The sequence below is a fragment of the Engystomops pustulosus genome, chromosome 5, assembly GCF_040894005.1.
Source record: "Engystomops pustulosus chromosome 5, aEngPut4.maternal, whole genome shotgun sequence".
In the NCBI taxonomy this organism is placed as follows: domain Eukaryota; kingdom Metazoa; phylum Chordata; class Amphibia; order Anura; family Leptodactylidae; genus Engystomops; species Engystomops pustulosus.
This window is the reverse complement of record NC_092415.1, coordinates 180,064,735-180,208,913: the sequence shown is the minus strand read 5'-3', so window position 1 is coordinate 180,208,913 and position 144,179 is coordinate 180,064,735. Positions and strand designations below refer to the sequence as shown.

The 144,179-nt window shown below is 43.9% G+C and overlaps 3 protein-coding genes across 8 annotated transcripts in view; 1 reads left to right on the top strand and 2 right to left on the bottom strand.

Annotated features, from left to right (window-relative positions):
• The window catches only part of NOM1 (nucleolar protein with MIF4G domain 1), a 17,960-nt gene extending 3,613 nt beyond the window's left edge, over positions 1–14,347 (bottom strand). Inside the window, exons 1-9 of the mRNA XM_072153962.1 lie at positions 13,281–14,347; positions 7,785–7,909; positions 5,954–6,149; positions 4,683–5,006; positions 4,048–4,158; positions 3,418–3,582; positions 3,104–3,225; positions 1,821–1,953; positions 1,283–1,414 (exon numbers count right to left, since the gene is read on the bottom strand). Of these exons, the coding sequence (XP_072010063.1) occupies positions 1,283–1,414; positions 1,821–1,953; positions 3,104–3,225; positions 3,418–3,582; positions 4,048–4,158; positions 4,683–5,006; positions 5,954–6,149; positions 7,785–7,909; positions 13,281–14,246 (2,274 nt within the window). The 5' untranslated portion in view covers positions 14,247–14,347. The remainder of the gene's footprint in view (positions 1–1,282; positions 1,415–1,820; positions 1,954–3,103; positions 3,226–3,417; positions 3,583–4,047; positions 4,159–4,682; positions 5,007–5,953; positions 6,150–7,784; positions 7,910–13,280) is intronic.
• A 15,147-nt stretch (positions 14,348–29,494) lies between these two features.
• LMBR1 (limb development membrane protein 1) lies at positions 29,495–115,709 on the top strand. 2 transcript variants are annotated; one of them, XM_072153955.1, is made up of 17 exons: positions 29,495–29,826; positions 45,164–45,236; positions 47,938–47,977; positions 50,727–50,866; positions 57,121–57,224; positions 79,316–79,442; positions 80,089–80,157; positions 81,075–81,139; positions 84,491–84,563; positions 94,037–94,117; positions 94,429–94,505; positions 95,939–96,016; positions 100,351–100,424; positions 101,947–102,037; positions 103,940–104,006; positions 107,658–107,819; positions 108,057–115,709. In XM_072153955.1, exons 1-17 carry the CDS (start codon positions 29,764–29,766, stop codon positions 108,131–108,133), a joined length of 1,461 nt encoding a protein of 486 aa, XP_072010056.1. In that variant the 5' UTR covers positions 29,495–29,763; the 3' UTR covers positions 108,134–115,709. The 2 variants fall into 2 exon arrangements, with proteins under 2 accessions (XP_072010056.1, XP_072010057.1); XM_072153956.1 differs by lacking the exons at positions 29,495–29,826; positions 45,164–45,236; positions 47,938–47,977; positions 50,727–50,866; positions 57,121–57,224 and adding an exon at positions 59,527–59,548.
• Positions 115,710–116,228: 519 nt separating this feature from the next.
• Positions 116,229–141,592, bottom strand: RNF32 (ring finger protein 32). 5 transcript variants are annotated; one of them, XM_072153958.1, is made up of 9 exons: positions 141,514–141,592; positions 140,199–140,297; positions 135,963–136,221; positions 131,178–131,320; positions 130,473–130,505; positions 130,103–130,227; positions 129,184–129,292; positions 118,387–118,554; positions 116,229–116,495 (listed from the first exon to the last, which is right to left on the bottom strand). In XM_072153958.1, exons 2-9 carry the CDS (start codon positions 140,268–140,270, stop codon positions 116,274–116,276), a joined length of 1,131 nt encoding a protein of 376 aa, XP_072010059.1. In that variant the 5' UTR covers positions 140,271–140,297; positions 141,514–141,592; the 3' UTR covers positions 116,229–116,273. The 5 variants fall into 5 exon arrangements, with proteins under 5 accessions (XP_072010059.1, XP_072010058.1, XP_072010060.1 ...); XM_072153957.1 differs by lacking the exon at positions 141,514–141,592 and adding an exon at positions 141,294–141,504; XM_072153959.1 differs by lacking the exon at positions 141,514–141,592 and adding an exon at positions 141,304–141,504.
• Between the last annotated feature and the right edge of the window lie 2,587 nt (positions 141,593–144,179).

Here is a 144,179-nt window from a genome sequence, read left to right as displayed (position 1 = left end):
GAAATTGGCCTAATAAACTACTAGCTGTATGTTGTCAAGCAGCTTCTAGATCGTTTCTTTCATGGTGGGGGGCTGGCATCATTCATGAAATCAACTTTGAAGTGAGATGTAAATTGGATTTATGAAGTCAAGGAGGCAGAGAGTTTAACGCTGAAGCCAAGTTTTTCCCACTCATTTCACTGTAATTGATGGTCCTGCAGCCAGGGACATCACTGACCTGATCTCCTGAAGTCTGGCGCATGAGGAGGTGTTCAGAGGCAGGGAAAACTTGACTTCAGTGTTCAGCTGACTTTATACATCTAATTTACAGCTCACTTCAAAGTTGATTCTCTGGATGATGCCACCACACTGAGGCAGGAGAGAAACATAATCTAGAAACTACTTCAACTGCTTGACAATATACTGGTAGTGGTTCATTAAGCCAATTTCTGATGACAGGTTCCCTTTAAAAGCAATAGCGGACACTTCCAATGCAGCTTGTCAAGCCTTGAATTGCAGCCTACATCCTCCTGCGAACGTTGATGTAGAAGGTTGGGTAGCGGTGATGCAGCTGAGATATTCTCAATGTACGGGATCCTTTCCTGTCGCTCCGCTGTGCATCCCGACTTTGTATATGCACCGGGCATCAGGACCCAGAGCAGAGAGGACCGGGGAGTGGTAAGTATTTGTCGGCTGTACTATACTGCTCTTGGCACATTTCTGCTCCCGGTCCTGAACCCATAGTATACAACCAGTGTAGGAGCCAGGAAAGGAGAGGATATTTTTGTTGTGGCTTGTGTCTGCTCTGGGGATACCCAGTGCGATTAGGTGTTTAAGGGTGTCCACTATTACTGTCTGCTCTAAGTTTGGTTGCTGGGGTGGTATTATATTTTGCTGTACTGTGGTATTTGATTCCTGCTTTGGCTTTTTGTGCTGTACTGTTTTTGCTGATGCATCTAGGGTGCTGGATACTCATTTGGTCCCTGAAAGTTGTACAGTATGACAATGTCCCCCTTAAACCAATAAATGTTTTTCACCTCCGGCCTTAATCCTTAGATCAGGAATAGAACAGACATTCAGAGGAAATGTTATAATTTTTCTAACTTATTTTGTATTTGCGAAGTCAGTCGGTCCATTTTATCAGAACTTACAAACAGCATAAGAAATAGAAAATGCCTCAGAAATGCTAATGCGTTTTTGAGAAGGGCCATTAATATAAAATCACAGACAACCCCATCACTGTCCCTTTTGTTCAGTATCGCTGAAATCCTCCTGGCCTCATCCAGTCCTACATAATACTTACTTTAAAGACAGAAAGTGACAAGGATTTGCTTTTTAGTAGGTGACTCAGAAACAAGGTGAGGTTTGAGAACGTGGTCGGTGACAAACTTTCCAAGTCACGGAATTTATCCCACATGCTGAACTGAAAGGTCATCTGAAAAAGTAAGGCAAGTGTATTAACATACACCAGATCTGTTTAAAGTATGTCGAGGCTACATGGCGATTAAGGGTACATAAAGTTACTTATATTATTAAGTATAGAGGTCACTGTACCGCACATTTTGATCTGTCTGCATGAAAACAATTGTAGTAGCTCTTACAAGGAAAATATCAGTAGAATTGGGAACACTAAATCAGCAGTTTGGATGGATTAGTGCCTCCAGTAGGAAGCACCTACGTAACCCTTACAGATAGACGTTATCACATGAAATGAACATGTACAAGGAGCCTCAGAGATGAGAGATAAGAACCTGGAGCTCTCTTGATAAGACAATATTCGGATTAATAGGCCTGTGGGCGAGGGTCTCCTTATAGAGTCTGACAAGCTGGTGGATCTTTACCTGGAAACGTCTATGATATTCACAAAATTTGCTGGACAGGAAGGCATAGAAAGGGTTGTAGATTTTCTCCTGCAGACAACAGTCAATGAGAACATGGACGATCTCTCTCTCTTGATGATCTTTCAGGCCCAATCTAAAATAATTAAAGATAAACTGAGATTTATGGTGTGCATTTGGACATATCATGTAATCTACACCACTACATCCAAATTAAAGACCTGTCTCCCTAAAAAACGCACTAGGAGCTGCTTGCTAAAGTAAACTGCAGTGATAAACTGCTAGCTGTATCGGAACCCTCCGATAAAACTAGCAGACACTGTATCTCCATAGCCTGAGAATGCCGGACCGAGCTTACAGCAGTCAAGAGGGGGCGGTACGAGGAGGCACTGATTGCCGCATTAAGCCTGACAGTCACCGCCAGCCTATGGTGTGGGAGGGGCGGTCCGGGGAAGAAGCAGTGCCTCAGACCGCCCCCTCATGAATACTCTGGGCCGCTGTAAGCTCGGTCCGGTGTACTCAGGCTATGGCGCTGCAGTGTCTGCTAGCTTTATCAGAGGTTTCCGATAACGCTAGCAGTGTAACACTGCTACATCTGTTGAAGCGCTAGGAGCTGCTTACTTTATAAGCAGCACCTTAAGCATTTTTTTAGAGTGACAGGTCCTAAAGAACCCAAACTTAGGCCACACATATAGGGGGCCCGATGATACGGCCACGCAGTTTGTGGCTGCATCATGGTTCCCCTTAGTCGTCTATGTCTTCTAGAACTTCTCTGCTTTAAATGAAGAGATGAGAGGAGAGCTCAGCTCTTTTACCTCCTGCACCAGGCATTTGTGTGCATGAGACCTGATCAAGAACAAGACAATTTTCATCAAACTGCAGTATTAAACATACAATCCAAATGCTAAATTTCATGCAAAAATGGACTCCAGTTGTTCTAAAGACAAGGGTGACCCGATGATCTCAAGCAGAAAAGGTTTAAGTACTGGGGAACTAGGAAATTATAGGGGTTGTACTATATGATGACTTATTCCCCATCTACAGATATTGTGGGTATGATCAAAAGATCAAGTGTTACAGGTCAGCACGTGTGAATGAAGAAATGTCTGTACATAGGGGGTTCCTGCATTTTGTTGGACAAGGGATAAGCAAATCTTTTTTGGGGTACAACCTCTTTAATAAAAGTTACAACACATCGGTTCTCGCTGTATGACCATTCATTCAGTGCAACTGCACGACTAAATGCTATTTAGGTAGAATATAAATTTTCCTAGTTATTTGCTTACTTCACTAGCTTCTCAAAAGCATCCAAATAATCTTCAGATGTCATGATGATACAAAAGATATTCCTCCTAATGTCGGTGTTCATCCGCTGTTTGCGAGCCAGGTCCATGATCTTTGCGCTGACCTAAAGATGATAAGTAAATGCACAATATATTATTGGTGAACCTCCTTTGGTTTAGATGTGTAGAGCATTACAGCCAGGCCTATTCACAAGAAGAATCTGGAAGTTTGTAACAGTCACACAAAATGTTAGTAACATAGAATTAGGAAGGGGGTAAATCTGATTATTACAATAACACCAACAGAAAAGAAATACCTTTCCCATTGCCTGTGGCAATGCTTTTTCGGAGGACTGTCCAATCATTGGTGCTCCGCTCCACGATGATCCAACAATCCACCAGCGACCGACTTTTTCAGCTTCCAGAATATTTTGCAGAGATACGCGGAGACGGGTGTCACTGCCAGACACACTGTTTCGGACCTGCACAATCACACGTTATGTTAAGACTTCACAAATATACAATTTCATGGGGCTATAATAATTATTAGATCTTTGTAAACAAATATGTACTCCATATGAATGTGCCAAACCAAGGGAGGTGGGGCAGGGTAAGAGAAACAAAAAACAAAACAAACTTCTCCTCCTCAACCAGAGTTTCGAGGAGGGTTGCAAGATTCCCTTCGTTCACCTACTGGCCTCCTAGGACAAAGGCTATTTCCACTTTCCAGAGGATTTTACTTTGTGTGTTATCCCCTGGTTTTTGGAGGTCAGTCATTGAATAACGCCAGTTGCGATAACCCCTAACTTTTGGTTTGACTCAGGGCGCAAAACCCGGAAGTAACAGAACAATGCAGATATGTTTAAGTAGCCATAAATCTCCTCCAGTGTTGACAATTTACAAATACAGTACAGTATAAAACAATTACAATTTATTTCCTCTCTTACCATTGAGCGTTGAAGCTTACGTAGTCTCTCCACTGGTTCAGGGTCATAACCAGGTATCTTGCGCATATCATTGTTCTTTAATGCCATCATGATCTCCAACATGAACCGAACCTACAGAACAAATATATTTACAATTTTTATCAATTTACAATTTTTTTTATCATTCAAACAACTGGAAGTCACATAAACTACAAATCAGAGACCGTTATGAACCAATTCTCTTTTCCTATAGAGAAATCAAAGGCTGCTAGATTATCCAAAAGTTAAACCTACACTGACCATTAGTATCTACACACAGACGTCTGGTATCCACAGTAGTGACCTTTAATCCTGGAAACCCTTTTTTGGGGAGGGCTGAGGCCTAACTACTATATAAGTGCTAACCAGTTTCTGAGTATCTTTAAGACTTTATCCAGACAAACCCTTTAACTTCTTGTGGTAGTGGTAGTGTCTGCATCTCCTGTCACCGCTGGTATAGAGACTACATCAGAGACTTCCCATTGGCAGTTCATACATGATTGAGCCCCATACCGGTGGCGCGTGGGGGTCGGTAACATTACTCCCTGGGAGATCTCCATATGGCAGGAGACAGTGTTGTCCTAAAGTTAAAGAATACATTTTAGATTGCTCCTTACTCTAGACTGATCCTGTAACGTCTTATCCACAGTGCTGGCTTTGGTTTGAGCCTCACAGATCAGTTCCTTCAGAGCCAGAGCATCATCTTTTCGTAGAGAGAAGCCGACATTTTTCAGAAGCAACAAAAGGAGCTCAATGTTTCTCTCGGTAAATTTAGACACCAGCATCTTCAAAATGTCGAACACCACGCGGGAGTCAATGACATGGAAATTGTACAAATGTCCAATGAAGGTGATGAGGTTATCGCACTCCTTACTGTCGGTGTCATCTTCATGTTGATCAGAAAACTGTTTCACCACTGTTTCCAGGATGTGCGCCCCCACCTGGTAATACACAAAAGGCTCTTTCATTATTATCACACTCACCAAATGCAGGGATTCTTTTTACTAACCACAAAGTAAAGTCTGTAAATCTATGACAACACAATAATGCAGATAAGGAATATCTGCTTACAAATATAATAAATACTTTTGCATTAAAAGAGATGATCTACATTACACAAAGAATAATACATATTTATTTTAAAAAGGAGTCCACCAGCAGTGCTGACCCTGCACAGCTGCAGACAGTGTCAGGTATTGGCCATGGAGATTTGTGTTATTACCACTTTGTGTGTGTTAGTGATAGCAGGACTTGGAAAATGTATTTACGTTCTAGTATTGTAGCTGGACATGGAGCACAGCCACCTCCCTCTGCTATGAGTCACATCTGCAGAAGACATCTGTTTGAATACTACGGCAGTTACTCAGAGGGAGAGGTTTAGCAGCAGGACAGTGAAGAGATCTCACACAGATCACAAGACTGTTAATACAGCCTCCTATAAGAGTCTGCAAATTGCAGTTTGATCTGTCACATATCTATCAATTAGGAATACCCAAAAAAATCCTACTTTCTATTTTGATGATCAGTAGGTAATCAACACTGGATTATTGGGTGGTCTAACACGCTTGGTGCTGGCACAAAGGAAATCTAGCTACATTCTCTGTTTAGTGGTGGCCATAAAAAATGCAACCAAGCTTAAATACAAGTGCATACGGGCTTATCTGCAGTTCCTGACTCCACCACTGCAGAGAGAAGGGAGCTAGACATTCCAGCGCCTCAAGGCTGTAGGATTCAGCTGCAAGATGTGAGTCCCGTAAAGCAGATGCCAGACTGATACAACATTAATCATTTATCCTATATAATTTTCCAGTGAATGCATTAATTGCTGATGACAATGCAGTATTGGTGTGTACCAAATGCCGATACGTAGCAAAATGGGCCTCATTACCTCAATCCCCACTGAATGGTGCAATATACTGATGAGAAGTACGTGCTCCATCATCAGTCGGTCTGGCATTAGTGCTGCAGTGATGCAGGCGTTGAGGACCACGTTGGATAAGGTGTCGTTCATGTCCTTCCTGCTGTTGGTCATGTAGAGCTCTTCCAGCTGCCCGCTGATGTACGCCATGTTTGGTTCACTCAATCTACAAAGACACAGAGGTTAGCCAGCACTAGTGGCATCAATTACAGCACCAAACAAGGGTGTTACTGGAGGGTGCATGCTGCAATATGCGTCAAACACCCAGGCTGTGTGGGGAAGTCTTAACAATTAGATTTTTTCCCACTAATTTGTGGATGAAAACCTGTACGACTACTTTAATCATAGATCTGTATTTGGTCCAGATGTGTAAAACACTGCACAGGCACAACCTTCCTCTCTGCAAAATGGAGCAGTTCATCTCAAGCACCAGGTATGGACATGGAGATAAGCCCTTAAAGGGGATTTCCCATCTGGACATTCACATTTAATTTAATTCATTTTCCATATGTAAACATTTCTTCATTTGACGTTATTAAAAAAATGTTCCTGTGTGAAGATAATTTCTCATAAATGTAGTCATTTTGTCCCTTAGAAACGAGAGAGCTTCCTCAGATACGACCACCTCACATTTTTGGCAGCTTTGGCCAGTCATGCAGTATTGAGTCCTGGCTTCATCGATCATTACCACAGGACAGCTGTAGTAACTCCCGGACATTTCATATATAAAAACCTTTTGGTTCTTTGTGCAATCACTCAGCAGAGGTGGCCGTATCCAAGGACCATATGACTACATTTATGTGAAATAAAAATTTTTAATAACATCTAATTGAAGAAATGTACATATATGGCAGAATAATGAAATTGAATGTGAATGCCCAGTCGATAATACCCCTTTAAAGAAAACCCATCACTATAGATCTACCTATTAAGGTAGATCCGGTGGTAGATGCATCTAACGAATGTAAGGATAGCCCTTTTTAGGGCTAATCCTTTACTTCCCTAGCGGCCTAGCGTCAGCTCCGGGTATTCTTAGAAAAGATAGAGGGAAGTAAAGGATTAGCCCTAAAAAGGGCTATCCTTACATTCGTTAGATGCATATAACAACGGATCAACCTTTATAGGTCGCTATGTGGTGGTAGGTTTCCTTTAAAAGGATCATATAAGACAGAGAAGTAGTGACCAGAACTAGTGGTGGAGGTGAAACTTCCTACAGTAAGCAGCAGCTACTCTCTCACTCAGCTACTCCTCATAGACCTTCTATGTTGCTAGACCAAAGCAGATTCTGTAGAGATTTCAGTGTAAAAGGACTTGTCCGGTGTAAAAATTGATTATCTATTATCTGTGATCAATTTGATCACAGCTTTCCAGGAATAGACATTAAAGATAAAAATAAAGCTGCACAGAATATCAGAGCTGGTGCTGGATTTGTACAAGTCTCCTGTGATTCTGCAGAGGGACCCAATTAACATTTAATCACAAGTTATTAAATATGAGAATTCATGTCATTATAATTGGAGACGTCTTCAGCGTCAGGTGAACTGATCAGAAAAATATCAACTTGCAGTGACAAAGGGTAAACTCCATCCATCATGGGGCGAGCCACAGCCTCCGCTCCAAACAAGGGAGTAAATTAATGAGCTGAGGCCGGTGAGTGATTTACAGCTGATCGAAGTTTCATTCTGTCAATTAAAAATATGAACTATAAAAGAAGAAGATGCACTCCAGGCCCGGAGCCAAGACCGAGCGCCCGGCTCCAGATCAAGGACGCCATCATTTAGGTAAAGGAGTCACGTGATACCTGTTTATCAATCCCTTCACACTCCTCCAGAGCCTCTCCAGCTCTTCCCTCTTCTTTGCGCTCTCAGTATCGGAGGATTGTCTTATATGGGGAGGGATGTATTTTTTGCCAATATCTTGAGTAGTCTAAAAAGGAAAGAGGAAAAGGTTATCGTTGCTTCCCATACAGCTCTAAAGGAAAGATAATCCTGATTTTAAAATTACCTGATCGGTGAAGGAACCCCCACTGATCATGATAATGTGACCTTTGGGTCACACACAAAAATACTGATGGCATATGGATGTGAAACTCATTTGTTCGAATGAGCCCTTAAATGCAGGGCCGGATCCCTCCCAGACTCGTGTGTGTGTTTCAAATCTAAATGCATAATCGTCTGCAGGGAGAGGGAGGTGTAGACACAGAAAGGAGGAGTGAGGAAAGACGTGACTGAGTATATGACCATTTAGAGTTAAAGTGTAACCGTCATTCTGAGCAAAGAAAACTAAAATACACAATTCTGCTGCAGGTGTCCCTGGGAATCATTCTTCAAAGTATTTTGCCTCTCGGTCCAGGGTTTCCAGCTCTCAAAAAAACTATAATCAGCAAGATGGAGAGGGCGAGACCTGCCTCCTGTCACCTCATCACAAGCGCATGGTGCTGACCAATGACACCAGAGCTATCTTTGTATATCCTATCTATCTGTTATCTACTCATATCTATGTATCTCTCCATCATTGTATCTATATCTATCCATCCATCTATATCTATCTATCTCCGATCTATCTATGTACCTACCTATCTATGCAACACTTCAGCACAGCCCATGAGGGCAAAACTTGCAGTCTTGTGGAGTGTCTCCTGCCACTTCGTTGTGTGAGGTGATGGGGGGCTGCAGTTTCTGTCTGTGTGGATTATGTGTTTATACACAAGTGTAGGGAAAGCTGAGGGAGAGATAAGAGTTTAGGGGTTTGGTTTTTACATTAGTTAGGGCTTCTCCCTGCACATGACTGCTGGAGCAGTGACATATGAGGTAATCAGCTGACTGCAGGGAGAGAAATGGGGGCATGTCTCCTGCTCTGTAGTCTCTGCTCCTTTGTGAAGACGGGATGTGCTTAGCAACAGCTATCAGAGATTACTGACATCTTGGGGAAGCCTGCAGAATACAAGAGGAAGGAGCAAGCCGACAGCCAGCCAGCCAGCCCGCCCCCGCGCAGCAGCAAGCCGACAGCCAGCCAGCCCGCCCCCGCGCAGCAGCAAGCCGACAGCCAGCCAGCCCGCCCCCGCGCAGCAGCAAGCCGACAGCCAGCCAGCCCGCCCCCGCGCAGCAGCAAGCCGACAGACAGCCAGCCCGCCCCCGCGCAGCAGCAAGCCGACAGACAGCCAGCCCGCCCCCGCGCAGCAGCAAGCCGACAGACAGCCAGCCCGCCCCCGCGCAGCAGCAAGCCGACAGACAGCCAGCCCCCGCGCAGCAGCAAGCCGACAGACAGCCAGCCCCCGCGCAGCAGCAAGCCGACAGACAGCCAGCCCCCGCGCAGCAGCAAGCCGACAGCCAGCCAGCCCCCGCGCAGCAGCAAGCCGACAGCCAGCCAGCCCCCGCGCAGCAGCAAGCCGACAGCCAGCCAGCCCCCGCGCAGCAGCAAGCCGACAGCCAGCCAGCCCCCGCGCAGCAGCAAGCCGACAGCCAGCCAGCCCCCGCGCAGCAGCAAGCCGACAGCCAGCCAGCCCCCGCGCAGCAGCAAGCCGACAGCCAGCCAGCCCCCGCGCAGCAGCAAGCCGACAGCCAGCCCCCGCGTAGCAGTATAACGACAGCCAGCCAGCCCCCGAGTAGCAGCTTAACGACAGCCAGCCAGCCCCCGAGTAGCAGTATAACGACAGCCAGCCAGCCAGCCAGCCCCCGCGCAGCAGTATAACGACAGCCAGCCAGCCAGCCCCCGCGCAGCAGTATAACGACAGCCAGCCAGCCCCCGCGCAGCAGTATAACGACAGCCAGCCAGCCCCCGAGTAGCAGTATAACGACAGCCAGCCAGCCAGCCCCCGCGCAGCAGTATAACGACAGCCAGCCAGCCAGCCCCCGCGCAGCAGTATAACGACAGCCAGCCAGCCAGCCAGCCCCCGCGCAGCAGTATAACGACAGCCAGCCAGCCCCCGAGTAGCAGTATAACGACAGCCAGCCAGCCAGCCCCCGCGCAGCAGTATAACGACAGCCAGCCAGCCAGCCCCCGCGCAGCAGTATAACGACAGCCAGCCAGCCCCCGCGCAGCAGTATAACGACAGCCAGCCAGCCCCCGAGTAGCAGTATAACGACAGCCAGCCAGCCAGCCAGCCCCCGCGCAGCAGTATAACGACAGCCAGCCAGCCAGCCCCCGCGCAGCAGTATAACGACAGCCAGCCAGCCAGCCCCCGCGCAGCAGTATAACGACAGCCAGCCAGCCCCCGAGTAGCAGTATAACGACAGCCAGCCAGCCAGCCCCCGCGCAGCAGTATAACGACAGCCAGCCAGCCAGCCCCCGCGCAGCAGTATAACGACAGCCAGCCAGCCCCCGCGCAGCAGTATAACGACAGCCAGCCAGCCCCCGAGTAGCAGTATAACGACAGCCAGCCAGCCAGCCCCCGCGCAGCAGTATAACGACAGCCAGCCAGCCAGCCCCCGCGCAGCAGTATAACGACAGCCAGCCAGCCAGCCCCCGCGCAGCAGTATAACGACAGCCAGCCAGCCCCCGAGTAGCAGTATAACGACAGCCAGCCAGCCAGCCCCCGCGCAGCAGTATAACGACAGCCAGCCAGCCAGCCCCCGCGCAGCAGTATAACGACAGCCAGCCAGCCCCCGCGCAGCAGTATAACGACAGCCAGCCAGCCCCCGAGTAGCAGTATAACGACAGCCAGCCAGCCAGCCAGCCCCCGCGCAGCAGTATAACGACAGCCAGCCAGCCAGCCCCCGCGCAGCAGTATAACGACAGCCAGCCAGCCAGCCCCCGCGCAGCAGTATAACGACAGCCAGCCAGCCAGCCCCCGCGCAGCAGTATAACGACAGCCAGCCAGCCCCCGCGCAGCAGTATAACGACAGCCAGCCAGCCCCCGCGCAGCAGTATAACGACAGCCAGCCAGCCCCCGCGCAGCAGTATAACGACAGCCAGCCAGCCCCCGCGCAGCAGTATAACGACAGCCAGCCAGCCCCCGCGCAGCAGTATAACGACAGCCAGCCAGCCCCCGCGCAGCAGTATAACGACAGCCAGCCAGCCCCCGCGCAGCAGTATAACGACAGCCAGCCAGCCCCCGCGCAGCAGTATAACGACAGCCAGCCAGCCCCCGCGCAGCAGTATAACGACAGCCAGCCAGCCCCCGCGCAGCAGTATAACGACAGCCAGCCAGCCCCCGCGCAGCAGTATAACGACAGCCAGCCAGCCCCCGCGCAGCAGTATAACGACAGCCAGCCAGCCCCCGCGCAGCAGTATAACGACAGCCAGCCAGCCCCCGCGCAGCAGTATAACGACAGCCAGCTAGCCAGCCCTCGCGCAGCAGTATAACGACAGCCAGCTAGCCAGCCCCCGCGCAGCAGTATAACGACAGCCAGCTAGCCAGCCCCCGCGCAGCAGTATAACGACAGCCAGCTAGCCAGCCCCCGCGCAGCAGTATAACGACAGCCAGCTAGCCAGCCCCCGCGCAGCAGTATAACGACAGCCAGCCAGCCCCCGCGCAGCAGTATAACGACAGCCAGCCAGCCCCCGCGCAGCAGTATAACGACAGCCAGCTAGCCAGCCCCCGCGCAGCAGTATAACGACAGCCAGCTAGCCAGCCCCCGCGCAGCAGTATAACGACAGCCAGCTAGCCAGCCCCCGCGCAGCAGTATAACGACAGCCAGCTAGCCAGCCCCCGCGCAGCAGTATAACGACAGCCAGCTAGCCAGCCCCCGCGCAGCAGTATAACGACAGCCAGCTAGCCAGCCCCCGCGCAGCAGTATAACGACAGCCAGCTAGCCAGCCCCCGCGCAGCAGTATAACGACAGCCAGCTAGCCAGCCCCCGCGCAGCAGTATAACGACAGCCAGCTAGCCAGCCCCCGCGCAGCAGTATAACGACAGCCAGCCCCCGCGTAGTAGTATAACGACAGCCAGCTAGCCAGCCCCCGCGTAGTAGTATAACGACAGCCAGCCCCCGCGTAGTAGTATAACGACAGCCAGCCCCCGCGTAGTAGTATAACGACAGCCAGCCCCCGCGTAGTAGTATAACGACAGCCAGCCCCCGCGTAGTAGTATAACGACAGCCAGCCCCCGCGTAGTAGTATAACGACAGCCAGCTAGCCAGCCCCCGCGTAGTAGTATAACGACAGCCAGCTAGCCAGCCCCCGCGTAGTAGTATAACGACAGCCAGCTAGCCCGCCCCCGCGTAGTAGTATAACGACAGCCAGCTAGCCCGCCCCCGCGTAGTAGTATAACGACAGCCAGCTAGCCCCCGCGTAGTAGTATAACGACAGCCAGCTAGCCCCCGCGTAGTAGTATAACGACAGCCAGCTAGCCCCCGCGTAGTAGTATAACGACAGCCATCCGGTGCTGTATCCAGCGGGCAGCTGTGGATGCGTGGGCATGCCTGGCATATCTATAAAAACAGCAGCTTGGCACTGAGGGGCAGCAGTGCTGGACAAAAGGAGTGCTGGAGAAGGTAAGCATAAGTTTTTATAGCCCCCCCCATGGCAGAATTTTTATATTTTTTTATTTAAACAATGAAAGTAAGAGACAGCAGGTATCTGATACCAGGTCACATGCATAAGATTTGCATCACTGAGAATACAAAGTGAGCGGATTTGGATGGAAAAGGGGCAATGCTGAAAGAGAACCAGAGAGGGTCTAGTCATACAGGAGCTAAACTATTACCCTGATTACACCAAATTATTTGCATGTAGCATTATAGGACTGTCACCAAATGCATGCTCTTTACCTTAGGGGTTAAGTGGGAGTCCTCCTGCCATGTTCCAACACATCTGCTACACCGAAATAAAGACTTTATAACATTATGCAAATGAGACGGAGGTGCTCAGACCTCTGCTAGCCTGACTGCCTCCGAAGATAGAATATGCACACCCGCTCATTCATATTCCCCCACACCGGCCGCAAGCGTCACATGGCTATCTGCTAGTCTCACACATGGGCGTCAGCTAGCTCCCCTGTGCAGCTGGCTGGAGAGAAGTCCACTGCGCAAGAGACACTGGCATGACTTCGACTGCGCAAGAGAAGGAGGAGTACTTCGGAAGACTGCGTAAAAAGCGATTGCGACTGGCAACGCAGTGTGATATTAATAAGGGGGCATGTATATTTTGTCTTTGGACTGAGCCAAGAGGCGCTCGCAATTAGAGCCTGCGTTTTAATGCACAGGATTTTGCAAGGAACATACTCAATTAGATCTCTACTATGGCTCCATGAACTTCAAGAACAGAACGCTGTCCCTGAAATATGGATGAAACTAAAATACTAGTATGAACAGAGCCATACAGGATTAGTTACAAAAGAAATTCAATATTAACAAACCTTGGTATCTGTAACTGGTTCATCCACATCTTCATCTTGAGGAGCTTCTTCAGTCTGATTATCATCCTCATCATCTTCTTCCTCCTCCTCCTCTTCTTCCCCAGAATCCATCAGCTCTTGTTCCATGGTTTCCCCCTCATCTGACACCACTTCTTCTGACTCTACGTCATCATCATTTTCTTCCATCTCCTTTTCCTCATCACTCCCATCCTCCTCCCCTTCCTCATCACTCCCATCCTCATCCTCCACATTATCAGACAGCTTTTTCAGCCTATCTGCAGTGTTCAACTCCTCTTCCTCATCAAGGCCTATTGCGGCACCCCCAGGTTCCAGGACCCCCAGAATATAATCCAGGCCGTCAAATGTGAAGGACTGGGGTAGAGAGCTCTTGTTCTTCCTCTTGTTCATCTTGAGACTCTTCTCCAGCCTCCTGATCTCCCTGTCCTCCCTCTCATTGGCCTCCAGCAGAGCCTTCTTCCTGAGCTCCTCACTGCTCAGCTTGTTCTTCTTCTTCTGCGGTCCTTGCTGTTTCTCTATGACAGGTCCTTTCTTCTGGGGTCCTTGCTGTTTCTCTATGACAGGTCCTTTCTTCTGGGGTCCTTGCTGTTTCTCTATGGCAGGTCCTTTCTGCTGCGGTCCTTGCTTCTTCTGAGTGTGGCTGCTCTGCTCCCCATGTCCTGGCTTCTTTGCAGGGGTCTGGCTGTGCTTGGACCCCGCCTGAGGTTCTGGAGGCTTCCTCTCATAGAAAGCTTTCCTCTTCATCTTCTTGGTGAGGCGCTCTTGCTTCCTTCGGTCCTTGCGGTTGATTGCGTTCCATGCTGCCTTCCGCGCTGCCCCCTGACCCTGTGGCCCCCTGCGCTCGCCGCTGCCAGCTCCCGCATCCTCCACAAACTTCTGCACCGAGAGCTGCAGACTCTTTAATGACTCCTGGCCGGGCCCGGACGACCACTTGCGCTTCTTCCCCATTATTTACAGACAAACATAAACCACGTTGAACACGGGCGTCGCCATATTGGAAAACAAACGAGCGGCTTCCAACAAGACAGAGAGTAGACAATGTAGTTTCACGTCACTCTCTAATACACAGCGCCACCTTGTGCACAAGAGGAGGCGGCGCGCACTCATGCTGTTCACACTGCTCTTATAATACGGGCGAAGAAGGGAAGCTCTCAGTACCATAGGTCTAAGGTCTCTAAATAATCTGTTGCTTACTGGTTAGCTATAGAGCCAGAACCAAGAAAACAACCAAAACCTAGTTTACTGTATTAATATGGAACCATTAAACCTATGAAAATTTTGTGCCAGATTCAAGCTTACTTTGTAGATAAAGTGTCAGAACCACGCTTACCAATTTGATGCAATAACGGAACCAATATCACTGACACTACATGATACAATACCAAAAGAAGCTTAAAACATAGATACATTTCAAGAACCAAGCTTACTATATGTGTACAATAGCAGATCCAAGATTATTAGATACCAGAACCAAACGGAGAACTTTAGAACAGAGATACAGTACCAGAACCAATCATACTACATAAAACTGGTACCAGGATTAAGCTTTCTATGAACATATAGTACCAGAAGCAGGTTTGCTATAATAAAATTGTGCCAGAACCAAACTTATAGATAAAGAACAGCTATTAAGCTTACTATATTGACACAGTTACAGAACCAAGATTGCTACATAATACAGTATCAGTAACACGTTTAAAACTTAGATACAGTCCAAGAAAAGCTTACCAAATTTGTACAATAGCAGAGCCAAGCTTAGTAAATACCAGAACCAATCTGAGAATTTTAGAATATAGATACAGTACCAGGACCAAGCTTAGTACACACTGGCAGTACTAGAATTCAGTAATCATTAATGTACACTCTGCCCTCATCTTGACAGCAAAAAAAAACAGAAATGTAGATATGTGTAAAACTGAAATATCACATGGTCATAAGTTTTCAGCCCCTTTGCTCAGTATCTAGTAGAAGCAGCTTTGGAGCTGGTACAGCCAGGAGTCTTCTTGGAAATATGCAACAAGTTTTTCATCCCTGGATTTGGGGATCCTCTCCCTCTTCCTTGCAGATCCTCTCCAGTTCCCTCAGGTTGGATGGTGAATGTTGCTGGAAGCCATTTTCAAGTCTCTCCAGAGATGCTCAATTGGGTTTAGGTCCGGGCTCTGGTTGGGCCAGTCAGGAATGGTCACAAAGATGTTCTGAAGCCTTTGCTTTGTTATTTTAGCTGTGTGCTTAGGGTCATTGTCTTGTTGGAAGGTGAACCATAGACCTACTGTGAGGTCCAGAGCACTCTGGAAGAGGTTTCCATCCAGGATATCTCTGTACTTGGCCGCATTCATCTTTCCTTCAATTGCAACCAGTGGTCCTGTCCCTGACCCCATAGGATGATGCTGCCACCACCATGTGTCACTGTTGGGATTGTATCTGGCAGGAGATGAGCAGTGCCTGGTTTTCTCATATACTGCTTAGAATTAACACCAAAAAGTTAAAGTTTTGTCTCATCAGACCAGAGAATCTTGTTTCTGTCACGGGTGCTCCCGCGATCGCTGTCTCGGATCGCGGGCGCACCCGTGTTCCTGCTGCTGCCCCCGGGCCCCGCTCACCTTCCCTGGCTCCCGCGATGTCCTCCCTGGCTCCCGCAGCTCGGCGCGCGCGTCCCCATCTCCTAGGGCGCGCGTGCGCCGTCACTCTAAGATTTAAAGGGCCAGCACGCCAATAATTGGCGCTGGCCTGCTATAAGTTTCTTCCCCTTCCTGTGACCCTTGCCGGATCTTTGTGCCTCATAGCCTTAGAGAAAGCTTCCAAGCGAGTATTCCTGCGTTCCTGTGTATTCCTGCGTTCCTGTTTATTCCTGCGTTCCTGTGTGTCTCCGCTCCCAAGTCCTGTGTTACCCGTGTTCCTCCGTGTTGCTGTGTTCCTGTGCCTGTGTTCCCGTCCCCTTCTGCCTGGACCTCCTGTTGCTGACCCCAGATTGGACTTCACCTTGCATCTCTGCCGCCTGCCTTGACCCTGAGCCTGGACCCGACCACGAGACTGTCTTCTGTTAAGGTACCTAGACCTCGGCTGCCACCGCGGGCCAGTCGCACCTGTGGAACGACCAGGTGGTACTCTGCCACATCAAGTCCAACCCGCTTTGCGGCGGGCTCTGGTGAAGACCAGGTGCCACTTGGACTCCGGTCCCAGGTGTCGGCTGGTACCACCTCCCGCGGTGGTCCAGGGGATTCACATACCCCGAATCCTGACTGTAAGATCCGGCCATGGATCCCGCCGAGGTTCCGCTTCCTACTCGTCCCAACTTTGCCGCCATTGTGGTCCAGCAATCCCGGGAGATTGCCGCTCAGCGTGAACAGCTGGATCAAGTCACCACCATGCTGCAACAGCTGCTAGCCACCCAGCAACAGCAACAGGCTCCTGTGCCCGCTCCCGCAACCCCTGCCGTTCCGGTCTGTTCGGTTCAAGGAACGCGCCGAGGAACTCCGCACCGAGCACCCTCAAGCCCGAGTAAGACGTTTTCCTCGCCTGGCTCCAGCCTTTCAAAGACCTCTCCAGCCTTCGCCTGAATTGTCTGCTGAGGAACCTATGCAGATGGACAGAATTCGGCTCTCCCTACAGGAGCGTTCAAGACGACGACAGGAGAACCTCTGTCTGTACTGTGCCAGCCCAGAGCACTTCATCGATTCCTGTCCTGTCCGTCCTCAACATCCGGGAAACGCCAGCACCTAGGCTTCTAGGCGTCCCTAGGTGTAAGTACAGCTTCTCCACATCTGACTCTTCCCGTGCTCCTCAGCGCTGGCACCGGTACCCAGATACAGGTTTCTGCCTTCCTGGATTCGGGCTCTACAGCGAACTTTGTGGATGCAGCCTTGGTCTCTCTGCATCACTTCCCGGTGGTTCGTCTCGAGAAGCCAGTGTCCATTGCTTCGGTCAATGGTCAGATTCTCTCCGTGCCCATCTGGTTTCGCACGGAACCCCTGCTTCTGCAAGTTGGTGCCCTACATCAAGAGAGACTTTCTTTTTTTGTGCTGCCCCAAAGCACATCTGCTGTACTGCTGGGTCTCCCCTGGTTGCAGCTTCATGCCCCTGTTCTGGACAGGTCTTCTGGGGAGATTCTCCGTTGGGGTCCGAATTGTTCCTCACATTGCATGCGGGTCCTTCATCCACTGCCTGTCAGGATTTCTACGTTGTCTCACAAATCCCTGCAGAGACTTCCCGATCCGTATATGGACTTCGCAGATGTGTTTTCCAAGAGACAAGCTGAGACACTACCTCCACATCGTTTCTATGATTGCCCTGTGGATCTCCTTCCGGGTGCCACTCTCCCCAGAGGTAGGGTCTATCCGCTTTCTGTTCCCGAGATGGCTGCTATGTCTGAATACATCAAGGAGAATCTGCAGAGGGGGTTCATACGCAAGTCCTCCTCTCCGGCTGGTGCAGGATTCTTCTTTGTCACCAAGAAAGACGGCTCCTTACGTCCCTGTATAGACTATCATGGGCTGAATAAGATCACGGTTAAAAACCGATACCCCTTGCCGTCGATCACGGAACTCTTTGATCGCTTGCACGGCGCCAAGGTGTTCTCCAAACTGGATCTTCGGGGTGCTTACAATCTCATCCGGATCCGCAAAGGTGACGAGTGGAAGACGGCGTTTAATACCCGGGATGGGCATTTTGAATATTTAGTAATGCCCTTTGGACTGTGTTATGCCCCTGCTGTCTTTCAAGAATTTGTTAATTACCTTTTCCCGGGACCTCCTCTATACATGTGTCGTGGTCTACCTGGATGAAATCCTGGTGTACTCTCCAGACCTTGAATCCCACCAGAGACACGTACGCCAAGTTCTTGATCGACTTCGTGCCAACCATCTCTACGCCAAACTGGAGAAATGCCAGTTTCACCAGCACAGTCTTCCATTTCTTGGTTATATCATTTCCGACAAAGGCCTCCAGATGGATCCCGCAAAACTGTCAGCAGTTCTTCAGTGGCCACGCCCAGAGGGCCTCCGAGCCATACAGAGGTTCCTGGGGTTTTCAAATTATTATCGACAGTTTATTCCCCATTTTTTCCACTGTGGTGTCTCCCATCGTGGCCCTCACTAAGAAGGGTGCCAATCCACGTTCCTGGTCTCCTACAGCTGAAGAGGCCTTCTCCAAGTTAAAGTCTGCTTTTGCCTCAGCTCCAGTACTCTCTAGGCCTGATACCGACAAACCTTTCTTTCTTGAGGTGGATGCGTCCTCCATGGGAGCTGGAGCGGTCCTCACCCAAAAAGGGCCCAGGGGCCGAACTTCCACTTGCGGCTTCTTTTCAAAAACATTTTCCCCAGCTGAAAGAAATTATTCGATTGGTGACCGAGAGCTCTTGGCCATTAAACTTGCTCTGGAGGAATGGCGGTATCTTCTGGAGGGTGCTCTTCATCCTGTATGTGTGTACACTGACCACAAGAACTTGTTATACCTCCAGGACAGCGCCTGAATCCCAGGCAAGCCCGGTGGTCATTGTTCTTTTCCCGTTTCAACCTGCTAATCCATTTTCGTCCGGCTGACAAGAACGTCAAGGCTGATGCTCTATCCCGTGCTTCTGATGTGATTGGAGAGGAACCAGCTCCTCGGCATATAATTTCTCCAGACCAGCTTGTTGTTGCAGCTCCTGTTGATCTTCGGCAGCTACCACCTGGCAAGACATATGTTAGACCTGCTCTTCGGAAGAGGATTTTGTCTTGGGGACATTCTTCCCCTGTGGCTGGGCACCCTGGGGTGCAACGCACCGTGGCCCTCATCTCCCGCTACTACTGGTGGCCTGACCTGGTCAAAGATGTTCGGGAGTTTTTGGGATCCTGCTCCTCCTGTGCCCGCAACAAAGCCTCTCGTCTCAAGCCAGCTGGACTGTTATTACCGTTACCGATACCCAGTCGCCCGTGGTCCCACGTGGCAATGGATTTTGTCACTGATCTGCCTGTCTCCTCGGGCTGTACTGTCATCTGGGTGGTGACGGACCGGTTTTCGAAGATGTCACATTTTGTTCCTCTTCCAGGTCTTCCGTCTTCTCCACAGCTTGCCAGCCTTTTCTTCAGACATATCTTCCGGTTGCATGGTCTTCCGCTGCACATCGTGTCCGATCGTGGAGTCCAGTTTGTGTCAAAATTCTGGCGTTCCTTGTGTAACCAACTGCAGGTCAACCTTGACTTTTCTTCTGCCTACCACCCTCAGTCTAATGGTCAAGTGGAGAGGGTGAACCAGACTTTGGGCTGCTATCTCCATCACTTCGTCTCAGCCTGTCAGGACAACTGGGCTGACCTCCTACCCTGGACTCTGAGTCTACTGGCTTGTCTCCGTTCTCGTGGTCTATGGACGTGTTCCTCGCCCTCCTCTTCCGCTGTCTACTCCCTCTGATGTCCCTGCGGTTGAGGATCTGCTGCTGGACCTCAACTCTATTTGGGACCAGACCCGCCAGTCTCTTCTGCGAGCTACAGACCGTATCAAGACCCAGGCTGATAAGAGGCGTCGGGCTCCTCCCGTCTTTTCTCCTGGTGAAAAAGTATGGTTGTCTTCCATATACGTCCGACTGAAGATACCTAGCTACAAGCTCGGTCCCCGGCTCCTTGGTCCTTTCGAGGTAATCAAGCGCATCAATCAAGTGGCCTACAAACTCCGCCTTCCTCCTTCTATGCGCATACCGAACTCCTTCCATGTCTCCCTCCTGAAACCTGTCATCCTGAACCGCTTCTCCCAACAATCCCCTCCTCCTGCTCCTGAGGCGGATTCCCCAGACGTCTATGAGGTTAAGGAAGTTCTGGACATGAAGTTCGTGAGGGGTAAGCGTTTCTTTCTTGTAGACTGGAAGGGGTTCGGGCCTGAGGAGAGATCCTGGGAGCCCGAAGAGAACATTTTGGATCGGACTCTCCTCCAGAGGTTTATTGGCCGCAAGAAGAAGAGGGGGAGGCCGAAGGGGGGAGGGGTACTGTCACGGGTGCTCCCGCGATCGCTGTCTCGGATCGCGGGCGCACCCGTGTTCCTGCTGCTGCCCCCGGTCCCGGGCCCCGCTCACCTTCCCTGGCTCCCGCGATGTCCTCCCTGGCTCCCGCAGCTCGGCGCGCGCGTCCCCGTCTCCTAGGGCGCGCGCGCGCCATCAATCTAAGATTTAAAGGGCCAGCACGCCAATAATTGGCGCTGGCCTGCTATAAGTTTCTTCCCCTTCCTGTGACCTTTGCCGGATCTTTGTGCCTCATAGCCTTAGAGAAAGCTTCCAAGCGAGTATTCCTGCGTTCCTGTGTATTCCTGCGTTCCTGTGTATTCCTGCGTTCCTGTGTATTCCTGCGTTCCTGTGTATTCCTGCGTTCCTGTGTGTCTCCGCTCCCAAGTCCTGTGTTACCCATGTTCCTCCGTGTTGCTGTGTTCCTGTGCCTGTGTTCCCGTCCCCTTCTGCCTGGACCTCCTGTTGCTGACCCCGGATTGGACTTCACCTTGCATCTCTGCCGCCTGCCTTGACCCTGAGCCTGGACCCGACCACGAGACTGTCTTCTGTTAAGGTACCTAGACCTCGGCTGCCACCGCGGGCCAGTCGCACCTGTGGAACGACCAGGTGGTACTCTGCCGCATCAAGTCCAACCCGCTTTGCGGCGGGCTCTGGTGAAGACCAGGTGCCACTTGGACTCCGGTCCCAGGTGTCGGCTGGTACCACCTCCCGCGGTGGTCCAGGGGATTCACATACCCCGAATCCTGACAGTTTCTCACAGTCTGAGAGTCCTTCATGTTTTTTTTGCAAACTGTATGCGGCTTTCATATGTCTTGCACTGAGGAGAGGCTTCCGCCGGGCCAATCTGCCATAAAGCCCCGACTGGTGGAGACTGCAGTGACCTACCTCCCTACTATATCTCATGTGCTCAGTCACAGTGATCTTGGGGTTCTTTACCTCTCTCACCAAGGTGCTTTCCCACAATTGCTTAGTTTGGCTGGATGGCCAGGTCCAGGAAGAGTTGTGGTCGTCCCAAACTTCTTCCATTTAAGGATTATGGAGACCACTGTGCTGTTAGGGACGTTGAGTGCTGACATTCTTTTGTAACCTTAACCAGATCTGTGCCTTCCCACAATTTTGCCTTTGAGCTCCTTGGGCAGTTCCAGTTCCAATAGTTTCCTAATCAATTCTATTCAGTTTAATTAAACACAACTGGACTCCAATGAAGGAGTAGAACCATTTCAAGGAGAATCAGAAGAAAATGGACAGCATTTGAGTTAATTATGAGTCACAACAAAGGGTGTGAATACTTATGGCCACATAATATTTCAGTTTTTCTTGTTTGATAAATTAGCAAAAACATTTCCATTTCTGTTTTTTTCTGTCAGGATGGGGGCAGAGTGTACATTAATAAACAAAAAAACTTTTTCGAGTTGGCTGCAAGTGAAACATTTAAAGGGGCCTGAATACTTTCCGTACCCACTGTAGAATCACTGCAGTATCAGTACTAAGCTTACTAAACAGATACAGTATCAGAACCAATCTTGGAATAATAGACACAGCACTAGAACCCAACTTACTACTGTACAAAGATACTGGGTCAGAACCAAGCTTCCTAAATAAATACAGTGCCAAAACCCAACTTATTACTTATAATGGAGGACCAGACTGTATATGTATATTGTCATTAATTTATTGAATCACTTTTTTTCTGGAAAGTTGAGGGATTAAGTTTAACGTTGCCAACAATCACAACTTTTGCTGCTTGCCTCAATTTTTCAGCCACAATCCCAACAATTTTTGGTGCTGGGTTTATGTAAACTGCCCCAAAATATAAGGTCTCCAGTAAACTGAGAGCTTTCAAGTGTGTGGGGATTAATTACTCCATTTTATTAAGACAAATCTTGGTAACTATGTGTCGGAAGACTGATATTTTTACAGTTTAACTAAAGTGAAGGACATTTCCTGAAAAATACAGCAAGGCAATAAATAAGAGAATATGAAAAGGGAGGAAGTCAGAAGTTTAGCCGATTGGAATCATAAATAAGCCATGCAATGCGGATCTGCCAGTGGGGTTGTTATCAGAGCGACAGGCAATGTCGAAAAAAGATCAGAAACTTATTTTGCGCGTCCTTGATTAACATTGAGCCTTTCAGCTGATTCCGCACAGTGAGCCAATCCATTCATTATAGTTAATGAGACAGTATAAGAATGTATAGATTAAAAAATGCTGGTCATCAGACTTTATTAGTCACCCACTATAATTATTGACAGGGATCAAGGATATTAAACTCCAGAGAGGATCACTTATTATATTAAGACTCTGGAGAGGTATAAAATACATTTAAATTTAATTAGAACAGAACATCCATAATTTGAGAATAAATCTCACCCTTGTTTTTTTTAAATATTAACTTGATTTACATCCTTTGGCATTTCTAACAATCCTGGAGAGAAGTCCTTCACACATCTCTATGACTGGAAGGTACATGAAACATACATAACTCTGCCATCCGTGAAACAAGTCTCATAGAAGAGGGGGGGGGGTGCTACATTGTAGATATGTTAGTGGTTTGTCTTCAAAAAGTCTCATAATTGTCTAGACAGTTGATTTGCGAAAAATATTGCGGCTTTTTGGCTTACCACTCTATTCTTCACCTAAGTCAACTTACTTCAGATATATTGGAAATCCTGATGTGGTAGGCAGACTTCTAGAGTGCGACGTTTCAAAAAGTCCCTTATTTAGGAGTACATTTTTTTGATAAATTCCAGTTAAATTCCACTCCAGACTTCATGTGCCAAAATGAAAATACGTTTATGAAACTGTCAAGATCACTTTTATAAATCGGATACAGGCAGTCCCCGGGGTAAATACAAGATAGGTTCTTTAGGTTTGTTCTTAAGTTGTATTTGTATGTAATTCTATTTGCATTGTACGTAAGTCGGAACTGTATATTTTATAATGGTAGCTCCACACAAAAAAATTTTGTCTTGGTGACAATTGGATTTTCATTTTTTGCCGTAAAATGGGACCAAGGATTATCAAAAAACATAATTACAGACACCTTACAGGTGATCACTACAGCCAGGGACCAAACGAAAGCTTCCAGAGAGCTTCACCAGAGGTCACAGTGGATAGAGGGGTCCGTTTGTAACTAGGGGCTGTCTGTAAGTCGGGTGTCCTTAAGTAGGGGAGCACCTATACACCAAAAGAGCTACTATAGGAAACTGGAATAAGATACCTTCCTAGTGATAAATCTGCCCCATAGAGGTTTAATTATGATAGGTAACTAACAGTTGACATTTGACAAAGGCTCTGAGGTAGCCGCAAAAACATCAGCTCAAGGCTGCCATTAAGGTCACGTGAGCATGCTGTGTCTAAAGGCACAATAAAAGAGCAAATCCTATTCCTTTCCTGATTGACGGCGTAGACACTGGGATTGGTGAGGAGTGTCAACCCACCCATCTCCATCCAGCCAAAACTTAAGCCTTTTTCAACCCGTTTCTGCACATTATAGGTGTGCATGAGGCCTTAAAGGGAACCTGTCACCACGTTTGCACATATACAACCAGTGACAGGTTCCTATAGAGTCATATTAACTGACTGACACCCTTCTATTAGCTAAACATTGTTTAGCTTACATCCAAATAAATCAGCTTTTATCTTATATTACCTGGCATCTAATCCTCCCCATGCCTTATGTCTTCTTGCTGGTCAAAGTTCATGTCATGTGACCAGAGTGACATCATCTCAGGTCCTTTAGCATCTTAAAAATAGCAAACTGTACCCTGTGCATGTATCTGACCACATGCAGTCACAGCAGCCCCCATGAACTTCCACTCCTCTCCATCCTCCATGGAGGCTGCTGTGATTTCATGCTATCACATACATGGTCAAATGACTATGAAACAGTACCGATGAGTGAGGAGATAGGAAACACAAGTTATAAAGTACTATTGTTCTAGAGTGGAATTGTAGAGTTAAACCTTCTCCTCACACAGTTCGATACCATGTGGCTGATTGGAAAAACAATGAATGGATACCTATTGGTCTTCCACAAATGGAATACATACATGGTGTACAGTTTGCTATTCTTTGAAATTTAAAGAACCTGCAATGTCACTGGTCACATATCATGAATGCACACATAACAAAGTTTAAAAAATTAACACAATATTTCCCATCTGTACATGGCGCTTTATATGTCTGTAGTTGAATATTATCAGACAGTCCCTAAGGAGGCAGAGCAGTGATTTGAAGAAACACAGAGCTGTCTGTCCAAAGTTTCGCAGTGTGAGACCCAATATGAACGCATCTCTTTGGAATTCAAGCATCACTTTCAACCCAATGAATGTAAGCCAACCTGATGGAGATGCATATGAGCATACTTTTGATTCCCCCTGGATTGAAACATTGGCAAAGAATTAGATTCACCCCAATCCAAGACAACATTCAACATTGGGACAACAATACAGGTGGTCGCCTACTTAAGAACAACCGACTTATAGACGACCCCTAGTTACAAACAGACCTCTGGATGTTGGTAATTTACTGTACTTTAGTCCCAGACTACAATAAACAGCTATGACAGTTATCAAAGGTGCCTGTAATTAAAATGTATTGTTAATTCTGGTTCTTATGACAACCAACATTTTTAAAATCTAGTAGTTATAGAGACCAAAAATTTTTTGACTGGAGTTACAATTATAAAGTATACAGTTCCGACTTACATACAAATTCAACTTAAGAACAAACCTGCAGAGCCTATCCTGTACGTAACCCGGGGACTGCCTGTACATTTAAACAGAAGACTTGTCTGTAATACAAGCACTGTCATCCATTCTAAATGTTCATTCACAAGACTCTTTGTTATCCCATCATAGATAACTATGACAAGGACAATATTCCAGAAGAACCGAGTCTTAGTAAATCCAACATATCCAGTACTGGTTCTATATCCTGTAAATATTTTTTAATCATGTTTGGATCATTTAATTGACAAAGTAAAACACAGACCTTCCAGCGACTTCAATTACTTGGTTAAAAACTTCACAAAATGTTTTGATGCATCACAGTGCACTCTTTTGAAAATCAAGGTGGTAGGTACAGTGGAAAAAATAAGTATTTGAAACTCTTTTCCCACCTCCAAAGAAAAGTGTCAACCGTGAGAGACAGAATCTAAAAAAAATCTATAAAATGTCATTGAATTATTTTTAAAGGATATTGTCAGAACTCCCAAATTGTTCTGATGGGATCAGGTTTCAGGCTTCTTGCTGGCTTTGTAGTTGTTTTGCCTGCAGCTGCAGTTTGAGTGATGGACGGCTGAGCCATTCAGTGCTGGAGGTAGTGTGCATTTCTGCCTTATATTCTGCTCAGCCCCTTCATCTGGTGCTGGTTATTACAGTCTCCTGTGTATCTAATGCTCTTGTCATTGCGTTTCTTGCTATTCTGTGTATTGACTTCTGCTTTGTCTACTGACCATTCCATTTGCTTTACGATTCTGTACCTTTGCCGCCATCTTGGTTTTGACCCGGTTTGTTTGACTCCGCTTGTCTGTCTGTATCTGTTGTTTGTCCCTCAGTATCGTTTATCTCCTTGTGTGACCCCACCTTCCTGTCTGTCTTGTGTCGGTTTCTGTTACCAGTGTGAACACTGACCTATATTTGTATTCTGGTTACCTGTCCGCTCCACCATCCAGCAGCTGCCAGACGAAGTGAGTTTTCCCTGTCATCTTGTAAGGTCACTCAGGGACCGTCAGTTAGGTTCCTGATAGTGGGTTCGCCCTTGTCAGGGCGGTTTATCTGCTTTAGGCAGGGCCTTAGCCTGCAGGGACGTTGCATGGTGAGTTCGCCACCACTTACTTAGCCTGATAGCTAGAGCCAAGCCTGGTTGTGGTTGCGCATTTGCTGGACAGGTACTGACAGATATATAAGATCAGATATACTGATAGAAGACTCCTATATTGTACTTACTCATAGAGGTGTAGTCTTTCTAATAGTGGTTGTATTAAATTCTGGAATGGGGTGAATTATCCAAAAAATACTTTAATAAAATATGCTAATAAGCTGAGGGCGCTCACCTGAGCAGCTCCTGGCTCCCGGGCCTGATAATTTATGCACGCCTCCACTGTTCTTTATACATCCGGGTCCCGCCTTTTGATCATTTAGACTGACGGTTACAGTCTGAAAATCTCAAACATTCGCTCCTTGGAATCTGCACCGTCACATTTACAATCACCAAATTTTACACAGCTGCTCTCTGTGACTCAGGGAACGTCATAAACTAGGTTTTGAGCCAAAACCTCACTATGGTCCGACAGATTCCCTCTAGCTTATTTTGCATTGCATTAGAAGGGGAAAAAGTAGGAGTCAGAGAGGACTACGGACAGAGGCACTTCCTGGTTCAGCCATTCCTCTACTCTGTACTCAGCAGCATAAAGGAGACACAGCAGCACCTGCTTTACAAAACAAGAATAGCTGACTGTGTTTCATTGATTAGGTGAGGCAGCAGAGATGACTGTGTTATTATGGCTCATGAATCTGATCTGTCGCATCTCCCTTTTTCTATGTGTTAGATATGAGTGGACTATTCATAAGCCAAATAAAAGTGTTGATAAACCCTGTACCCTGCTAATCTGAACACATTGTCAGCACACATCATTTCATAGCACAGAGGAATCATGAAGTGTCTTCTCAGCCAGTCTCCGCCCACACTGTGGAATTTTACACTGACCATCACTGAGTGAAAGAAGCTAAAACAGCAATAAAACTGTGTAAAATTGCAAAGTAAGGGGTCAGAATAAGGGGTCAATAATGCTTTTACTGAGTGAAATAGGTTGTTGGCCAAAATCATGTGATACATGGTCCCATCCACTCTTCAATGCAGTGAAATGTCTAGTCCCCTTTGCAGAAAAGGACCCCCAAAGTATGATAATTCTACCTCCATTCTTCAAGGTTGAGACAATGTTCTTGGGTTTGTACCCATCCTTCTTCTTCCTCCAAACATAGTGAGTGGAGTTGATACCAAAAAGTTCTATTTTTATACTATTGTGTTACAGTCCTGGGCACAGAACAACATACTGCTTTACATCAAATCTTGGATTTAAAGGTTATTCAGTGCAAACAATGGCCTTCTTCAGCTGATATACAGAAATATGGATTTCAAGTCTGCATGGAAAAGGCATTAGTATACCGTTGTAATGCTGTTAAACACTTTAGTAATCGTTATATTGTAAGCAGCTTCGGCGCACGGTGGTACGCAGTCAGCACACCATGCGTGCGATGTCACCGCCTCTCAGGCACTTCCTATTCAGGCAAACGCGCGGTCGTGCGCATGGTGCGCCAAGCGCGTACCACCATGCCCCGAAGCTTAAAGATTACTAAAGTGTTTAAAAGCATTACAACGGTTTATGAACATAACGAAGATGTGCTCCGGCACCAGCTCACCCTGAGCTGGTGCACAGTATTTGCTGCTTAGAAGTACTATTGGAAAGTGGTAGGTTTCCTTTAAGTCTAATATATAAAAAAATAAGGTGACCAATGACAGCCCTCTAATATTCTTCCAGCAAGTTACACCATGTCGGCCTATATTTTTGCTGTAAGGAGTTGGAATTAAAACGTGGATACTTTTGCACCATATTTGAAATGGATATGAGTGGAATCTGACCAGCACACACGTACGTTTCTCTGGACTGAGAACGTTCATGTGAAATCAGGGCCGGCAATCACTGTAATTGTCCAGGGCCCCATGATAAAAGGGCCTCCAGCCAGGGCCGCATGAGGAGGGTGGTGAAATGGTCATTTGGATGGGTGACTCAGGCAGACGTCATCGACCATGAGTACAGACCTTCAGGGCACAGATCAATAGAACCAATGTCTATTTATATGCAGAGCGGCTCAGACAAGATTAATTTTATTAATTTATAAACTGCTACCACATATTTATACACTGGGGGAGGGGTGTATATAAATAGATTGTGTGTGTGCAAGCATACAGATAGAAATTTGGAGTGAGGCTGTATATAGACTGGGGGGTGAGGTGGATGTATATACAGTCTGGGGGCTGAACATAGACTGGGTGCTGGTGAAGTCTGCATATACAGTTTGTGGGCTGAATATAGATTGGGCACTGTGGAGGGCTGTATACAGTCTGGGGGTTCAATATAGACTGGGGGCTTTGGAAGGCTGAATATAGACTGGGGGCTGTGGAGGGCTGTATATAAAGTCTGGGGGCTGAATATGGACTGGGGGTTGTGAGGGCTGTATATACAGTCTGGGGGCTGAATATGGACTGGGGGTTGTGAGGGCTGTATATACAGTCTGGGGGCTGAATATGGACTGGGGGTTGTGAGGGCTGTATATACAGTCTGGGGGCTGAATATAGACTGAGGGATGTGGGGTGCTGTATATACAGTCTGGGGGCTGAATATGGACTGGGGGTTGTGAGGGCTGTATATACAGTCTGGGGGCTGAATATAGACTGAGGGATGTGGGGTGCTGTATATATAGTATCAAGGGTGTGTTCACAAATTTAAAATAAGGCTACTTGCTCTATTTTTGAGTTTCTGGTGATAATGACATAAAAAAGGGGCTTTACATGTGGGGTGGGTATTATAAGTGGGAGCTAATAGAAGGGGAGCATTGTCAGCTGGGGTTACAGGAAAGGAGGCATTATTAAAAGTTGGACCAAATTAGGATGTAGAGGGGTATGACAGATATTAGTGATCATACTCTGTGGTGACAACTAAAGGGGGACATTATATTAGTATAAAGTCTGTTAATGGCACAACTAGCACAACCCGTGTCCCTCCATCGTTATGCCAAACATTGGGTGTTGTGTGTGATCCCTAGCACTGCACTGTCATTCACCCCACTGTCTGCCTGTGTAGAAAACAATTGTATTTTGCACTTCTATGTTTTTTTTTTCCATGTGAACACAGTCCAAGGATTTATTTTGACTTTATTTTGGGAACATATTTCTTTATCTATAAGATTATTTTTTAAATCTTTTTAGTTCTTCAGCAGCAATTGAGCATTTGTGTTTTATTTATATAAGTATGTATTTATACATATCAAAACATAAAAATGTATACATGTATTTTTGTATGTGGGTTGTTTGTTGACTCTTCCTGAGGTACATGACAGCAGGGCTGGGCGGACATTTCCCGCCCCTATCTCTCTCTGCCACCTGCCTCATCTAATAACACTGCAGCACACACTGACAGGAAGGGAGGAGGCGGGAAGCTAAACACTGTGCTCCACCAATCACAGACGCCGACACAGAAGACGACCCGCAGCTGCCCTGTGCCTACACCAATGAGAGGCCGCGATACTTGTTTGCAGCGTGCACGGAGTGTTTGGGCAGAGCTCCGCTGTGTGCAGGAGTAGTGCAGCCGCATCCAGGGGGAGGCCGGGGCTTTGTTATTGTTCTGCCTCCTGTCTGCTGCTGCGGGGGGAGGGCGCAGAGGGATGAGATTCAGCCTCAGCATCAGTCCGTCCTGGGCTCCAGCAATATGAAGGATGGAAGAAGACGATGTCTCCATCAGAGAGCAGAACTTTTACAGCCAAGTTAGAGAATGCATAGTAAGTTGTGCTGAGCTGTGTGTCATGTCTGCTGCCCCCTGCACCTGCCATACGGGGCTGCTGGGATGCGGCTCTGTGCGCTTCCCTGGATGTACTTTTATGTCCCAGTTCACACTGACCCTCATGGAGTGAAATATCCAGGGGACAATGTATAAGAGCTGCCTTCTGTCTGATGTAGATGTTAGATATTAGGTGAGGGTTGTGACTGCCCATGGATCACAAGAACAGGGGTCCTTGGCTAGTCCGAAACCCTTAAAGGGGTTTTTCTAAGAATTGTATATACGCTTTGTAGGCTCTAGATCAATGATGGCGAACCGTTTGGAGACAGAGTGCCCAAAACCCACTTATACGTCGCAAAGTGCCAACATGACAATTTAAGCAGTAACTTATTGATCCCTGCTGTATCGTATTGGCGTCCTGAGTTCACCAATACAATAGAAAGATGATGGAGAAATTTGGATTGTAGCTTCCCTCCAGGGTCCCCTGAGCTCAGGGGACCCAGAGCAGGAGCTTCGATGACAATCCATCTCTATCTTCTTGTTCATCCTGTAGTCCTGGCAGCCAAGGATGTTGCTTTAAAATAACGCTGAGCTGGGCTGTATTTGGTCACAGGAGAAAGCCTAGTGTCCTAGCTGGCAAACTCTGTGTTGGGGTGAAGGCCTGGGTGCCCACAGAAAGGGCACTAAGTGCCACCTCTGGCACCCGTGCCATAGGTTCGCCACCACTGCTCTAGATCCATCCTGTGTTGCTCCAGCCTTTCAACTCTGCACTTGGCCAGGAGTTTCAGCAGATCCGATGACTACAGGACACCACTTCCTCCTGGCCACGGGGGGCGCTGCTGCCTTCCTCCAGGGAGGGGGTGTGGCATCATACTCAGGTGTTGCCCTGTGGCTATCGATCGTTGCTGTGTGGTAGCCCCGTGTTCCACATGGTGTTTTACAGAACTCCTGGATATCTCCTTTAAATGGAACCTGTCAGCAGAAATTGACCTAATAAACCAATATGTTGTCAAGCAGCTGAACACCTTCTAGATGATGTTTCTTTAATGATCCAGTGTGGTGGATTCATGCAGAAAATCAATTTTAGGCTACATTCAGATGCCCGTTGCCTGCCGTACCGTAGCACGGCGGGAACATGTCGGTGTGCAAGGAGAGGAGGAGGAGAGTGCTGCTCACCCCCGCCCCTCTCCATAGCGGTATATGCCGCATGTGTGCTGCACCGCACCACTCCCGTAGGGCGCCGTGTGCCCATAGCCTCTGTGGTGGATGTATATCGGCTGTATATACGCCCCCCCCCTACGGCCGTCTGAATGTGGCCTTAAAGTGAGATGTATATTGGTTGTATAAAGTCATGGAGGCGGAGAGTTTAACACCAAAGTCAAGCTCTCTCATCCACAGAAAGCCACTAACCAGATCTACTGAAGTCAGGGGCATGATGTCAATTACAGAGGAGAAGGGTTCAGACCTTGACTTCAGTGTTAAATTCTCCTCCTTGACTTTGTACAACCAAGGTACATCTCACTTCAAAGTTGCTCTGAGATGTTGTCTTTCCTATACTGTTTTTATAAATCTTGGGACAGACCGATTAACCTAATTTTTATTTTATATAAAATACCTCAGCAACTGCTGGCTCCAAGTACTGGTAAGAATGGGCACGAACATAAATGATCAGTGTCAGGAGACGCTCGGGTGATGTAAGCCTCCGTCTCGTTAGCAGGTTTAATTAAACTTCTTTTTTTTTTTTTTTTAAAGGTTAATCTCACTGTCCCAAGATTTAAAGGGAAATTACCGTGAGGAATCTACTATCAGGAGTAGATCTTATGGTAGATTCCTCCTGCTGCCTCTGCCCAAACCTGTAATTGAATAATCCTGGAACCTAACTTGTTAAAAACTATATTTATAGTAATATGTAAATTACCTGTAGAGGCTATTGGGGTATGGAGTAGCCTGGCCGGGCTCTGGGAGCTGAGGCCTCTCTACACCCCAGTAACCTCTACAGTTAATTTTATATATGACTAAAATATAGCTTTTTTTTAACAAGTTAGGTTCCAGGATTATTACATTACAGATTAGGGCAGAGGCAGCAGGAGGAATCTACCATCACATCTACTTTTCATACTAGATTTTTTTTTATGGTAGGTTTACTTTAATAAAAACAGTATAGGAAAGACGTCAACTCGGTGAGTAAGTACATTATTTCGGGTGTTAGATGCCCTTTAAGAAAGGAAACTTGTCTCTAAAAAAGGTTCATCACATAAGAACAGTCACTGCACAGGTGATAGATGCAGGTCTGTTCACCCTCTAAGAAACTGATTGATGATGTCACCTACAATCCCATAGACTTTGAATACATCCCCAGCACATTTCTTTCATCAAACCACAGACATGAGATCCTCTTTCTTTAGACCAGAAATATATATTTGGGATAGGTAATGAATTATTATGGTGGGACGTCCGCTCTAAAGTGTTGCGCTTATGATTTGCAGTTGCATCTGCAGATACATACAGAAGCGCCTGGTAAGTCACGGTGACTATTCTGCTATTCCTGACCCAGCACTATGTGAGGAATGGCAGCCACGCTCCGTGATATATTGTGGTGCTAGTGTTGCATATCCTTACATGACTCTGAAGAACTTGTGCAGGTCATACTCGCAATCATCAGCTATTAAGTTTATAGGTATAAGTTATTTGGGCTCCAAAGAAATTGTAACAACATCATAAGCCCCACACACAGGGTTACAAGGGTCAAACAAACATCACAGGGCCTCTTCCCCCTTCACAGCCATCGGTTTCAGTGATTTACGTTATAGCAGAAAAAAAGTTTAATATTGATAGTTATATTGTAGGGTGTGTTACAAGTTTATTCTTTCAAGATCTCTGCTTGCTGTCATTAAACAGGAACCTTCCTTGCATCCAGGGAATAAACGTCTGCCCAGATCGTGTTATGGGGGCTCACGTTCGTGGCTTTTGAGGATCGGCTCACTCCATTAGCTGCTTCTAATTTATTTTCCTTGGTAAACGGAGAACTAAAGGCGGCTGTATAATCCCCATAGCATAGACAACGACATGTCTAATACTGTCGCTTACTGTCCCAGACAGCCTCAGGGCTCATTCACACACCCGCAATTGTGGCCGTGATCTGGCTGCAACAATTGGGCTAAGGTCACGGCCACAATAGAGGTCCTGGCCACGACGTGGTGAGCACACAGTGTCTCATCGGACGGTGACTGAGTCACAGCCGCTTGTCTGTCCAATGGAGGGAGGAGGGGTGAAGAGCGCTCACCACTCGGCTGTGCCGGGATCCGGTCCGGGCAAGCACACAGCCATCTGAAAGCATCCTTATTGTACGTTTTTACTTCCTGCAAGCAGAGATCTTGAGAATGACAAGAAATCTATTCATTACACAGGGGCCTTTCCCATCTTTGATAAAGACTTAGAAAACCAAGACTTCTCTTTCAGAATTTCTTTTTATTGTGGCCGTAGGAACAGATTGGGGAGTGAGACAAATGCTGCACTAACTAGCAACGATTAATTATTCATGTGAACATGATATGACATAGATCCTACAACATGGACGCATTGTTATATGCATAAACCATTTAAAATGTACTGGTATCATAGGTTATAGTACTTTATGATGTACAGTACATAGCAGTTGTACTTGAAGGAAATCTACAATCAAAATCCATCATAATAAACCAGTGACACAACTTATAAATGCAGGCACTGTGGCTATGGTAATCTTCTTGTAATTGTTATCCATGACCTCCTTCCTTCTAATATCAGTATGTAAAATGAATGAGCCAGAAGTGCTCTGGGGCCATAGGTTCGCCACCACTGCCTTAGCCCCTCTGACACATTGGCATAATTGTAAATAATAATTTTAAAAGTTGATTTAAGAAGGAAGGAGGCCATAAATAATAAATATAAGATGATTACCACAGTCACGGTGCCTGGATCTATGAGTAAGTGTCCCTGGTTTATCATGATGGATTTTGATGGTAGATTTCCTTGAATATCTTCTTTGAAAACTATGTACTATCTGCTCAGATTTTCCTTCTCTATAACATGCTGGCTCCTTATAGAACACTGCTATAATCTCCCTAAAGATGAAACCACTTTGGCGGGTTTCACACATTGGGGGTCATTTACTAAGGGCCCGATTCGTGTTTTCCCGACGTGTTACCCGAACATTTTCTGATTTGAACCGCTGCATTAAAAAAAAAAATAAAAATAAATTGGTTGCACGCGCCATACTTACGTGCACCAGGAAGAGATGAGTGAACTCCGACGCAACTCGGCGGACCTCGGCGCAGCAGCGACACCTGGTGGACATCAGGCGCAGGACCTTCATGAATCGCTGGAAGACCCGAACGCTCGTCGGAGATGCGGCCGCTGGAACGCGAATGGACCGGGTAAGTAAATGTGCCCCATTGTGTTTGCATTGAGTTTAGAAACGTGATGCAAATGCCACGGGGGCTCGGCCTGATTGCATATGTGTTTCCAGTGAAATGTATGTGAACACTGGGTTCCTGTTACCAATATGTGATCTGGCAAAGCCCCTCACGTTTCTAAACGCAATTCAATTGGAATGTGTGAACTCTGATTTGTTCTCAGAGAATTGACTTGTTCACCTTCCAACTCCTCGGCTGCCGGAACAGGTACTAGTCCCGACTTGGCTTGTTTGCATACTTTTTACTGCTATATATTTTGGACGAGTATTTATACTGTAATAATGTCTCTAGTTTTGTTTTCTATCATTCTGCATGAAGGGTTGAGAGAGGAACTTTTTCTTGAGATAAGGAACGTTTCATTAAAGGCTGTGTAATAAAAGGGAGTGAAGGTGTGACTGTGTCCAGGACTGGGCATGTCAGAGATTTCTATATCAAGCTGATGGTCCTTCATTGTAATGTAGAGATGTGAGGTTCTTAGAGATGTGATCAATGGCCGTCCATGTAGTCAGACCCCCATTAATGGGATTGTCACAAGAGCATAGGAGATGACAATAAAACTTTAATAGGACCGGGTCATGATACTCGAGGGGTGTTACCGGTCTCCTTGGCCTAAACCTCTTGATGTATTCGGTGGGACGCGGAGGGTGTGGCCACTAAATTATTTCATGTTTTTTTTTTTCCCCAAACGGAGATTTGAACGCACACACTCCACCTGCCATACAGATACAGAGCCTCCATCCATTAGACTATGGGCTTATTGGTTGTCAGTGGGAGGATTTTATGTAACTAAGAGCTGTCATAGAGATACACTGTGACCCAACCTTAATATAGAGATGTATCTTCTCAGAGATCACTGCATTATCCCTTTTTTTAAAGAATATAATTAGTACAGTTATCCTGAATTAATAAAAATGTATGAGACAGACAATAAGGGATGATTCGGAGGGACGTGTCTGCTGCACATCTGTGTGTGTGATGTATGTCTTCAGTCCCTATTGTATCTGCATTGTTGTTGTTTTTTTTTTTCTCATCACGCCTGTATCTTATCCCCCTTTTTTTTTTTTTATTTATTTTTTACATTTTGCTCTGACCAGCTGGGCGTCTAGCAACTTTTGAGAGCAAAAGGACTGCTGCGTGACCAGAGGTCGCACTAACATTTTTCCAGAAGGGTAATAATATTTAACCCAGGAGGAGTACGAAATTTTCACTAATAAATGTATAACTCCTAGCGTATATATAGTGTTATAAGACGTCTATTAATACAAGGAAAAAGTTACAGCTCCTGTTTTCTGTGCTTAAAAGGGTTTTCCCACAAATTCAAGTTAGGGCCTATACACGGGATAGGGTCTAATTTGAATCCTTGGGAAAACCCCTTTGGGGTGCATTCACGCCTTTTTTATGTGTTTTTGACGCATCCAAAGGCTTCACATGTTTAACCCCTAGGGCAGTGATGGTGAACCTTTAAGCGATCGAGTGCCCAAACTGCAACCCAAACCCCCCTTATTTATCGCAAGGTGCCAACTAAAAATTAAAGCAGTAAGTTATTGCTCCCTGTTCTTCAACTTTCAATCAGATTGGCCTCCTTAGGACAGCAACAGATGGAAAGATGAAAAATTTGCATCATTTTAGCTTCTTTCTAGTGTCCCTCTGTACACTCATTATGAGTGTACAGAGGGACAATGGGGCCAACAGGAGGTCCTCCAAAGATAATTTGGCCCTGTCTACTCATTCTCCCTCTTCCTACAGTTTAAGTAGAGAAGCAAGTATCAAAATATGACAGAAAGCAGCATCTTTTAAGTGGCTTGCATCTGCAATAAGATTCTTTGAGTCCTGTCTGGGGTGCTGGGGCGATGGCCCAAGTGCCCACAGAAAGGGCTCTGAGTGCCGCCTCTGGCACCCGTGCCATAGGTTCGCCACCACTGCCCTAGGGGACACAGCCTATTTTGGCCTTAAGGACGCGGTCCCATTTTTCAAATCTGACCTGTGTCACTATAAGTGGTTATAGCTTTGGAACGCTATGAGATATCCAGGGGATTTTGAGATTGTTTTCTCGTGACACATTGTACTTCAAATTAGTTTAAAAATTTGGATGAAATCTTTTGCGTTTAGTTATGAAAAAAAACAAAATTTGGCAAAAATTTTGAAAAATTCTTTATTTTCAACGTTCTAAATTCTCTACTTTTGATGCAGACAGTCATAGCTCCCAAATAAATTCATAACTTACATTTCCCAAATGTCTGCTTTATGTTGGCATGTTTTTTTAAGATTCCACATATTTTACTAGAATGTTATGAGGCTCAGAATTTGGGTGCCATTTTTCACATTTTTTGTAAAATCGCCAAAACCCGTACTTAGATGGACCTGATCAACTTCTAATTGACACTGAGAGGCCTAAATAATAGCGAGACTCGTAAATTACCCCATTGTGGAAACTACACCCCTCAACGTATGAAAAACTACTTTTAAGAAGTTTGTTAACCCTTTACGTGTTTTATAGGGGTTAAAACAAAATGGAGGTGCAGTCTGCAAATTGTAATATTTTTTCACAATACACTCATTTTGGGTGGAAAATTAAACATTTAAAATGGATTAAATTAAAAAAGGCTCCACAAAGTTTGATACCCAATTTCTCCCGAGTACACGGATACTCTATATGTGGTGGTAACTTCTGTATGGGCGCACGGCCGGGCATAGAAGGGAAGGAGGCGCCATCCAAATCAGATTTGCTATGTCACATTGTACAGGCTATAATTTTTTTCTTTTTTTTAATGAGGACCTATAGGGGCTTATTTCTTTTGCCACATGAGATGCACTTTTCTGGTATGTAATTTTGGGGCATCTACAGCTAATTGGTGAGATTTAATTAACTCTTTGTTGGTGGAGGAAATGAAAATCATCAATTTTTAGGAAAATTTTTATGTGTTTTTTATTTGGCCATTAACCATACCATAAAAATAGTATATTATTTTTATTCTATGGGTCGCCACGATTATGAAAATACTTCATTTATATATATTTTTTATTTTTTACCATTTTTACTGAATAAAAAGTAATTTGGCAAAATTGTTGTTAATTTTAGCATCACCGTCTTTCATATGCATAACTTTTTTATTTTTCACCTCACAAATCTGTTTAAGGGCTTATTTTTTGCAAGAATGATAGCTCTTTTTAGTGGTCTTATTTTAGATTGCGTAACTTTTTAAAATCACTTTTTTTAGAGCATTTTTAAAGGGCATTAATAAAAAATCATCTTTTTCAGAGAGAGGTTTTTTTAGGTTGTTTTTTACGGGGTTCACTATGCGGATCTAATAACAATTCTGTTTTATTATACAGATTGTTACGGACGCAGGGATACCAAATATGTGGGGGTTTTGTGTATTTTATTCAATTGTACTGAATAAAAACTAATTTGGAGAAAATCTTATTCATTTTAGCATCACCATCTTTTCATATGCATAACTTTTTTATTTTTTGGCTGACAAATCTGCTTAGGGGCTTATTTTTTGCGAGAAGAGTTGTTCTTTTTAGTGGGCTTATTTTAGAGTGCATAAAATTTTTAAAATCACTTTTTAGAGCATTTTTTATAGGGTATTAATTAAAAATTATCTTTTTTCGGAACGTTTTTTGCGTTTTTTTCCTCCGGCGTTTACCGTGCGGGTCCAGTAATGATTCTGTTTTATTATGCAGATTGTTACGGACGCGGCAATACCAAATATGCAGGTTTTTTTTGTGTTTTTATGTTTTTTTATACTTTATTAAGTTTTTTATGGGAAAGTGACATTTTAGGGGCTTATATTTTATGTATTTATTTTTTATTTATTATAATGTGTAGTGTTAACTGTTTTTGCATTTTTTTTTACTTATACATACTTGAACTTAAACCAGTGATGCTCTGATCACTGGTTTAAGTTCAATACACTGCTCTACAATACTATTTTATTGTAGAGCAGTGTAAACTGTCTGAGCAAGCTTGCGCATGCTCAGACAGTTTGCAGTCAGACCCGGAAGGGGTCTGGCTGCCATGGAGACCGGGCAGCTCCGGGGCACATGCCAGTCCTCGGAGCTGCCTGGAAGAGGATCGGATCCCCCGGTAAGCGGCACGGGGGATCCGATCCACAGCAGGAACACCCTTACACGCCGCGGTCATGCTTGACCGCGGCGTGTAAGGGGTTAACACCCGCGATCGGAGCCGGCTCCGATCGCGGGTGTTACAGCGCGGTGTCAGCTGTGATAGACAGCTGACAGCCGCTGCTTCTGGTACCGGCTCCGTTCGTGAGCCGGTCCCAGAAGCTAGACGTTATACTACGTCCCGGTGCGCTAAGCATCTAGCCCCGGGGACGTAGTATAACGTCGTGGTGCGCCTAGGGGTAAAGTAACGTTGCGTTTTAGCAAATGCAATGGAAACAGAATGTTACATCAACATGTGATCAAGGTTGAAGCCTTTGGAATGCGTCAAAAACGAATAAAAAAAACGCAACGCATCGTGTGAACGCACCATCAAATAGCAATTACATTGCTGTCAACATTGTGTTAACAAAACACATGCATCAATACAATTTTATTGCATGCGTTTTGTAAACGAAATGTTGACAGCAATGTAATTTGGCAAATCTTGTCTCAGCTGTTGTGATGCGTTTGAAAATGTAGGTTATAACCTCACCCTTAGGCTGGTGCCACACGTAGCACTTTGTCTGCGATCGGCCCGATCGCATCAGCGTTTGTATTGAAACGTCTGAGATCGGGAACGAGCCGCCGGTGTTTTGTGCTTTGTCTGCATTTGTAACCGCAGACAGAGCGATATGTGTGGCACCAGCCTTAGGCCACATGCACACAACCATGTGGGGGACGAATGTACAACCCCAAGCTTTCGGCTGTACATATGTCCCCAATAGATGGCCGCACGGAGTGATACCGCTCCGTACACGGGAAAATGACATGTCCCCGTGTTGCGGCCATTCCCCAAAGAATTAAAATTGTATTTCAAAGCCTGCACGGCTACGGCCTAGCGGGCATACGGTTTGTTTGAATGCAGCCTTACTGTCTACAGAGTGGACTATTTAATGAATACAATTATTTAATTAATTTGGGAACTTTATTTAATTTGGGAACTTTTTTTTTTCTTACAGGGGCACATTTAGGGAGGAACACATAATATATGTGTTCCCTGCTTTTCTTTTATATAGATCAGATAACAAGGATCTAATGGTAACAGCCCATTGGATCAGTGTCATCAGTGATCTGTATACAGAGACATGCGGAGAGGATGCATACAGCACCTTCCCTGCAGCCTCTCGCTGTATACAGGGGCTGCTGTGACAGGAGACTGATAATAATCTGCCCCCTGTCACATAGACAGCACGATCCTGTTACTGGCTGTGTGCACGATCGCACACAGATCAGGAGCACAGCCCCGGCAACAGATATCCCAGCCCACCCGTCGCTCGTTCTCCCTAACTCCTGGTGAATCTGGAAGTGCTTTGGTTGGGGTTTTGGGACTTGCTTCAAACCTTGGGACTTGTTACGGTCTGTGGATGTCCACAGGACGGGGAGGACAATGTAGTTGTTTGGAGTCGACTATTGGGACTGCCGCTCCTTTCAGTACTAAGGGCGCTTCATAAATCGCTGAGCTCAGCAATCTCCCGGGCTTTCATGTAACGGTCTATGAGAGCGTTGGAGATACCAGAGCTCCGAAATTTCCCAATCTCACACAGAAGTGAATGGAGCAGCAGGACACATTCTCTACCTACTATTCCATCAATCAGTGAGAACTGGACCCCATTCTTGTGATCAGTCAGACCCCCACGGATTCCCTGTCTTGTGGGGGATTATCATTGCTGAAACTGATGTGCTGCACCTAGGGGTCAATAAATCCACCCAAGACGGCATTAACAGCCGAGGAGAGAAGATTTGCCTAATAACATTCATGTTAACACTGGCGTTCACAAAATGCAAGGTTAACGTCCCTTTAATACATGCTGTTTGTCACCAGTTATGTTACGTTTGTGTTAATGGTTGCTTTTTGTTAACGCAAATGTTAACAGCAATGTAATTAGGCAAATGTCCTCTCCTCATCTTTTGTATTGTGTTTCAAAACTCAATGTACACGGCACGTGCAAATGTAGCCCAATACGGGCAATGCCTGCCTATAAGAGCGTAGCTTTCTCCAGTACATAAGTCTCATTCGGTTCTGAAGGTCCATACATTTCCAGACACAGGGGCTTATATTCTGGAATTGTATGGTTCTTCTGAACCAAAAGGCACCGTGTCATGCATGACACAGGCAGCGCTTTGGTTCTGGAAGTCCATACATTTCCAGAACATGAGGCACCATGCCATGCATCACACAGGCAGAGCTTTGGTTCTGGAGGTCCATACATTTCCAGAACATGAGGCACCATGCCATGCATCACACAGGCAGAGCTTTGGTTCTGGAGGTCCATACATTTCCAGAACATGAGGCACCATGTGTATATCACATAGGCAGAGCTTTGGTTCTGGAGGTCCATACATTTCCAGAACATGAGGCACCATGTGTATATCACATAGGCAGAGCTTTGGTTCTGGAGGTCCATACATTTCCAGAACATGAGGCACCATGCCATGCATCACACAGGCAGAGCTTTGGTTCTGGAGGTCCATACATTTCCAGAACATGAGGCACCATGTGTGTATCACACAGGCAGAGCTTTGGTTCTGGAGGTCCATACATTTCCAGAACATGAGGCACCATGCCATGCATCACACAGGCAGAGCTTTGGTTCTGGAGGTCCATACATTTCCAGAACATGAGGCACCATGCCATGCATCACACAGGCAGAGCTTTGGTTCTGGAGGTCCATACATTTCCAGAACATGAGGCACCATGTGTATATCACATAGGCAGAGCTTTGGTTCTGGAGGTCCATACATTTCCAGAACATAAGGCACCATGTGTATATCACATAGGCAGAGCTTTGGTTCTGGAGGTCCATACATTTCCAGAACATGAGGCACCATGTGTGTATCACATAGGCAGAGCTTTGGTTCTGGAGGTCCATACATTTCCAGAACATGAGGCACCATGCCATGCATCACACAGGCAGAGCTTTGGTTCTGGAGGTCCATACATTTCCAGAACATGAGGCACCATGCCATGCATCACACAGGCAGAGCTTTGGTTCTGGAGGTCCATACATTTCCAGAACATGAGGCACCATGTGTATATCACACAGGCAGAGCTTTGGTTCTGGAGGTCCATACATTTCCAGAACATGAGGCACCATGCCATGCATCACACAGGCAGAGCTTTGGTTCTGGAGGTCCATACATTTCCAGAACATGAGGCACCATGTGTGTATCACATAGGCAGAGCTTTGGTTCTGGAGGTCCATACATTTCCAGAACATGAGGCACCATGTGTGTATCACATAGGCAGAGCTTTGGTTCTGGAGGTCCATACATTTCCAGAACATGAGGCACCATGTGTATATCACACAGGCAGAGCTTTGGTTCTGGAGGTCCATACATTTCCAGAACATGAGGCACCATGCCATGGATCACACAGGCAGAGCTTTGGTTCTGGAGGTCCATACATTTCCAGAACATGAGGCACCATGTGTATATCACACAGGCAGAGCTTTGGTTCTGGAGGTCCATACATTTCCAGAACATGAGGCACCATGTGTATATCACACAGGCAGAGCTTTGGTTCTGGAGGTCCATACATTTCCAGAACATGAGGCACCATGTGTATATCACATAGGCAGAGCTTTGGTTCTGGAGGTCCATACATTTCCAGAACATGAGGCACCATGTGTGTATCACATAGGCAGAGCTTTGGTTCTGGAGGTCCATACATTTCCAGAACATGAGGCACCATGCCATGCATCACACAGGCAGAGCTTTGGTTCTGGAGGTCCATACATTTCCAGAACATGAGGCACCATGTGTATATCACATAGGCAGAGCTTTGGTTCTGGAGGTCCATACATTTCCAGAACATGAGGCACCATGTGTGTATCACATAGGCAGAGCTTTGGTTCTGGAGGTCCATACATTTCCAGAACATGAGGCACCATGTGTATATCACATAGGCAGAGCTTTGGTTCTGGAGGTCCATACATTTCCAGAACATGAGGCACCATGTGTATATCACATAGGCAGAGCTTTGGTTGTGGAGGTCCATACATTTCCAGAACATGAGGCACCATGTGTATATCACATAGGCAGAGCTTTGGTTCTGGAGGTCCATACATTTCCAGAACATGAGGCACCATGCCATGCATCACATAGGCAGAGCTTTGGTTCTGGAGGTCCATACATTTCCAGAACATGAGGCACCATGCCATGCATCACATAGGCAGAGCTTTGGTTCTGGAGGTCCATACATTTCCAGAACATGAGGCACCATGCCATGCATCACATAGGCAGAGCTTTGGTTCTGGAGGTCCATACATTTCCAGAACATGAGGCACCATGTGTATATCACATAGGCAGAGCTTTGGTTCTGGAGGTCCATACATTTCCAGAACATGAGGCACCATGTGTATATCACACAGGCAGAGCTTTGGTTCTGGAGGTCCATACATTTCCAGAACATGAGGCACCATGTGTGTATCACATAGGCAGAGCTTTGGTTCTGGAGGTCCATACATTTGCGCTGACATTAATGTGCTATTCATTAGTAATCTATTCCTTCCCTGTATATTATTCCTCCCTGAGATTAATTGGCTATGAGCAGCTTGATGCAGCCCTGGAAATTGATGGAGCTTGTAGAGCTTGTCAGAAACGTTATGTTTGGGAATTCATGTCTCCAGTCTTCATGGCTGTATTACGGGGTACTACCCCTGACAGCTGTCACCAGGAAAGTGCTGTCACGCTGCTGAGTAACACCACATGACTATGTGCATACACCCATCCGTCACTCGCTTCCATCAAATTCATCTCCACTCGTTCTCAGCACCAGAAAATAATTCTGCTCGATGTGTAAATTTTTTAATTGGCTTTTAAAGTGGATATTCACTCGTCATGTGTAGATATTTCATGTGTAATTGATAACCTGAATGGGTGCCCGGCATCAGAATTGATGTGCTGATCATCCCATTAGTGTTACAAGCTTCACCTTCACTATCCCGCTCTTTAATATTCCATTATTATACAGGACAGTGATGGCCGCCGGCCGCTGGCCTCTTTACTTCTTCACCTGATGACCCAAAGGATTAATAATTTCCAATTAATAAAGGCAAATGAATCGATTATCTCTTCTGAAGAGGAGGCGATATCCGGCTCTGTTTCTGTGATAGCGTTGGAGCTTCGCAGGAGAAGGGTCAGAGGCGCTATCACAGCGGATGGGTTGGTTGGTCTTGCTAAAATTGAACAGTAAGGCCGGCGTCACACGTGGCGTTTGGAACCAGTTTTTGGGCCTTTTTAAGCAGTCCGTTAAAAAACGCATGCATTTTTGACAGGTTTTAACAATTATATTAATTAAAATGGGTCAAAAACTGATGCGTTTTTAACGGACTGCTTAAAAAACGGCCCAAAAAACGTGTTCAAAGACCGTCTGCGCATCACTTGTGGATTCTGTGCTAATTTTAAGCTCAAAAATGTAACCAGCACCCGGTGTTTTGCATTGTTATGTGAGCGTCCCTCTCCCCCACGGCTGTGGGTGCGCTCAACACATCATCTAGAAGACTGCCCTGGCCGGGAACATGCGCTTATGCACAAAGAAGGGGAAACCGTGGTGGTAAAATACCACTGATGTGCAGATGGATGCAGTGTATGTACACAAGCGGCCAATTCTATGTTCTGTGCTTTTCTATGTGTGCGCTGGGGATATAAATAGTATAGTAATTATACTTGCTCATAATATTTTTTACGCTCTTAATACATATCACATTAGGTATTAGTCCTAGGCAGCATATATGTATACATGCCATGTCCATGTCGGCTTCAGATATGAACATTTTTGATGAAAAGTCACAAATATTTGCGCAAATGATCCCTAAGAGTTTCCTATGCCAGTAGGCGACTGAAACGAATTTGCAGCTTCTTGAAGAGTCGCACTTCATAAATCTGTATATCACTTACCAAATGTGGTTAAAGTGGGCAAATGTCACCAAAAAAAGCTGCACAATTTCCCGCATGTCGTCCAGAAAACTGATGCAAACACCAGTGAATGGAACAGCTGGATATGTGCGGGACCCTTCTGCACCAGCCATCAGTGAGATGGGGATCCCTGCTCTGGTGATGGTCCCAGCAGTCAGAATAGGGGACAACAATATAATTATATTGTTAGAACCTCTTTAAGTGGGAATTGGGGATGATCTGCAGTTCCCTGACACATCACGGCACAGAAAACTAGAGTTGTCAGTTCCAACCTGTAATGGAGCCGCGATCAGCTGATCATTGGGGGCGTATGGTGTCAGGCACACCCATCAATGTGATATTAACTACTTATCCTAAAGCTAAGTCATGAAAAATGACTCCTGTGCAGCGCTGTCACCTGGGGCTGACTATATTCTTATTCTCTATCATGGTGCCCTCTAGTGGTGCGTTAAGTGACTACAGTTGTGTTCTCAGGATCCTTGTTTCTCTCTAGTTTGTGCGCCTTTTATGATCAGTCACAATTATAATAAAGTCTGACCATTGGTTTATTTAAAAGTAAAAAAAATTACAAATGTCTGGAGACAAATATCTGGTAACTTTTTTTTTTTTTTTTTTTTACAGGATGATCACTATTTTATCTTCTCCTTTATCAAATCTTGGTTACCCTTTTGTTTTTTGTAATGTGTCTAGATTTTGTTAGCCAAAATAATTTTATTACTACGCGTAGTAGTAAAAGTACGAAAAGTAACTTTTGTCTATTCTATGTATATTGAAATTTGTGTTTTCTGCTTTTTCCTTCAGATTTGCTTCCTTTTGTTTGCCATATTATATATCGTGTCTTATTTCATCATCAAAAGATACAAAAGGAAAGCAGGTAAGTGATTTCCACAGGAATAATGTGCCCTGTATTGATTTGGAAGCATCTGTGTTAGTGAGGTGGCTGCCTAGGTTTCGGATAAAACTTACCTTATATTTGGTAAAAAATTTGTCATGCCCCTTCCCACTTAAAGGGACCCCGTTTTTGCCATGTTAAAATACTACTTTGTCAGGTAGGGAAGAAAATGCCCTTTCTAGATTTCGCTGTTGTATGTGAATTCTCACCTGCCTATAAAAAATCTCCTCCAAAGTCATATGAAAATTGGTAAAGAAGAGTCATATTTTGCCTCGGATGAGTCAAGTTTATATGCTGTAAGGGAAGATCCCTTCACATGCCCCCCCCCCCTTCCCCAGCTTCAGTTCTGAAGTACAGCAAAACATGCTCTTATGCCAAATTAAAGATACAGATCTCGTCTTTCAGTTCGGCTTGTGGTTTTGTGATCTACTGAATCTGAGATAAAGGCGGGTAAAGACCTAGTTGGAAATGTGAGCTGCATATAAAAATCCAGTTCTTGTCAATTTCTTTAACTGCCCTTATCTCTGGCTCTGTGGATCACAGGACAAATGCAATCTGAAAGATGAGATTGTTAAAGAGGACCTGTCATCCTCAAAAACTGCACTAGGAACTCCTTACTAAAGTAAGCAGCTCTTACTGCAGTGGTGGCGAACCTATGGTATGGGTGCCAGAGGTGGCACTCCGAGCCCTTTCTGTGGGCACTCAGGCCATCACCAGAGAGGACTCCCGGTATCTTCCTGCAGTCCCAGACCACCCAAGAGTGGCTGTACACAGAACTATTTTAAAGTGACAGCTCTACCTGGGACTACTGGAGGAGTGGGAAGGTGTGGACAGATCTGGATTATCATTGTAGCTACTGCTCTGGCCCTGACAATTCTTCCTGTTTATGGAACCCCGGAGAGAAGTTACAACGATCATCCAAATTTCTCCTATTTCTGCTTTATTGGTGTCCTCAGGGTGCTGATATGAATGAAAGCTGTGACAGAGAAGGGAGCATAAATCACAAATTACATTTCTGTGTTGGCACTTTGCGATAAATAAGTGGGTCTTGGTTGTAAATTGGGCACCCGGTCTCTAAAAGGTTCGCCATCACTGATCTAGTGCTAAAACAAACGCCGCACTTACACTGCTGCGCTGTACATTACAAACGCCGGACCGCTCTCAAACCGGTCCGGTGTATTCATGAGGGGGTGGGATAAGGGGTGGTGACTGCCGCATGACGCGCGTCAGTCACTGCCGGCCTATGGAGTGGGAGGGGCGGTCTGGCGAAGAGGCGGTGTTTGTAATGTGCAGTGTGAGCGTTATCGGAGGTTTCCGATAACACTAACATTGTAACCCTGCGGCATATGCTGTGGCACTAGGAGCTGCTTACTTTAGTACGCAGCTCCCTGTGCTGTATTTCATGGTGACAGGTCCTCTTTACCTACATTTTTTGTGTCATATTGAAGTTAATGTAGAACTGAAGAAAGGGATGTCTTGAGTTGCCCTTGCTTCTGCAGCCTCTTAGCTTGACTTATCTCAGGCAAATCTGACTCTTTTCTACTAATTTTTACCTGACTTTGGAGGTTAATGGGTGAGTTTTCACAATTTCACATTTAATATCCTATCTGAGGGGGCAACAAGGAAAGTCTGGTGACTGAGTCCCTTTACCCCCACGTGGTCACACAACTTGCATGAGGACAGCATGGTGGAAAAATCTAAGGCCTGTATGTTACCTCATGGGAGCAGAGCTATAATTAGATGTGGCATGAAATTACTGATTGGTTTTTCTGCTTCTGGCATTACTTGACATTTTATATTTGTGGATGTATTTGGTGTTATTTGCTAAATGTAGAGCTAGATGACTGACCACTTCTCAGAGTTTAATTCTCTTATCCAATTCCAACTACTCCCTCGTGTACACGATAATGTGCATATCACAGGCCATAAACAGCGGACCCCTGTGTCATCTGCATGTCAGGTCCACTCACGTGCCAAGGACTGCACAAACACACACTCGCATACCGGGTCAGTGTGCTAGCCATCGAATCAGTGGGTATCACCCGTCCCAAAAACAGCAGTCATATGCATGAGGACTAAGAGTGGACTTGCCTGTCCTCTGTTTTGTTTTCTTAAAATAACAATTCTGTGATTTTATTTTTTAGCATTCAGTGCTGTGCGGTTCCTCTGTTATTCCTCCTAGAAATAAATGAAGGATTGAATTGTTGCAATTTGGTTCAACAAAAGATTTTATTGCATAATATTAAGACGTTTTACACAGTATGTATACATCTTGCAATAGTCATGTGTAATCGCATGCAGGCAGCACATTGGTTCGTGTTTTCAGAAAAACATTGTGCATTTACATTAGAACGCGTGATAAGTACCGTAGTTCACCGAAAGATGGACTGAACTACCAATATTGCCCATAATTAACTAAGAACATGGGGGCGGGGGGGATATGTCCTACACACCTACATTGTGTAGTAAGACGGTGATTGATGGTGGCAATAATATTGGCAAAAATTTTAAGTGTAGTGTGATACCCAGCCACAATACGAAAAGCTATGAAAATTCTATATAAATCATGCTTACTGTGTCATTTGCCATCCAAGTTTTCAAAACTTCTTTTCGGATGCCTCCTTTTAAAATGCAATGTAGCAAAAATTTTAATATTTTATATAAATGTAATTTTATCTTACAGATGAACAAGAGGATGAAGACGTCACCGTCAATCGAGTTTCGTATGTATTTTTTTTTTTTTACTTTGAATATTTAGGGGACGAGTATCCTGGTATCTTGCAATTGGTTGTGTTTGCAATTTCACAACTTTACGGGAAGTTTCTTGTAGTGACATTTGCTTCGTCGCTTTATGTTATAGCAACAACAAGAGAGAACTTTAAAACTATAAAATCTTGCATTGACTTTTTTAAATGGGGGCTCTCACAATTTTGTGTGAATTCACAGGATGCTAACTGGGGATCATGGATCTGCTTTTTTTTTTTTTTTTTTTTGTTTTTGTGGGCTTTGAATGCACACAAAATTTGAGAGCCCCCAATACAAACACTCCTTTTAACCCTTTCCCGACATTTGACGTACTATTACTGCATGGCGGGAGGTGCGTTCCCGCAAAATGCAGTAATAGTACGTCAAGCTTCTGGCGCCGGCTCCTGAACAGAGGCGGCGCCAGAAGCTGCGGGTGTCGGCTATATATTATAGCCGACACCTGCCTCTAACAGGCGTGTCAGGGGCATTTAGGTGGAATCGGACCCCCCCCCCGCGGCGCTTACCGGGGGGGTCCGCTGCTCCGATCGCAGCCCCGAGACTGCCAGTGCCCTGGGCTGTGCGATCCTCCTTCCGGGAGCCGGGTCCTGCCTTCTGGCAGGACCCAGCTGTGACACACTTGAGCATGCGCAGCATGCTCAGTGTGTCACATAATACAGTGTAATACATCTGTATTACACTGTATTAGCTGAAGAATTGCTTGAACAAGTGATCAGTGGATCACTTGTTCAAGCCAACCTGTAAAAGTAAAGAAAAAGAGTAAAAAACACTAATAACACACTTTTGAATAAAAAGAATTAATTAAATAAAGTTAAAGTCCCCTAAACACAAACATTCCCTATACACATCTAATAAAGTGAAAAAACCTGAAAATCACAAAAATACCCCACATATTTGGTATCGCCGCGTCCGTAACATTCCGTACAATAACTCAGAAACATTATTGGACCCGTACGGTGAACGCCGTAAAAACAAAACGCAAAAAACTCACCAAAAATGTACATTTTCATAAAATCCCTTCACAAAAATGTTCCAAAAAGTGATAAAAAAAAAGTTATGTGCACCAAAATGGTACCACTGAAAAGGACAACTCAACACGTAAAAAATAAGCCCTAAACTAGCTCTATCAACCAAAAAATATTAAAGTCATATCTCCGAAAAGATGGCGATGCAAAAACAAATGAGATTTTCTTTATATTAGTTTTTTTCCTGTAAAATATATAAAAAACGATATAAATGAGGTATCGCCGTAATCGTAGTGATCTAGAGAATAAAAATATTATAGTATTTTTAGTGTACGGTACGACCCCCAAAATATATAACAAAAAAAAAATTGACAATTTTTCTTTTCCTCCATACATTAAAGAGTTAATAAAATCTCATCAAAAAGCTACAGACCCACTAAAATGAAATATTTGTAAAGTGCATCTCATGTCGCAAAAAATAAGCCCTTATATGTCCAAATTGCCCAAAAAAAATAAAATTGTATAGCCATTATAAAGTGACAATGCATAATCTGTTCTGAATGGCGCAGCTTCCCTTCCATGCCCTGGCGTGTGCCCATACAGCAGGTTACCACCACATATGGGGGATTGTTATACACGGGAGGGATTGGGTATCAAATTTTGTGGAGCGTTTTGGTATTGCATCCGATTTTGTTTTAACCCCTGTAAACCAATTAAATGGTTAACAAACTTCATAAAAGTTGTTTTACGTACGTTGAGGGGTGTAGTTTCTATAATGGGGTAATTTATGGGGTTTTACTTTTATTTAAGCCTCTCAAAGTGACTTGAAACCTGAGCAGGTCCCTCAATAGCAGAATCTTGCTTTTTTTATGAAAATGTGAAAAATCGCACCTAACGTTCAAAGCCCCATAACAGCTTACAAAAATGATAGTATGTATAAAAAACACGGAGGTATAAAGTAGACATTCGGTGAATGTTAGTTATTACGTTTTTTTGCGGTTATGACTCATGTGTGGAAAAAGTAGAACATTTTGAATTTCGAAAATTGAGAATTTTTCCAAATTTTCACCAAATATCTGATTTTCTCATAAATAAATGCAAAACATACCACCAAAATTTTGTAACTAACATGAAGTACAATGTGTCACAAGAAAACAATTTCAAAATCACTTGGATATGTTAAAGCGTTCCGAAGTTATGACCACTTGTAGTGACACAGGGCAGATTTGAAAAAAATGGCCCGCGTCAGGAAGGTGAAAAGTGGCTTCAGCGTTAAGGGGTTAAAAAATAAAATCTACCTGTGTGTTTTTGGCCTGTGAAGTCCGACTGGGGGCCGATGACCATAGAAAAGTCTCTACTAGCAAGATTAGGACCTGCTCTACAGTTTGCAGATTGGGTGGTCGCTGCCTACAGGGGGCTTTTGAAACCACAGCCATGTGTACGAGCGCATAGAAACACATTTGTCTGAATTGGTATCAATTCAGAATCAACTAATGGTAGAAGGCATGTTACTGTAATGGGATATATTGCCTTTTATTCTCATTGTAAGATTAGGAGTCTCTATATTTATTATTATTAACTTTTTTTTTTTTTTTTTGCTACTATAATTGTACAACTGCAGGTTCCTTGTGGAATCTTGTTTCCATGTGGAGTATGGTCCATCTCAGGAGCGCAGTGATGCTATGTGTTCTATTCACAGTAACCACAGTCCTGCTTAGTAACTGTGATTGTGTTTCCCTCCTAGGCTGTTCCTGAGTACATTCACACTAGCCGTTTCGGCTGGAGCAGTGTTACTACTTCCCTTCTCGATCATCAGCAATGAGATCCTCTTGTCATTCCCCAAAAGCTACTACATCCAGTGGCTGAACGGCTCTCTGATACATGGTCAGTATACGTCATCACAGATTTTGTGCATTCTCCGGATGCATTATTCAGTGTTTGCCGCACAAATGTCGTCAGTGACCGCAGAAAATGACCGACCACAACCACAAATGGGAATGTGTGCCATTTCTTTTATAACCATAGCTAGCACAGATTTACAGTCAGTGCTCATGCTTATGAAGCCTACTACCGTTGGTGCAGATGTTTAAAGGGGTTTTCCACTAAAGACATTTCTTTCCTTGACCATAGGATCCTAGTTTTGGTACCTCTTTTTACCTCAGTTTGGAGGATATCCGGAATGTGCATGGGACCGATATACGGCCAAACCGTTCCGGATATTGGTCCCCATTAACTCCTATGGCATCTGGTCACGGTGTGGTGTGCAAGGAGCCTTTGGCTACCCATACGGCCGTTGATTTTGGATGTGTAGTAGCCATTGTTCCTATGGCTAACACACATCCCCCAGTCTCTTCTATGGACTTGTGCATTGGGCTGTTGTTTCCACTGAGCTGACTGCCCGTGGCGAAAAACTCAAACCAGGTCCTATTCCTGCCCCAGTTTGCGGCTTGCCCTATGTTTTATTATTGTCCTCGGTTTGTTAGTGGTGCTCACGTGCCAATGACGTCGCCTGTTGTTTGTGGCCTGAGACCTGCACGCGTTTGTGTGAGGGTAGCCTTATAAATTATAGGGATATGAAGCTCAATTGTTGTATAGATGATACATTTTATTAAAAGTAAATGCAGCACTTTTTTTTTTTTTTCTGAGAAGATTTACTCACAAAACTTAAATGCGTGTGTCTTGCTGTCCAAAGTTTCATTACTTTTTGCACAACTTGTTCTCTAAGTGCAAAATCCACAACAGGTGTTTTATCCATGAGAGACACCAAGTGTCACATCACAGGCATAGGTGTCGTACATGGGCCATAGAGCATCTATGCTGGGAGAGGCTTGATGAAAACCGATTCACACTGAGCAGTCATGAGGCCACCAATTATCTTGGATCATCAAGGAGAGCGCTGTACAACAACTTCTGTTGTCATCTGGTGCTGGTTACACTGGTCCAGTGACAAGCCCATACTACTTATATGACATCATTAATCCAGTCATTGGGCCGAATTACATCTTCATTGATGACAATCGGCTGATTGAGGTCAACTGCTCCTTGGAGACCTAATATGACTTCGTCCAGACTTGAAAACCTATGGGAAGACCCTGGGGTTGCCCTTCAAGAAAAGAAAATAAGTGACTTGTGATCAGGGCAGTTTTTAGGTAATCTCAGAAAATCCCCCGCGGTTATTAAAATATATACACCCAGATTATATGCGCCCAGATTTGTTGCTTAAACAGTCCACCACATATTACAAATTTTTGACATGCATTTATGTATGGATTATAGTGTATGTCGCTCTATCCCACTAAGTTAGCTTAGTCATGGTTCCTCCCCCGAAATTAGTCCAATAGAGACGGTCCCCTACTTAAGAAAACCCGACTTGCAGACGAGCCCTAGTTACAAACGGACCTCTGAATGTTGCTAATTTACTGTACTTTAGCCCCAGGCTACAATAATCAGCTGTAACAGTTATCACTGGTGTCTGTAATGAAGCTTTAGTGTTATTCCTGGTTCTTATGACAATGCAACATTTTTAAAAATCCAATTGTCACAGAGACCAAAAAAAATTTGGCTGGGGTTACAATTATAAAATATACAGTTCCGACTTACATACAAATTCAACATAAGGACAACCCTACAGACCCTATCTAGTGCATAACCTTGGGACTGCCTGTACAAAAGTACAGTACTTCATACAGACAGCAATATAACCTCTTCCTGGTCTCTATATACAGTATCCCAAATTATTTTTTATATGTACAGAACCTTCAATATACATGTTTAAACTACCCCCTTAATGAATAAATTCATACAGTCCCCCATTTTAATTTATATTGTGTACTGTGTTATACAAATAGATCCTATGCCGACTGTATTTAAATACTTTCCTCCCTTTATTAGATATAGTGTGCCCTATGTATTAGCTACATACTGTGCCTTCTCTATTAAATATATATGTGATGATACATCTGTATACATATTAATGATCACATACGCACTGGTAACCATAGGGAGAAAACGTAAGATTCCAAACAATGAATATTCACAAGGGCAGCTTAAAAACATAATAGAAATCCCTCCCAGCATACGCGCCGCCCCCAGCATACAGGCTGTCCCAGCGTGCTGCCAACAATAATATAGAAAAATAAAAAAAAGTTAGAGAGAGACTGATTGTTCAGTTTCTCTCCACTGCACGGACAAAAAGTCGGGGGCAGTCAGAACATCGCAAAATACTACGGATACATCCAGCAGTGAGGGGCCTCATGCTGAAAGTAGATAAACATTTTATTTATTCCAAAAACTTTAAAAACGTGTAACGGGCATAACGAAGATGGACAATCTGACGCGTTTTGAATCCTGCAAGGATCCTTAATCGTATCTATATAACTTGATAGACCGGAAATGACACGTGTAACAAAAGTCACACCCACAAAATGGATCACATGATGAGGTGTTTGATCTATAAATACTGCATAGTATTAAAAAAAAAAAAAAAAAAAAAAAAAAAAAACGAAAAAAGAATATATCAGAATAAAGGATAAAGGTTATTCAGAAAATATACATTGAGTCATTACGGTATTTTAAACCTTTAGGGATACAAGTCTCTAGGGCAGTGATGGCAAACCTTTTAGAGGCCGAGTGCCCAAACTACAACAAAGACCCACTTATTTATCGCAAAGTGCCAACACAGAAATGTAATTTGTGATTTATATTCCCTTCTCTGTCACAGTTTTCATTGATACCAGCCCCTGAGGACACCAATAAAGCAGAAAATAGTCCCAGGTAGCGTTGTCACTTCAAAAATAGCTCTGTGCACAGCAAGTCCTGGGCTGTCTGGGACTGCAGGAAGATACCTGGAGTCATCTCTGGTGATGGCCTGAGTGCCCACAGAAAGGGCTCTGAGTGCCACCTCTGGCACCCGTGCCATAGGTTAGCCATCACTGCTCTAGGGTCAGGATCCAATAGGCTGCTCTAGCATGCACCATTTGGCTCCAATCTCCTCCCCTCTTAGGTTTGAAAACCCTTTCAATGGGGATAACCTGCATGTTGCTGCATAAAAACTCCCTTGAAATGTCTCGAGGCTCCGGATAAGTTTTTATTGGCAAGTCCAGAAGAAGGGTTGTGTAAAAAAAGACGAAGCTCCCGATACAGGTTCCGCTATGCTGTTTTTGAATTTCTGTATGGTGCAGCCTATGTACCGGAGATGACAAGTGGAGCATTAGTGTTTTCTATATTATTTCTTCCTGTATGTTTTTGAGGCACTTTGCGCAATAATTGAGTTCCATCTTTCTGAGAGATAGAAACAGCAGTTTTTTGTAATTGATATGTATTGTATCCTCTCATTTGTAGACGTTGTATACTTTCTTTTGAAGCTTCCATGTATTTCTCCATGGAAGAAAAGATCCTTCTAGTCCTGATAAACTCCCCTTAGGGAGATTAGTTTTAATGTGCGTAGGATGACCTGAAGTAGCGTACAGTAGGGTGTTTCCAGTAGTTGGCTTTCTGTATATGTCTGCGCACATATACAGAAAGCCAACCCCAGCTTATAGGTAGCCCCAGCGCACTGCCCCCAGCTTATAGGTAGCCCCAGCGCATTGCCCCCAGCACAGCGATGCAGCTCTGTGGGCTCTACTGCACAGAGCTGAGTTGCGCTACTGCTAAAGCCAGCAGAACAACTGCAGGGAGCGCCAGAAGGTGAGTAATTTTAATTTTTTTTATTTTTTTTTTTCTGGCTCACCCAGTTTCCTCCACTGGTTTGCACCCCTGGGCCGTCACCCACCATGCCCAGTTGAAGAAGCTGTCCTGTTTGGGACCACCAGGAGATTTTGTGTTCAAGTTGTAATTGATGCTTGAGGCCACATGACAAGTCATAGAAAAAAATAGACGTTTCTGTGGGGCTGCTGGTGTTGGCTTTTGTCTCAATAAATTTCTAGTGATGAGGAAATCACAATCGCTTGCTTTTACACTAATGTCCTACTCATTATATAATATTACTACAGTGTGATCTCTTACAGTTTTATATCTATTCTATCTGTTTCACCTAATAGCCAAATATCCCAAACTTCTTGTGTTTATTATTGAATAAGATCATTGAAGTGCACTGTGTGTGTGTATGTGTGTATATATATATATATATATTACATACATTTGCATTAAACTAAATGGGTTTTTCCATTCACTCAAACATTTTGCCCAATGTTCTTTGCACTGTTGTGCCTAATGTATCCAGTAGATGGCGATCACACATCATGAAAGTTTTTTCATTTGACCTTCACCCAAATAAAAGTGATCCTTGTGCGGAGGTTATAAGTGTTCTGTCATTTAGTATATTGTACATCAACATGTCAACATTGGCCACAAGCTTGTTGCAGTTTATGTATTCATGAAGTAGAGAGAAGAGGATGGGAAATCTATATACATTACTGTATATAAATGTAATAGGTGGGCAGATGACTTGTAAAGATCATGAACTATTCTTACAAGTCTACACCCAGGATTTTATGATGCCTTTCATTAAAGTGATAAACTTTTAGGTTTTTACTTTGGTATGATGTTTGCTTTGGGGCCCACAGCTGTTAGAAGCAAAAGTTGCCAATTTGACAAGTATTTTAAGCTTTGGAGAAACATGACATTTTAAAGGAAACCTACCATTTGATTTGATGCATTATGAAGCAAACATACCCTGAGAATGCTGTAGCAACACTGATGCAGGATCATATCTTGGTTAATCCCTGCGCTGAGTGGTTTTGCTGAAAAAACATATATGTGGTGGAACAAATTAAAACAGCAGGGATAAAGGTGGCTCCCCAAGAGTTGATTCTGCCCCTAAATAATTGGTCACTACATAGAAAAATAGGATCTAAAACAATAATACATTTCTCATGGGGGGAACAAAGTACGAACCTTGAATCTAAAGTGCAAAAAGTGCCTCAAAGCAAATAAGTGAACCGAGAGGAGAAGGGGGCAAAATACAAACACCAGAAAAGGGCGGCACCTCCATGGCTTGTGTCTTACATGGTTGTCTTTGTCATCACCCCTTGATATGTATTATTGCTTTAAATCCTATTTTTATATGTTGTAACTACTTTTTTTTTAGGTTTTTGTAATTCCAAGCCCACTCTATTACACTAATTTTATTAAAGAATACAGATAACAAAAAATTTTGTTATTTCGATCCCAGTAGCGGACATTCATCAGACACAGTTTGCAATGCAGTGTTAGTGAATGCTGCCACATATAGCAGCGTTTGGCGCTACAATAAGAATGGCAGCGTCTTCTGCAAGTAGCGGGAGCGCTCCCTTTTACTTTCTGCACCTCCACACCAGACTATTGCATTGTCCCTGCATGCCTCTTACCCCCTCAGCTCTGCATTTGGGGATGCTGATTACATCCAGGGTTGTGGAGTTGGTAAGCAATTTGCCTACTTTTGACTCCACCTCCAAGTGGTAAGTACCTGTCAGCTGTACTGTACTGCTCTCGGGGCCTCTCCTGCTCCTGGCGCAGCTCTGCTCCAGGTCCTGATGTCGCCGCATACATCCAACACAGGACACGGAGCAGAGCAGTACATGGAGGAGAGAGGAAGCGCGGAGGTGCGGTGCAGGGAGGAGAAGAGTAGGCAGTAAAATGCCACTTAAAGTGGAGCACAGTGACAGTGTTTGTTGTTCAGCCCTGGTCTAAATCCATAAACATTTCATAATTTTTTTTTATAATTTATTATATGTTTGTTTGTGGAGTCAATCGATCTACTATATGAGGACTTTGACTCATCAAATGCTCATCAACTCCACAGCCCTGATTCTATCAGCCCCCATGTCACAGTACAGGATCAGGTTGTCAGTGTGATAAATGAGGAGTAAAACTGCCTGTACAGGTGTCTATGATGCTTATACAGGCGTTAATGCTACATCTGGTAAGAACAGAATAATCTACGGTAATACCGGAGTCTAGCAACAGTTTTACCTTTCATCAGACCTGTTCAAATACATCTACCTGATCCCTTTTGTTCTACTGTTATTATCCAAATGCTACACTCATTTTGTTATACATTATAACCAGAGAATGAGATGCGTTCACAGCAGAGCTTTTCGTTTTCAACCCTTTTAAATCCAGCAAATATCTATAATTTTTTTTTTTTCTTTCAATTTCAGGTTTATGGAATCTTGTTTCACTTTTTTCCAACTTATGTCTCTTTGTTTTGATGCCGTTTGCATTTTTCTTCCTGGAGTCCGAAGGATTTGCTGGGCTCAAAAAGGTAACGTCTTGAAGATTAGATTTCTTCTATGATTCTTGTAGTTGTTTGTTTAAATTTTTTTTTAAGGTTTTTTTTTTTAAAAAAATGCATAGAAAATATTCTTGTTTTGACCCCTTGGATATGTTTCACATGTGGCAAAATGTTGTCCTGGGGGGGGGGGGGGGGGGCAAGTTTATTTATTTATTTTTTATTATTTTTATTTTTTTAAATTAAAGTTTTGTTCCTGACTTGTGTAACGTATAGAGGCTTATTTCTCTATATCGTGCCCCTCTGTAATGGGTTTTAGGGACTATTTGTAGGTTGCGTTCCAAGCCCCAGGACCCCAGCACTGTACAGCACCATAGCCTATTCATTGCTTATGTAAGTAATCCAGCTTGTACCTGCACATGGGCCTGGACTGCTGCACCAGACGTAGCTACATGTAATGCTAGCCTACATTTTCATCCTAAAGAGTTTGTCTGAAGGCTGAAAAAAACATGGCAGCTTTCTTCCAGTAACAGCGCTTCCCTTTCCATACCAAGCTGTCACCAGGAAAAAGATGGAGCTCGTTCTATCTCTTCCCGTACCACTCCTCGCAGCGCTCATCGCGCCGCCTCTTCAGCTCTACGTGTGCTTGGCCTGGAGCCTTTCCCCGGTGTAGCATGAGTTTGGGTGAAAGTAGCCCTAGGCGTATTATTCCTACAGTAGCCAGCAGGATAAAATTGTGTAGTCGTCTAGTCTGCTATTTCATTTTGTTTTCCACTGTATGTGGACATACACTCACCAGCTAAGTGTTTCTGAACATCTTTAGTGTGTATATGGGGAGCTTTCTTGGTGTACACGATGAACTGATTGAATTACAAAACCTGCAAATCCAGTCTTGTATGTACAGTAATAGCACTTTGTACCCCTGGTTTTAAAGGTATTGTCTCCAAGTATATAAACTGCCCCCTATCCTGATTGGCGAGGATCCCACTGCTGTGATCTCTACTGATCGCAAGAACTGGACCCCTAGCAATCCAGGGAGCGAGAATCCCGTTCTTACTAATGGGGTGAAGCAGCAGCCAAGGCGCGCACCTTGCTGCTCTATTCACTGTCCATTGGAGAGGTGGGAGATGGCCCAGCACTATGTGATTATTTCCGTCTATCCCAAAGAATTGAATGTAACCGCAGGATGCACGCTTGTCCTTCCACCTAACCCATCAGTGAGAATAGGACCCTGTTCTTTGGGGATCTGCAGTCCTGTTGGGGAGTTAACAGTGGTTGGACCCTCACCGACAGGCTTGTTATCCCCCATTAACAGGACAGAGACTGTTACATATTATATATGATCACATATTGCAGTGTATATATGCTATATACACTGGAATATGTGATCATGTATACTATGTATACACTGGAATATGTGATCATATACATTTTAGGCTACATTCATACAGCCATATGGGGGACATATATATATAATATATAATATATATATATATATATATATATATATATATATATATATAATATATATAATATATATATATATATATATTAGTGTACGGGAGCGGCGCGGTGCAGCACCGTACTGTTCCGTAGCCGGGGAAAAGATAGAACATGTCCTATCTCTCCCCGTAATGCGGTGCCGTGCACCATACATCGTTAAGGAGAGGGGCACTCACCCCTCCTCCTCTCTGGGGCGCCTCTGTGTGTCCCCCGTGCTACGTTACGGGGGGCACACTGTCGTGTAAATGCAATCTAAGCTTGTGGTTCTGGATATTAAATATTAATAGGTGTTATTTGTTCGCTTAGTTCATGTCACATTGTTATATTATTATTCTCCAGGATTCAGATCACTAATTCAGTCTCTGTGAAAAAACAAATTTATTGTGCTCCCAGTATATTAAACCAGTAAATTAGTGGTTTTCTGTACAATCCTTCATTGAGTCATCTTCCCCCTGACCTGCGCTGTAAGCATTAAACTTGTAAGTATCGTGCGCCTCTAATAACCTCCCGACTAATGGCCTTGATTATGAGGATTGGATTTGTGCCATACGACTGTACATAGCAAAACAGACCGAGACACATTCTCTGCTTAGTTTCTAATTAAACTCGGGTATTAATGTAAATGGACATTTAGGCCTTGAGGGGGTTGTCTGTGGGCTTTATATTTCTGAAGTGGATTTCTTTATAGCCTCTACCACCTTTTTATCCCCTTTACCTTTACAGTAACTATGAACGCTAGGAAGTGGTTGTAAAAGCCAGGAATTATATTGGAAGATGTGGTGAATATCAGGGACCTTTCAGACTCAGCGCAGTCTGGATATGTGCACTTTGTAAGGCCTTTTATGTCCGCATAGGTAAATCTCTGTTGTGTTTGAATTTAGGCTTTGATTTGGAACTAACTCATATTATGGATTTTTCTCTGGACTCTTCTGTTAACAAATCTTTAGCGTTCCCTTTATTTCTCTATCAGCTCCCAGTCTACCCCACATGTAAACACAGCATTGTGCATGACACTTTGTTAGGCTACATTCACACGACCGTATGATTTCTCCAGTCCTGTATTTACGGGCCATATGAGCCGTATATACGTGACGTTTTTCATCCGTATGCAGCACATATTTAACCTGTATTTTATACATGCCCATAGACTTTTAGGGCATACAGAACTGAAATACGGCAGAAAATAGGACATGCTGTATATTTTTATACGGCCAGTATACGGTACGTACACTCCAGTGTCAAAAACTGCAATATAAATGGTTGGACGTATTGTCCATTGAAATGAATGTGGCCGTATGTAACCCGTAAAAAAAAACGGTACGTATACGGCCGTTTTAATACGTCCGTGTGAATGTAGCCTTACCTCTCCAGACGCACCATTTATGTTTACCAGTGTGGTCAACTTTAAAGGGTAAAGCTGTTTTCCAGCAATTAACTGATATTGTTTCTGTAATAATAATTATAGCAAGTATAATAATTGTAAGTTTATATTGTAAGTTTATATGTTGAAGACTCCTGATACCCATCCATGCTGACTTGTGGGGGTGCAGTAAAAGGTAAGAGGGGGTGCAAACTCTTCAACTTGTGCATGGCTTGCCAAGCTGCTCCCGTGGATAGCAGAAGGAGGTTAGCGCACAAGTGTGTAGCATATTGGAGACGGCAGGTGAAAAAGTCGTCTTGGTCATGTAATTACAGAAGTGTGCGGTTCGCAGCAGCCTCTCCATTACAATTTGCAGAAGGGCCATCATGTTCAGATTCCTAATATTGAGAAAGTATAGGCACCCATGAAGGCGGGGGCCGTGTAGGATATGCAGTTCCATCTTGGGACATTTCTAGTTTCAAATGCAAGTACAGAATGGGTAGTTACGTTTTTCATTCTGGCCTAGTTTTTGTAAAAGTAATAATAACAAGGTGTAATTTGTCATACGGTTGTATTTACCTCAATCTAAGACCCCAAAGGAAATCTACCATCAAAATCCATCATGATAAATCGGGGACACTTGCTCCTAGATCCAGGCACTGTGACTGGTAATCTTATATTTGTTATCCATGGCCTCCTTCCTAAAATCAACTTTTAAAATTATGCTAATGAGTCTGAAGTTTTCTGGGGACATTATACCAGAGCCCCTCAGTGCTGCAGATTTACAGGCTGTAGCCGTGTTCACGGAGCACGCGCCCCTCCCACTACGTGATTAAACTTCGTGTGCTGCTGTAATATAATACATGGGCAGGGGGGGGGGGGGTAATGTAGTGCTGATGGAGCAGAGCGGGAGGGAGGGACAGTGTAACAGGCTGTGAAGCTCTGGTAACCCCCCAGGAGCCCTTCTGACTCATTTAAAAATAATAAAAGTTGATTTCAGAAGGAAGGAGGCCATGGATAACAAATATAGGAATATATTACCGAACTTGTAGCACAGTGTCGGTATACTATTGGACCAGCCTGGGATCTACCAGTTATTACTGTATATACTCGTGTATAAGCCGAGTTTTTCAGCACAAAAAAATGTGTTGAAAATCCTCAACTTGGCTTATACACGAGTCAATAGGCAGCCCAGTCCGCGCGGGTCCTCTTCAGTCTTCTATCTTGCTCTGTCTTCTGTCTTCCGCAGGGCGCCACCATGTTCTTCTCCGGCCGTCGCATAGTTACATATCAACAGCGGCCGCGTCGTACTATGCGCCTGCCGGGCGGGAAGAACATGGCGGCGCCCTGCGGAAGACGGAAGACAGAGCAAGATAAAGACAGAAGAGGACCAGCGCGGACATCGGGGCCACCGGAGGGTGAGTATATAAGTTTATTTTATTTTTTTGTTAGTGCAGGGCAGGCTGTATACCTAAGGGGGCAGGCTATATACTGGGGGGGGGGGGGGTCTGTGACCAATGCATTTCCCACCCTCGGCTTATGCTCGAGTCAATAGGTTTTCCTAGTTTGTGGTGGTAAAATTAGGGGTCTGTGCTTTTACTTGGGTCGGCTTATACTCGAGTATATACGGTATATTTTCTTCATTCTGGATCATATCTTGACTATTTCAGATAATTTGTGGATATTGTCTCTCATGTAGCTATCCATTATGTATATGAGATGATCACTGAATCTATTCTTTTTTGTACAGATGCATTGTGTAATAAATGTAATTTTAGTAGAGGTATGTGCTCAGCCTATTGTTATTAATAAATATAAGTACCTTAGATTATCACAGTCCCGGTGCTTGGATCCATGGATAAGTGTCCCTGGTTTATCATGATGGATTTTGAAGATAGATTTTCTTTCAAAACCTTAAATTAAAGATAATTGGCCATATTTACTAACCCGTCCTGCACGATCCCCGAAAGTGCATCGACGCTTCCGCGCTCAGGTCCGCCGGAGTTCCTTCTTCTTCCTGGTGTATGTAAGTGCATTGTCTTGCAACACAAATTGAATCTTAAATCCCGCGCTCAGTGAGAATCGGTTGCATCGTCCGACGGCCCACCCCCCGCCGATTTCTGTCGCATGAAAGCCAATGCAGCTGCGCCCCTATCCGATCGCGTGCAACACAATCCCTAGTTAAATACCTGTCACAGTGGCACAAATCCCAAAAATTTAGAAAATCCGACAAAAGTGCGATCCGCGGACCCTCAATAAATAAGCCTTAATGTTTTGGTTTTTTCCATGTTACTTAAAATAGTCATTGGGAAAAAAAACTAAGTTTATATAAAAACAAAATTTTGAGATCGGGTTGCCTTGGTCATTGAACAGCTTATACTCGAGTAATGAAAAAAAACAAACTCTGTACTCCCGACAGGTTCTTTTCTATACTGCGATGCTCCAACATCGGCTCAGTCTCGCCGCGCGGTCCGTCGCAGAGATCGTGACGTCAGCCGCTCGGCACACACAATGATGTCAGCGAGCGGCTGACTTCACGATCCCTGCAACGGACCGCGCGGGGACACAGAGCTGATGCCGGAGCATTGCGGTATAGTAGAGGACCTCCCGGGGGAGCGGGGGGACAGGGCGTTGGAAGGTGAGTACAGTGTTTTTTGTTTTTTTTTGTTTTTTCTCCCCACTAAAGGAATTGTACTACGAGCAGGGGCTGGGTAAGCTGTTTACTGGGAGGCTGTGACCAATGCATGTCCCACCCTCGGCTTATACACGAGTCAATAGGTTTCAGGGGTCTCGGCTTATACTCGAGTATATATGGTGCTTTATTCCCGTGACTGTGGTCACAGATAACAAGCCTGTGCTCTGTTCTCTGTGGCCCATGCCTCATGGTGCGTGCACCTAATTTATGGCAATGGGGCTGTGAGTTAGTCGCAGTGTGCTGGCTCAGGCCTCATTAATGCATGCTTTAAAATAGCTCTATTTAGGGGCTGAAACGTCGCACTTTTCTACCTTGGGTGAATAAAACACCTTTAATACTTCAAGGAGTGCTGCCTCGCCCTCTATTTTTTGGATTACCTGTACCTTCGGGTCGGTTTCGCTGCAGCTTGCACCGACACCTGGTTTCATTATCCAGTATACCGCTGTGCTGCTCTACCCCGTACATTTCCTTTACCTAAATCATATGTTTATTACTATAATGATTTTATTTGAGAGTGACCTATTTCTTTGTACCTAAACTTTGACCATATTTGGAGATTTACCCTCCAGAAGATCATGATCATATATAACCTGGGCATTGTACGGTCTGCCGGCCACATCCGGCCCTCTAGCTATTTCTGACCGGCCCATGTAAGATTGTTGAAAAATGAAAATATGTAGGACCTAATTGCATCATTATTTATTTAATTTACAATTTTCAATGTAGGGATACTATATATATTGAATACAGTATGTAGATATTGGGTAGAACTGAATTTAAGTATATCCGGTCCTCTCAAGCCATTCCAATTTCTCATGTGGCCCCATGGGGAAAATGAATTGCTCACCCCTGTCTTACACCACGGCCTCCATCCCCTGCCGCTGCGGTAAGGTGCCTCCATCCTGTGTGTCATTTAAGTTTTTTTTTTTTTTTTTCCCTTTTTAATACCGCACATCATACCACGACTTGTTATATAAAATTGAACATGAGCGACAGAAACATCCTGACCAATTACCCAAATGATCCAGACATTCCCCAAAATGTTCAGCGGGATTAAGAGGTTAACGTCTAAAACTTCAAACGAGCCGGGGACTGATAATAAAAGCAAATAGGATAAAAAAATTGGAAGGTAACTTCCTCGCTTAATTAATTGGGTGGGCCAGGTGGAAATCGAAGGGGTCGGCGCTCCGGGTTTGCAAGGTCTATAAAGCTGAGTAACATGACAGCGCAATGGAGAAGAAAGCAAGATATTTTTTCTTTAATATGCTTCTATCCTGTGTCACAGTTTGAAATTGTCCTGGTTTTTGTCCCTTTTGGCAAACTTACATAAAAGTGACCCAGTACTGTATTTTATGGCCAGACCAGCCTTTATTTTCCAGCGCTTTTAATTCGTGTCAGGCCTCCGCTTTTAAAGAGTCGTAGCATTGGGTTTCGGAGCTTACAGCCTGTTTCTCTCAATTGACTTGCAATGAATTCTTTCATTATTTATTTTTTTTTTTTTTTGCCACTGATCATCCATAAATTGTTGGAAATGAGTGATTAAGGAAGTGCTGCTTAATGTTAACAACACCGTGCAGGTTCCCTCTATGACTTTTTGTGGGTGAGAGGAAATCATGTACTGCCCTAACAATAAGGAAGACCCCCGCTGGGGACCTTTCAGGAAAATTTGTCTTGCATACTGGTTTGATCATTGTGTTTTTCTTATATATATTTTTTTTTCTTTTTACAGCTGCTGTTATAAACCAGTCGCTCAGTGAGGTAGAGATATAGGGGGATTACAGAGACTGATAATTAAAATTGTTAATATCTGTTATCGGTTATTAATAATTGTTACTAATTTTTAGTCAAGCTTTCACAAACATATTGCGGTTACATCTTTAGAATAGGGGCTTGATAAGGGAAGTTCTACTTTAAAGGAAACCTACCATGAGGAATCTACTATCTGAAGTAGATGTGATGGTAGATTCCTACTGTCTCTGCCCTAATCTGTAATGTAATAATCCTGCAACCTAACTTGTTAAAAACTTTATTTTAGTGTAATATGTAAATTACCTTCAGAGGCTACTGTGGCATTGAGTAGCCTTTGCTCGCAGTGCCCGGCCCGGCTAGTACCATGACCCAGTAGGGCAACGACCTTGAGAAAGGCTAGGAATCAGTCCAGAACCACATGGGAAGACCTGGTCAAGTGACCTGGGGCCTTAGTCTTGGTCTTAGTGTTAGGTTTCATGCACTTGAGCATGTGCAGAAATGAGCCACAAACGGGGTAGATTACAGTGCACTTTGGTCTGGTGGACATGGTGGGGGGTGGACGGGAGGATAGTGAACACACCTCACCCCTCCATTGTTCACAGGAGCTGAGCTGGGGTGTTGCAGTATGGGTAGGAATAGCCACACCAGGTTCGGTCACAGTGCGGGGACGTATGACCGTGCGTAAGAGACCTATATGGGGGGCCATGTACACGAGGACTTGGTAACATACTACACCGTGGTGAATTAAATTCCTGCAGGGCAAGTAAAGTCCCCATGCCCACGCCAACATGTCTATATCCATTCACTAGTGACAATCTACGTGGTCCGATGAGTCCAAAGTGAAACTTTTTATTTCAACTTCACCAACTATGTTTTGGAGGAAGAAGAAGGAGGAGTAGAACCAGGGGAGGATTAAGCCTGCCATGGGTTGTATAAATATTATAGCCCCTACATGAATGGAAGTCGCTTCCTACATATGGACTAGCATCGAGCTTGTTAAGGAATGAAGGATGTGCCCCTTCTGCCTGTTTTCAATCTCAGGTTTCAGGACCTTTGGAAAAACTTGAAAGTTCCTGAAATGGTTCTTGTGTACATGTGTATTGAGAGGAGGAACATCTGTATAAGGATTTCAAGGGTCAAAGTCCTTCTCTGTATGAATTTGGTGGGTGGTCATGGGCCCCAGAGAAGACCTGGGCCCCGGGCTACCGCCCAAACCACCTATTTTACGATCCACTACTGAGTACCACCCCAAGAACGCCTCCCTACCGTGCATCATGAGGGTGGAAACGTCATACTTTGGGGGTTCCTTTCTGCAAAGGGAGCAGGACCACTGCCCCAGGGAGGACGGATGGGACCATTTATCGAATGATTTTGACCAACACCCTCTTTCCTTCAGCATTTCAAGGGTGTGGAGTGACCTTTCTCCAACATACAATGTGATTTTATGGATCTTTCTATTTTAGATTCTGTGTTTAGGTTCTCACAGTTGAAGTGTAAAGACCATGTTTCCCCTGAAGATAAAACCGTTTGTTTATATTAATTTTTGCTCCTAAAGAGGCACTAGGTCTTATTTTTAGGGGATGTCTTCCATGAACAAGAATTCACATTTATTTTTGAACAATAGAATGAACTTTTATTAATATACTGTATCCGTGTCATCGCATACATCAGCGTAACCCTCAGCATTCCTTCAAAAGATTCCTGTGACTCTATTACCAAGTACAAAAATCTGTTACATTTAACGATCCCGGTATGAACAAAAAGCAACATTTTTTTTTTTTTTTTTAAATTTAAAGGGCACTTACCACCACAAATCTACCTATAAAGGTAGATTGGGTGGTAGGTGCATCAATGGGACTTGAGGATAGCCCTTTTAAGGGCTAATCCTCACGTCCCCTCACTTTTTCGGTAACTTGTATTCCACATATATTTAAATTTACTTATGCGGCTACCGGGGCGTGGAGTAGCCGCATATGAGATTACATGAGGCGGCTACTCCACGCCCCGGTACCCACTTTACCCCTCCTACTCACCCATCTTCGGCGCGCAGCTCCGCGTAGCTGCGCGCCCTCGTCCGGCGACCCTGCCGTCTGCGCATGCGCAGAAGAGCAGGCCCGCGCCTGCGCGGTCACTGCTCCGAAACAGGCGCGGGCCTGCTCTTCTGCGCATGCGCAGACGGCAGGGTCGCCGGACGAGGGCGTGCAGCTACGCGGAGCTGCGCGCCTAAGATGGGTGAGTAGGAGGGGTAAAGTGGGTACCGGGGCGTGGAGTAGCCGCCTCGTGTAACCTCAGATGCGGCTACTCCACGCCCCGGTAGCCGCATAAGTAAATTTAAATATATGTGGAATAAAAGTTACCAAAAAAGTAAGGGGACGTGAGGATTAGCCCTTAAAAGGGCTATCCTCACGTCCCATTGATGCACCTACCACCCAATCTACCTTTTATAGGTAGATTTGTGGTGGTAGGTTTCCTTTAAAGACCAACTTATATCTTTAACTTTTCAAACTCTGACTTTCATGCAGAATTTTTTGTAACTCCATTTCTATTAGAATCATTGGCCCCTATCTCTCATGTTTAGCAATGACTATACTCACACATGGGAGTTATAATCACATATAAATACACTCGTGTGCACACACAGCATATACATATACAGTGCCCTATGCAACATATGCACTCATATACAGTGTATACAGACACCATATACACATCACAGATACTGCATATATACATCACAGTATATGTTATATATATACCTTATGCTGGACAATGTGCAGTACAATATAGATATAATAGTGCACATCCTCCATTCTTTATTGTGTCAGGTAAGGTGACGGGGCCCCCTGACACTGCGGGCCCCATAGCAGCTGCTATGGCTGCTACCAATGTAGTTACGCCCCTCCTCTTGCAGTATCTAAATGATCTACTAATATATGGTGTGGGGGGAGCTGTAGCAATGACTACCACTAGGTTTAATTTTCGAGGGGGCCTTGAGAAAAAAAAATCTATTACTTATTTTCAGGGAAACTGGGTAAGATAAAAATTCCTGGCCTCTCCATTCTCTGTATCACATACTCATTACCCCACTGTACATCGGGAGCTTCTCTCTGGCTATATAACCTGATGTGAACAAGGCCTTACACGTCCGGCACACTTGCAGAAATGAAACAATTAGTTTTGTGTTCTCTATGTGTCATTCATTCTCTATGACCTGGGATTTTTGAGAAATGTTTACAAGCCATACATTATTTTCCTGTCCTCGTTCCATAAGATTTGTTTAATCAGTGACATCAAAGGCAATAGGGTTTTTGTTCCTTCGTATTTTTGACGTGAACCAACATTACAGGAGTCAGAAATAAGGTCATTTTTCAGGTACAGACCTGGCATCATTAAACAATCACCCTCACTTACACATTTTATTAGTTTTCACATTGCGCTTCTGAGAATTCGGAGGCCCTTTCTACAGTGAGGCGGGTCACCGGGCAATTAGTTTTTAATAGTTGGAAGCCATCACAGACAGCAGTTATTATAGACAATTTTTATTGCAATTTCTAACATGAGGGCAGCTTCAGACAATTCTTTTAACTCCAGCTGTTAATGAAGCTTACATTCCTGCAGAAGGACTGCAGCCAGTTCTATCACATCCTTCTGAAAGCAATTTCCTTGGACTTGATAGCTGACAGATAGGAAGTCTTCTTTTCTTAATAGTAGCGAGAGGAGAGAACCCTGTTTTATATTGATGAGGCCAGAGAATTGATGCGTATGGAGGTGATTCTTCCCCACCGGATGAAGGATTATACAAATCATGTTGTTCTTGGGCCCCATCCACACGACCATCAGGGGACGTATGGCCGTACATACATCCCCCATAGACGGCAATGGCCGCTCAGAGCGATATGGTAACACACGTACAAGGGGAAAAAATAGGACATGTCCGATCTTTCCCCTTGTTATGGGCCGTGCGTAATGCATTTTAATGGAGAGGGGAGGGGTGACCCCTCCTCCTCTCCATTGCGCTGGTAGTGTGCGCATACGTTCGTGTGTATGAAGCCTTAGAATAGCTACGATGCTGAAAAGCAAGTTGAAGGGTTAAACATTACAACATTGGGGTACACGGCAGCGTATAGATGAATGAAACGCAATATATGGTACTCTATTAATCTATTGATTAAACCAGTTTTCTTCAATCTGCCAGTGATCTTGGATAAATCAATACGTTAATTTGAACCTCTCATACACGTCTCTAGGACTTCTCCCAAGTTGCACCAATTCTCTGGAATGACCAGACTAATACCCAACCCCATAAGTTTCAAACGTGCATCACACTCGCTAACTGCATGAAATTTCAACTCTCCCTTTACTAATCCATCCGATGTCCTTCTCTGTCTGTTATCCGGCAAACACCAGATACCAAACTCCAGGCTTCTCCGCAGTCACTTTAACCTTGCGTCACCCCTTTACCATCATAGACTGTAAGCTCTTGTGTCACCCCCTCATCCTTATAGACTGTAAGATCTTGTGTCACCCCCTCATCCTTATAGACTGTAAGATCTTGTCACCCCCTCATCCTCATGGACTGTAAGCTCTTGTGTCACCCCCTCATCCTCATAGACTGTAAGATCTTGTGTCACCCCCCCTCATCCTCATAGACTGTAAGCTCTTGTGTCACCCCCTCATCCTCATAGACTGTAAGATCTTGTGTCACCCCCCCTCATCCTCATAGACTGTAAGCTCTTGTGTCATCCCCTCATCCTCATAGACTGTAAGCTCTTGTGTCACCCCCTCATCCTCATAGACTGTAAGCTCTTGTGTCACCACTCATCCTCATAGACTGTAAGGTCTTGTGTCACCCACTCATCCTCATAGACTGTAAGGTCTTGTGTCACCCCCTCATCCTCATAGACTGTAAGATCTTGTGTCACCCCCTCATCCTCATGGACTGTAAGCTCTTGTGTCACCCCCTCATCCTCATAGACTGTAAGATCTTGTGTCACCCCCCCTCATCCTCATAGACTGTAAGCTCTTGTGTCACCCCCTCATCCTCATAGACTGTAAGATCTTGTGTCACCCCCCCTCATCCTCATAGACTGTAAGCTCTTGTGTCATCCCCTCATCCTCATAGACTGTAAGCTCTTGTGTCACCCCCTCATCCTCATAGACTGTAAGCTCTTGTGTCACCACTCATCCTCATAGACTGTAAGGTCTTGTGTCACCCCCTCATCCTCATAGACTGTAAGGTCTTGTGTCACCCCCTCATCCTCATAGACTGTAAGGTCTTGTGTCACCCCCTCATCCTCATAGACTGTAAGGTCTTGTGTCACCCCCTCATCCTCATAGACTGTAAGCTCTTGTGTCACCACTCATCCTCATAGACTGTAAGCTCTTGTGTCACCCCCTGCATCCTCATAGACTGTAAGCTCTTGTGTCACCCCCTCATCCTCATAGACTGTAAGCTCTTGTGTCACCCCCTTCATCCTCATAGACTGTAAGCTCTTGTGTCACCCCCTTCATCCTCATAGACTGTAAGCTCTTGTGTCACCCCCTCATCCTCATAGACTGTAAGCTCTTGTGTCATCCCCTCATCCTCATAGACTGTAAGATCTTGTGTCATCCCCTCATCCTCATAGACTGTAAGCTCTTGTGTCACCCCCTCATCCTCATAGACTGTAAGCTCTTGTGTCACCACTCATCCTCATAGACTGTAAGCTCTTGTGTCACCCCCTCATCCTCATAGACTGTAAGCTCTTGTGTCACCCCCTTCATCCTCATAGACTGTAAGCTCTTGTGTCACCCCCTTCATCCTCATAGACTGTAAGCTCTTGTGTCACCCCCTTCATCCTCATAGACTGTAAGCTCTTGTGTCACCCCCTTCATCCTCATAGACTGTAAGCTCTTGTGTCACCACTCATCCTCATAGACTGTAAGCTTTTGTGTCACCCCCTCATCCTCATAGACTGTAAGCTCTTGGGTCACCACTCATCCTCATAGACTGTAAGCTCTTGGGTCACCCCCTTCATCCTCATAGACTGTAAGCTCTGGTGATCAGCACCCTCACTCCTATTGTTCCTTGTGACTGTTTGTACTCTGTAATATACGATTGTATTGTATGTCCCCTATGATTTGTAAAGTTCTACGGAATATGATGACGCAATATAAATAAATTATAGATTATTATAAGAGATTATTATGGATGAAGGTCCGATTCTTGGAAACTTAACCATTTAGAGGGTCTGCGGCTCATGGGCAAGCACCACATCGCTGTCATAGTCTAGAAATCATTGCTCCAGACTTTTCATAGCAACTTACACTACAGCTTAGTCTTATTCTCTTCAAAACTTCAATAATCCCTTCACGGACACGTTCATTAGTATATTAGCCACTAGAGGGCGCATGGGATCTGCTGCAGGTGTTGGATCATCAGAATCTCAAACCTGCAGGATCTTTAAGGAAAGTTTTTAATTTGATTTAGCAATTAACTAGTTTAATGATCAATTCTTTCCAATATTGGTTCAATACTATGGATAACTTACAGCTGTCTACCAGCTCTAAATGTAAGAGTGTCTCATCTTCTAAAAATTACATAATGCTTCATTCATTTCCAAGGGGAATAGGCATGAAATGGTGAAGGTTCACAGTGAACTTGTCACCAGAAATCATCTTATTAAACTACCAGCCCCGTCTGGAAGCTATGAAATGTCCTTTCTAGATTTCCCTCTTTTTTTTGTGAAATCTCATTCATTTACCTCCTCCAAGGTCATGTGAAAATGAGCAGAGAAGAGTCAAGTTTAGAGGCTGCAGGGGAGTGTCAGTTGAGACTCTTCTATCTTCCGTTCTCTGGTACCAAAAACATGATTTGGGTGTCAATAAAGATAATAATCTCATCTTTCAGATCCCATCAGGCTTATGGTTTTGTGAGATAAAGTATACAAAAGGATTTGATTTGGTTTGATTAGAACTGCCTGTATCTCTGGCTCTGTAGCTCTAATTGCCTGATACAATCTGAAAGATAAGATTCTTATCTTCAATATGACGCCAAAGGTGACCTTTGCAGCCACTAAGGCCGGCGCCACACAGGGCGCTTTGTCTGCGCTTGCAAACGCAGACAAAGTCGCGCCCACCGGGTCGGGCCTCGGCCCGATTCGCATCGGCGTTTCTATGGAAACGCCTGCGATCGGGAACGAGCCACCGTTGTTTTGCGTTAATTTAACGCGAAACACCGGCGGCTCGTTCCCGATTGCAGGCGTTTCCATAGAAACGCCGATGCGATCGAACCGAGGCCCGCCCCGGTGGGCGTGACTTTGTCTGCGTTTGCGTTTGCAAGCGCAGACAAAGCGCCCTGTGTGGTGCCGGCCTAAGCCTGACTCGTCTCCTCTTGAATCATCAAATTATGACTCTTCTCTGCTCATCGTCACATGACTTTGGGGGGGGGGGGGAGATTTTTTATTTTTTTTGTAAATAGGTTTAACAGGAGAGAAATTACAAAAAAAATGAATTCTATAAAGGACATTTCATACCCTACCTGAGGGGGCTGCTAGTTTAATGGCTTAAAATCTGGTGAACGGTTCCCTTTTTAAAGGGGGTTTCTCATGTAAACTATTAATCCTAATTTCCAAAGGGTATGTCATAAATATACAAGATGGGAAACCCCTTAAAGTCTCGGGACCTCCCTGTAAACTCTTGTTTCCCTTACCTTTATTACTAAAAATTTTGGATTTTATTCCCTTTTATGATACAGTACACAGAAATGTATCCGCGCTGGATGTAAGGCAGCAGCTTCTCCTTTTTAAGTTGTGCCTCTTTGTGGAGGATAATCCTACATGGCAGGACGACGGCATCAATGAGCCGCGAGTCCTTTTGACCTGACAGCTGAACATGCAGACTAATATCACCGTCATTTAATCGGCAGCTAAAGCAACAGAGACGGGTGATGAACGTGTCTGTTTGCTCTCAGTTCTTGCCTTAGAATAAGCAGCACCTGCCTTTTATTTTCCTGATTTCCCATTCAGGGGCTTCTTACATTTATCTTCTCTAGATGACGGAGAATGTCTTGCCGTCCAAACGGCCTCCTAAAGCAAACCTTCACCTAATGTTACTAAGAGACCTCTCGCTTTTTGTAGCAAGGGAACAATGGGCCAGATATTTATTTTCAGTGTTCCATGAATTCCGAGGTTTTTCCCAGGGTTTCTACATGGGCGGAGGTATATGATGTATAAAGTGCTGTTTACACACCTTCAGCTTTGCTTGTCACCATGGGAGCACGTGGGATCATCGCTGACAATTTGGTGGATCTGGTCATTTTCATAGATATCTTCTTACTTTTTTTTCCTCCCCTTCAAACAAATTGCCTTAAGGGCCCTTTCACACTGGTGTTGATCTTCAGCTGCGTTTTGTCTCTGTTTTTCTTCCGTTGTGTCTCTGTGATGCATCTGTTTTGTCTCTGTGTCCGCAAAAAAAACTGAAGGTTTAAGGCCCCTTCCACACTAGCGAGTGTGATGCGATGAACTCGCATCACACTCGCAACGCAAGCTGCCGGGAACGCACGGCCCGAACCCTGCACCGCGGGAGTGAACTGACATGCTGAGTACACTCCCGCGGTGCAGCGTTCGGGCCGTGCGTTCCCGGCAGCTTGCGTTGCGAGTGTGATGCGAGTTCATCGCATCACACTCGCTAGTGTGGAAGGGGCCTAAGGGTGATGTCACACGTTCAGTTTTTCAGATGCAGTTTTTGATGCCGAAACCAGGAATGGAGTAGAAGTAGGAGGAGGAGCAGCACCTTTCAATCATTTGTCTTACCCATTATGATCCACACCTGCTTTTGCCTTCAAAAACTGCATCTGAAAAACTGAACGTGTGGACGCACCCTTAGGGTGAAGACACACATGGCGATTTTGGGCCCTTTTTGGGCCCTTTTTACTAAGTGCGTTTTCAGATCGTTAAAAACGCATGCGTTAAAAAACGCATCCGTTTTTGTCCGTTTTTCCTAAATTGCACAATTTTAAGTTTTTTAACGCATGCGTTTTTAACGATCTGAAAACGCACTTAGTAAAAACGGCCCAAAAACGGCCCAAAAACGCCATGTGTGTCTTCACCCTTACATTGCTTTGAAAAAAATCACACCTGGTTCTTAATAGGGCGGTACGGTGGCTTAGTGGTTAGCATTACAGCCTTGCAGCGCTGGGGTACTGGGTTCAAGTTTGAGTCAACACCTACAAAGAGTTTGTATGTTCTCTCCATATTTGTGTGGGTTTCCTACAGGTTCTCCGGTTTCCTCCCACACTCCAAAACATACTGGTAGGTTGATTAGATTGTGAGCCCCATTGGGCACAGGGACTTATTCTGCAAGCTCTGTGCAGCGCTGCGTAATCTGTGTGCGCTATATAAATAAAGGAATTATTATTATTAATAATTATTATCTCCGTGAAAAAAAAAATGGATGTTTCATCCATTTTTTTTATTTTTTGTGGACGCAAAGACTTCTTCTATTGCCTTTCGTGATCGGCTTCTGTGAAAAAAGGGACACGTTTCATAATTTTTTTCCACGGACAACGGATTAGTGAAAATACAAGCCCATGTGAAAACGCCCGTAGAAATTGATGGCTGTTGGCGGCATCCGAAGAAATCACTGAACCACGGACGTGAAAAACAACGCCAATGTGAAAGAGCCTTTACTTGGCTGCAGAGTCTAGTAATAGGAGTCGTTAACTGAATGTTAACATGCTCTTAAATGCATGTGTTAACACTGCGTTCACATTGCGTTTTGGAAACGCAAATGTTAATAGCGATTTAATTCAGCAAATCTCCTCTCCTCAGCTGTTGTGTTGTATGTAAAGTTAAAGTTTTGGCATGCCACGGCCCAATCACATATACATTTCTATGGAAACCCATGCGATTGATAACCAGCGCCCATTGTCTTCCATTCTGAGCAGTACAAGGCACTGGGTGCTGTTACCGATTTGTGTAGAAGTGCATATGCGTTAGAGCTGTGCACCTGTGTGACATCACATGACCATGGACAGATTTCTATCCCCTGGAAATAAGAGGCTGCTTTCCCACGTGGCGTTTACATTGCCTTTTTAACCCCTCCTGCACTGAGCCATTTTAGGTCCCTTTAAAATCTTCCCTGTGTCACTATACGTGGTTATAACTTTGTAACGCTTTAACATTTCCAGGGTGTTTTGAGATTTGTTTTCTCGTCACACATTGCTCTTTAAACTATTTGAAAAATATCGATATCATTTGTGTTTTTAGTTGTAAAAATAAATAATAATAATTTGGCGTAACTTTCTAAATGTTCTTCATTTTCAAAGCTCTAAATTTTCTGCTTTCCAGGCAGATGGTCATAGCTCCCAAACAACTTCCCAAATGTCTGCTTTATATCGGCATGGCTTTTTTGCATAATCTTCTTCTTGTTTTTTTTTTTTTTTTTTTTTTTTTTATTCTAGGTCGTTAGGAGGTTCAGAATTTTGGGTGAACTTTTTCTCATGTTTATGAAAATTGCCATAATCTGTATTTAGAGGCACCTGCTCAATTTTACGTGGCTTTGGGAGGCCTAAATAACATTAAAACCCCATAATTTTATGCCATTTTAGAAACTACACCCCTCAATGTATGAAAAATCAACTTTAAGAAGTTGGTTAACCCTTTAGGTGTTTCACAGGGGGTTAAAACAAAATGGAGGTGGAGTTTACAAATTGTAATTTTATTTTTTTTCAACAATTAATTTTGGCCAAAATTTAACAGTCATAATGGGGCACATTTACTTACTCGGTCCAGTCGTGATCCCACGGCGCGTTGTCCGACGAGGATTCGGGTCTGCCGGGATTCACCAAGGTTGGGCGCCCGATATCCAGCAGGTGTCGCTGCTGCGCCGAGATCCGCCGGAGTTCACCTGCTTCTTCCTGGTGCATGTGAGTGCTGATCTTGCGACACAAATCGTTTTTTAAATTCCGTGTTTTTTCCGAATCTGTCGGGTTGTCCGATGGCCCGCCCCCCGACTTCTGTCGCGTGCAAGCCGGCGCCGATGCGCCACAATCCGATCACGTGTGCCAAAATCCCAGGCCTATTCGGTGAAACCCCAATAAAGTGCGGTGTTCGGACCCTTAGTAAATGAGCCCCAATGTCTTAAATGAAAAAAAAACCTGATATCCAATTTCTATCCAACGATATCCGATATGTGTTGGTAAACTGCTGTAATTGCACACACCTCAGCATAGAACGGATGGAGCGCCAATCAGAGCAGATTGGCATTGTCACATTTTTATTGTCTCGGCAGCAGCCCAGTGTAACACCCTGTGAATCTGCAGCGTTGAAGGGCTTTGTTAACATGCCCATAACCTTTATGGCTCATAAGCATAATGTATTATTCATTAGCATGATAGTGCAGAGGACATGACTCTGAGCATCATAGTAATATATGATGAAAGAAATCCCTGTGCTGTCATAACGCCCCACCTAAAGCTTTTCTGTCTTTTTCTGGCTCATTGTCATAATTTTAAATGTTGATTTTGGAAGGAAGGAGGACATGGATAACAAATATAAGACGATTACCACAGTCACGGAGCCTGGATCTATAAGTGCCCCTACTTTATCATGATGCATTTTGATGTAAAAATTGGAAGAAATAAAAACCTCCGAGATTGCTACAATATTAGAATTGGCAAAATCTACTGTTTCTCAAGATGTCAGATGTACAAAGAACGTAAACAATGGTGAACACCTCAATGCACATAGACCTGGGTGGCCACAGAGGAAAACAGTGGTGGATAATCGCAGAATAATGTTGTAGAGAAACTCCTGCACTACAGTCAACCAAGTGACCATCCAAGTGCTGTTTTTTTTTGCGTTTCAAAACGCAATGTAAACGCCAAGTGTGAACACAGCCCAAATCTCCAGGTTTAGGACAGTTGCCCACAATGGTTGCTGAGTGTGTGTGGGATTCACTGGATTGAGCTCAGAGCGTCCGTACTGACCGCAGCATATCAGTTTGGGTCAATTGGGACCAAAGTTGGACCGCTGGCCTTATCCTTGGTAAAGCAGCACTGGATGGCGGTGCATATGGGTGTTAGAGCACTGTTGATTTCCTTTATTTAGTTTGGGTGAAAACACTCTGATAATATAATATGATGGTATAAGCCATATAACATGTAAGAGGCTTTCCGCTCCGCTCTAGGATCATCTCAGCAAATGTCTCCTCATACCACGGCATCTCCAAACCTCTGCAAGCAGTAAGTAAAATCAATTGCAGGCAGGTGTCTATAATAGGGTTGTTAACCTCATCAAGGATTTCCGCTGACTTCAAAACTTCCCGTCTGAAGGTCGAGTGCTTCGATATGTAACTGAAGACCGTGTTAACAGTCTAATTTATGGAAGCCTGTCTGGGTTTAATTTGTTCTTTTTCTTGGCTTCTGATGCCACTCAGACCCGCATCAACATGATATCAACCTCTGTCTGTGCACCTCGCTGAGGTTTTATGCTACAATTTCCTTTCTCCGCTTGGGTACTGCAAGTAGATGACATATATTGCACACGGAGGTTTGCAAAGTTGAATATGTCCCTTTCCCCTCACATTGTTGGTACCAATGCTGAATGTTCATCCTTATTGCTGCATCGACGATGCAACACTTTTAGGGTGCGTTCAGATTTTCTGATGTAGTTTTTGGTTTCCAACTGAAACTAAAGCTCACTTGCTCACTTGCCCCCCCCCCCCAGTATGTAGCTAGCCAGCCCCTGCCCCCCAGTATATAGCTAGCCAGCTCGCTTGCCCCCCAGCATATAGCCGGCCAGCTCGTTGCTCCCCCCAGTATATAGCTAGCCAGCTCGCTTGCCCCCCAGCATATAGCCGGCCAGCTCGTTGCTCCCCCCAGTATATAGCTAGCCAGCTCGCTTGCCCCCCCCCCCCCCCCCCCCCAGAGTGTTTGTCGGACTGAACTGACACACAAGCAGTGGGCTTAAAGGGGTTAGCTACTATAACATAACTTTACTAGGGTTAGTACAAGACCCCAATAGCATCACCTATATAGTACTTGGCCACATTACCCATCGGCATGGGGAACACGCGACCTCCCTGTGACGTCCCATGTCCTGCTGGCTTTTGGTGGATGGAGGGGGCTGTCCCCTCCCTCATAACCACAGAGGATGCAGTGATTGGTCCTCTCTGCTATCAGCATGTTAATAGGAGTCCTGCTGCCGACAGGTCATGTGACCCACTGAATCCGGCGGCTTTACACAAACTATGTGTATGATATGGGTGACTTGCCCTAGGAGGTGTTATGGTGGCCAACCCCTTTAAGAGATGAGAAATCTGCAAGTCTGCAGCAGAAAATTGACATTTTGTGGAATTGAAAATTCCCAGCGATTGTCAATATGGTGTGGACATTTCTAGCCTGAGGGCAGCATTACACGCCATACTGCCCTGTGTATCCAGCTCAATGACTTATGACTATATATACCGTAACACTATCTGGTTTTTCAAAAAGTTGCAGAGCCCTTGCAGTGTTATCCTTGTCCACACGAGGGCGCTGTAGTCGTCAGAGAGGGGCGCTTCTGGCCGTGTGTAGCAGGGATTACCTCACCATACCTGTGCAGCGCCTGCTTCTTGGCACGGCGCCCCACGCTGGCCGCTTGCCAGGGTCTTCCATTCGCTTGATTGGAATCACAGATACAATTTGCTAATCCACTTTCTCGGCCTCGAGAATGAGAAATACAATCCATCTTTTAAAAACGGCTTTGCACAAAGATGACGTTATCGGGGCATTTTTTTTAAAAAATAATATTTTAGTAAATGAAGTCTTGTGTCTTATTTTCATATCAGTCATCTGATAGTCTGCCGAATCCCTGACTGAGGAAGCCATTTCTTCTAAAGACGGTCTTTCCGATTTTATGCCTGCGCAATATGTACATGTCACCAGCAAAAAGTAAAGTGATGGGTTAGTGAGACCGAATTCATAGACCATCTGCTACTCCTGTCACCATAAAGAGTGTCCTGTCTGCAGGCAGCATGTTATAGAGCAGGAGGAGCTAAGCTGATTGTACATAGTGTCCTGTCTGCAGGCAGCATGTTATAGAGCAGGAGGAGCTGTGCAGGTTATACATAGTGCGCTATCTGCAGGCAGCGTGTTATAGAGCAGGAGGAGTTGTGCAGATTGTACATAGTGTCCTATATGCAGGCAGCATGTTGTAGAGCAGGAGGAGCTGAGTGGATTGTATATAGTGTCCTGTCCGTAGGCAGCATGTTGTATTTTAGCAGATTGTAAATCATATCCCATTTGTAGGTAGCATGATATAGAGCAGGAGGGGCAGATATGTTTGTACATAGTTTCCCCTGTATGGAGATTTATTTATATTTTTATCTCATTGTTACCTATTTATTTCAGTCTCAGATTATTCTGTATTTAGCTGTCACGTAGGTGATCTTTACGGTGATTGACAGCTATTTATATGCACTGTTACTTGGGCTCGTTGCATACTGCCGTTTGCTCGCCCTGCGCCTAGCATACAGCAGGATGGAGAAGGGATGAGCGCTCCTCACCCCTCCCCTCTCCATTAGAATATTTTGAGGCTCGTCACTGGTCCCCACATGGTCGTGTGCATGGGGCCTTATAGATGGAAGACATACGTTGCCAAGGACCGGATGAGCAGAGAAATAAATTCTTACACTGAATCTTTTACCTATACGTTTTATGTTGCAATTTAATTGTACATGAGTTGCTCAGACCCTGTTGCTCTATATGATACTGGTAGACTGGATGGGTTCGTTCTTATGACGAGGTTCATTTTAATATCTTTGTCACTTTGTGTTTTCTTTTTTGTTTTTCCAAAGGGTATCAAAGCTCGGATATTGGAGACGGTGGTCATGCTGATTCTCCTGGCCTTGCTAATATTCGGCATTGTGTGGGTGGCATCTGCCCTCATTGATAATAGCTCTGCAAGCATGGAGTCATTATATGGTAAGTCCCCCCCCGCCTACATACATTTATAATATTTCAATTAGATCTTCTTAAAGGGGTTGGTGACTTATAGCAAACTTTGACAGGCTAAATACAAGACCCCAAAAGTCACCCATATTATACTAAACCTTCGTTTGCCGGAGCCATGGGTCACATGAACCCAGGCAGCAGGACTTAGGACTTCCTGTGATGTCCCGCAGGCTTCTGGTGTATGGAGATGGTTGTTCATCTCTATGATGCTGATGGAGATTGCTGAGTACAGCGCTCTGTAATCTTATTCAGCTCCATAGAGATGAATGAGGCAGCCCGGGCATGCGTCACTGGCCATGTCGGTGGTGCGACTGGTGTATATCAGACTCCCGTTCTAGTGATCTGTGGGGAACCCCTTTAATTATCAAGTTACCAGAGACCCTGTCACAGTGTTGGATGTATACGGTGATCTGCTAGGAACCTTTATGTATATGTGGATGTTATATACCATCTACCTAGATGTAATACAGACTTCTACAACACCCCTCAGGATTTCTAACGCTTCTTACTACTTCTGGCAGTATAGTGCCCTTGTGTCCGCCTCCTAAGATTGTCCAGAAACCGTTTTAGTTACAAACCTTTTATCCACAATTTTTTCTTTTTTCATTCCTATTAGACCTTTGGGAATTTTATCTCCCCTACTTGTACTCCTGCATTTCACTCATGGGATGCCTCCTGCTACTCTGTAAGTAAGAAAGTAAATGTACAATGTATGTAACTTAGTGATTGTGGACTGTCAAATTTTCCTTTTATCGTTTAACCCTATGCAACCTTTTATGCATCCACTTTGGCAAGTTATGTGAGGCAGCTGTGGCCCACATAACTATTACCTACAATGCCCTATACATGTCAGTGATTTTATACAGTGCTAAAACAGACTAGCATGAATTACTTACCGTGCGCTGGCTGGCGTTAATGGACCAACCACAGTGTGAGGGACTTGGAGCATCATGATAATAAATACAAATTTATTTATATAGTGCACACAGATTACACAGCACTGCATAGAGCTTGCATATAGCTATAAAATGCAAGGAACCCCTACTTACCTGCAGAACTGTAGTGGGGAAGAAGGGACTCCTCGTACCATATATCACTATAATGCAAGAAGTCCCTACTTCCCCTCTGTAATCATGATTACAGTTAGGACTCCTTGTATCATAGTGATATATGGTACGAGGAGTCCCTACTTCCCCTCTGTAATCATGATTACAATTCTGCACTGCTGTTCCATCAGGAAGAAGGGACTCCTTGTACCATTTATCACTATGATGCAAGGAGTCCAATCCTCTGCACTTTGTTTTGTCTGTGAAATTGGACTCTGCACATTGGACGGACCACAGTTGTCTGAAATCTGCACATTCCTGCTTCCAGCACCCTAAGCAGACCTGCAACGAGGCTTTAAATAACATGATACTAAAATTAAAAAAAAAAATGTATGAAATGAATCGTTCTTCACATTGCAGTACAATCATTTCTGTTCTGCTGGTGTCGGGTGCAGGTCATCATAGTTTGTAACTTCACCATTTTATTTCACGATTTATAATTTTTTATTAAAAATGTAGTAACGATGTCAATGTCCCCCGGTTTATCCCCTGGCAGTGTGCACGCCTGTCGGCCTCTCCCGAATGTTTGCGGTAATGGGTCAACTTCTGGTCAAACCCACAGTAAGTGCTTTATGTTTCTTCTATAGTTTTATCAATATGTAAGGTTTCACTCTTGTACTAAACGATTGTTGGTGAGCGAGACGTTTCTTTTATGATAAATCTTTAGATTATTGCTATTGCTACAAAAAGTTTTCATTGTAATTGAACGTGTGGAGTATTTTGGGGTCTTATTAATTTTGAAATAATTACTGTTAATGGAGGCGAAATCGCGGAGAGTGACGGCTCGATTAATTGTCAAAAGGAAGATTTTTGTTCTTTTCCCCCTAAGCCGTCCTAAAAAAGTTCTTGCTGGTCCTGTTGCAACACTCTTCAGTCAAGTATGAGCGCAGCGCTCTCCTCATTCACTCCTCACTCTGAGGCTTCCCTTGTTCTGGGGGACGCCGCTCAATTCCTGTGACATTCCTCCCCAGCTCTTTGTACCGCGCTTACATCAATCCCAAACCCTTAGTCCCATGAACCTGTGACCCCCTGTCCACAACTTTACTTTTATTTGTCACCTCCTGGCATCTAATGCCTTATTATTCTACATCTGCAGACACATTGCGCGTCTTCTGCTGTGACCGAATCTTTCTCTTTCATGTAAATTAAAGAGAATTAAGATTTTTTTTACAGGTGGTCCCCTACTTAAGGACACCCGACTTACAGACAACCCATAGTTACAGACGGACCCCTCTGCCCACTGTGACCTCTGGTGAAGCTCTCTGGATGCTATTACTATAGTCCCAGACTGCAATGATCAGCTGTAAGGTGTCTGTAATGAAGCTTTATTGATAATTCTTGGTCCAATTACACCAAAAATTTTGAAACTCCAATTGTCACTGGGGCAAAAGAAAAAAAATTGTCTAGAACTTCCATTATAAAATATACAGTTTCGACTTACATACAAATTCAACTTAAGAACAAACCTCCAGACCCTATCTTGTATGTAACTCGGGGACTGCCTGTATTTTATTTTATCCAATTTTAGATCTTTAAAATTAGCCTTTTTTTTTAATAGTACATAACGTTCCTTTTTTTGTTTTCTTTACTTAAATTTCTTTGTAATGGTTCAGCTAATAAAAGTAATAACATTTTAACCCCTTTTCGTCGATGCCCTTTTTTTTTTTTTTGTTTGTTTTTGTGGTTCCATTTTTCACCATTTTTTTTATTGTTCCATGCACAGAGCTGGGTGAGGGCTTGTTTTCTGCGTATGAAATTGTACTTCATAGTGACGGTATTTATCATTTTATTACCATGTACTTGGAAGTGTAAAAAAAAAAATTCCAATTGCGGTAAAAAAAAATTCATTTGCCCTATTTTCTTGTGGGCTTGGTTTTTGTACATCTTTCACTGTGAGTCAGTACAATCACAGGGATACCCTATTTTTACAATTTTTATTGTGCTTTAATTTTTTATTACCGGTATGTAATTTATGTAATTATTTTTATTTATGTGTTAAAACTTTTTATACAAGTATACATTTCTTTGTTTCGCCATCTTCTGATGCCAATAACATTTTTGTACGTCTGTGTAAGGGGTCATTTTTTTTTTTTTGCGTGCTGAGCTGACTTTTTTATTGCTACCAGTTTGAGGGCTTTATGACCCTTTGATAGCTTTTTATTAAAAAAAAAATTGTGTTGCATAATAATAATAATAATTATTATTATTATTATTTTTTTACTTAGACCCTTTAGGGTACTATAACCCTAGGGAGACTGATTGCTCCTACCATATATGCAAAATTACTGTATTGGAGTATATGGAGAATTTCCAATAGATCTGTAAAAGTGTGCAACTGACACACTGTAACAGATCTTGAGGAATGACAGGCCCTGGAGTCTTATAAAAGGGTTGTCGCTCTCCGATGATGTCACAGGGAGCGATGATCAAAGCCAATATGGCGGCTTTGCCTGTGGCAGGAAAGGGTTAACACCCTTGATCTAATATACTAATATGTCACAAATCGTTACGGGGTTAACTATATTACTGCTTTATACCGATATGTACTTTATATATTGTTATACTATGAGTTTTACTGTGTATAATAGATTTGTTGTTCCTCTTCTGTACCAATAAACTGCTTTAAAAGTTAAAGAGGCCCTGTCACCCCCCAATAATACCCCCACCAAATATGTTCCCCCTAATCCTCTCCCCAGCCCCATTGTATTTGTTCAATTTTTATTACAGTTTTTTTGTGCAAACTTTGTTTTAAGCGATCCGACCTCTTACCAAATAAGAAGTCGGATCCTCTTACAGGTCCCCTGGAAGTCGGCCGTATTCATGAGGGGGCCCCCTCCACTCTCCTGTCAGTCAAGGGCCTGTAAGACTCGCCGGCAGCAGCGCATGTATCGCGCAATCGCTGCCGTCTCTCTGCGATGCAGCGCACTGAGAATAAGCGCAGTTCAGCTGCTGTCGGTGCGCACACAAAAAATGTAATAAAAATTGAATAAATATTATGGGGCTGGGGAGAGGATTAGGGGGAACATATTTGGTGGGGGTATTTTTCAGGGGGTGACAGATCCTCTTTAAACCTTGTTATATGAAGTTATAAAAAGCTGAATAATCTATTGTATTTGGTGGCACTTGGTAAGTTGTAATGACTAGAATTGTACATTGCTAACATTGTCCATAATTAATAACATGACACATCTAGGTCACACTATTCTTATGTGTCGTGTCTCCTGTGTAATGATGTCTTAGAGAAGGTGTTAAGGAGCAGACGTCTAGTAAAGTTCCTTCGCTTCTAGTATTGCCAAAACTATTACTATACTGTATTAATTTGTGTCTGTCTTAAAGGGGTTTCACAGAGTATTATTGTTATCCACTATCCACATCAATTTGTTTGGAGATCTGACTGCTGGGACCCCCGAGGCTCACAAGGGGTCCCATTCTCAGTTATTGATATAGTCTGCGTCCTGCTGCTCCATTTCATTCTTTGGGGTCTGTGAGACATTGCAGAGCACAGCACTCTGTAACCTCCTGCACCCTCGTAGACATTAAAAGGGAGTGCCAGTAATACCTAAGCGCTGTGCTCAGCAATTTCCAAATGCTCCCCTAGAAGTAAATGAAGCCCCACTACACTTGCTCGACCTGCAAAATATGCAAATGAGCCGGAGGGACGTGCTCAACCTGCACTGCCTTCACTTCTATGACACTTCTAGAAGTCCCATCGGAGTGGTTTGTGAGAATCGGCGCTGCATTCTCTTTAATATAATTGTGGTGGACCTTATTCTGGTGATCATTGGGATTGGACATCTTTTCCTCTATCTGCCGCGTCTTGTGTGGCACAGACCTTTCATTTTCATTCTATAATTCAAGTTTAATCCCCAGGACATTATATTCTTTAATAATGGGTTTTATTTACCGTTTTAGATCCTTGAAGACCTCGATGAGCAGATGTACATCATAAGTCTACAGGAGGAGGCGCTACAGAGAAAGCTCAATGGTATGTCCTTGTGTCACTCCGTAGACCTATGTGCAGATTGTTTGCTGGCCGTGTAGGGTGGGAAGCTCACGTGCACTAATCCGTGTTGTTGTAGTGTGTGTGTCGCTGGGATTTTCTGGGCACATATTTCACATATTTTGGCTCCATTTGTGCAGCTGAAAGTGCAACATTTAAGAATTGACAGATTGATGATTGATGGACAATAGGCGTCGTCTTTTATTGTGTGGTCAGTCTTGAATAAGAGGCTTGTTTGTGTGTTTTATGTACCACATTTAGGTACTTCTCCAAATTTGTCTCGGCCGTAGACTTTCCCGCTGAGATCTCTTGGTAGAATCGACTACTAGTTCTGTAGCTCGGGCTTCTTCACTTGGAATAGACCACACTCTGATGTCTTGTTGTGTCCATATTGCTCCACCGATGATGCCCACGGTTTCTATCTTGGAATCGTCCACATGTAGTCTCCTATCCGTGTGACATCAGATGGGACTAATTTACTCCTTGTAGTAAGACCGCAATCATCTTGTACGGAAGTAGAGCAGATATATTGATTATATCAATGATTTAACAAAAAGAAATGTAAATGTACTAAAATGTAATGTACATGGTTTAGCTTGAAAATGTTTAATTGCCGACTATTCCTTTCATACATCTCATTAGTGGTATTATATTAAGGTCGCCTCCTGCCTCTGTAGGAACAACCCATGAAAATGCTGAAAAATAGACAGATTTGTACGCGCCGATCTTTTCTTGACAATGTGAATGAAGCCAACGGGAATCAATACACTACATTTTTATCAAATGGTTACTGCAACATGGAAAAGGTAACAGGGATGTTATGTTATAACATCTTACATCAGAGCTAAACAAAAACCTCTTAACATTACGCACCATGATAGAACGTATAGAGGGCGCTTACGGGCTGAGCCCTTTACATAGCGGTGGATGTCCACAGCTGACAGCCGCTGCTATCTCCCCGCAAACAGTGCCAACACCAGTTGCTTGACTTAACCATTTAAGTGCCGTCAAACACAGTGGGAAAGTCCTGCAGTACCCCAAATACAAATACGGAGCTGTTCCTTGGTAAACATTAGAGGAGCCATTTCACCTGATGACTGGCAGCGTTATTGGGCTCCCACCTGTCACATGCTGATGACAAATCTTAAAGGGGTTTTCTCACAAAGTAAATATCCTGTGGATAGGGCCTAACTTGCTGATCAGTGGGGGTCTCAGTGATGAGTGGGGGGTCCAATGTACCCGCGTCGGTCCCCTCGTTGCTCATCTCGGGACAACGAGAGGCCTGACTGGGTACATCAAACACCCATTCTCGTGATCTGATCTCATCACTAAGACCCTCACCGATTATCAAGTGTTAGGCCCTTTCTACTTCTTGGAGGGAGAAGGATTGTACCTTCCTTCTTGATTGCACCTTTTCCACAGGAGTTCCTTGAACAGACACTAAATTCTATAAAACAGTCAGAATTCTAATATTAAAGAACTGGAGCTCGGAACATCCACACAATCTTCACTTTTTCTCCATATACAGAACGTATCTTGTATGTAACCCGGGGACTGCTTGTATTGCAAAACCTTTTACATAAATATACTGTACATTCAGTGCCTGCACCATTATTCTGCACTCTCCTGCCATTCACCGCTGCTCTAAGTGCCCCCCCCCCCCCAATACCACATCAATGGCTAATCCCAACTATAGGACATCAGTTTAGAATCCCAAAAATACCCCTAATGGCAGACCCTACAACCATATTACCATAAAACCTCCCATTGTAAGTTAATAACTGCAGAAGTCAATGCAGTTCAATGAAGAAGGGGGTGTGGGTGGGGGGGGCTTGGTTGAGTTTCAATTTTTGAATTAAATCTAGCAGGTTGAAAAAGAGAAGTCAGAAGTGGAATTTGTAGTTAATGAGCATCACAAATTATGACTTACACCATCTAACTAATTAATGAGAAACTAAAACATCAATTACATCAGTGCCCAGGCAAGATTTAATACTGCATCGATAGAGGATTGCTCAGCAAAAACCAAAGCCGGCCGAGACTATGACTGGACGACGTGACTTTAGAAGAGCGGGGAGGAAACTAGTTTTTGTGATGAAGTGGATTATCGTAAGGATGACCTGATCTGCTGCTTCCACTTTCTACTTCAGTTCACCTGTTTCCCAACGATGAAAGCTCTTCCGAGCAGAGCACCATTAGTTCCCTTGACTTTAACCTTACGTCCTAAATCTTTCTAGTTGGTGAAAGGACAAGTTACTTAGATGATATCACAAGAGCAGCGGTTGTCATCACACACTTGTTTTTGTTTCCTGCGCCCATTCACAACGGATTGTCTCCCGAGCGAAACAATACCTGGTGCAACAAAGAATAATGGGCCGGCAAGATGCTCTTGCAGATTGTTCCAAGGTTATCCAGGTATTTTGAGGTTAAGAAGTAAGTAAAACAATAGAGCGAGAGAATCCTCCTTGGGCTAGAAAGTTGTGGGCTTGGTGGAGAGTGTCACATACCCTTAGAATGTAAAGTATCCTTCGGTGATGACAATACATAAATGAGAAATAGTAATGAAAAATTCTTCAAAAATTGCAGCGTCTGTCTGTGTTAACACCTCCGACAGTAAGTATTTCCATCAAGCTGTCTCCGGTATTTTTTCTTCTTAAACTGCAATTTTTAAAAAAAAAAAAAATTTATAAAAAAATTAACTAATGTCAAATTTTCATAACGGAAGAAAATATACCGCTGAATAAAGAGAAGGCCATCAGACGGGTCTACGAGTTGATATTTTTAATGGCAAACAAAACACAACCAGTGCTTCGAGTGATAAAATTTTTAGAAATGTGTCATCTTTAATGAGACATCCCTTATGTAACTGTATAATGACCAATGTATGTGCTTAAAGGGGAATTCCCACAAAAACAAAGTTCTTAAATGTGCTCATGATGGCAAAATAATACATACTTTAATTCAATGTTATTAACAAAAATACAGCATTTCATACATATTATTCTAACCTGTCTTTATTAGTACTGATGTATATTTTGGTTGTCCTTGGACACGACCATAAACTCAGTTATGCTGAAGGAGCAGGGAGCACTAGAGACAGAGGCACTTCCTGTCCAGCAGTGTGAGGAGGGCAGCTCTTGATCCCAGGGGAGGGAGGTCATAGCAGAGCTGACTATGCTTTGTTGCTTAGGTGCGATGGAAGAGTTGAGTTTGTCATTGTGTGTTACTTCCCCCTCAGGTCTCGGATTTGTCTGATTTTCCTTTTTTTAATGTGTCAGATATTAGTAGAATTTTATGAAGCAAAATAAAAGTGTAGCATATCCATGATAATCTAAGCACATTACTCACACACAGCATCTTGTGCACGAGCATAGCACAGTCGGGAAATGTCTGCTCAGCTAGTGCCTGCCCACACACTGAGCAGCTAAAATATGCAATAAAACCGAGTGGAATTGCAAAGTAAGTGGTTAAAAGTTATCTTTATCATGTTAACGTCACTAGAGGGTAAGGATTTGAAAACTTCCCTTCATGAGCAAACCCCTTTAAAGAGCATCTTTCATTCCATTTTGTTTAATAGGAACTCTGTAACGTTGGAATTACTTTCTAGCCCCCGACATTTATGCCCAATCATTTGCTCAAGCCCAGGGCAGCCCACCTGGTAGCAGATAGGCTAACTGTTCCATTGGGTGCCAGAAGTAATGGCATGAATGAGACCATTGTCACTACATTAGGTAAGACTTCCCTGTAACCAGCAGTTCAGTCCAAATACAGTGGAAAAATATAATAAGATGGGCGACGGCACCATTTCTATATTGGCTGCCGTGGGGGCACCCTTACTATATTGGCTGCCGTGGGGGCACCCTTACTATATTGGCTACCGTGGGGGCACCCTTACTATATTGGCTGCCGTGGGGGCACCCTTACTATATTGGCTGCCGTGGGGGCACCCTTACTATATTGGCTGCCGTGGGGGCACCCTTACTATATTGGCTGCCGTGGGGGCACCCTTACTATATTGGCTGCCGTGGGGGCACCCTTACTATATTGGCTGCCGTGGGGGCACCCTTACTATATTGGCTGCCGTGGGGGCACCCTTACTATATTGGCTGCCGTGGGGGCACCCTTACTATATTGGCTGCCGTGGGGGCACCCTTACTATATTGGCTGCCGTGGGGGCACCCTTACTATATTGGCTGCCGTGGGGGCACCCTTACTATATTGGCTGCCGTGGGGGCACCCTTACTGTATTGGCTGCCGTGGGGGCACCCTTACTGTATTGGCTGCCGTGGGGGCACCCTTACTATAGTGGCTGCTGTGGGGGCACCCTTACTATATTGGCTGCCGTGGGGGCACCCTTACTATATTGGCTGCCGTGGGGGCACCCTTACTATATTGGCTGCCGTGGGGGCACCCTTACTATATTGGCTGCCGTGGGGGCACCCTTACTGTATTGGCTGCCGTGGGGGCACCCTTACTGTATTGGCTGCCGTGGGGGCACCCTTACTATAGTGGCTGCCCTGGGGGCACCCTTACTATAGTGGCTGCTGTGGGGGCACCCTTACTATAGTGGCTGCTGTGGGGGCAGCTCAACTTGCAGTGGAAAGGTATTAATAAGTCCTCCAGTGTGACGAACCATAAGCCGGAATTAAAATGATAATTAGATTTTATTCTTCATAGTGCAAAATAACTCTGTATGCTATGCTGCCCCTTTGCCCTTGTATATAGCCTCAGTGCTCACGGCTTCATGCTGTTGTATACGGTAACTGTGTGACATGCTGAGGTGGAGTATATACATCTCACAAATTTGAGAAACTGTAGACCTTCAAATGTTTACCGATGGTTATGGGGGAAAAAAAAGAAACCCTCTTCTATCCTACGGAGCAGCGATGTGTTAATCTGATTCTCGCACTACAAAGCTGTGTGTTGTGAAAGGCCGCACATCTTTACTTTGTTCTGAATTCACTGAAGGATTAGTGTCCGTCTTACTCGATGCTCAGCAAAGCCCAAAGTGTCTTTATCAGCAGACGTATTAATCAAAGGGACCTGCTGATATTACTCCTGCACTCGCATGCTAATGCCAAGATGAAGACATTGGGGTCACCACATTTTTTGCACTTTCCTGTTTTACTCCTGAAGTTCTGCATATTGAAGAGAGATGAGGAATACACCACAGTGCGTTTCATCCAACATGGCGGAAGAGTGGGAAGTTCATGTCGTTCCCGTGTCTTTATTCTCACACATCTTCCCGGCATATGTTGCTGATACTATTCCCCGTGCAGCCATATCCCTCCTCCTAAACTGATGACGCCCTAAGACAGGAGCTCCATGCCTTGATCCAATCACTGACTGCAGGGGGTGACCTGCTGATTTCCTAGATCTGACCCAATGATTTCTTTGGTTTAGGAAGTACCGAGTGTTGGGAAATGTGACACGAGTATGATGATTCAACTACCTGTATTTATAAGAAAATAAAAAAAGTATTTTGGTAGACAACATTGAACTGATATTCTTTAAAAAATGTACATCATAACCAGCCATTGATTTCATTCACATCCATAGTCCTTCCACTTAAAATTGTCATTCAAAATCAAGTGTGATAAACTGGGGACACTTACCCATAGATCCAGGCACCGTGACATCCATGGCCTCCTCCCTTCTAAAACCTACTTTTAAATTTATGCTAATGAACTATCAGGGCTTTCGGGGGTGTTACCAGAGCCCCTCAGTGCTGTAGTTTAACAGGCTGTAACACTGTGCAGGAGCACTCCTGCCCTTTCCCTCTGTGTGCTGAAACTTACTTTGCTGCAGTGAGATTACAGCAGGCAGACGCAGGGGGGAAGGGTGATCCTGTGTAATGGCCTGTGAAGGTGCATCATGGAGGGGCGCTGATAACACCCCTCAGAACCATTGTGGCTCATTAGCATAATTAGAAGGAAGGAGGCCATGGATAATAAACCCCTGGTTTATCATGATGGATTTTCATGGTTTCTTTTAATACTGCACCAAACATGAGGTTAATGGGCTCTGCTGCTCCTGCTCTATCATGTATGTTGCCTGCAGTAAGGCTGGATGTTCAGCATACTCAACATTTCCTTTTTGCCTATCCTCAGAAAACTTGTGAGCAGCCTTTATTTATAACACAGAGGTATACAGGCCTATAGGACATCTATCAGTGTACATTTCTCTACAGGTTTTCTTCTTCTTATAAAATGAATAGCTATCTGCAAACACGATTATATAAACTACTCGTATAGACTGCTCATGGGTAATGTGTTGCAGACGTGCACTGTTATGGCACGAAGAGACGGGCAAAACCTCACACAATTCTAGAAAATGATTTAAGGGCTGTTTAAAGAAGATGATGCTTGTTTCACCATAGCGCCAGGGACGGGACTCCGAGCATCATAGTGATATATGATGAAAGGAATCCTAGCATGGTGGGGGCTCTGGTAACGCCCCCCCCCCCCCCCCCCCGAGGCTTTCTGGCTCATTAGTATAATTTTAAAAGTTGATTTCAGAAGGAAGGAAGCCATGGATAACCAATATACTAAGATTATTACAGTCATGGTGCCTGGATCTATGAGTAAGTGGCCCTGGTTTATCATGCTTGATGTTGATGGTAGATTTCCCTTAAAGGGTTGTCCAAAGATTAGAATGGCTTCAGAAATTGACAAGCATTTATACCAATCATTCGCGACTTTCTGGGTCCTTAAATGAGTTGTCCACTTGCAGCGTATAATTGATATGGTTTGTATAAGGAAAAGTTATACAATTTTCCAATAGACTTTCTGTATCAATTCCTCACGGTTTTCTCTGCTTGCTGTCCTGCTATAGAAAGCTTCTGTGTTTACTTCAACTGGATGGAAATCTGTCCATGGTCATGTGATATCTAGTTGAAGTAAACACAGAAGCTTTCTATAGCAGGACAGCAGGCAGAGAAAACCGTGTGGAATTGATATAGAAAGTCTATTGGAAAATTGTATAACTTTAATAATAATAATTCCTTTAAATAGCGCACACAGATTCCACAATGTTGCACTGAGCTTGCCAGATCAGTCCCTGTCCCCATTTGGCTACCAGTATCATTTTGGAATGTGGGAGGAAACCGGAGGAATCCCACGCAAACAGAGAGAGAACATAACAACTCTATGTTGACCTGGGACTTGAATCAAAGACCCCAGACTATATCAAGTATTTTCTGAAAGTGGGCAACCCCCTTTTAATGCCTTTTTCTAGACATAGATTTGGCCAGGTCACCGCTGGGTGATTTCCTGCTTGCCCATAGGGAACAGGAAGTGGCCACCAGCAGGAAGTTGGGAAATGAACGATCTGGTGCCGTAGGGGATTAGTGAATTCTATCAAGCCCTTCGATATTGTATGTTGCTAGAAATCTAGCAACAGATGCAAACATACAGAGCATTTCTAGCTTTATCCTAAGTCTTTATGTAGAAACCCTCGGTGTAAATAATCCATAAACTATTCCTCACCTTTTGGTAGTAAATGCCCTGGTCTGGAGTCAGCCTTGGAGTATAGCGTTACCATTAACTCCGTGCTCCTCCCGCCGTGCTGTAAAACATCAGGAATGTCGGCGCTTATCTTGTACACAAACAAATCCTTGACACTTTGCCTTTTGATTAACCCCAGTAAATTCCTTTAATATCTAATTACACCCAAATTATACATAGGAAGTTCCAGAAGGGCTCTGTAGCCAAATGTATAATTATGTGCCATCTCGCTCCGCACCCAAGGGTTGCCTTTCAGCGAGCGAACACAATCGAGAGCAAGCGATTTGTCCCCCCAAAATACAAGATCGGGGAAGGTAACTCTCTCTCTGACATCTTAAATTTCACTTACAGCATCAGGTTTTTTTTTTTGAGAAGAATAAAGCAAAGAATGATCCCCCCCCCCCCCTTGTATATTAAATTAACAAAAAAATGCCCTCAGCTATTGGTTTTCCCAAATCCACAGAGACGGGCGTGGCAGGATCAAAAAAATCCGTATTTGATCAAAGTTATTGGGTTAGACGGTATCTTTGCAAAGTTAACAAAGATGAAAGGTGCTGTTTTTATTGCACGCTAGTAACAGTGTAATTTCCAACTAATTGGTGTAGAGATGCCAATCACCCGAAGGGAATGCAAATAGATACTCTTACTGTTTCCTTTGAGGTACGAAAACCCGATGTTGGGGCTGGAAGAAAAACAAAATAATAGAGTTAAATTGACCTTAAATGAGCTGCTTTGTGGTTTTTATTATTTTTTTTTTTTTGTATGGAGAATCCTTCACTTTGGAGAACTAGTCCATGCAAGCCGTGTCTACCAACTTGATCCATTGGCTAGACAGTTATGACACGGCATAATGGGCACTTACCTGAGAGATGCCAGCTTAAGGGGTCGATTTTCAGGATGATTACAGGACCTTGACAAAGGGGTTTGTATGGTGAGGGTCCCATCACAAAACGAGAGGCGGGTGAGTCTAGTGGCCCTGGTCAATTTTGATGACCTTTCTTCATGATAGGCCTTTAGCATCTGATTGGTGGGGGTACCATTCAGACCCCCATTCAAATCCACCCTTCTGGTTGCGTATGTGTGCCCCAATCAAATACTGATGGTCTACACTGGTGATAGGTCATCAATGTAAAAAGTGCCTGGGGTTTTCCTAATAAAGCCAGTTTCAATTATACAGTTGTGTATATTCACTGCTCATCTATTTGTAGTATATTGTAATGGTGAAAATAAAATAGGACGCTATGTGCTGCTCTCTATCTGCAGGCAGCATGTTATAGAGCAGGAGGAGCTGAGCACATTATACATAGTGTCCTATCAGCAGGGATCATATTATAGAGCAGGAGAAGGTGAACAGATTGTACATAGTGTCCTGTCTGCAGGCAGCATGTTATAGAGCAGGGGGAGCACATTATACATAGTGTCCTATCAGCAGGGATCATATTATAGAGCAGGAGAAGGTGAACAGATTGTACATAGCGTCCTGTCTGCAGGCAGCATGTTATAGAGCAGGATGAGCTGAATAGATTGTAAATAGTGTTCTATCTGCTTGTGTCATGATCTAGATTAGAGAAAATTGTATATAAAATTGCATTTTATAGCATGATGTGTCAAACCTGCATCCCACTCGCAGCGTGTGCTGGAACCTCCGTCCTGATGCGGAGGACCGGAACTGAACTCGGCATGTCAGGTTGAGTTCCGGTCTTCAGTGTTTTGGCCACATTACACCCGCAAGTGTGTAAGGGACCTAAGTGAGTAGATTGTATGTGTATGTATAGATAAAGATATCGATATATGTCTGCAGGCAGTATAGTATAGAGCAGGAGGAGCCGAACACATTGTAGTAAGAGGGGCAGAATTGTACATTAAAGACTGGAAGATGTGTATCTCGTGACAGATCCCCTTTATTTCTATTCACACAAAGCATTACTTTTGTGTATGTTTTTTTTACTCTAGGAGGACGTTCTGTAGTGGATAACAATATGAAGAGGATTGAACACGATCTTTTGAATGCAAAGGCTATGAAATGCAAACTTGGTTAGTAAATGACTAGAATCAAAAGGTAACCTCAATGGTGGAGATAAGATAATGAGAAATGTGAGGTTTTTTTTTTTTTTTTTTTTTTTTTTTTTTTTTTTTTTTGGTAAGGTCAAGATTGCTTGGCAAAACCTGCACCAAATTTTGGCACTTCCTTTATAGGAAGTGAAAAAAAATTACATATTTAAACTCTAAACTTATAAGTTACATGTAGAAGAGATGGGTAGAAATCTGGTGGCTTCAAAGAAATGTGGGAACATGCTTGTTTATATGGTTTTTCCACATCTGTTGTTTTTTTTTTTTTTTTAAAGAAAGAAGGAAGAATGCTTCACCCTGGGAGAGGAACTTGGTCTATCCCGCTGTAATGATACTGCTCCTCATTGCGACGGTAACAATATTCTCTTATGCCTTCTGAAAATCGGATACCGCAGTATATGCAACCCCATAGATTGTACAGCAACACCAGTTTCAGACCCATCTATTATCACTAGGGATGAGCAGATCCAAACTTTAAAATTTGGGTTCATACTGAACTTCACTGGTTTGGCCCCCCTGGCCTTCTTCGGCTCTGGCTCAAACTCCCTGCCGGTAGCACCCGGAAGCGGAGCTGGCACCGATCTTGGACGTTTACTATTTAAATGCTGCTAGCAAAGTCGCCAGTGGCATTTAAATTGATGCAGCGCCGGTAATAATGTGCCGGGAAATTGCATGCTGCCATTTTAAGGAGGATCTTAACTCCCAAATGGCGTCATGGGGAGCACGGATCCTCCCCAAAATGGTGGAATGCAATGTGCTGCATCAATTTATATACCTCTGGCGTCTTTGCCGTGGGGCATTTAAAGAGAACCTGTCAGGCAAAATAACCCCCTAAGCTAAATATATTTTCATAAACTGCCATTAGAGAGCATTGCCTCTATCCCTTCATTGTCCCTCTACATGCCTGTAAACCTAAGCAATGAGGTCCTAAAGCTGTATACAAATGACCTGTGAAATGTCCAATGATCCATTAGCATATGCAAGCTGTCCAGCTTATTCATGAGTGGGAGGCACAGCCACACCCCCAGTGCATGACTGACAGCCTGTATAATTATGTGAGGCTGTATAATGATGTTCTTCCTGGTGCTGGCGCCCCCTGCAGCCTGTGTGTGTGTATATGTGAAAGATACAACAGCTCCAGGCAGCCATGTTATAGCAGAACATGTCAGGTACATGTGTAGCTGATGTCTGTGTTTTTGTTTATTAGGAGGTAGATAAAGCACAGACACCAGCAATGCTTTACTATACATTACACACAGACATGAGCAGGGGGAGGAGAGGGGAGGGGGAACAGGGGTGACTGAGGACAGAGGATCACTGCCTCTGACCATGTGACCAGCCTCATTTACATAAAAAAGAAAAGATGATTTTATAATGATCAATGTATGAAATAACTAGATAAAGGCTGGGATGGGATCCTTGTGAGCTGCTCCAACAGTAGTGACAGGACTAGTGACCTGATGACAGGTGTCCTTTAAACGGTTAACGCCCACGATCGTGCCAGCACGGATCACCGGTGTTACTGAAACCTGGGCCCGAAAAGAATTTAAGTGTGGACTTCAGTGGTTTCTCTCATTCCTACTTATCACTTCCACACCCATGTTCTGCAATTGTCCATTGTTGCTCCATAGTTTCCTATGGGTTTACTTTTATTTAGGCCAGAAACTGGCAAAATTTCTATCATAAAGACCTGTAAGGCTTCATACATCCTCTTATATATGATGGGAAGTCTGAAGGTTATTTAAATAGTAAAAGATTTGACAGATTTTTGTGTTTTTCTTTTAGTCTTTCTCTGTGATTTTGGTGACCTGTAACATCCTGCGCCTTCTGGTGGATGAGACTGCAATGCCAAAGGGTTCAAAGGTAACACAGATTTGTGGGTTTAGGTTGTTTAAATCAATAAACAATAATATTTTGAAGATCTACTGATCCGCTGTATCCCTGTGTATAGCATTTGACTGTCCGTGAAGGAATTCCTGGGGGTTTGGGGGTCTCTTACCAGTTGCTAAAATAAATAGCAGAACTCTCTCTGTTCAGTTAAGGAAGCACTACAGCAAATATATATATATATCTGTTTTGCATGCCTCTTACCTGATTGTAGTGTACATTATACAGTTCTGAAAGGAAATCATTTCCCAGCAGTGTAGCCCTATTCTGACTATTATAGTCCGGAAGGTTACCAAATACAAAAGCCTGGTGCTTGAGATGGTGCCCCAAAACATGCCTCCACACAACATCACATGGGCATCTAGAGAATATACCTTGTCTACCTGCTGGGAGGACAGTGTTATTTTCATTTTTATATCTTAAAATAGGTCCATGAGGCTGCATCTTCTATGTTATAACTATCTAACAGGGGTGTATTTTATCAACAGCAGTCCGTGTGATAGGTGTTAGAGCCTGTGTGGTATAGTCCAGTGAGTAGTCACCATCCAACTGAATGGTGTTTTACAAGTAGAAACATCTAGTTAAAGGAAATCTACCCTCAAAGTAAGATAAACCAGGGACTAAAATGAACATCTAAAATTATGATAATGAGCCAGAAGGGTTCCTGGGAGTGTTACCAGAGCCCCTATTTGCTCCAGCTTCACAGGCTGTTACGCTGTTTGGAAACACATCTTCCCCCTTCCCTCTGCTTTAAGTAATCTCACACAGAGGGGGGGAGGAGGAGTGCTCCTGCACTGTGTAACAGCCAGTGAAGCTATAGCACAGAGGGGCTTTGGTAACGCTCCTCATAAGAATTTTTGTAATAATTTTGTTAGGAAGGAGGCCATGGATAACACATATAAGATGATGACCACAGTCACGGTGCCTGGATCTATGAGTAAGTGTCCCTGGTTTATCCTTGATTTTGATGGTAGAATTCTTTTTAGGCAATATTACTTGTCTACTATATATATTGCGGGTATAGGGAAATGATAAAAGTAAAAATAATTTGAGTGCTTCTTAATGTTGCATTGATTCATAGATTTTATCGGATTTTACATGGCTATGCTTGTACACAACCGACCGTAGTGAGAAGTGTCACATTTTGAATTGATACATTTCGGTCTTTTCACAACATTTGCCATTGAAAGATTTTAATTTTCTTTTAACCTTGAAATAAATGATAATCGTCCTCCCTGTATTTCGCCTCCCTCCCCACACAGAAGGAATAGAATTACTTCCCTTTGTAAATTTAATCTTCAGGCTTTTATTTTTTTTTTTCCCTGCGTCTTCCTAAATTCACTGCTGAGGTTTTTGCTTGTGGGTTTTGTATCTGTGTAGAAACCTGCACAGGTGTAAGGAACAACTTCATGAAACCAGTTGTTGTCTGAGTTTTCATTTTTTTGGCATGAGCGGCCCCTTCTCCTTTAGAAGCTGTCCTGGATGTCTTCATGATACCTGCACGACGGCTTGGGAGGATGTCTGCAAGTCAGAATAGTCTGGATCATGGCCAGTGCTCTGATCTCCCCATGTGCAGGGATTCATTTATGTGCCGCAGGAATCCTCGGGCCATTAAAGAACCTCTCGCCCCAGTAGTTACACTTACTGATAATACTTATACAGGCAGTCCCCGGGTTACATACAAGATAGGTTCCACAGGTTTGTTCTTAAGTTGAAACTGTGCATCTACAATTATAAAATATAATTTTTTGCTGTAATGAGACAACGTATTATCCATAAACCCTCATTACAGACACCTTACAGCTGATCATTGCAGTCTGGGACTATAGTAACATCCAGAGAGCTTCACCGGAGATCACAGTGGGCAGAGGGGTCAGTCTGTAACTAGGGGTCGTCTGTAAGTAAGGGGCCGCCTTTATTCCCTATAAAACCATTGATTCTGATAACCCTATGTTGTGTCCTTCATCTGTTATTCCGACTGGAAATTAAAAAGTTAAATTGCTAACTAGGTGTTACGGATTAGATGTGTTTCTCCACACGGACCGTCCCATCCACGCATACAGTGTGACGTGCTCTCCCCTGGTGCCTCTAGCTGGCCAATTTACTTGGAGGAGTAACAGAGGGACGGCACCACATACAAAGACAATCCACGTTCCATAAAGTTTTATTGTAACAAAATGACATAATTTAGAAACCAGTGCATCTCCTAATATTGCTCACACCTCATAACATGAAGGTCTTGGCCAACTCCGATTTCGCGACCCTAGATGGGGCCTAGGCCACAGGCCCGGCTATTGGAGATCCTCCATTACAATCCAGAATATCATATGTTATCCAATTATTTAATAATTCATTTCTACCCAACTTTTGTCCATGGGTAAGAGGGAATTGTTCTACCCTAAGCCACACATTTTGCCCTGTCTCTTATTCCACCCCTTAGTATCCCTATACCGTATAATACCACCTTCATAGCCCCCACACTGTATAATGCCACTTTCTGAGACACAGCATCGTGTATATTGCTCCCTTTCTTTTGGCCCACATTCCCCCTTCTCCCTTACATTGTGGCACCACCTTCTGCTTTCCCTCACATCTCAGGCCCCATTTCATCTCCCATTCACATTGCAGCCCCCCTCACATTTCTGCGCCCACCTTTTATGCACCCCCTCACATTGCAGCCCCCTCCTCACATTGCACCCCCCCTCACATTGCAGCCCCTTATGTTAAAGCCTTGCAGTTCATTATTTAGTATTTTGGTATGTAGTGATCCCAGCTCAACTGAGCTCCAAATACCAAATTGTCTCTCCCGCTCACCCAATTGTCCGCTTGCTGTTATGTAAAGTCCTCCAGAAGAACACAATATTGACATCAAAGATAAAGGGTTGAAACATCCAACTCCATAAAAAACTGCTTGCTCCTTTATTAATCCATTTGTAAATATAGGGAGCACATCAGGTAATCCCCCACATCCCTGATGTTGATTCACTCAGAGCATTTATCTTATTTTTTAATTTTTTTTCAGCTCTTTTGCTAGCTGTATTAATTCCACTAAATTATGCGCTGAGCTCCTCCTAGTGGTGGCTACAAGCAGCACATTTTTTATCAGTTGTAGTTTATAGGGGAGATTTATTATATACTTATACCATCTGTCTTATCTAAATCATTAAAACATGAGGTGTTCAGGTTTTTATTTAGAAACATGTCGTGATTATAAAACAAAAAAAGGCAATGTGATATTTGTGTACACTATTTGTAAATAAATGTATCTTCTTATGTGTCGTCAAGAACTACAGATGGTCCTTGACTTTAAGAACACCCTACTTACAGACGACCCATAGTTACAGACGGACCTGACCACTGTGACCTCTGGTGAAGCTCTCTGGATGTTACTTTAGTCCCAGACTGTAATGATCAGCTGTAAGGTGTCTGTAATGAAGCTTTATGGATAATCCTTGTTCCCATTACAGCACAAAATCTTGCTAATTAAATTATCACAGGGACAAAATTTGTCTGGAGTTGGGCTTAAAAAATATTCCTGATGTGACTTACATACAAATTCAACTTAAGAACAAACCTAAAGAACATATCCTGTGCCTAATCCAGGGACCACCCCTATTGGAAATACATGCGAAATATGTTTAAAGGGCACCTACCACCACGAATCTACCTATAAAGGTAGATCGGGTGGTAGGTGGATGTATGGGACGTGAGGATAGCCCTTTTTAGAGCTAATCCTCACGTCCCCGCTAGCGTCACATAAACTTTATTGCCCTAATATGTTAATTTAATTAAGCGGCTACCGGGGCGTGGAGTAGCCGGACACGAGGCTACACGGCGCGGCTACTCCACGCCCCAGTAGCTGCTTTCCCCCGCCTACCCTGTGATCTTCGGCGCGCAGCTGCGAGATTGCGCATCTTGGCCGGAGTTACTGCGCATGCGCAGAACTCCGGCTTCTCGGACGAGGGCGCGCAGCTGCCAGGAGCTGCGCGCCGAAGATCACAGGGTAGGCGGGGGAAAGCAGCTACTGGGGCGTGGAGTAGCCGCGCCGTGTAGCCTCGTGTCCGGCTACTCCACGCCCCGGTAGCCGCTTAATTAAATTAACATATTAGGGCAATAAAGTTTATGTGACGCTAGCGGGGACGTGAGGATTAGCTCTTAAAAGGGCTATCCTCACGTCCCATACATCCACCTACCACCCGATCTACCTTTATAGGTAGATTCGTGGTGGTAGGTTCCCTTTAATTATATTTAGTAATTATGAATCTCTCCTATATAAAGTCTTTTAACATACTTTTTTTTTTCTCTTCCAGGGGCCAGGTATTGGAAATGCGTCATTGTTCACATTTGGATTTGCTGGAGCTGCTTTGGAAATCATTTTAATTTTGTATCCTTGGTAAAGCTGCCTCACCTGTGGTTTATTGATGGTCTGTACGACCTCACACTGCAGAAGGAAATATTAGCATTGTATTCCTTTAGGGCTTATTCAGACGGGCGGTTCTGCAAAAAATGCAGATGTGTGATATCATCATTTTGTTTTGTTTTTTACCTCTGCCCAAAAAAAAGCGGATGGTTTTCTAATGCATTTTCTGCAGCTGGCTGCCAGAATTTGAGGAAAAATTGACTGCAAACAGATGTGTGAACAGACCCATAGGAATATAGTCAGAGAAACAAGCGACCCGTGTTTTGCATGGAACAATGCACAACCCCAGGCGTTTGTTAGTGATCTCATGTTTTTCAATGGAAATGCAGATGGGATTGGGCTCAGCCCCACTTTTTGTTATACAAACAATAACATTTATTTGCTGGGATGGAAACATACCTTAAATGTGAACATTTTTTGAAAAAGTACTATGCATTACAAAAAAAACCCAGATAAAACTAACTAGAAATCCTTTAACATTTTGTAAATTTTTGAACTGCGCTGTATTGCACATAAATATGAAAAGGGAACCTGTCACAACATATTAGAGCTCTATAGCTAGCTGTCACTAGCTGTATAACTAACAGACCCCCTTCTTTTAGCTAAAAATTGTTTTCCTCGCATCCCCATAAATCAAATTTATTTTATATTCCCTGGCATCGGAGGGGGCGTGTCCTGCTCGGCCAACCCCTCCCATCTACTCCTCCCCATGCCTCTTCTCTACTTGTCATGTGACCAGGGTGATGTCATCTAAGGTCCTTTACATAGTTACATTTGCAACATCTACCCCATGTATGTATCTGATCACATGACAGTATCCTGGCATGACTACAGCATGCCTCCACGTATTCTGCTGTGACTTCATTGGGTAGCCTGTGCAAATGTAACAGGACCTTAGATGACATCATCCTGGTCACATGAAATCAAGTGGCCAATAATGTAACAGAGCTTTCTCTCAAGTTCCACATAGCAGGATGTCCTAGCAGTGATTCCTGTCAATCGGGCACAAGGAGGCAGGGCAAGTAACCTCACTGGACTCACTTAGTGTGATGGACTCACATCAGGTAAGTTGCATATAACTTTATGTTTAGGGATAAGGGCAGTGATTTTTTAATCATCGTTTTTAATTAACTATTTATTTTAGGTGGGGTCATTTGCATGGCAGGTTCTCTTTAAGACACCGCGCCTGAAAAATTCTCTAAAATTGCCCGGTTATGATGGTCTTTTCAGGCATGGACATTAAGGAGTTAAATATGTATTATCTGCTGTTGAGCTGATACAACAGTGATGTTATGATAATTGCTACTTGTATGATTTGTCACTGCTCTCCATCAGTCTGGTGGAGTGACGGGAGGGTGTGAATCCGTCAGGTTGGCCCTTCTAGAAGCACTTGAGGTGTTTTGTCTTTCCATCGGAGGTGACGGAGAACATTCCTCCGGCCAGACTCCTCCATTGTTCCCTCCGTGTTACCTTAACTCTGGCTCAGCTATCTGATGGTTTCCTCTGTGGTCGGCTTCTACAGTCTGCGCTTTTTTGGAAGTTTCACACCCAGAAAAGATGACACAACGATGACAAAGGTAACACTACTGCAGGTCATGAGGTAGATGACTGTCGCCCCTTATCAATTGTCCCCCCCCCCCCCATGACTCATTTGCAGCGATGAATATTTGTTTGCAACCTCCATATAAAAACACAACAAATTGGAAGATTTCCTAAATGTGGAACGAGTGTGAAAAAGGGGGATGTGCGCCGTGTTTAATTTGGCCGCCATCCATTCATCCGATAAAAGGGCAGAGCCTGCAATTACTGGGCTTGTTAACCAGCCATAGAAAGGCTGAAAGGGAAGTTTTCTTTCTTCCCAAAAGGAACCGTATTGCTAATGAGTAACTTTGTGTGAACTGTACTTCACTGGGCCGCATTGAAGTCTGAAGAAGCTCGGCTACAGCGAGGAAGACAAGACAGTCATTCACATTTAAATCATTAAAATAAGACTGGAGCGGCCCATTCAGCCACATCTTACAGGTTCAGGCTAATTTGACTTTGCACAATCTGACACCAGACGTAGAAGAATGAAACTGTTAAGTAACGCTTTGACACAGATGTGTACATTTATTTTTGTTGGATATTCCCACAAGCCGGCCGAGGAGGTCAGTAACTAAGGAGCAGCCATTGTCCTCTTTAATTGTCCATATGACTCCTTCTTCTTCTTACCTCCTTTCTTGTCTGTCTGAAGGTCTCTTAGCTCTTGGGCTGCACTATAGTTACTAGTAGTATAGTATAGTTACTATAGTAGTAAAACTTACTCTCAGAAGTTAAAGATTTGAAGAGGCAATTTTATTTTAAACGAAATCTACTGTGAAAACATTTACTCCTATATCCAGGCACCGTGACTGTGATAATCTTCTTACATTTGTTATCCATGGCCTCGTTCCTTCTATAACCGACTTTTACAATTATGCTAACAAGCCATATTGGCTTTACCAGAACCTCTTTATGCCCGGGCTTATTCACGGGCTGTTACACTGTCTCTTAACTCCACCCTCAGCACTTCCCCCTCCCACTGTGTGCTGCTGCCATGAGAATACGTCAGGAAAATGGGAAAGTGATGAGGGAGCAGATGGGAGGGCGAGACAATCTGCAGGACAGAGGGGCTCTGTTAACATCCCAGAGCCCTTTTGGTTTTTTAACAGAGCCCCTCTGTGCAGCAGATCGTCTCCCCTCCCATCTGCTACCTCATAACTTTGCCCTTTTCCTGCCGTATTCTCATGGCAGCAGCACACAGTGGGGGGGCTTAGAGACAGTGTAACAGCCTGTGAAACCAGGGCATGAAGAGACTCTGGTAGAGCCAGTATGGCTTGTTAGCATAATTAAAAGTTGATTTTATAAGGAAGGAAGCCATGGATAACAAATATATGAAGATTACCACAGTCCCGGTGCCTGGATCTATGAGTAAGTGTCCCTGGTTTATCATGATGGATCCTGATGGTAGATTTCCTTTAAGTACTAGTTAAAATCTCCCTCTGCGGACATGAATGGGAGTTCTCTGAAGCAACGTGCCCCATGTTGTGAGTGGATGTAAATCACCACATTAAAATGCTGCAGATTTTTTTTTTCACAGCATGGGATGCGGTTTGTATAATTCTCACATACTATGCCGTGACATTAAATCGTTGTGGATTAGCCACAGACTAACCCCCAGCGATTGCCGTCAGTCTATTCCTAACCTGTTAGTTTTTAGTTTTCCTGATGCATTAAAAAAACTGCATGGGGGAAGCTTTATCACATGTGTAGAAGCAGTGATAACTCTCGCCATGTGGTTAATTTTTCTCAGAAGCTCATTCCCATTTCAGTAATATAATATTAGATTCTAGAAGAAAATCGTAACATTCCATGGAAGTCCTGTTTGTTACACGGCTATGATGGGTATATATTGATGTTCACTCGGTAATAAAACGTCCCATATGTTTCTTCTATCACAGATTATTGGGAACTGCGTCTCTATCCTGGTGCTCAGTTCAGCTCTACCTGTCATGTCCAGGACACTAGGTGGGTCTGTTTAAACTTATGTGCTGTGATTTTCATGAGAAGTGACGACCTGTAACATTGACAGATATGTGTGTGTGACTATGGTACTAATGTCAGATATTTATGACATCTAAGAGATTACGTGCCTGGGAACTTCACTTGATGATAAATCCCACGTTTAAGTGTCTTGCTCTCCCAGTTCCGAAAATGTTGCGGCCGCTGCTGATTAAATGGGGTCCTTACAGCACTCACTTTCAAATGGTGGGGGGGGGGAGGGGGGGGTGTCAGAAATGGGATTGTCCAAAGTTAAAGAAACTCCTTAAAGGGGGTTTCCCATGAAAGAAAGTTCTCAAATGTTAATCCCCTAGGGATGATTACACAATAAAGATAATTTTTAACCCCTTACTTTACACAGTTTTATTGCTGTTTAGCTCCCATCAGTCAGTGATGGTCAGTGTAAGATTCCAGAGTGTGGAGGACGACTCTCTAAGCAGACACTACATTATTCCTCTGTGCTATGAAATGCTGGTAATGTGCTTAGATTATCAGGCTACAGGGTTTATCTACAATTCTATTTAGCTTCTGAACAGTCTACTACTATATGACACACAGAAAGAGTGATGAGACAGATCAGAGATTATGGGATGGATATAAAACAGAATGACACGCTCTGCTACCTCACCTATAACACACACAGAGTCAGCTCTGCTTTAAGTCTCCCTCCTGGATAAAGACCTTATTTGTCTGAAGATTGTAGAGCAAGTCTCTGCACGCTGCTTGCCGGCAGGAAGTGCCTGTGTCTGAGCTGGTCTTGTAATGCAGAGAGAGGGGCAGGAGGCAGAGAGACACTGAATGGGGCAGACAAGAGAAAGCTATTCATGAGAAGAATCCGACTGTAGTCAAAACATTTACGGTCCTATCCAGGGGTAACCAAGTTTTTATGAGCAGGACTGAGACAGGTTGGACTTCTATCTGTGAAATGCTGTATTTTTTTAACAACAGTGAATTAGAGAATGTGTTATTTTGTTATCCTGAGTACATTTAAAGGGAACCAGTCATCATAAAATAGCCTAATAAACTTCTAGCAGTATGTTGTCAAACAGCTAAGCAGAACGCTCACTTCACTGTAATTCATGGTCCTAAGTGCATGAGGAGGAATATAACGAGACCTGCACCTGTGTGACATCACATGACCAGGAATATAACGAGCCTTGCACCTGTGTGACATCACATGACCAGGAATATAACGAGACCTGCATCTGTGTGACATCACATGACCAGGAATATAACGAGACCTGCACCTATGTGACATCACATGACCAGGGATATAATGAGCCATGCACCTGTGTGACATCACATGACCAGGTATATAACGAGACCTGCACCTGTGTGACATCACATGACCAGGAACAAGTTTTTAAGCCAATGGAAGAAAACTTAAAAGCTTCCTCTAGAATGACAGCAAGCAGTGATCTAGAAAACAGTGAGGAATTGATACAGAAAGTACATAGGAAAGTTGTAGAACTTTTCATTACACAAACAATAACATTGAATCTGTCCCATGCCTGGTTATAGTAGGTATCCACAGTGGAAGTAAAGAACACAAATGAAGGGGGGGGAAACCCTTTTCACAAAGTTTGAAGCAGTTTTTTAATCTTACATTGGTAACATGCACAATATTCTAGCGCCCTACACAAGACTGCTGCAAGACCCCGGAAATAACATGACAGCAATTTTCAAAAATTTAACAATAAAATGATGCAGTTGGAGCAGAGATGGAGTGAGGAATTTTTTTATTTTTTTCTCCCCTAGAAAACCACATCAGAAATACATTGTTTCTATTACTTCGAAATTTTCCACTGTAAACTAAATAAATATTATTTCAAATGGAAATCTTTTGGGTTTTTCTAAAACCTGTTGTGTGATATCATACAGTATACTACAACCCTGGACGGCTCTGACCTGGGGGCCGTGTGTTGCCAATGTTTTTTGGATGTTGCGTTTCCCTTTTCGCTGTAGACTATTTAGCAGATTGGATTAAGTCTTCTGTCTTTCACCAGCAAAACGAAAGTATTAATCTGTGTGCGTGTAAACAGATAGAAAACTCCTGTGGGAACTAACAAATAGCCTTTTGTGTGGCTTAAGCTCGCCCCCTCTTTGCGCCTTTTTAAAGCTGATTTTTTTTTTTGCGCGCACAATAATCCGAGATTGTGGCGAGCAGTTGGTAGTAATGTACACGGGTTATTGAGAGGAAGGCGCTCGCTGGGCACAATTGTTGTGACAAAGAAAACAAATTAATTGCCAAAGCCACTTTCCCCCCCCCCTCCCCTTTCCTTACAAACCACATTCCTGAATAGTTTGCCATAGAGATAAATAAAAGAGGAAGAATAGAAGGTAAAAAGAAGGATGCTACAATCCGAGCGGCCGCGAACAAACGCACAGACACAGCTGTCCAAACAGGATTAATAGACTGCATTAGGGTACAGTACCGAGTCATGTGGCGCTTTGCAAAATATCAACATGCATCGCGCTACATGTTCTGCCCGCTGCTTCTCTATAGATGAAAGCCAAGAAATACGTTTAACACATTCATGGGCTTCTCACAGGAGTTTTTTTTTTTCACCTCAAAGATGTAACAGGAGCCGGGATGGGAAAGGCAAACTAAAAATATAAACGCAACACAAAAAACAAACACAAAAACACGTGATAAAGTAAAGGAGAGTATCTAGCATCATCTGCTTAGAATGGAAGTCATGGTAATTTTGATGATTTTTTATTTTTTAACTTTTTAGAATCGTTGGTCTGACTTCTGATGATCCACTCATGTTTTCTGATGTCATGCTAGAAAAACATCAGGTCAGATCTGTTAGCAGCAAAATCCATCATGATAAACCAAGAACACCTACTAATAGATCCGGGCACCGGGACTGTGGTAATCGTCATATATTTGTTATCCATGGCCTCCTTCCTTTTAAAATCAACGTTTAAAATTCTGCTAATGAGCCTGAATGGCGGTGGGTCGGAGGTTGGAATACCAGAGCCTCTCTCTGCTGTAGCTTCACAGGCTGTTACATTGTGCAGGAGCCTGTTCCTTCCACTGTGTGCTGAAACATCCTCTGCTGCCATGAGATTACAGCAGTCATATGGCTGCAGAATATGCTAAGGGGGTGGTGAGACAGTGTAACAGCCTGTGAAGCTACAGCATGGATGGGCTCTGATAACTCACCCCAGAGCCCTTTTGGTCTTATTGGTTTTAGAAGGGATTTGGCCATGGATAGCAAATATAAGAAGATTACCAAGTCACAGAGTCTGCATCTATGAGTAAGTGTCCCTGGTTTATCATGGTACATTTCCTTCAAACCTTTCTAATATTTGGACCTTCAATATCTGGCTTATGGTTCCAGGAGAGTAGTCAGCTCATATACAGGGGCTTGGAAACCCCGGCCAGGTGTATGAACCCATCAAAATTCATGGGGACACGTGCTATAAGTTACTTATACACAAATGTATCAATAGAGCTTACATTCTGTCTGGATTCCGGGTCCCCGTGCGGTCCGGCCCCATGTGTGGGTTTGGACCATGTTTCTTGTGCAGGCTATAAAGGTGTTGTGCTTCTTTCAGGATATGACACGGCCCGTGTGAATGTAACCACTGACTTCTCTTTGCTCTCAGGAATCACTAGATTCGATCTGTTGGGCGACTTTGGGAGATTCAACTGGCTGGGAAACTTCTACATCGTCGTAACGTACAATCTGATATTTGCCATCGTGACGACGCTGTGTTTAATGCGCAAATTCACCTCCGCAGTCCGAGAAGAGCTGTTGAAAGCAATAGGTATTGTATCTTATGTGCTTTACATCAAGTAGTGGGATTATATATTAGTATATAATGGATAACTACGGTAATAGTATAACTACAAGCAAATATCGTGACTCAATGACCCACGTACACAAAGCTGGTGGATAACTTGTAACTCTCTGCTAGCACTGAAGCCACAGGAAGCTACATAATAATAATTGTGTGATTTTTTTTTTTTCATGCCGACTCCTATCCGTACGTTGTTCTTCACAGGTTTAGACAAACTTCAGCTATCCAATGAGCCCAGCGATGATTCACCGTCCCCCAACGGGCATCAGAAAACACTGTGACTTCCCACAATCCTGCTGCGACTGACATTCCTGGGGGGCTCACAAGATGAAGCGGTTGCCTGGTACATGGCTGTTCTTGTATACATAGCTCTATAGACTTAGCAAAGACTTCACCTATAGGTCATGGTGGCCACATAACTGCACTGCTGTGAATAAGACTTTCTTCTACTTTTTGTGTTTTTTTGCTTAGAAGTTTAATGTGACCGTAGCAAAATCTCTAGAGAACATGAGAACCTGCACCCTGGCAGATTGGGCCTCATGTATCAGATGTGGTTCAGAAAAACGGCGGTCGTCCGACTCCAAGTGAGACCTGGACCACAGGGCGACTTCTTTTAGGAGCATTTTCATACATGAGATCCTTGTGCCTTGGGGTCAGAAGAACTTGGGGACAGGCTTGTCTGTCATTGTGTCAGATGTTATGTGATGCCATCTTGGATTGTTTTTGTTACTTAGGTTCTCACTTATCATTAGATACTACTTATGAGGAATCTGCACTAAAACAAATCAAGGGTCCAACTCTGCTAAGTGTACAAGAGAAAGGAGAGTTAAAGGAAACCCATCTTCAAAATCCACCACGATAAACCAGACGGCTTACTCATAGATCCCAGGCACTGTGACTGTGGTAATGTTGTATTATATTGTATTTGACCTCCTTCCTTCTAAAATCAACTTTAGAAATTATGCTGATGAGCCTGAATGTTTGAAGGATTCCTGGGGGTGTTACCAGAGGCCCCCTGTGCTGCAGCTTCACATGCTGTTGCATTGTCTCCCCCGCTCCCTCTGCACTTGCTCCTCTCTCTGCCTGTTGTCTCATCTCAATAAGTGGGAGGAGGAAGTGCTTCTGCCCAGTATAACAGCCTGTGAATACACAGCACAGAGGGGCTCAGGTAACCCATCTCAAGGACTATCAGATTACCATAGTCACGGTGCTTGGATCTATAATCAAGTTCCCGTGGATTATTATGATGGATTTTAATGTTAGATTTCCTTTAACCCCTGCCAGACTCTTCTGTGACCAAAATGTTACAACATGTTTAAACTTTTGTTGGTCCGGCTTGTACAATCAGGGGAATAGTCAAGAAATGATACCCATGATGGCTGACATTACTGAGTACAGCCAGCTATGGAGGGTATGGTAACACTGACTAGCACACAGCCTTGCAGTGTTACCTACCTGTCATGCTCCATATGCAGAACTCTTTAGGCCATAGAGTAGCTCAGTATAGATCAGTACAACACTGATCTATAATATTGCTGTGTGCACAGACCCTTAAGCTTACTCATTAAATATAAGGCTCCAGGGGGGGGGCTAGGAAAAGAAAAACAAATTCTATACCCGCCCCTCTCCTGCGCTTCGCTTCAGCGCAATGCTGTCCGTCACCACTGACCTCTGTTTGTATATAGAGGCTCAGCAGGGGCGCAGTGTGGACAACCTGGGCTGTCCACACTGCGCTGCCGATCAGGGGTGAGTATATATTGTTTGTATATTTTTATACCCCATTAAGCGCTAAATGTAAAAAAATCCCTGATCCTGGTGCATCACACACCTGAGTCCATGGAGTATAAGCCACAATCTGTTAATGTGATCTTATAAGCAATATTTCCTATCACATACTATGTCCTCTTTATAAGAGTGTTAGCCCTGACAAGTTTATCCTGTGGTAGTACAGTCAGTGACTTGGTCGTTCATTCATGTAGCGTTCTTTTTGGTGCTACATACACAATACATTCTGTACGAACACAACCTGCTCTATTGGGCATATAGGGCGTCGTGTACAGGCTACACCCCCTCCTGGGGGGCAATACAGCAGTTTTATAGTCTAGTTTCCGTGAATAGGGATTTTCCTTTTGTATCTCTTTGCACATTAAGGTGTTAAGCTGAGATGAATGGTGACAATGTGAAGTGAATGTCCTTTCTTGTTCACAATTGTTAAGTTAATATTAATACAGGTCAAGATTTTCTCTGCTGATCAATTTTGGAAAAAAACATTTATAGCGCATTGTACTCCTAATATAATGCATAGATATATCAGATTTTAGAAAACTTATGAGATCAGGGTCCCTAGACCCTGCATTAAAGCAAGTGACAGAAATACATAAATGACGATCCTAACTTAAAGGAACACTCCATTGACAGGCAGTGAATAATAGCTGGTGCAGGGCTTGAAGGGAGGAGATTCCAGCTGTGACTGGAGTGTTCCTTTAAAGTACTAAAGTAAGCAGCTCCTAGTGCTTGATCAAACGCCGCAGTGTTAGAGTGAAACCTCCGGTAACGCTATCAAACACTGCGGCGGGGTACAGTGTACCACAATGTATTCATGAGGGGGTGGGGTTGGGGCGTGGCTAGGGGCGGTGACGGCCTATGGAGCGAGCGGGGCAGTCCGGGGTAGAGGCAGCGCCTCGGAGTGTCCCCTCATGAATACATCGGGCAGCTTTGCGAGCTGTCCGATGATTACACTGTACCCCGCCGCAGTGTTTGATAGCGTTACCGGAGGTTTCCGGTAACGCTATCACTATAACACTGTGGCGTTTGATCAAGCACTAGGAGCTGCTTACTTTAGTAAGCAGCTCCTGGTGCCGAAAATGTAGGTGACAGGTCCTCTTTAAGGTTTAGTGGTCTTTGTTTGGTGTTTTATGAAAGGAGGTACAAGACCCTTAAAAGATTACATGCAGCAGCCACGGTGAGGAGAAGATCTGGAGCTCTGTATCTGCACAATTGAGTTCCATGCACTATAGAGATTATTAGAAATGTATCAGCAAATAGTTTACTATATGTATATCTTTAATACACAAATTTATATATTGTCTTATGACTTTAATTTTTAGTTTTTTTTGGCACCTGTCAGGTGTACTCGTAGCCATCAATGGAGACACAAGTCCCTCATATGACCGTGCTAGGTAGCCGCTATTTTCATAATTTAATCACACAAAAAAGTATATGCAAAAAAGTATATGCAAAGTTGATCTGGAGAATGAGGATGCCCCCGAAGGCGGGTCCCAATGCTGAAGTGCTCCCTCACCTCTACTCTGAGTGATGGCTGACTTCACACTGGAGCAAAATGGAGGAGTCAAGAAGCAATAGGGAGAGCACTAGGACCCGCCTTCTGGACACTTGTAAGAATGGCCTGTTTCTCAGTAAGGCTGGTAATAAGATCGATCACAAAGGTATTTACACGTAACTCTCCACTAACAGGTCTTAAAAGAACTGTCACCAGTTTTTACCCCATTAAACTACTATATCATGGAAATGTCCTTTCTAGAATTCTGGAATTACCTACTGTATAAGAAAAAAATCCAGGAGAATATAAGCAGAGGAGGGTCATATTTGCCTGAGATGTGTCACTTTCCCCTTCAAAGGGGGAGTGTCATTTTAGATGATCCTACTTTTGGTTTTATAGTACCAAGCACCGTGCTGTTAGCGTCATATTAAAGATAAGAATCTCGTCTTTCAGATTACAGGAGGCTTTTGGTTCTGGGGTGTACTGGACCTAGGTACAGACCGTTAAGCTAAAGGGTGCGTATTGAATCCTTATCCAACTATGTTTTAACTGCCTATATCTTTGGTTATCTATATCACAGAACAACAAACCACAAATATGAAATTATTATCTTTAATATAACCCTAAAGTGTGTTTCTAGGTGCTATAGAACTAAAGATGGGATCATCTAAAATGATGCTGACTCCTCAGCTTCAAAAATTAGACTCTCCTCGGATTATGACTCTTCTCTGCTCATTTTTAGAAGAATTTGGAGATTCTTTTAATAGCAAAATGGTTGGAATTTCACATAAAAGCGGTAATTCTAGAAAGAACATTACATACCCTCCCTGTGGGAGCTGCTATTTTATAGGGGTAAAAGCTGGTTTGCAAAGTACTAGATTATTGGTTCCTGGAAAGCACAAAGCACAAAACTAATATATTCATCAGTATAAGCACAGAGAACGACCCAGCTTCAAGATTAGATGTATTCATTTTACAGAAGTCCTTCTCTCCATTTACTCCATTTCTGGTGATGTCATGTTGTACACAGAGTAACGTGGGCTTACACGTATAATTTTTTTTTGCTGTGGAGTAAAACAATGCCCCATGTGGTCCCCCGTTCACACACTTGTAGCCATCAGCTCATAATCTCCTATACAATGGGGCAGATTTACTTACCCGACCCAGTGGCGCGTTCTGTGCTGTGGATTCGGATCTTCCGGCGATTCACTAAGGCCGTCCACCAGATGTCGCTGCTGCGCTGAAGTTCCCCGAGGTCCGCTGGAATGCACGAGCCTATACCTGGTGAAGGTAAGCGCGAGTCCTGCGACATTTTTTTTTTTTTTTAAATGCAGCGGTTTTTCCGAATCCGTTGGGTTTTCGTTCGTCCACGCCCCCTGATTTCCGCCGCGTGCATGCCGATGCGCCACAATCCGATCGCGTGCGCCAAAATCCCGGGGCAATACAGGGAACATCGGCGCCAATCGGAAATATTCGGGTAACACGTCGGGAAAACGTGTATCGGGCCCTCAGTAAATGACCCCCACTGTCTTCATCTCTATCCACTGATCTGGTGTGACCATGAGGCCGGGTAATGTGCGTGTTGTTCTACTTTCTTGTAGCTTCTCCATTGGACAGTGCAGGATTGTATACACTGCAGGGTTTTGCAATAATACATAATTCATTCTTGTCTATGCATATCTATGGTAAGACAATTACATCTATACTTCAGCGTCTGCCATTGTCATGGAGTCTCGGATCATCTCATCAGCCCCTTGTACTCGGCTCTAGTTATGAGTCTTGGAGCTAAATACTGGAGGCCAGATATTCTCAGTGGTGCTAGTTATGTATGGACCATCCCCATCACATCTGAGATTTCTGTGTGTTATATATGAGAGAATCTTTTTATATACATAATATCCATTTGGGCCTTCTTAGACAAATGCACCCAATAACCGATGAGCCTCCAGTCCCATTGTCTGTATCCTAGATATGTCTCAATGTCATGTAAGCATCTTTTATATGGTCATAGGGGTCTTCCTAATAATGAAATATTTGTCCTATCCATATGATAGGTAGATAAGAATTTGCTGTCCTTGAGTCACCTATATGTATGCCTGGCCCACTGCTTCATTTATTCCTATGGTGCAACTTAGTGCAACGTAATTTACTATCTCAGTCCCATAGAGGTGAAATGAATGTACCCTCCATTTACACAAGTGACTTGGGGACTTCCATTCTTGTGGTCAGATACTCAAGGATAAGCAATGCTGGACTGGGGTTTCTTTGGTCCACCCTAGCAGCCTCCAAAGTTTTCCGCTGTATTTCTGGGGTCCAGCAGTAATTTACACCCTGGGCCCACCGGAGGATCCTCTGAGGCTCTGGTGGGCCAGTCCGACACTGGAATAAGAGGAAAAAATCCCCTTAGTTACATTAAAAATAGAGATGTATCAGAGAGCTCTATAGAATATTATACACTGTTTATTACCCTCAGAATGAATATGGACATATGCATCACAGCTGACATCTAGGAGGTTTACAGCTGTCCAGGAATCTCACAGCCATATATCACATATCTCAATGTGCAGTGTTATATATATATATTATATATATGATTAAGTCATGTCACACATTCCTTAATCCTTCTCACCGAAGAAGATCTTGACATTTAAAAGAACACTCCATTGTGTCATGTCGTGTGCAGGGCCGAGCTTTCCCACCATAGAGAGACTGTATGTGTCATGCTCCGCCCCCCTTGGCCCTGCATAAAGGGTATATATTGTAACAGTTCAAGTTCCTGTAAGTCTTCTTGCAAATATTTATCTGAAGGAGACTTAAAGGAAATGTTACATGTGATGTTGCACATATTATTGACAGATCTTAACCTGGATATTCCTTTGCATGGGAGTTGTATGAAATGCGTTCACTCCAGCTACTTCCAGAAATGGCGCCCCTCTGTCTGCACCGGTATCGCCTCTTAGATCCATCCAAAGAAATCCACCTGATCGGTGGATATCCCTGCTACCAAGGTGATATGCACAATGAAGAGCACTGTGTGAACATGCACATAGGATCTCAGGTATTGCTGCTTTCGCACACCTCCGATAACATCCTGCGTGAGGAATTCTTACAAAGTTTTCCTGGGTACATCTCTTATTCATGGTTATTAACTGCACTTTTAAAAGTTTTTAAAAAGATCCCAGGGACCAAATTGCTACAGAAGATCCATAATATACCCCAATCTCCATATATACCTCCCCATTTACATGGCGTACATGTGTTGTCTGTATGGAGGGAGGAGCAGGCTGTTCTCAGACAGGTCTGTGTATTTCTCTCCAGGAGAGAAAAAAGATTGGACATAAAAATTCAACATGCCTGATCAGGGCAGAAGGGGTTAGGCTGGACCCTCCCCCCCCCCCCCCCCCAAAAAAAAAAAAAAAACATTTTTAGCCTTCTGCCCCAGAGAATCCTCTCCAGAACTTTCTAATGCATTATGTCCTTTATGTATAAGATACATGTTCAGAATATTAAGGGAGGTGCAGGAAGGAGCCGGACTGATATGCGACATGTATGAGGGATTATAGGGATTATGTGTCAAAATCGTTGCTCAACACGACTACAAAGTGCAGAAAATCTTCACCTCTCTCTGCCGCGTGTAAGACGTCAGCCATAACCTAAGCCGCGTTTCACTTCGGCTTGGAAAACGTTCCTGTGTAGTTACAACCACTTCCCCTTATTCCATACTCTGAAAACAAAACCCTGAGTACAATGATAGGGAGTCTAACAGATCTTAAAACTCCCAAAAGTTATATAATACCCCACACATGGCAGTTTTTTTTTTTTTAAAGATTTTAGATAAAAAAAAATCAATTGTATACTTTTGTAGTCTCAATGTGAGATCTAAGCAACTTGCAGGATGCAATAATGGTTAGAAGTTGGACAACTACAACTCCCAGCATGCCCTGTTAGCTGTAGATGCTGAGAGTTGTAGTTTCCCAAGAGCCGGGGGTCTACAGGTGGGGGACGAGCCGTGTACAGTACAATACATAGAGCTCATGAATAGACTAGTGTGAGATAAATAGTGCCGCCATATTGTCAGTGTCCCTATGATCAATAAAGTTGTGAAGGTTCACTATATGTTGAGCAGAAATCTACTACTAATGACCCACCTCGAGCGCGACAGGAAAATATTTTTTTTTAAATATTAAGAATTTAAATAAAAACCTTTTTTGAAGCACATTTCTAGAAGACGCAGTATTCCTCAATTCCACTTTTGATCTGCTATATTTCCCAGAGCAGACGTTTGGACCTCCTGCACCTGTATGTTTACACGCACCTAACACCCGGTGCCATCGTCTCACTTTTTATGTCCAGATGAGAAGTTTTAAGTCCAAATCTTGTGTTTACCAACTTCTCTTCTCTTTTATTGTTACTGGAGAAGACACGAAGTATAAATGTGAACAGGATCACTTCCAATGTTTTTAGTTGTGGTCTGTGCTTTCTTTTTATTATTATTTGCATTGCATTTTGTGTGTATTTTACTGGACTTCTTTTGTAAAGGTTTATATGTCCAATAAACTTTTTTTCTGTGTTTCCTATTTCTTTTGGTTGAGTTCTTCCAAAAGACAGGTTAAAATCTGAAAATATGACATCAATAAGAGAAAGGTAAGTAGATTTCTTTGGGGGGGGGGGGGGAAAGTTTAGATTTTTCTATTCCAGATTGGGTTTATGTCTGGTGGTCACACTTTTATATAATCTTTTAAAGGGAACCTGTCATCAGATTTTAATCCATTAAATGGGTTTTACCACAAAGAAACTTAGGCCCTAACTATCCACTAATTTACTGGGGGTCTTAGTGATGAGAATGGGGGTCTGATGTATGCATGCGCAGACTACCCGATTCATCTCTATGGAGCTGACTGAGATTGATGAGTACAGCGCTCAGCACTCTCCGTCAGCTCCATAGAGATGAACATGGCAGCCTGTGCATGTGTAACTGGCTGCTCTGGTCATTTCGGGGTGCAACAGGCGTACATTGGATCCTCCTTTCTCGTGTTTTTAAAACATATATTGCGGCTTCAAGGAGGTTGTAGGACAAAGACATTGTCACCAAAATATCAGGTTACTCATTATAATTGTGTTACTGTGGTCTATTACAGTTATCAGTAGGAGAAGATTTTCTTTTGGTAAGGAGAACGGCATAAAGGGCAGACGAGACCTTCCCCCAGTGCAAAGTCTTCAAATGCCTGGAGACAGGACTGGTGAAAGACGTGGGAGCAGGACAGGAGGGCGGCAGGACGGCCAGACGGGCGGCTGTGCTCCTCCGTATTAGGACACAAGGGCATGATACATATGGGGCAGTCCAATATTTCCTGTCGTACAGCCTGGATGGAGAGAGGTAGAGGGTTAACAAATATTGCGCACACGCGATTAGATCCCACTTTATGTAGAATGGCATGACCATGGTTTACAACCTTTTATAGTCGTAGGCTGAAGACCAGGGTTATCCGCACACTCATCACTGCAGATTTTTCATCCACAAAAATAAGCGACCGGTCATTTATCGATTAGGATGCTGATCAATCTTTGTACGGCAAAGGTTTCGCCCCGCTTCCCCCAGCCATGGGAAAATGCACCTGGTTTTTGATTTTCCATCAAGTAGATATTCCATCAAAATGCATCATGATAAACCAGGCACCAGGACTGTGGTAATCTTATTACTTCTTATTAATCTGTGCCTGGTTTATCAACTTTTATAGTTATGCAAATTAGACAGAGGTCTCTAGGTGTAGCTTCACAGGCTGTTACACTGTGCACGAGCACTACCACCTACCATCATGCATGATTCCAGTAGACAAAGGGAGGAGGAAATAGTGAGGCGCTCTCGTAACATCCCATAGAGCCCTCCTGGCTCATTAGAATAATTTTAAAAGTTGATTTCGAAAGAATGAGGCCATGGATAACAAATATAAGATGAGCACGGTCACGGTGCCTGGATCTATGAGTACGTGTCCCCGGTTTATCATGATGGATTTTGATGGTAGATTCCTTGTAATATCTGCATCCTAAGATCTTAAGACCTGCATTAACACAAGAATTTACTACTGAAATAAAGTGGCATTAAAGTGGTTATCATAAAATAAATAAATCACACCCTTACCTCCAGTGGTTCCTTCCTTAAATTAATTTTGTCTAAAGTTAGACATAAATGTCTATCTGTAGCCATCCTCAACTTTCTAGCAAACCTCGCCAGTTTGCATGATCCATAATTTAAGTAAAACGTAAAATATTTGTATAAATCCAATAGTACTGGGTTATTGTGATAAGTACATTGCTACCTCCTTCAACGATCTTGGAAAACTAATCTGCATAATACTAACCCAGAATGCTCAGAAAAGCATACATGGCCTTTAAAGGGGTTGTCTACTTTCACTAAATAATTAAGTAATGAAAAGTTAAACAATTTTCCAATATACTTTCTGTATCAATTCCTCATAGTTTTCACGACCTCTGTTTGTTCTCATTCTATAGAAAGCTTCTATATTTACTTACTGCGGACAGGAATCTGTCCCTTGTCATGTTATGTCACACAGGTGCACGGCTCATTCTATCAGAGTCCTGTATTATAACGAGCCGTGCACCTGTGTGATGTCACGTGACCAAGAATATAAGGAGCCTTGCACCTGTGTGACATCACATAACCAGGGACATAATGAGGAGTGCATCTGTGTGACATCACATGACCAGGGACATAACGAGGCGTGCATCTGTGTGACATCACATGACCAGGGATATAACGAGCCGTGCACCTGTGTGATGTCACGTGACCAAGTATATAGCGAACCGTGCACCTGTGTGACACCACATGATCAGAGATATAAGAAGGCGTGCACCTGTGTGACATCACATGACCAGGGCCATAACGAGCCATGCACCTGTGTTACATCACATGATCAGGGACTGGTTTTTATCCAAAGAAGTAAACTATAAAGCTTCCTCTTGAATGACAGCAAGCAGCGATCCAGAGAACAGTGGAATTGATATAGAAAATTGTATCAGTTTTGCTTACAATATCAATTATTTGCTAAAAGTGGACAACCCCTTTAAGTCCCCCCTTAAGTTCTTTTAACCCCTAAAAGGTGGCCAGCTAAGCTTCCCTTCCTGTCTGACTGGTCCATGTTTCACCAGTTTTCCACGTACAATATAGTATAAGCCATCGCTGTGATTGTAAAGTGACATGGGTGATGTAGTAGTGGTTATACAAGTCCTTCTCACCTGTAGTTGGATTTTTTCCCAGTCTGCTTCACTCATTTCTGGGTTACACTTTTGGTCCAGCTGATGGAAAACATTGTGACTTATGGCAATCGACCGATCGATCTCACTGAATAGGCCATCAATATCCGGATTGCAGCATCTTACCAGCCGGTCTGAGATATCGGACAACTGAGATGTAAAAACAAACATATATGACAGTGGAAAGATCTCCTGAACTGTAACATACAAAGAAAGTCACCTAAACTCTCCTAAGGTAACATGATGCTGTTTTGAGTTGTGTACAGGACAGGTTTGTTTTTGTCTTCTATGTGACGATTTGCATTGTTGGTGCCCAAATCCCTTCCCCCGTTATCGTTATAGTAATTATACCATTTCTAGAAGACGTGAGCGATTTGGAACTTTGTCGAGATCATATGCCCTACTTTGTAACATGACCTTAATCTCATGGAAATGCTTCAGGAATTAAAATTTTTGGGAAAAACTAAAATTTGGGACAGAGAGATGTCTTATTGGATTTGTACATAGTGTAGCAAATGATCTGGAAAAGTTGCTCGATGATGCTGGTTACTTTAATTTTTTTTAGGTGGTCCACTAGTTCGGCTGGCTAGATTTTTTTTTATTTTTTTTTTAATCCGATGTATGTGTATGGAAATCTGCATGATCATCATCCTCCCCTGGAAAGTCCTCGCCTGACAAATGCTATTTTGGCTAAATCTTGGGAAACAATCAAAAATCATTAGTAAATTCTTCCCAGAGGAGGCTGTGTTGTTTATGTGCCACTATTAGACCGGTTATCCGTGAGCGAGTTTATTCTGAAATGCTTCCTTCATGCATGTGCCGGATTTATCGGACTGAACCTAGAATCAAATGATATGATGCGTTCAGCTCAGAAGTTCTGGATTCGGCCCATTAATTCTTGTACACGCACGGAGGAGACGTCCAAACTTGCTCATGAGGTCCTGGCCTAATAGTGACACATCCAACATACAACGGCCGACTCTGCAAACAATTTCTAAATGATTTTTATTTGTTTCTCAGGGAATTTGTGCCGACTTATCCAAAAGGGCATTTGTGATGTAAGTACTTGATGCTGGATGAGAAGGCCTCGGGATTGCAACCACTGTTTCAAGTCATCCCAAAGGTGTTCAATGATGCTGAGCTCCGTTCTTCAACCATGCACAGGTGGGATCACTGGTACAGGTTCAGCTCTGGGGTATAACGTGGGCTGGAAGGTGGCTATCAGAGGCACTTTGAGGGTTTATCTATGTGGCAGACTCTTGGGCATTGAAAAAGGAAGAGATTGCATGCTCCCACACTTACTAGTGTCTCACATGGAAGTGCGCTGGTGGACAATGCAGCATGGGGCACATTAATCTTGGCTTGTATGTCAGAAATCTGGCGTACAAACCCTGAAATAGGCACATGGAATTGCACCCATTTCCCCACTTACGCCAATTGGGCTGCTGCGGTGCGGATTAAGAGTGCCCCGGGCTGTATGAATATTATAGCCCCTACAAGTCTGGGACTCACTTCCTACATACGATGCTTGAGAAATGGATGATGTGTCTCTTCTGCCTGCTTTGCAGTTTCAGGACCTTTGGAGGACCTTCAAAGGTCGTGAAATGCCTCTTGTGCACTGAGAGCAGGAACAGATGTAGGAGGATTTCTGGTGCAGGTCCTTCTCAGTATAACATTTAGTTGGTTGATTTTGGTGGCCTTCCTGCCCAAACAGTCTGCATTATGAACTCAACCACTACTGTTCCTGGCCTGCGCAATTCTCCTGATTTATCAGTGTGTGGTGAATCATGCCGCATCTTTATTAAGGGATCGGCAAGCCTCTTAATAAACGTATCATATCTTGGGTAGAGTCTGTGCTGCTTTTGCACAATTTTATAAAAACTTGGCCCAACTTTTCTTGAAATTTTTAGAAATTAATAGTCAACGATTACAAATGCTCCATATGCTACAAAAGTGGTTCATCTTTTTATTTGTTTTTTATGTTTTCTAACATGTTGTTGAGCACGAAACATGAAAAAGTGAAAGCGACCCGTCGAAACTATTAACACGCGACCACCGTCCATCCATCATGCCTTCCGATCAACACAAAAGACCTGGCATCGGTGTAGACTTCCCTCCACTACAAAGAGGTGACAATATAATCCGAGCAGCCAACACATAAATCATTCCTACAACCTTTGAGAGCGACTTCAATGATTTGTTTTTTTCTGAATATACATTTTTCATCACGCAGAAAACATTTTCTTACAGCAAATTAATTAACCTGACAGTCTGGACTCCACTTCACAAAAATATTTCGGCTTAAAAAGAGGCGAAACCTCAAGTCAAGATAGCAATGATAGAAAGTTTCCATTAGCTGCGCGGTCTTAGGGCTTAGAGAAGTGTTTGCTTAGCAGAGAATTGCCGCGCTCATTATGCCGAGCGGCCTCTAGTCCGGGTATTGTCTTCCTATAAGAAAGGAGACGGATCTGGACAGCTTTTATAAATTGACAAAGTAATGTAAACCAATTAAGCAGTCACGTAGGCCTTTCATATCCCGCCGCTAATTTATCTCTGCTAGAATTTCCTTTGTTACTGAAGCTAAAGACATCCATAGCCCTAAACTTGTAGGATATGTGTCCCAGGTGAGTGGGGGGGGGAAAGGTCTTACTGATTAACCACTATACGTGGGTCTGGGGGGCTTCACAAGACTCGCGCTATGAAATAATATTTACATGTCAATCATATAGATTTATGTACAGATCTTTTTATAGAATATAACTTTACTAATCCCGTGGGGAACTTGTTAGTAATCACTATTAGTACACAGGGTCTCTGATTATACATTACACGTTGATCCGGACTTTGCGTCAACACGGACCCCCAGAACACCAAGTATCATGGTCAATGTTCCCTTACATTGCTTCTGGGTACCAAATATAACCCATCAGTATTCTAGCTATTCAGTGCCGGGACATAGGTATCAAAATTACAGGTCTTCAAAATCTGGAGTTGCCCCTACCCTAAAAATAAATCTGCCTAAGAAGATCATCAAGCACCGTCTTAAAGGAAGTCTACCGCCTGGATCTGGTAAAATAAGCCAAACACATCTACATGTTGTTGTGTGCCCCCACGGTCAGGATCTGCTCTTCTTTTAGTTTTTTATGCCCACTTTTTTCTGAAAAACATCTTTCATAATTTAGCAAATTAGCCTGGGGGGCTCTGGGGGTTGTTACCAGAGGGCTCCGATGTTTCTTAAAGGGAATCTGTCCGGGCAATATGCGACACAAAACTACCCACAGGCACTTATAAAAAAATAAACATACCGTATATATATATATATATATATAGTATAAAGAAAGCGGGCAGCACTCCGTTGTAGATAAAAGTAAAAAAGTGTCTTTATTCCATAGTGAGCAACTGTGACAGCGACGTTTCGGCTCTGCAAGAGCCTTTCTCAAGCCATTCAAACAGTGAAATGGTGGCCATATTTAAATACAACAGGTGATCACATGACAAATTGGGATACTCCCACCATTTTTGTATAACTGTGATATAATGCTTATTACATAGTCAAATTACATATCGTGAACATTAAACATAGTGCACAATGTAAAATACATGTATATGTATGTGATAGACGTTAAAATTGTGTTATATATAACAAACAGCTTTATTAGTGACACAGATTAGTCCAGCCATTGGTCTTGTCTGTGTAAAGGTGCTCAAGTGCTTCTGTGTTGACAGCAATGCTTCCCAGTTGTTTCCACGTGTCGACCTTCCCTGATCAGCAACAATGTTCTCCGATACATATAGAAAAAATTTTTTTGAAAAAAAATTTTTTTGAAAAAAGGAAGAAAAAAAATTTTTTTGAAAAAAGGAAGAAAAAAGGAAGAAAAATGCTCCATGGAACGCAAGCTGAGCGCCAAATTGTGCGCATAAAAAATATGTCGCACGGTGGAACGCACACTATGCGCCTGGTTCTGCGCATGTGTATTATGCCCCAGCAAGAACGTCTGGTGCTATGGAAACCAAAAATGAAAAATTATCAGATAAAACATAGATGATTCTGGAATGCAATATTCATGCAATTTACATAAAGGAAAAGTCCACGATGTGTCAGCCATAAATCAGGACCAATTGGCTGTGATAACAACCATGTTGGATGCACGTTGATATTGATTCACCAACGATTGTATAACTCGCAAATATAAGGGACGACCTTGCTGAATATACCCCTAATAATAAACGGGGCAGACGGCATCATCAATCCCCTAGGTTTTTGACTGTACTTGTATAAAAGACAGTGTGGTCCCTGGCTAGACACACCAACCGTAACCTATGAAAGAACAACAATGTACAAAATATAGGGAAATGGATGGAAATACGTTTACCATAGCACTTGACAATTGCATAAACGGGGCATCGATTTGCGCTCTTGAAGCACCAAATAACAAAAGAATCGTTGGTGAATCAATATCAACGTGCATCCAACATGGTTGTTATCACAGCCAATTGGTCCTGACTTATGGCTGACACATCGTGGACTTTTCCTTTATGTAAATTGCATGAATATTGCATTCCAGAATCATTTATGTTTTATCTGATAATTTTTCATTTTTGGTTTCCATAGCACCAGACGTTCTTGCTGGGGCATAATACACATGCGCAGAACCAGGCGCATAGTGTGCGTTCCACCGTGCGACATATTTTTTATGCGCACAATTTGGCGCTCAGCTTGCGTTCCATGGAGCATTTTTCTTCCTTTTTTCTTCCTTTTTTCCAAAAAATTTTTTTTCTTCCTTTTTTCAAAAAAATTTTTTTTCAAAAAAATTTTTTCTATATGTATCGGAGAACATTGTTGCTGATCAGGGAAGGTCGACACGTGGAAACAACTGGGAAGCATTGCTGTCAACACAGAAGCACTTGAGCACCTTTACACAGACAAGACCAATGGCTGGACTAATCTGTGTCACTAATAAAGCTGTTTGTTATATATAACACAATTTTAACGTCTATCACATACATATACATGTATTTTACATTGTGCACTATGTTTAATGTTCACGATATGTAATTTGACTATGTAATAAGCATTATATCACAGTTATACAAAAATGGTGGGAGTATCCCAATTTGTCATGTGATCACCTGTTGTATTTAAATATGGCCACCATTTCACTGTTTGAATGGCTTGAGAAAGGCTCTTGCAGAGCCGAAACGTCGCTGTCACAGTTGCTCACTATGGAATAAAGACACTTTTTTACTTTTATCTACAACGGAGTGCTGCCCGCTTTCTTTATACTATTACTGGAGGACCTGAGGCCCGGTCCTGGGTTGCCTGCACCCAATTCTCTTTTTCTCTGAAGGTTTGTGCTGCTTGGACTTTCTTTTTGTATATATATATATATATATACTCCCCTCGGTCTGCTCAGCGCCTGTGCTTTCTAGGAAGTGAAGCCTTCATAATACACCACAGCTGGAGTGCACTGAAGCCGGGATATTATCTCTGCTTCAGTTGCTGTAACGTAGTAGCAAGTGCTAATACTAAAATATTCTTCTTGATACAAATTGAAAAATGAGTCCCCAAATAATTCCAGGATCGTTTTCCAAGTGCAAAATACTAGATAAACATGAAACCATAACAATTAAATATCGAATGTAAACCTGGATCCAGGACCTTTCACCCTCATGTACCCCCATAAAGTATGCACAGCAGTATCCCCGGGGGTGCAGGCCCTACAGAGTCAGAGAGCATTGCAGAAATATTTTATGAAATACAATCTGAATAAAGATTGAAATCCTTCCCCAATCCGGTAGCCCCCCTGATCCAGGTGGCACCTCCCGAACACTTTCTCCCATGTCACCCAGAGCTGACACTGGGGACGTATTTACACAACGCTTCATATGATGACAAGCCGACACACATAACACCTGGGGGGGGGTCCAAGAAAGCTCTCTCAAAGAGGGAAGGTTTTGGATAGTCTTCTGAAGATTCACAAAGAGAAGGAAAAATAATTTCATATTTGTGTCTTATCTCTGAACTGTTCCCTTAACAAGTCTCCTGATAAGTGAGAGACCCTGGAGGACTTGCTGCCTGTGGACTTGTTCTTGAGCTTTATGAACTATTTGGATTATTCCCAAGAGCAACTTCCTTAAACTGTGTACAACCTAGCTGGGTTACGTCAGCTGCTAAAATGCAGTACCTAGACACAACCACTATACACTGTATGGAGCTGTGTTCTTCCAGCTAGGTACACTGAGGGAGATGTATAAAAAGTGTTGGTGCAGTCTTATTCTGTGCCATGTAAATCATGATGGCCAATGTATCGGACGTAGTTCAGAAGTGTAGAGTCGTACTTTACACCAGGTATTAGTTGGTCTAGTTTACTCCAGAATTTTCTGGTGCCTGTGTTAGACCAAGCCCCTTTTCCAGGAAAAGTTGGTAAACTGTCCGAAAACGGTCTAAATCCTTTAATGAATGCGAAATTTCAGGTGAGAATTACCTTATAGTTCTGACATAGACAGTTTGACACAATCTACCCATTGTGTTTTCCCCGGCACCACAACTTCAGCTCGCCGGCCCTTCCCAATTTGATATTGATGTTTTAGGATCATGTAAATGATCAATATCAAAATTTGGGGAAAACGCCTTAATGGAAATCTACCATCAAAATCCATCCCATAAACCAGGGACACTTCCTCATAGATCCAGGCACCGTGACTGTGGTAATCTCCTTATATTTGTTATCTATGGCCTGCTTCCTCAACCTCTAAAATCAACTTTTAAAATTATGCTGATGAGCCTGAAGGAATCTGGGGGGTGTAACTAGAGCCCCATCCATGCGGCAGCTTCAAAGGCTGTAACACTGTCTCCTCTTCTCTCTGCTCACTCAGGACTCCCTCCCCCCTTCATTTCCCTCATGTAATCTTACAGCAACAGAGGAAGTTTCACAGTGTAACAGCCTGTGAAGCTACAGCAAGGAGAGGATGGATAACAAATATAAGTGTCCCTGGTTTATTATGGTGGGTTTTGATGGCAGATTTTCCTTTAACGTTCCCTAACGGTTAAATGTTTCCCATTAAAAAGCAAAATAAACAGAAAAAAAGCACAAAAAAAAAAATTAATCACCTTTTTCATTCACAAGTCAACAAAGACGCGTTAACAGATCCACAATGCCGAAATTAGCTAAAGCAGAGCGAGGATAATAGAAGCGTCTGGAAAAATGTATAGACAGAGATTATATCCAACAAGACGCAGGAGAGGAAAGGCCGGGTGAACTTTTCTGCACTCGGAGGAGTCATTTTCTTCTCCTTCTGAGTAATCCATCTTAATGTCAGCAAATTGCTTACTAATGTGTTGACTTATTGCGATCTTGAAAAAAAAAAAAAAAGTAAAATGAGAAAGCTCTGGAATTTACTGCACATGAATGAGTCAGTGATAAGACACTACGGGGTTAATATCTCCCTGTGTTTGCCCTGTCCTGGTCAGACCAATAAGTAAACCCCCGCGACCGCTCCTGTGTTTGGCAAGATTAAAAATTTTGGGGGGGAAATCTCCTGTCCGGGAGAGACAAATCCCTCGGCCTCCCCTCGGCGCTCGCTCCTTGTAGAGAAGCATTAAATCCTGCGCCACGTAATGTAATGCACATGAAAAAAGATTTACTGGCCCCCGTAAAAACGAGCTGCTTCAATTAAACGGCTTATGCAAGCACAGGTTTATAGGGAAGGATCAAAGCCGCCCGCGACTGCAGCCGCGACAGGCCGGGGAGCGCCATTGCTTTCTGTGCACACAGATTGGGGGATATTGACATAAATGAGATAGTTTGCTGTGACCTTTTAGGGACTCTTAGATCTTAGTAAAACTACTGTGGCTCTGTCAGACGTGTAATAAACATATCATTCTCAGTTCACGTCCTGGACACAATCAACAGAAACGTAGTAACCCACAAACTGGGGCAAGACTATGATTCACCTCCCATAGACCGCGAGCTTATCCGAACATCACAGGACCCGGCAAATAGGAAATAAAGGCAAAGGGTTTATGACTCCCAATAATGGATTGCATTGCTTTATGTCTAATTGTTGCCTCCAACTTAATTAAAGGGGATGAAGCAATCAAATCAAAGCCTTAATTAATCCTGAAGTCAGCGTGGTTACATTGGGTGGTGAACTAACTTTCTATCCATCCATCCAATATCTATTGATCCCCTATCTATCTATCTATCTATCCATCCATCCAATATCTATTGATCCCCTATCTATCTATCCATCCATCCAATATCTATTGATCCCCTATCTATCCATCTATCTATCCATCCCATATCTATCTATCTATCCATCTATCTATCTATCCATCCCATATCTATCTATCTATGTATCTATCTATCTATCCATCCCATATCTATCTATCTATCTATCTATCCATCCCATATCTATCTATCCATCTATCTATCCATCCCATATCTATCTATCTATCCATCTATCTATCCATCCCATATCTATCTATCCATCTATCTATCCATCCCATATCTATCCATCTATCTATCCATCCCATATCTATCCATCTATCTATCTATCCCATATCTATCTATCCATCTATCCATCCCATATCTATCTATCTATCTATCTATATATCCATCTATCTATCCATCTCATATCTATTTATCTATATATACTTAGGAGAGATCTTGTTTTTGCATCTATTTATTTATCTCTTACTTACCCCACCCCACCCCACCCACACACAGTAGATATATTCTCACATGTCCTACCCCTATCCCCACAGGTGTCTTTTTAGATGTCTTTATACATGTTTCACTGATGCCATGGGATTAGAGACACCATTCTTCTTTCTAAAAAATAATTTTATTGATGCCCTCTGTTACTAAAGTCTTAGTCATGGAGGCAGGGGGAGGCAAGCTACCCCGCCACCAAACTAATGCTGACACTGCTAACCCGGCCCCCCTCAGGAATGAGGCAGTTGAGAGAGAATTTCTGAGGGAGGGGTGAAAAAGGAGACAGAGAGAGAGATGCTCACTATGTGTGACTTGCTGAAGAGCATTCTTGAGATAGGGGTGAATGAGGGGACTGAGAGATACTGGCAGTGTGTGACTCACTGAAGAGAATTCCTGAGGGAGGGGAGAATGATGGGTATAAGAGAGACGCTGGTTCTGTTATGTTTGTGACTCGCTCAGGAGAGTTCCTGAGGGAGGAAGGAAAGTTGTAACAATGTATTAGACTAAGGACTATAACTAATGGTAAAAAATAAATGTGTCTAAAATGGGTTGTACCAAGTATTATTGTTAACCCTATACACAGGAAAGGGGATAATGATCTCATTGGTAAAGTTCCTCCACTGATCATGAGAGCGGACCCCAACAGTTCACAGATCTTGGTAATTAAATGAAGCGTCAGTCAAACATTCATTTCATCCAATACTATGATAGTGCTGGACATTGCAGGGTAAAGCGATCTCCTATCTCCAGCACTCTCATAGACAGTAACTGGAAGTGCTAGAGATACATGGGCGCCGTGCTCTGCTATCTCCAGTACTCCCATACTATTGAATGGGGCGGCAGGATGCATGCTCAGCCTGACAATTCATTCTTATAAACTACAAGGATCCGTATTTATGATCTGCGTGGGACCCAGTGGTCAAACTGTGTAAAGCAGATAACAATGAAAGTTATTACAACCCCTTTAAGACACTACTATAATATATGGTCACTGATGTTATTCATCCTTTTTTTCTATCCATCTCAGACAGGGGTCTCATGTGGAGCTGAAAAAATTTGTTTTTTGGCTTTATTCATCGACCAGAAGGAATACTTACCCTACATCTCTCTAATCCAGTTATCTATGTACAGTAACTAGAGAATATTCCTATGATATACATCTCCTATCTTTCTCCTTTTCTTAGTAGCTGGACTCGAATACTTGCCATGGCTACACTGCTCTGTATCTTTATCACATTGCTAAACCTTATGGAACGCACAATGTATTATCCACCGACAGCCACGTCTATTGGGTGATATCCTCTCTGTGGGTATTTGAAATCCTATTTTAATATCCCAATAATTATCATCAGATCCTGTAATATATTTTAACATATTATTCCCTTAGTCAGTGGCGTAACTAGAAGCTGATGGGCCCCAGTGCAAAGTCTGTGCCAGGCCCCTGACTATAATGTATGGTTTACAGTAACAGTCTTCTCATATGAGAAAGTGACACCATAAGGGCCCCCTAAACCTCTTGGGCGCTGGTGCAACCGCAACCTCTGCACCCCCTAAAGTTGCACGTTGTTTTGGTGCAGTTTCCGGGCAAATGCTTTTTTTTGTGACTTTGCATTGCGCCAAATGAATATAGGACAGAAGAAAGTCAGTTTGACATATACCCCCGCCTGCGCCAAATGTATTATTTGCATAGACTAGATTTCACAATACGACTGAATTAATGAATTGCAACTTTCCGTTTAAGCGCAAGTTTTGACGCCAGTCCCTATCCTGGTCTATGCGTGTGACTCTAACTTTGGATGATATTTTGCTAAATTTTATGTGACTGTCGCAAACATCCCCCATAGCATAAGATGCTGCCAGCAGATTTACCAGGGGCCAAAGGCACATTAATGTCCAAAGACAGACATAGGACTCCCGTAAGGAGCCTCCTCATTATATATCACCCCCAATTAATTAAACCCTTATAGCGATTGATCCCTATATCCTGCACTTCTTAGGTTCACCATGATGTGACAATACAGTTTATCCTTTTCTTATAATATAAAATGATCGCATATAATACCTTCTCCTCAAAGAACTTTTTCCGTAACTTGGGGTCTTTGGGAGGTGATGTTTGTCGGAAGTGTTTGTACCATTTGCGCACTCTGTATCCCTTCCAACAAGCCTGTATCCTGAGGAATCAAAGGGAAACGGAATGAATGTGGGTAACACGCTGCCTCCATGGCTGGCACTGTAACCGTGCTGCATTGGCTTTTCGGAGCACGGTACATAGAATAGATCATAAGCAGTTGATCAGTAAGGGTTCAAAACATTCCCTTCTATGGGAGCTGGGCCTGGGACTGGGCCAGCTCACCAACACCGCTGCATGCAGGAGAACGGAACATCAGACCCACAATCAACTACTAATGACCTATCCTATGGAGAAAGCCATAAGGGTAACTACAGTGGTAGCAGCTGCTATGGGGCGCATAGTGTCAGGGGGCAGGCCCGGCGCCAGCACTAGGCATTCCCAGGCAAGTGCCAGGGCCCAGGGCTCCTGGGGGGTCCACATAAGGAATCCATTCGGGTGAAGGATTTCACCCCCATATAGGATTTCATATAGATGGAAATATAGATATAGATGGAAATACGAGCTGCACATTAAAATTGAATTCCGGCCTTGTTTTTTAACTGCTTGTATCTCTGTTTCTGTGGATCACCGAAACACAAACCTGATGCAATCTGAAAGTTGAGATTCTAATTTTAGTATGACACCAGTGCATGTTTTAGGTACTAGAGAATGGAAGATAGAGATGTCTGAAGAGACTCTTCCATGCAGCCTCTAAACTTGACTCAACTTTTTTTTACATGACTTTGAAGGAATTATAAAAAGGACATTTCATATCCTCCCTGGGAGGGTGGTAGTAGTTTTATGGGTGAAAATCTTGTGACATTGTCCCTTTTAAAGGTCCTCTAATGATGAGACTGATATGGGACATTACCTGGTGGCACACCTTGCTCTGTACATCTGAGCGCCATCATGTATTACTCTGGTCTGATACTGATTCTTCCTACACATCGGGCAGGTTTTCCTTCCAGTAAATTTCTCATATGCTTCCAAACAATTCTGCAGAGAAATATAGTAACAATGTTAGTTTTTTTCTTTCTTCTTATTCATAGAACATGACTACAATGTATCCTCCCCTGCTCCTAGTTACCAATAACCTTCAGAACCGATTTACACTACACAAATGTCCAACCGTCCATCAGATGACTATAAAAATAGCTCATACAGTCCTTTACAATGTCCAGTGATGTTGACAGTCATAAATAGCATACAGGTCGTATATCACATCCAAATATTCCACTTACCCGGTGAAATACATGAGAACATGAAAGCAGAACCTGTAAAACAAGCAGCATAGACACAAATCAATGTAACATTACAGAGAAGACAAAGGACACAACATGAGAACTTGAAGCGCCACAACCTATGAACATAACCAAGGTTATGTTGGTCTTAGGCTCTGTTCACATTAAAGGAAATCTACCATCAAAATCCATTGAAAGGGACACTTACTCATAGATCCAGACACTGACTGTGGTAATCTTCTTATATGTGTATGTAATTTTTCAACTTTTAAAATTATGTTAATTAGCCTGAATAGATAGGGGGGTTATTATCCTTGCTGTGGCTTCACAGGCTGATACACTGTATCACCCTACCCCTTGCTTCCTTGTTACTTCCCACTCCTTCTGCTTGCTGTAATCTCTGACAGTGGGAGGGGGAAGTGCTCCTGCACAGTATAACAGCCCTTAAAGCTGCAGCAAAAAATCTCTTTATGGAAATTCTATTTTAAAGGACTAAAGGGGGTTCCATACCTATTCGGAGAATCAGAGCCACATCGGTTTTAACTAGTTTGATTCTGACCTGAAACTTTTGTAAAATTTCACAAAGTTTCTACGAATCAAATTTCGGATAATTTGCTCGTCTCTTATCCATAGGTGGTTTATTTAAAAAGTAAACTGAAAAATGTCACCCAAAGCCCTTCCCCTGTTAGGCCACAACTGCAGTACCTGCGACTGGAGTCTAAACTCTTCCTTACAGATGACGCACGGCTGCAGAGAGTCGCCTTGCTGAACCGAGCGTCGCTTCACTTGCACCCATTCATCAGTGGTTAAGGGCACGGCAGGCGCCTCCACGATTCCAAGTCTCTGCGCTGCAGCCAAAGATACAACGTTATCACAATCAGTTGTGCGAATGAGCAATTTTATGACGATAACCTTAATATTCTTTCTTGTTACGAACATTTATATGACACACGACCTATACTAAGCAGGAGTAGCTACTGACTACTATTGGCCTGTCTTACATCTCAACTCAACTCTCAATGTGTTCAGACATGGCAGAAACTTGCCACGAGGCCTACTGGATGATTTGATTGGCGTCTGTATGTTATTTGTCTTGGCTAACCCCGTGTGTAGAGACGACGCTGTGCTAATTATTTTTATGTCTTGACACCTGTAGTGACTGACTAGTAATGACAGCTACACGGTGTAGAGACTACATCTAGTGGCAGATCCTCTTTTGTCCTGTCAATCATTAGGATGGGGAGAGGCATCATACCCGTAATCAGACAGTCACACTCATTCAGGGAAGGAAACCATTGCTTCTAGAGCTCAGAACAAATCTGAGGACTCACTGGAGCCCCTGTGTAACACTAATCAATGTCATTAGGTGCCTATTACTGTGCTGTATTACGCACATAGAAGCTGATGATGAGAGGAGACCAGTAGGCACTACCATGTTAGAGGAACAGGGGCTTCTTAGAAATAAGACCCTACTAGGCTCCGAAATAGCTTTTATATCTGGGATAAGGTACTTAATCAGAGCCTGGGCCCACCGGAGGATGCTCGGGTACTCTAATGCAGTGTCCCCAACCACCGGTCCGCGGCCCAAGACTTACTTCATTTCCACGTTAATGCACTGTTCGCGTGAGGATGTCATCATATCGTGTCTCCTGACAATAGAGCCATGCACTAATGCAGAAGAGAAGTGAAGGAAGAGAAGACTGCTGCAGGGTAACGAGGAAGGAGAGTATTGGATTTTTTTTTTTTACAGAGTTCGTCTGGGAAAGAGGACATTGGAAGGAGAGGGTGGGCGCAGCTAAAGAAAAGGGGACAATATAAGTGGAGGGAGGGGCGCTTCTTCAGGAAATGGGACAATATAAGCTGGACACTCAGGGAGTTACTGTGGGGCATGCAAATATTCATTTTTGGCTATGAAGCTGTGCCACCAGACCGCATCTCTCCACCCACCGGTCCCCAGGCAAAAAAAAGGTTGGGGTCCACTGCTCTAATGTACCAGTGTTTTAAAGAATTCAGAGAATATACTAAACGTAGAAGTGGGGATTCATATCAGACTGGTGGAGATCTAACAATTGACACTGCTACCAAATAGATACGGGTAAGGGCATGTGTGGTGCCACCATGCTTGGTTGTGTCCCAGTGATCTATGAATCATAACAAAAATGTATGGTTTTTGAGTCACAGCCCTGAGTTTAAGCCTATAGCTATGGGTGCATGGCCATGATCTGTCCACACCAGATCACAACCACAATAGAGGTCTATGACACCGTGTGCACCTTGACCTGGCGGCAACGCAAAGGGTAGGACAGGTTCTATCTTTTTTTTCCCATTGTGGCCGTTCCGCGTTCTAAGCAGTGGGGAAGGGTGAGGAGCGCTACCCCCTCCCCTCTTCTGCACTCGGCCGCATACTCACCCGTGATCCGGCCCTGGCAAGCACACGGTCCTGTGCGTGTAGCCTAAGATGCTTTGGCAAGACTCAAAGAGAGCAGTGCACTCAAGAAATAGCGATGAACTAAAATATACTTGCAGTACTAGTCGTCCAAAATTACCGTATATACTCGAGTATAACCCGACCCGAGTATAAGCCGAGACCCCTAATTTTACCATCAAAAACTGGGAAAACCTATTGACTCGAGTATAAGCCGAGGGTGGGAAATGCCTTAGTCACAGACCCCCCCAGTATGTATACAGCCTGCCCCCAGTAGTATAACAGCACTGCCCCCAGTAGTATGCAGCAGCCCCCAGTAGTATACAAAAAAAGAAATTTCCAGATCCAGCTAGGTGCAGATTAAAATCGCCTTTATTCGATTTTCAGGGCATCCATCAGATAAAATACAGGTGGCATGGTATAATCGTCAACGCGTTTCTAGCACATACAAGTGCTCTTAATCATTTCTTTTTTGTGGACTACATCGCCCAGCAGCGGGGTGGATCCGTGCTAGCGGACTAAGTTGCCGCATGATCCAGGTGAGCTGGAGGACTTTTTGTATATATACCCAGTAATATACAGCCTGCCCCCAGTAATATACAGCCTGCCCCCAGTAGTATACAGCCTGCCCCCAGTAGTATACAGCCTGCCCCCAGTAGTATACAGCACTGCCCCCAGTAGTATACAGCACAGCCCCCAGTAGTATACAGCACTGCCCCCAGTAGTATACAGCACTGCCCCCAGTAGTATACAGCACTGCCCCCAGTAGTATACAGCACTGCCCCCAGTAGTATACAGCACAGCCCCCAGTAGTATACAGCACTGCCCCCAGTAGTATACAGCACTGCCCCCAGTAGTATACAGCACTGCCCCCAGTAGTATACAGCACTGCCCCCAGTGGTATACAGCCTGCTCCCAGTGGTATACAGCACTGCCCCCAGTAGTATACAGCACTGCCCCCAGTAGTATACAGCACAGCCCCCAGTGGTATACAGAACAGCCCCCAGTGGTATACAGCACTGCCCCCAGTGGTATACAGCACTGCCCCCAGTAGTATACAGCACTGCCCCCAGTGGTATACAGCCTGCTCCCAGTAGTATACAGCACAGCCCCCAGTAGTATACAGCACTGCCCCCAGTAGTATACAGCACTGCCCCCAGTAGTATACAGCACAGCCCCCAGTAGTATACAGCCTGCTCCCAGTAGTATACAGCACTGCCCCCAGTAGTATACAGCACTGCCCCCAGTAGTATACAGCACTGCCCCCAGTAGTATACAGCACAGCCCCCAGTACTATACAGCACTGCCCCCAGTAGTATACAGCACTGCCCCCAGTAGTATACAGCACTGCCCCCAGTGGTATACAGCACTGCCCCCAGTGGTATACAGCCTGCTCCCAGTGGTATACAGCACTGCCCCCAGTAGTATACAGCACTGCCCCCAGTAGTATACAGCACTGCCCCCAGTAGTATACAGCACAGCCCCCAGTGGTATACAGAACAGCCCCCAGTGGTATACAGCACTGCCCCCAGTAGTATACAGCACTGCCCCCAGTGGTATACAGCACTGCCCCCAGTGGTATACAGCCTGCTCCCAGTAGTATACAGCACAGCCCCCAGTAGTATACAGCACTGCCCCCAGTAGTATACAGCACTGCCCCCAGTAGTATACAGCACAGCCCCCAGTAGTATACAGCCTGCTCCCAGTAGTATACAGCACTGCCCCCAGTAGTATACAGCACTGCCCCCAGTAGTATACAGCACTGCCCCCAGTAGTATACAGCACTGCCCCCAGTGGTATACAGCCTGCTCCCAGTAGTATACAGCCTGCCCCCAGTAGTATACAGCACTGCCCCCAGTGGTATACAGCCTGCTCCCAGTGGTATACAGCACTGCCCCCAGTAGTATACAGCACTGCCCCCAGTAGTATACAGCACAGCCCCCAGTGGTATACAGCACAGCCCCCAGTAGTATACAGCACTGCCCCCAGTAGTATACAGCACTGCCCCCAGTAGTATACAGCACTGCCCCCAGTGGTATACAGCCTGCTCCCAGTAGTATACAGCACAGCCCCCAGTAGTATACAGCACTGCCCCCAGTAGTATACAGCACTGCCCCCAGTAGTATACAGCACAGCCCCCAGTAGTATACAGCACAGCCCCCAGTAGTATACAGCCTGCTCCCAGTAGTATACAGCACTGCCCCCAGTAGTATACAGCACTGCCCCCAGTAGTATACAGCACTGCCCCTAGTAGTATACAGCCTGCCCCCAGTAGTATACAGCACAGCCCCCAGTAGTATACAGCCTGCTCCCAGTAGTATACAGCACTGCCCCCAGTAGTATACAGCACTGCCCCCAGTAGTATACAGCACTGCCCCCAGTAATATCCAGCCAGCCCAGCATTAAAAGAAAATAATAAACTTATATACCTGCAGTGCTGCTCCCCCGATGTCCGCGCGGGTCCTCTTCTGGCTTCCGCGCCCGTCTTCTGTCTTCACTAACTTCGTGTCGGGCGCCGCCATTGCTCTCCCCTGGACGGCGCCTAGTATAAGACAGAAGATGGGCGCCGAAGCCAGAAGAGGACCCGCGCGGACATCGGGGGAGCAGCGCTGCAGGTCGGGGCCACCAGAGGGTGAGTATATAAGTTTATTATTTTTTAATGACTCGTGTATAAGCCGAGGGGACGTTTTTCAGCACATTTTTTGTGATGAAAAACTCAGCTTATACACGAGTATATACGGTACTCCTCCACTTTGCGCAGAACTCATGTGGATCCACAGGTTATAAAAATCATGAGGTCACTTACTTTATCTCCCTGCGCTGTGGATATTACTTAAGGTATGTTAACAAAGATTTCTGAAAATATCACACAAAAATTGGTCTTGTTACCCTAAGTAACCAGTGAGAGTGCAGGCTTCAAAATGAAAGCTGTCCTGTGATTGGTTCCTATATAAGCAACAGTTTTTGTATCACACAACTTTATAAATCTCCCATATTATGTGTTTGCCTACGGTAAAAATCTATCTATCCATCTATCTACTGTATATGTTAGGAAAAGGACTTGCCCAATGTTAGTTTTGGACCAAGGGGATCTATAACGTATTCCTCCTCTGTCGCATTGCTGGCAGATTTTTTAATAGGTTTTCGCTTAATCCCAGTATCAACAACAGGTTTCACCATTTTTCGGGCCCCAGACTTGTTCACATTCACGATTCTTTTACAAGAATGTCCTAATGAGAGATCCTGAAGTTGAAGATTCTGTAGAATATGGTCCTGTAAAGCTGCTGCCGTCAGAATAACAGGGTGCAGACTTCTGTCCTGGTTCTAAAACAGATAATAAATGATTTATACAGAAATATGAGAAAAAGCTGATTAATTATGAAATAAACAACAAACTTTTTAAGGTATTTGGCCTTGACCCAGTTTTTTACCATAAAATCTGGGGTTGTCCACTTTACCTCATATTTTTGCAATGTGTCTGTGTGTAAGTGTGGGGGGGCAGGATATTAGGTTATTTACCAATACAGGCGGTCCCCTACTTAAGAACACCCGACTTACAGACGACCCCTAGTTACAAACGGACCTCTGGATGTTGGTAATTTACTGTACTTTAGCCCCAGGCAACAATAATCATCTGTAACAGTTATCAAAGGCGTCTGTTATTAAGATTTATTGTTAATCCTGGTTCTTATGACAACCCAACATTTTTAAAATCCAATTGTCACAGAGACCAAAAAAAATTCTGGCTGGGATTACAAATATAAAATGTACAGTTCCGAGTTACATACAAATTCAACTTAAGAACAAGTGCAACATCCCCCACCGGGGCCTAGCCCTTGAGGTGAGGCCTGGAGACAGCCGGGGCCCGCGGTACCGGAGTGGCTGGCGGTTGCGGCCTAAGCACGCTATTGTCACGGTGCTTGGTACGGGGGGGACCGGAGGGCTGTCCTACAGCCTGGCAGGTCTCCAGCAGGGTGGTGTTGGCAAGAAATGATGAGGGAGAGGCTGCTATAGCGGATCTCCCTGGGGCAACCCCTTAATGTCCCGAGTGTGAGTCTCTGTGTGGTGGACAGGGTGCCGGTGGTGAAGGCAGCCGTATTAGCAGGGACCAGACGGAGACAGAAGTTGAAGAAAACAACTTACAGTTCTTTATTTGAACCGGCAGGAACCGCAGCAACGTGCCTTTAACAGGTAGATGGAGTGCTGAGATGTGAGTTGGAGGGAGCCTCAGGAGATAGTTCACCAGCCTGGATGTAGAGGGCAGGCTGGGAGGCAGCTGTGTCCTGGTAGGAAGCTTCAGCTTTATCCTGTAGGGCTTCAGGTATCACCTTTAAAGGTAAGATGATACCCCTTTTCCTCACTGCACTAACTCTAGTCTAATGCTCCACTCTTCAGAGGCAGGGGCTAGGCTCTTCCTGCTCTGGTATGGGCCAGACTGAGATTACTCACTCACTCACTCACTCACTCACAGTCTACAAGATCTTCTCCTCTTCTCATCTGGGAGAGACTTCTCTCACTAACTCTCTACTAGAATAATCTCTAGAACATTCCTGGCCAGGGGGTTTTATTACCTCCCTTTGGTCAGGTGGTGGCTGCTCCTCCAATCACATCTCAGCTTACAGAGGACAGGATGTAACACAAATCATTGGACAACAGCATCTTGCATCATACAAAATACTTAACTCCTGCCGTGCCAGGCAGGATTCACCACTGCAATATCCCCTATGTCCTATCAGGACCATGTAGTGTGATGTGGGTATATGCAGGTGGGACGTATTCGCAAACACTACCTCGCCATTGCATCGGCGAGGGTGTTGCACAAGCCTACAGAACCTATCTTGTATGTAACCCGGGGACTGTCTGTAAACATCTATTACTAGTTCTGCTCCGCTTTCTTGATATGTAAAGTGAAGTCTCCTGTCTTTTACCTCATCAGTCAGACATTCCTGTCCATAAAATGGCCGCAGATGGAGGGTCATGTGATCTATAACTGGCAATTGTTCATGGACAGTAAGAGATCACATGACCCTCCATGTGCGGCCATGTTATGGACAGGAATGTCTGGCTGATGAGGTAAAAGACAGGAGGCTTCACTTTACATATCAAGAAAGCGGAGCAGATATAGATGTATATTGGTAATTACCTCATATCCTGCCCTCCCCACACACTTACACACACATTACAAAAACATGAGGTAAAGAAGCCTCCACCTTGATACCACGTGGGATACAGGGCATGTTGCTCATTTTTTCCACTCAATGGGACAGTGATTTGGCTACATATGAACAAAGCCTAAGGGTCTCATGTACAAGGCAGATTTTGGCACAGGTTTTCCATTGAAGTAAATACCTGCCAAAATCAATATTCTTCCCAGATTCCACAAAAAATGATAGGATATGTCAATCAAATTATGTGTCCAAAAGAATGACGGTGAATTTTGACACATGTATGGAACAGAGAACAGAACCATAAAAACCCCATGTCAAACGCAAGTGGTACGAATGGATATTGTCATATCATTTTGTTGTGCTGTGGATTCGCGGCAGATCCCTCCTCTGTAGGAGAAATCTTCTGTAGATTCTAAAGTAGAATATTGACAGCTAAAATTCCAGGACAACCCATTTAAAGGGGTTGTCCAGTTTCTCAGCAAGTGATCGATATTGTTTGTGTAATGAAAAGTTATACAATTTTCCAATATTCTTTCTGTATCAATTCCTCACCTTTTTCTAGATCTCTGCTTGCTGAGAAAGCTTATATGTTTACTTCCAGTGGATAGAAATCTGTTCATGGTCACGTGATGGACACACAGGTGCCATCACATGACTAGGGGTATAACGAGACGTGCACCTGTGTGCCATCACATGGCTATGGGTATAATGGCTCATGCACCTGTGTGCCATCACATGACTAGGGGTATAACGAGACATGCACCTGTGTGCCATCACATGACTAGGGGTATAACGAGACGTGCACCTGTGTGCCATCACATGACTAGGGGTATAACGAGACGTGCACCTGTGTGCCATCACATAACCATGAACAGATTTCTATCCACTGGATATAAACATAGAAGCTTTCTATAGCAGGACAGCAAGCAGAGATCTAGAAAACAGTGAAGAATTGATACAGAAAGTATATTAGAAAACTTTTCATTTCACAAACCATATTAATTATTTGCTGAAAGTGGACAACCCCTTTAAGTCTAGATGGAAATCATCTATGAATCCACATGTAATAAATTTCAATTCATAGTTCTTCAGCTGGATTCTACGGCAGATTCTACAAAGAAAGTGTCGTCATTGTGGAAGAGGCAGAAGGGGTCTTTCTTACTGTCAAGTAACTTCCACTTTATTGTTTAAAAAAAAAGTAGAGTTTTTTTTTTAGGAAACTTTTTTGACTTGTGCAAAAGAAGAGCATGGCTTCACAGAAACAGGAACATAGGAAATGGTTACGCACCTCAATACATAGATATCAGAAACAAATGCTCCAGAATTGTTATTGTATGGGGCAGGGCCGGCTCCAGGTTTCAGAGAATCAGTGGGCCCCTTTGGGGGCCCTATGGATTCAGTAGATAAAGCCCCACTCATCCCCATGGATTCCTTATGTACAGCCTTATGCGGGCCCCCCCCCCCCCCCCCCAGCAGCTCCGGGCCCCAACACTTGCCCAGGTATGCCCAGTGTTTGCGCCCTGTCATAGGGAATCAGGCGCACCTGCCAAGAGGCTAGTAGAGCCTCTTGCCTCAGGGCAGCAACACCTGCAGATAGGGGGGAGGCAGCATCACAGGCTCAGTCAGCCACTGAAAAGCAAAATCTGCCACTAAAAATAGTTCTAACCGTTGACATGAGGAAGAAACTGCAGAGAGGAAAAGTAAATTAGTTTTCAGTTGCTCACATTCCCTGAGGCCTTTCCCCCTATAATATTTTACTATTAGGCCTAGTCCGCCTGAGGCATCCGAATGGCTAGGGTCACCTCTGTGGGAAATACAAGTTGAAAAATGAAAAAAAAAAAAGTCAGGTCACGAGAGGTGACGGGTTCTCTTTAAGAAATAATAAATTATGGGGCCTAAAAATGTTTAGCGTTCCTAGACTATAGACACGTTATCATCATAAAGTTTAGCACAGAGGTAAATAGTATTATACTGATTATAATCTCTGAGGGAGCAGCGGCTGGGAAAAGTAAGAAACTCTTCAACCCTTGTAAAAAAAAAAAAAAAAAAAGTAGCAGACATAAAGCGGCACAAAGTGTCATCATTGTAAATGAATATTGACATGTGTGGGAGAGATTTTATTGTGACATCTACCTTTGAAGCTTTTGTTACATTGGAAACTGAAACAGATGCTCCTCTAGGCCTTGAACTTAAATGATGAGCCATGCCGTGTCCACACGAGAGAACGAGGACCTGCAGCAAAGGAAAACACACGCCACAAAGCAAACTCACTTTGTACTACAGTCAATGATTAACAAGATGTGTCCCCGGCCGTAAAATCTCAGCGCTAATTAGAGATAACAAAGAAATCATAAGAAATGTCCCTCGGAAAGAGCGCGGTTTTCTTACTTCATAAAATGCTTCATAAATGCTGGCACCACTAGGGGGAGCTCACTACCTATGGATGTGTACAGCATAGCCTGAATTCAAAGGGAGCTTAAAGGGAACCTACCACCACGATTCTACCTATAAAGGTAGAATGGGTGGTAGGTGGATGTATGGGACGTGAGGATAGCCCTTATTAGAGCTAATCCTAAGTCCCCGCTATCTTTTTAAAATCTTTTATACCCTAATATGTAAATTTTGTAAAGAGGCTACTGGGGTGTGGAGTAGTCGGAACTGAGGCTAGACGTCACTGCTGCTCCACGCCCCAGTAGCATCTTTGCTCCTCCTACCCTGAGATCTTTGGCCGAGAAGCCGGAGTTTTGCGCATGCTACAGCTACGGGGCAGTGGCTGCACAGCGACCTCTCCCTAGTATTGGGTACAGGAACCCCCTATAACAGTATCTCTCTATGGGATATCACCCAAAAAATTCTGTTTTATGGGTGTGTAGTTCTATTAAGACCTGTACTGCCTAAGATCCAAGGGGCAAAAGGAGTCCCCAGGATGGTACGTTGTCATTCAGACCTTATTTCATGTCTATATTTTATTTTTTGCCAAAAAGAAAAAATCCTTAGTTGATGACAGTATACGTATGACACAAAAAACCCTGTATACGTTACACTGCGTTTCCATCGTGTATTGCAAACGCAACGTTACCTCAATGTGTGATAACAGTTGGGGAGTTTTTAAAACACATCAAAAAAGGCGACGTGTGAACGCGGCCTTAATCTGCTGCAATGTGCATGAGATTGGACAAATTGAGCGCAGTTTTCCAGGTTGTAAAAGGTGTCACTGAGATGTAATACCAGACATAACCTGCAGAGTGGTGTGGCGCTATGTGAGCTCGTCCTATGCGTCATCCAGGTGATATTGGAGGCAGAGAATAATCCACCTTTGCTTCAAGTGGTAAACGGGACATAATGTCCCTGTATGTGAATTACAGCCTATGTTATGGGGAGGGGGGCGGCTGCGGAGCCCCCACTGATCCCCCCCCCCCTTCCCCGGCCTGTACGGGGCAGAACTCACCTCTTCTCCGGGCGGCAGCGCGTCTATGTTACCAGGCAACTGAGGACCGGCAGGAAGAGGTGTGGTTACCAATAAGTCCCGGTAGCCCCGCCTATACCACGCCCCTCCGATTACTGTAGTCACTTGTCCGTACTGACTGCAACCTGCCGATCGGTAGCGCTGCGTTATACATGCGGTAGTTACTACTGGATTATATGATGTATACAATGTAAATGCTTATTATAGTGACAGACAGCACATCACTATCCAATTAGAGGTACAGAGATAATACCGTGATGTCACAGTACAGGAATATTACACACAGTGATGTCACAGTACAGGGATAATACACACAGTGATGTCACAGTACAGAGATAATACACACAGTGATGTCACAGTATAGGAATAATACACACAGTGATGTCACAGTACAGGATAATACACACAGCGATGTCACAGTACAGGAATATTACACACAGTGATGTCACAGTACAGGGATAATACACACAGTGATGTCACAGCACAGGTATAATACACACAGTGATGTCACAGTACGGGGGCAATACACACAGTGATATCATAGTACAGGGATAGTACACACGGTGATGTCACAGTACAGGAATATTACACACAGTGATGTCACAGTACAGGGATAATACACACAGGGATGTCACAGTACAGGGATAATATACACAGTGATGTCACAGTACAGAGATAATACACACAGTGATGTCACAGTACAGGGATAATACACACAGTGATGTCACAGTACGGAGATAATACACACAGTGATGTCACAGTACAGAGATAATACACACAGTGATGTCACAGTACAGGGATAATACACACAGTGATGTCACAGTACGGAGATAATACACACAGTGATGTCACAGTACAGGGATAATACACACAGTGATGTCACAGTACGGAGATAATACACACAGTGATGTCACAGTACAGGGATAATACACAGTGATGTCACAGTACATGAATATTACACACAGTGATGTCACGTTATAGGATAATACACACAGTGATGTCACAGTACAGGGATAATACACACAGTGATGTCACAGTACGGAGATAATACACACAGTGATGTCACAGTACAGGGATAATACACACAGTGATGTCACAGTACAGGGATAATACACAGAGATGTCACAGTACAGGGATAATACACACAGTGATGTCACAGTACAGGGATAATACACACAGTGATGTCACAGTACATGAATATTACACACAGTGATGTCACGGTATAGGGATAATACACACAGTGATGTCACAGTACAGGGATAATACACACAGTGATGTCACAGTACGGGGATAATACACACAGTGATGTCACAGTATGGGGATAATACACACAGTGATGTCACAGTACAGAGATATTACACACAGTGATGTCACAGTATAGGGATAATACACACAGTGATGTCACAGTACAGGGATATTACACACAGTGATGTCACAGTATAGGGATAATACACACAGTGATGTCACAGTACAGGGATATTACACACAGTGATGTCACAGTATAGGGATAATACACACAGTGATGTCACAGTACAGGGATATTACACACAGTGATGTCACAGTATAGGGATAATACACACAGTCATGTCACAGTACAGGGATAATACACACAGTGATGTCACAGTACAGGGATTAAGTCGAATGTACATTGATATTGCAGTATGGGAAGATAGCACACGGTGATGTGATGATAGTTCACAGGTAAAAGGCTCCTTTCAGGATAAAAGTATTCATGTCCTCTCCCTACACTGCAGGAAAAGATGAGTGATCACACGTGTACAGATACTCCCTTCCCGCACTGCTGGAGATTGATGGATCAGCGCTTGGGCAGCTTTGGTAGTTTTATATGTGTATGTACAACCAGCCAATCCCATGATTCAACAGTACAAAGGATCAGAACTGCCCTCCCCAGAACCATCAATTGGTAGATTTTACCCATTCTGCCTATAGGGGATAATCTTAATTTCACAAAACAACCCTTTAACTTGACTTTTCCACTTATCAGTGTCAGATTAAGCTTTGCTAAACCCCCACATGCACATTAGGTGGGAATATTTGGGGAGATAAGTATTGGGAAGAGCTAATATACAGCAGGGGCAAACACTAAACTTAGCTCCACTTTAATCATTTGTATCCTATCATTAATAGTCATATATATTAGCACCTATGTAGAAATGACTTATGTGCTAGACCCCAGAGCAGCTCCTTTACCCCCTGCATGATAAGTCAGATCCCAATGGCGAGTGTATGAGACAGGGATAGCACATTGGGGCTCATTCACTATGGGCTTTGCGCAGCACATTTTTCGGACCGTGTTCTAGGCTAAATGGCTTTCACAGGTATTCAAGAATTGTCAGCGCTGCGAATTTGGCGCACGCAACCCTTTTGTGGCGCAGCTGCGCTGTCTTCCATGCGCCACAAATTAGGGGGCGTGCCGTCGGACAGTCCAACCGATTCGGACCGAACGCCATATTTAGCTTTCAAATTGTGTTGCACACCCTATGTTAAAGGTGCATCACAAAAAAGATGGTGAACTCTGTGCCGACATTTAATTGGGGTTTTTGGGGCACCCAATCGGATTTTGGTGCAATCGCGCCGACTTTCATCCGACAGAAATCGGGGGCGTGGCAGTCGGACAACCCAACGGA

Excerpts from the sequence above, each read along its gene's own strand:
- LMBR1 (XM_072153955.1), top strand. The coding sequence starts at position 29,764 with ATGGAAGAAGACGATGTCTCCATCAGAGAGCAGAACTTTTACAGCCAA. Across the intron at positions 94,506-95,938 it reads TACTGCTCCTCATTGCGACG|TCTTTCTCTGTGATTTTGGT; the intron begins GTAACAATATTC and ends TTTTTCTTTTAG. Across the intron at positions 96,017-100,350 it reads CAATGCCAAAGGGTTCAAAG|GGGCCAGGTATTGGAAATGC; the intron begins GTAACACAGATT and ends TTTCTCTTCCAG.
- RNF32 (XM_072153957.1), bottom strand. The coding sequence starts at position 141,347 with ATGACGCATAGGACGAGCTCACATAGCGCCACACCACTCTGCAGGTTA. Across the intron at positions 136,222-140,198 it reads ATGTAACAAAAGCTTCAAAG|AACCAGGACAGAAGTCTGCA; the intron begins GTAGATGTCACA and ends TATCTGTTTTAG. Across the intron at positions 129,293-130,102 it reads AGAGCAAGGTGTGCCACCAG|GATACAGGCTTGTTGGAAGG; the intron begins GTAATGTCCCAT and ends TTGATTCCTCAG.